The sequence below is a fragment of the Myotis nattereri genome (genome assembly GCF_964212035.1).
Source record: "Myotis nattereri genome assembly, chromosome: X".
In the NCBI taxonomy this organism is placed as follows: Eukaryota; Metazoa; Chordata; class Mammalia; order Chiroptera; family Vespertilionidae; genus Myotis; species Myotis nattereri.
This window is the reverse complement of record NC_138078.1, coordinates 38,558,761-38,702,939: the sequence shown is the minus strand read 5'-3', so window position 1 is coordinate 38,702,939 and position 144,179 is coordinate 38,558,761. Positions and strand designations below refer to the sequence as shown.

Here is a 144,179-nt window from a genome sequence, read left to right as displayed (position 1 = left end):
GGAAGTTAGACATGAGCGGCTGGGATGAGGCCTGCCCTGGGGTCCTGAACAGGAGTTGGACCAACAATGCCCAGTGGACCACCAGCAATCACCAGCAGTCAAGTTCAGAGCCAGCAACATGACCTCAATACCAATGTGACCTTACTAAGGTCCTGGACTAATTATAATAAAATTTGTATTTTGGTTTTTACCCTGCCCCCTGTGGGTTTTTCTGTATACATTATGGGCATGCCCAGAGAAAGAAAGTTTTTTTCAATCATCCCTGAATGCAAATGAAAGGCTCTACCCAGAAAACCCCTCTTTTAAACCTAGGGGTTTGGGGGCCATCCTCTGTCTCTCACAGGCTCTACCTCCAGGGAGCAAGGCCATGCCATTTCCTTTCCCTTTACTCTTCAATTCCTCCACAGGCACATATCCCCCAACCTCTAAGGGACCCCATGAACCTTGCAACCAGGGTAGATGGGCAGCAGCAGCTTGTTCTGGGTGAACCCCCTCAACCTGTCTCCAAGACCCCCTTTTCTCTGATTTCCCAGTGAGCTAAAGCAGCCCGGCCACTCTCTCTCTGGATTGACACATGCCTTGTTTGGAATGTATCTTCAATAAACCCCATTTTGCTTAAAAAAAAAAAGATAAATTGTATTGTACTCCTTCTAAGAAACTGTAACAACAGAAACACAATCTACAGGCCTCAATAAAACAAAACAAAAAAACAAAAAGAAAAGATTCTGGGCATAAGATTCCAAAAGTCAGATTTTTTTCTCTGTTTAAGTCAGAGGCCAAGAGTTAAGAGAGTGCTAGTTTGGATACATCAATTTATTTCATGGAAAGAAGTCTTGATGAACTAGCAATGCAATGATGACTGCAAAAACTATCACTTAGCTTTGATGAAACAGACTTCATAGAGCAATTTCTGACAGGAGTATAGACTCTAATGACTTCATGCTTTAAGCACCAGACACACACCAGTGTTCTGTAGCAGGCAATGCAGATTGGAAGCAACACCCAGCTTAGGAGCCATGGCCCTTGCATTAGGCAAAAGTGCTACAAATTTCTGAGGAAGGAATATCCTATAGGAAAAGTGCTACACATTCTTGGAGCAAGAGGGACAATGAGGCCCAAAGGAGATCAGCGTATTGTAGGAGTAATAGGGTACCAACACTCCTTTCTGATTACCTCTCCACAGGGACTTGTTCTTTAGTCGGTGGCTTCCTCCTTCCTATTCTTAGCATTGCATTACCTCTAAGAGTCTGGGAAGAGTTTGTCAAGGAAAAGACGCTGAAGGGCAGAATTTTTAGTGACTGGGGTAGCCAAATGTTTACTTCAGTGGAGCCTATCTAGGCCTCTTTTAACAAATGAAGAGGGGTTGGTATGCTTTGGACATGACTTTTCTTAAATAATTTAAAAAAAATCCCAGGGCACTGAGACTGGCATTCTTCCAGACTTGGTGAGTGCTCATAAAGCTGCTGCCATCTCTCAGCTTCCTCCTAAGGGTCTTTGCTGAAGAGAGTTGGAGATTGACTCAAAAATAAAACTGTTTATCCCAGCCCTGCATAAATAAATGTTACTTTACTATTCCCTGCATCTGAATCACTAATAGCGTATATTTCACTGATGCTTGTTTATCTTTGAAGGTGTACGCAAACATTTCCCAGTCTCCTGAATTGCATACAAATGAATGAATAGTTGGAAAAAAATGTTAAAAAAACACACCCAAGGACATTTGTGTGAGAAAATATGTCATCAGCTGGATGTTTATGATTTAATATTACATTGTAGCAGAAAATAATTTGCAACTACTATATGGGACTTGCAAGAAATATCACATTACTTAATTTACTTTAAATCAAATGCTATCTGATTTTTAGGCCATTCTTCTGCGAAATTTGTGGAAAATTCAATCCCAAGTCATTATAGGTTCCTCACTCTTACTGACTAACCCCCTCGTGGTCTTGCATAAAGAAAAAAAAGAGCCGGCCAGCATGGCTCAGTGGTTGAACATTGACCTATGAACCAAGAGGTCACAGTTCACTTCCTAGTCAGGGCACATGCCCAGGTTTCAGGCTTGATCCCCAGTGGGGGTGTGCAGGAGGCAGCTGATCAATGATTCTCTCTCATCAATGTTTCTATCTCTCTGTCCCTCTCCCTTCCTCTCTGAAATCAATAAAAATATAGTAAGAAAAAAGTGGAGGACTTTTTAAAAAATATGTTTTTATTTCTTTTTAGAGAGAGAGAGGAAGGGAGAGGGAAAAAGACATAAATACATCAATGAGAGAGAAACATCATCAATTGGCTGCCTCCTGCACATCCCTTACTGGGGATTGAGCCCACAACCCAGACTTATGATCTGACTGGAAATCGAACTGGCAACCTTTTGGTTCCTGGGTCAATGCTCAATCCCTGAGCATTGCCACACCAGCAAGGCAAAGTGGAGGACTTTTGTAGAAAAGAAGTGTCCATGAATAATAACTAAAACTGACCCCCCCCCCTTTTTTGCAACCTGCCATAAAAAAGTTAAGGCGGTTTTTCCAGTCTTTGGTCCACAATAATTATCACTTGTATGCCCATTGTCCAAGCTGGATCTTTGGAATCCAGCCCTCAGAGGGCTCTTCTGCCTCTGAGCTATTCTTAGCATTGCATTTTTTTGCTGAAATAGGACACAGCCATTCCTTCCTGAAGTATATAACCTCCATGAAGAAGGATTGGTTCTTGGATCCCACCAATCAAGGAAACAGCAGACCTTTCTTCTTTTCCTAGTCTTGCAACTGGGCCCTAATACTGAAACCAGACCCTAATAGGTTTTTTTTTTTAAGTGTCTTTCAGGAGATAACAACAGGCCTCTTTACAGAGCACTGGAGACCACCAGGTCAAGCTAGATCAGACTGGTCCCAGAGGTTTGAGCAGGAGCAATTAATAGCTAAATTACTCTAAGCTAACCTCGAGAGCACAGTGGAACCAAGATTCAAGGAACTCAAGTAGTAGAGATGCTACTTTTAGCACCCAGAGTCCATTATGAGTCAAGGGGTCAGTCAATCAGGAAAATCTGGTGCAGGGACCAAATTTGGACACACATAGGGCCTGATAAATCAAATTCTACCAGATTGGAATTTCTTTGTTCTCTGTAGCCCCTTCCACATCCCTAACCTCAGATGGCTTAGCTTCAACACTGCTCAATCAGAACCCCTGAAGTAGAATTAATAAATATGTATAACCTCTAAAAACTGATCCCAAGCCTTTGTTCTGGGAGACTATTTTGAGCTTAGTCTCTGGTCTCCTCATTTAGCTGGCCTTATGAATGAATCTCTTTTTCTCTGAGAAAGCCTGTCATATTAGACTTTTGGCTTGTCTGTGCACAACAGGCATCAAATTCACCATCTTTGTGCAGTAAGTCTTAGGTAATCTTCACTTCTCATGTTCTGCCTCCATCCCCACTGCATATGCGCATGTACACACACACACACACACACACACACACACACACACACACACACCCCTAGTGTGATCTCATCAATGAACTAAGACAGGAAGAGAGGTTGTATTCAAACAATTTCAGCAGGCATAGGAACATGTTCCCTTTGAATGGGGGAAGCTCTAGTTCTCATTCTCCTGATTCTTCCACAGCAGGAAAAACAAAACAAAAACATTATAAATGATCCTGTCATGAAATGACTAGGAGACTAAGATAATTGGGAAGCAAGGCAGTCAATGGCATTATAAGATTCCTTGAAATGATAGTGTTTAATGTGAGGGGTAAAATACCACGGAAAGGGTTGTTAAACCTAAAAACATTCAAACCTGTAAAGAATTTTTGTGAGTTTATTTGAGCCAAACTGTCAACAATTGCTGGGAAACAGAATCTCAATGGATTGGGATAATGCTCCAGAAAATAGCGGCCCTTTACCTTATTTTATACGTCACATTCAAAGGAGGAGACGTAAGTGGGTTACATGAAATCCACTGGTGATAGATTAGGGAGGTGGGAGAAAGCAAAGGTCAGGGGGAGAGGGAAACCTCTGGGACTGAATAAAAAGTGAAATGATGGACACATGTTTCTTTTACATAAGTGGGTACAAGATAGTTAAGCGTCGACTATAACAATAACAAAGAGGGAATTTGTGGTCTCTGCCCTGGTGCCATTTGTTGTGCCCTGAGGGGTCTGGGAAAAGGGAAGTTACAAGTTACCCCAACATTCCACAGGTATGTTATCTTAGGTGCAATAAGACATTAGGCTCAGTTAATATTGAAGTTGATCTTTGTCAGGGAAAATACTGGCCTAGGACATGACTATCCACTATAAACTGCTTTTAGTTAAATTTTTAATTTCAGACCATCCTTTATGGCTACTTTAGGTTTTTGTGTTTGCAAAACCACCATGCAGGCCCTCCCTGAGCTATCAGGTTACCATGTGGCCTTTTTTTTTTTTTTTCATTCACAGGGTGATGATTGTAGCCTAGTAGGAAAGTGCACATAGGTGCATATGTATGTGTTATAGAATTTACCAGGTGACTGAAAAATACGCAGGAGTTCCGGAGGCACAGGAAAAACCCATTTATTCTCAGGTGTTTCTCATGTACTAGTACAGGACTCAGGGGAGGCTGTTTCTCTCCAAATCCTGAGGCAGCCAATATGGAGGAAGATTTCCCTTTATACTCTTTGGTGTCTTTGTCCCCCAAATATGGGATGGGACTTCCAGACCTTTCACGGGCTTTGGGGTGGGGGCCATGAGACCACATCTAAAGGCCTGGCCTGGCGCCAGTGCTGATAACTCGGTCTGGGGGTTGTATATTGTTCATGGTTTATGGCCTCTCTAAAATGGGAGTAGTACTTAGGTAAACATGTCTTGCAGGACCAGATAATTAAAGAAGGAGCAGTGACTAGACTATAGGCTAACAAGAAAGTGCATTAGGTTACTGGCACAGATTCAGATTGCTAGTCCCCCCACCCCCAAATGTCTAATTTTCCCCATCATATGTACCCCCCCCCGTTTTTGCAAGAAAATTGGATGATTAATAACTTGAACTGGTTTTGTTTTTGTGTTACTGGATAGGGATTTGCCCAGAGTGGGTCTGCTCAGGTCAGCCTGTAGTTTTTAGGTTATTGACTTCATGCATGAAAGGTTTTTAAAAAATATATTTTTATTGATTTCAGAGAGGAAGGGAGAGGGAGAGAAAGATAGAAACATCAATGATGAGAGAGAATCATTGATCGGCTACCTCCCGCATGGCCCCCACTGGGGATCAAGCCCAAAACCTGGGCATGTGCCCTCAACCAGAACCTAACCCAGAACCCCTCAGTCCACAGGCCAACACTCTATCCACTGAGCAAAACCAGTCAGGGCACCGCAGGAAAGATTTTTAAGCTGGGGGCAGAAGAAACAACAGGAGGAGACTAAGCGAGGCTGCTTTGGCTCTCTAAAAATGTTATGGGAAAGAAGTGAGTCACCAGAGTCAGAGAAAGGGGGCCTTGGGGCCAGGTTCAGGAGTTTACCCAGAATGAGCTGCTGCTATCCATTGCTCCCCTGGTTGCAAGTCTTGTGGGGGGTCCCTTAGAGTTTAGGAGATGCATGCCTGTGGGGGAAGGAAAAGAAGAAGAGAGTGTGCGTGCTGGGACCTTCATTATGAGGGTTTTTTAAGGCTGGGAGTTTAAGGGAGGTCTTAAGGAAGGATGCCGGGGTTCTTGTCCCAGCATCAAGAAGGGTTCAGGAATCTGGAAAAGGCTGTGCGTAGATGACATAGAAATCCAGAGACTAATAAAGAATCCGGAGACAAAATATAATTTTGAAAGGCACTGGGGGTCAGAGGAGCTTAGCTAAAGGAGCTAAGATCCAAGCTCTTAAGACTAAGGTCTTAGGTTCTCTCTTCGTCCCCAGGACCCCATGCTTTTTTTTTATTTTTTAAAATATATTTCTTTATTGATTTCAGAGTGGAAGGAAGAGGGAGAGAGAGATAGAAACATCAATGATATGAGAGAATCATTGGTTGGCTGCCTCCTGCATGCCCCCCACTGGGGATTGAGCCCGAAACCCGGGCATGTGCCCTTGGCCGGAATCAAACCTGGGACCCTTCAGTCCGCAGGCCGACGCTCTATCCACTGAGCCAAACTGGCAAGGGCCCATGCTTTTTATTAACACAACTTGTCCTGAGGCGAGGCAGAGATATACACTTCAAAGGGTCAGGGTTTAGTACAGAGTCCATTGTCAGAATGGGGGAAATAGCCTACGGTTGTACAGGTGTTTGGCCAGTAGGAGGCAATAACATGTAGATTAAGATGCTTTTTAGCTCTCTGGCAGCCACAATCAACTTAATGTATCCTATTCAGGTTTGGGGAAATGCCTTTAGCCATTCCCAACAGGTGACTACATGTGTGACTCAACAGGGTTGAGTCACAACCCCCAAGTCTCATCAACATTTTGATGAAACTCATGAAATTATGACATGCTGGAATTGGTCTATGGCAGAAGGATATCAATAGAATATTCATCACCTCTTCCAGGTTTGCCCTTTCAGGGTTGTGGTCTCCATGAACCTTGTGACAGAGCATCGGGGTCATTAATCATTGCAGCTGGTTCTGGCCTTGCCTGCCTAGCTTTGCTGCTTTTCTGGGCCTGGAGCTGAAATGCAACTGAGGCCTAGATGTTATCTCTAGGAAGGAAAGGTCAGGGGGTCTAAACTGCAGGCCAGGCATATGCTAGGGAAAGAAAGGCCACCTTGGGGGTGAGGTCTGGTGCCAGTTTTGCCTGTTGCTGGGTACCCAGGGCTTTCCACCTTGGTGACCTTCTGTATCTGGCTGTAAATTGCTCGGCCATTTAACTATTTGTCTCAATTTCTCCATCCCACTTGCTAAGGAATTGTCCTATCTTCTTACTATCCTGCCTCTTTTGGAATTATGAGGCAATCATGCTAGAACACAGACTAGATTATATACACACCTGGCCATGTAGCTCAGTTGGTTAGAGCATTGTCCCAATACACCAAGGGTATGGGTTTGATCCTGGTCAGGGCACATAAAAGAATTAACCAATGATTGCATAAATAAGTGGAACAATGAATTGATGTTTCTCTCTCTCTCTCTCTCTCTTTCTCTCTCTCTCTTTCTCTTTCCTTCTCTCTCTCTCTCCCTATCTCACTCTAAAATAAATCAATAAATTTGGGATGATATTGATACTGTTGTGATAACCAGGTTATTATTTAACATGAAAGGAGGAAAGGGAAGGCCAAATAATATAGGTATGTAATTTATAAAGCTTTGCCAAAAAGCTGCATTTAACATTCTCCAACACTGTTCCCTATGATTGATGGGGGAAGGGACTAGACTCAGTTTACATGCATTCCCATTAATGTCTGAGTGACATGCAAAGGTGATTGCTTGTTAATCACACCCAAAAGGGAGTCAGTGGTCAAGATGGGTATGGTCACTGCAACGCAAAATCTAAATATATAAATTTCCAAAAAAAGGAAATTCCTTCTCCCACTTGGGACTCCTGTGGCAGGAAATGCTCTCCCTTGTGCCCACATAACCCACGGCCATAAGGGACTTCACACATGGACTAATGAACTTTAATTAACTTGGGTGCTGAACCAACACGCTCGGCTACAACATGGAACAGAAGCTCTGGACATTGACCTTATTTCTGGCTCTGCTTAACTCCCAGCTGCACCTTTTCCAGGAATGGCTTAAGGAGCAGGGGACTTTGGAACCTGAAAAATGTAACTCCACACCAATAAAATCTTGAACATCCCATCCTCCTATGATGGCTTCTGGAAATGCTTATTTCAACAGCACCCCAAGAAACTCCACCTCATTCCCACTCGTGTCTGGGAAATCTGGTCCATTAATTCCTACTGCAACAATATCATTAAAAATTTATATACACATATTCTATAAAACCAGATGAACAGCAGTGCTCATCTGTGCACTCAGGACCAGCTACATATATTGCAGAGCCCAGTGTAAAATGAAAATGCAGCCCTAACCGGTTTGGCTCAGTGGATAGAGCAGCGGCCTGAGGACTGAAGGGTCCCAGGTTTAATTCCAGTCAAGGGCATGTACCTTGGTTGTGGGCACATCCCCAGTAGGAGGTGTGCAGGAGGCAGCTGATCGATGTTTCTCTCTATGGATACTTCTAACTCTATCCCCTCTCCCTTCCTCTCTGTAAAAAAATCAATAAAATATATTAAAAAACAAAAAAGAAAAGAAAATGCAGAGCCACTTGTCCAAAAAGTACTCATAATTTCAAGATAGAGATGGCAGAGCATTAAACCAACCATAGGGCCCCGCTGGCATGGCTCAGTGGTTGACCATGGGCCTATGAACCAGGAGGTCACAGTTTGATTCCCTGTTAGGACACATGCCTGGGTTGTGGGCTCCATCCCCAGTGTGGGGCGTGCAGGACGCAGCTAATCAATGATTCTCTCTAATGGCTGATGTTTCTATCTCTCTCTTCCTTCCTCTCTGAAATGAATAAAATATATTTTTAAAAAACAAACAAGGCCCTGCCCCCAGGGGTGAAGGGCCAACGGGTTGCATAGGACTCGCTTCGTGTCCGCTTGGCCTGCCCTGGGCCGATGACACCAGCGCAGCGTTGCACTCTGTGCCACCAGACCTTCTTCGTCCGGGACATGTCTACAGCCGCAAGCAGGGGGGCAGCTGCAGGTGGCTGTGGCCACACCAGGTGGAGGCCGCCCAAAAAGCTGTTCAGCGTAGGTGGAGCGTTAAGTGCCCCAGCACCAGCAGCGCTGCTGGTGCCTGTGCTGCAGCCCTGAGGTCCGCGCACATTAGCCTGCAGAACCTGACGGTGCCCCAGGAGCTGCTGGAGCACCTGGCCAGCCCAGAGTACAAGAAAGCAACAAACCGATTTTGGTGGGAGGTTCAGATGAAAGAGAAATTTCTCATCTCCCCTCAAGTGAAATACCAATCGGGAGCCGAAAACCAGGATTACAGGCTTTATTAGAAGAATGACCTGCCGGGCTGTCTCGCAAGGGGAGGGCAGCAACCCGTGCAGAGGTGAGCACTCCTTTTGAGGGGAGGAATGGGGGCTTAGGGTACTCGGCGCGCACTGATTGGTGGCTTAATGTATGGTCCATATAAAGTACATAGTTAGGCACTCAGGTAGTTAGGGGCAAGGGCTTAGTGTACTTGGCAGGTACTGATTGGTGGTTCAATGTATAGTCCATATAAGGTACATGGTTAGGAACTCACGTATTTCCAGGCTGCAGGCTACTTCATACTCTGCCCACCAGTTGGGGGAAGGGAGGATCTATCATCAAGATTATGCACAATTCAAGAAATCCATGGTAAAATGTTTGGATTCCTATGAGGAAAAAGAGGATGAGGTGATCAAAGAGATGGCAGCTCATATCTGAGAGATGGAACACAGCTGGCAGGAGGTGGTTCAGTCCATCTTAGAGGTTGGTTTCCCTCTGAGAAGCCAGAGCATCTCAAGCAGTGCCAGACTCAGAAGAGAGCTCTTTGGCACCTGGAAGCTGGAAAGGGACAACCAGTCAAGTAGCCTCCTCCTCACAGTGTCCCTCATGCTTGGACCTGCCACCTGCCCCAGAGCTTGACTGGATGGAGACAGGACAATGTCTAACATTCATTAGTCATCAGGTGCCACACCACCCTGGATGGTCCAAGATGAGGAGCACAGCTCTGGGAACCAACAAATAGGACTCTCCAATGAAGAATTTCTTTTTTTTTTTTTTTTTTTTTTAATATATTTTTATTGATTTTTTACAGAGAGGAAGGGATAGAGATAGAGAGTTAGAAACATCGATGAGAGAGAAACATCGATCAGCTGCCTCCTGCGCATCTCCCACTGGGGATGTGCCCGCAACCCAGGTACATGCCCTTGACCGGAATCGAACCTGGGACCCTTCAGTCCGCAGGCCGACGCTCTATCCACTGAGCCAAACCGGTTTCGGCAAGAATTTCTTAAAGAAAAGGAAAAACAGAAATTAAAGAAAAGGAAAAACAGAAATTAAAGAAACTCCTCCCAGACAGAGTTGGGGCCAACTTTGACTACAACTCCAGCACCAGTGCAGGCTGGCTGCCCTCTTTTGGCCGGGTCTGGAACAACGGACACCACTTGCAATCCAGGCATCAATTCAAAACTGAAGCTGCAGCAAGGAACAAACAGCAAAGAAAATTGTTTCATAAGGCTCAAAGCCAAGTCAGCAAACCCACACCTGCTACTATCCTTTGTGACTGGCTCACTTTGGAAAAAGACTTACCCACTTATTGATTTAATAAAGTTTTATTTTTCAAAATGTAAAAAACAAACAAGCACAGGGACCTTCTCAGTATGGGGCCACATACCTATGAAGCCAGTCTAGCTTGTGACTCTCAGCCAGGTGATTAGGCTTTGCATCTCACAAGTTAAATCTCCAAATAGGAAAATAATAAGGTATTTCCCACAGAATGCAGCAGCATCCCACGTAGCAACCACAAGGGAGCTCACAGGGGTTGTACAAAGTGGAAGATTTTTATAGGAAAAAGTGTGGAGCAAAGGAGCTATTAGCAAAAGAAAAGAAAGGATTATTTTTAGGCCAGGAAATTTTCCTGGGGGAAAGGAGGTAAAAGCAAGGGTCTTATTATGCAGATGACTCTTCTTCCTTTGGTGGTGGTGGTGGGGCAATGGAGAGGGGCCCTGTGATAGATTACTTTACTGGTGCTTGACCAGAAAATTCCAGACTGGTTAATTAAGATTATATTTCTGGAGAAGGTTGAAACTGCAATTAAGTCAGGTATTTAGTCTAGGTTTGATATCATAGGCTTTAGCACAAGTGATGACATTTGGGGCCTATGGTTTTACCTTGTTAATGTAAGAAACGTTCAAACATGTGAAAAATTTTTGTGAGTTTATTTGAGCCAAACGTCAACAATTGTGGGAAGCAGAATCTCAATGGATTGAGATAATTCTCTGGAGAATGGCAGTGTTTTTCACTTTGTTTTATAGATTCCAATCAAAAGAGGAGAAATAAGTGGGTTACAGGAAATCCATTGGTGATAGATTAGGAAGGTGGGGGTGGGGGGCAAAAGTGGGATGGGGAACATCTGGGATTGGATAAAAAGTAAAATGGTAGACATACTTCTTTTTCTTAGGTGAGTGCAGGATAGTTAACAGTCAACAATGAACTTAGTAACAATGAGGGGATTTGTGGTCTTTGCAGAGTGGTGCCTGGGCTTTGGAGGGGTCTGGAAAAAGGAAAATTACTTTGACATTTCAACAACATGTTATCGCAGATGCAAAAAGACAACAGGCTCAGTTAAGGTAAACACTGACCTTTGTCAGGGAAGACACCAGCCTAGGCCATGACTACCCACTATAAACTGCTTTTGTAATGAAAAGTTTTAATTTCAGACCATCCTTTTAGGTCTCTGAGTTTGAAAGACCACCACACAGGCCTTCCCTGAGCTAGTCAGGTTAGCATATGGCCCCTTTTTGTCCACAACCTTTAATACATATTTCAAATATCTACTTAGCCAGGACACAGTTTTTCACCTTGCTTTATACATTACAATCAAAAGAGGAGATGTAATGGGTTACATGATTGAAGGGCCTGGGGCACAAAGAGCAATGGGTGTCTGCATTAGGGTTTACTGAAGAGAAGCAGCTAGAAATACAGAGGCCACCAGCTTTGTCTACTTCACCATTTGCTAAAGGCCATCCATAAAGGGAATCCAGGGTTGTTTTCCCCAAAACTACAGCTTTGACAGTGCTTGGAGCTTTGTAGAGTACTAAAAGACAGATTCTTCCATTCATTGCTTACCAACCCCTGACATGCTTAACCTAATATCTATCATCTAAACTACCTATGGATGTCTGAGGCCCAAGTGTGAAGCTTTTTGGAGCCAGAAAGAAGTTTCTGGGTCAGTGGGCTGGATTGATGAAAGTAGATATCCAAGGGGAGAGAGAGGAAGTGAAGTGACAGAACAGTTTTTTATGTGATCCCCTGCACAGCACTGTCACCTGGTGGTTATTTAATAAATCTCAATATCTCCGCTCTGCCCCTGCCTCCCCACACCCCTACCTGCCCACTCCTGTCCTAAAGTGTTAACTGACAGAATAGGGTGATGCATTGTATTCCTTTCCTCTGGCTGCAATAACAAATTACTACAAAGATGGTGGCTAAAATCAACAGAAATGTATTCTCTCACAGTTCTGGAGGGAGGCCAGAAATCCAAAGTCAAAGTTGGGCAGTGCCATGATCCCTGAAGAAGCTCTGAAGTATGGTAGCAACCATCTCAGGTAGAAACTGTAGTTTAACTCTAACCCTGCTGTTTGGCTTAAAAATAGAAAAGTTATTTTGATTTTCTGAATTGTATACATCATCCCATTCAATTGAATGACTACCCCATTGATTGTTATCTTACTGGTTTTAGAAAGCACATTTTTCCTTTACCTGGGAAGGACAGCACAGTTATCCCAAGGTGAGAGGGCTCTAGACCCAAAACTGTAATTTAGATAACATGCTTAAATTTAACCCAGGTTACCCAAGGGCTCTAGACCCAACCCATTTAGATAACATGCTGTTTCTGCTTCTGTAAACTGCTTTTTTGCAAATGCGGCTCCTCATTCCAAACCCTGGGATGTAATCAATATCTGTGATTTTTTGCCTATATAACCCTGGAGCTGCGACCATCTTGTTACTATGAGATTTGGGAAATGGTCCCTCATAGTCCCGGATTGCAATAAATGTGGCTCTTTAATTCGACTTGTTGAGGTGTCCTTCTGTGATTCTCAGGGTACATTACAACACTCTAGAGAAAAATTTGTTCCCTGCTTTTTCTAGCTTCTGGTGGCTGCTGGCTGCCACTCCTGAGCTCATGCCTGCATCACTCCAATCTCTGCCTCTATTTTCACATGGCATTCTCTTCTTTGTGTCTGATCTTCCTCAGCTTCTCTCTTAAAGGGACACTTGTAATGGCATTTGGGGTCCACTTGGAAAATCCACGATTTTCTCCTCATCTTATGCTTAATTTAATCAATGTGTTACCTGGTAGACAATGAGAACTCGGTTCCTGTCTTCTTGAGGGGAAGATTTCAATCAAGAGAAAAAGTGTACAAAAGCAAGCAAGAATTTATTTACTGCAGCAAAAATATACTTAGGGGAGTGAAACAAGGAAAGACATAGAAGAAGCAACAGGAGAGCCTTAGCTCACTGGGAAGTCAGAGAAAAGGGGCCTTGGAGACAGATTCAGGGGGTTAGCCTGGGAATGAACTGCTTCTGCCTATTGCTCCCTTGGTTGCAAGTCTCATGGGGTCCCTTAGAGGTTGCAGGGGTGGGCAAACTTTTTGACTCGAGGGCCACAATGGGTTCTTAAACTGGACCGGAAGGCCGGAACAAAAGCATGGATGGAGTGTTTGTGTGAACTAATATAAATTCAAAGTAAACATCATTACATAAAAGGGTACGGTCTTTTTTTTTTTTTTTTTTAGTTTTATTCATTTCAAAGGGGCTGGATCCGGCCCGCGGGCCGTAGTTTGCCCACGGCTGGGTTAGGGGATAAGTGCTGGGGAAGGGGGAAAGCAGGGAATGACATAGGAGTGCTCCATGGAGGGAGAGCACACTGGGACCTTCATTTTCAGGGGTTTTATAAAGTCTGGGCGTTTAGGGGAGGTCTTAGGGGTGGATCAATAGACTATTCATCAGCTTTATAATGATGTACCAAAATGAAATTTATTCTCTTAATTTGTCCTTGGGTGTGGTTGGCAAATGGCACTTAATTGGATTTCTGTTATCTGCCTCCCTAAGTAGGGTGGTTTAAGCTATTTACCCTCTGGTTGGAGAGGTGAAGAGCAAACTAATTGCTCTTAATTGTCTTTGGTTTATGGAAGATAGGATTCACTAGGTGGCTGCAAACTGCTGTTTAATGATCTGTCTTGGTTTCACTATTCCACTTGTCCTAGAATTTTCATAGTTTCTTACTATTCTATAACATAGCTTTTGCTTGTTTTTAATAAACTGAATGTGAGTGGCCCTTTACCCTCCAAACCTATTATGAAAATGGGCACTCTCAAACATTGCTGGTGAAACCGGTAGAGTTGGTAAAATCTTTTTTTTTATAGTGTTGGTGTGAATGTGAATGACAGTTTCAGGAGGAGAATGAAAGAACTGGTACTAAGAGGACTAGTTTTTAAAATATTTATATTTTTATTGATTTCAGAAAGGAAGGCAGAGGGAGATGTAGAAACATCAATGAGAGAGAAACATTGTTTGGCTGCCTCCTGCACACCCCCTACTGGGGATGAAGCCACAAATCAGGTATGTGCCCTGACTGGGAATTGAACCCTGACCTCCTGATTCATAGATCAATGCTCAACCACTGAGCCACACCGGCTGGGCAGAAAAATCTCTTTGGAGAGCTATTCTCCATATGTATCATACACTTCTTTCCAGTAATTCTACCCCTAACAGTGTATTATAATAAAATAATCAGAAGTTTTATGAACAAAGACATTCTTTACATCCTTTTTTTAAAGGTACTCTTGAGTGTTGGAAACAACTTTAGAAACTAATACTTGAGTGAATTATGGCTCATCTATATGATGGAATACTTTATAGTCATAAAGAAAGTACATTTACAAAGAGTGTACCATAACATAAAACATTTTTTATGTGAGATAAGTGAAATACATAGGAATTATAAATATATATTTACTAGTGGCCCCATGCATGAAATTCATGCATGGTGGGGCGGGGGGTGTCCCTCAGCCCAGCCTGCACCCTTTCCAATTGGGCCTAAACCAGCAGTTGGACATCCCTCTTGCAATCTGGGACTGCTGGCTCCTAACCGCTCACCTGCCTGCTGGCCTGATCTTGCCCCCAACTGCCCTCCTCTGCTGGCCTGATCACCCCTAACTTCCTCTGCCTCGGGCCCCACTACCATGGCTTTGTCCGGAAGGAAGTCAGATGTCCGGAAGATGGCCAGTTGACTTGGTCTAATTAGCATATTACCCTTTTATTAGTATAGATAGATTATATAGGATAGGATTGCTTAAATGGGGGGGGGGGAGAAGCTTTTTTTCAGCAGGAGGGGATGCTCTTGGCAGACAAAAATATATAATCTGTATATCTGGACCGATAGCCAGCCATATGCACTATACTGCCAAACTGGTCATTAAAAAAATGAACCGCTTTCTTACACCTTATACCAAACAGCTGTTGCCCTTAAAATCCCTCCTCAGCCCCCACCTTAGGTTCTGCCACAGAGGCTGCGAATCAGACCCTGTTTCTGTCTCTGGGCCTGATCCACAGGCCCATCTGCAGTCAGTGCTGGGTTGCGGCACCTGAAGCGGCAGCAGTCAGTCTGACTGCAGGACTGACTTCCAGTGTTCAGTTGTCTGTTTGGGAGTTTTGGATGTTACGGACCCTGGCTCTTTATATATATAGATACAAATACTAATTACAAATTGATGTCAAAAGTATATGTGTCTTCTTGGTATTGAGTGGTATAAGTTCTTTATATATTTTGGAAATTCACCCCTTATCTGATGTATCTTGGACACATATGTCCTCCCATTCAGTGGGCTCTGTTTTCATTTTGTTGATGGATTATTTTCCTGTGTAAAAGCTTTTGTTTGATGTATTCCCATTTGTCTATTTTTTTCCTTTGTTTTCCTTGACCAATTAAAAAATGGGCAAAGAACCTGAATAGACACTTCTTGAAAGAGGACATACAGATGGCCAAGAGACATATGAAAAAAATGCTCAAGGTCACTAATCATCAGGGAGATGCAAATTAAAACCACAATGAGATATCACACCTCATCTGTCAAAATGTCTATCATCAATAAATCAACAAACAACAAGTGCTGGTGAGGGTGTGGAGAAAAAGGAGCCCTACCTAGTACACTACTGATGGGAATGCAGACTGGTGCAGCCACTGTGGAAAACAGTATGGAGTTTCCTGAAAAAATTAAAAATGGAACTGCCTTTTGACCCAGTAATTCCACTTCTGGGAATATATCTGAAGAAACTCAAAACACTAATTTGAAAGATATATGAACCCCTATGTTGATTATGGTGTTATTTACAATAGCCAAGATCTGGAAACAGCCCAAGTGCCCATCAGTAGATGAGTGGATAAAAAGCGTTGGTACATTTACACAATAGAATGCTACTCAGCCATGTAAAAAAAGAAAAAGGATCTCTTACCCTTTGTGACAGCATGGATGGACCTAGAGATTATTATGCTAAATGAAATAAGCCAGTCAGAGAAAGACAAATACCATATGACCTCACTTATATGTGGAATCTAATGAACAAAATAAACTGAAGAACAAAATAAAAACAGAGGCATGAATACATGAAACAGACTGACAGCTGTCAGAAGGGAGTGGGTAGGGAGACTGGATGAAAGAAAGTAAAGTGATTAGCCAAAAAACGTATATACATAACATATAAACACATACAGCAGTGTGGCATTAGCCAGAGGGAAAGTAGGGGGGGGGGGAGGGGGAGGTGGGAAACGGGGGGAAAATTGGGATGGAAATAAACTTTGCTTGGGACAATGGGCACACAATGCATTGTGCAGATGATGCTTTGTTGAGTTGTACACTTGAAACCTGTATGGCTTTGTGAATCAGTGTCACTCCAATAAATTCAATAAAAAATTTAAGGAAGAGAAAAAAGTATATATGACCTCTTCATACCCATAAACATGTATTTAACTCTCAGAAATTATTTGTGCAGAAATATTTAGAGGTCATAACAACTTCTTAAAAAGTATAAACATCATATCATTTCTTTTATCTTTGTATTCACTTAGCTCAGTAAAACCTTGCTTCTGGAAGCTAAAAATTTTCCCTTTATATTTATTTATTTTTTAATTAAATCTTTATTGTTCAGATAATTACAGTTGTTCCTCTTTTTCCCCCCCATAGTTCCCCTCCACCCGGTTCCCACCCCTCTCTCCACCCTCAACCCCCCCCCCCCCCCGTCCTCATCCACAGGTGTACCATTTTTGTCCAGTCTCTTCCCGCATCCCCCACACCCCTTTCTGTGGGAAACAGTTTATTGCCTTCATTATCTGATAAGCTTAGACAGAGAACCCCCCCAAAGGCTGGGTGCCTTTGAAGCCCTAGCAAAGGTCCGAGCTAGGCGCCACCTCTGTTTGTCCAGACAGTGGTAGCTGAAACTACTCCCCCATTTATTATTATGTAAATCCTTGCTGATGGGCTAGTCTGCTTGTTACTAGGGGGTCACATGCCTAAGGGCTATGCTGTGGGTGCATCCCAGATCAATAAAAGCTTGGTGAGACCTGAGCACGGAGGAAGTCCTTTGGGACTTGCTGCCTGGTCCCCCAATATTGCAAAATTATCTCGTGTCTTTTTCTCTCATTTGTTGTGCGGCTCCTCTTTCAGATACCGAACCCTACTCCACACAGAAAGTGGAGGGAGTCTTACTCGACACTTTCTCCCCCAGGAATAGTCAGTCCACTCCCTTTCTATGCCCCGGATTCTATTATAATCACCAGTTTATTCTGTTCATCAGATTATTTATTCACTTGATTTTTAGATTCACTTGTTGACAGATGTGTATTTGCTGTTCATAATTTGTATCTTTACCTTTTTCTTCTTCTTCCTCTTCTTAAAGGATACCTTTCAGCATTTCATATAATACTGGTTTGGTGGTGATGAACTCCTTTAGCTTTTCCTTATCTGTGAAGCTCTTTATCTGACCTTCAATTCTGAATGATAGCTTTGCTGGATAAAGTAGTCTTGGTTGTAGGTTCTTGGTATTCATCACTTTGAATATTTCTTGCCACTCCCTTCTGGCCTGCAAAGTTTCTGTTGAGAAATCAGCTGACAGTCGTATGGGTATTCCCTTGTAGGTAACTGAGTTTCTTTCTCTTGCTGCTTTTAAGATTCTCTCTTTATCTTTTGCTCTTGGCATTTTAATGATGATGTGTCTTGGTGTGGTCCTCTTTGGATTCCTTTTGTTTGGGGTTCTCTGTGCTTCCTGGACTTGTAAGTCTATTTCTTTCACCAGGTAGGGGAAGTTTTCTGTCATTATTTCTTCAAATAGGTTTTCAATATCTTGCTCTCTCTCATCTTCTGGCACCCCTATAATTTGGATGTTGGTACGCTTGAAGCTGTCGCAGAGGATCCTTACACTATCTTCGTATTTTTGGATTCTTTTTTCTTTTTGCTTTTCTGGTTGGGTGTTTTTTGCTTCTTCGTATTTCAAATCGTTGACTTAATTCTTGCGATCCTCTAGTCTGCTGTTGGGAGTCTGTATAATATTCTTTATTTCAGTCAGTGTATGCTTAATTTCTAGTTGGTCCTTTATCACAACCTCCAGGGTCTCATTAGATTTCTTGTAGGTCTCATTAAGTTTATCGGCAGTTTCTAGAAAATTCTTGAGTAACCTTAAAAGTGTGGTTTTGAACTCTATATCCAGTAGTTTGCTTTCCTCCATTTCTGTCATTTGTGTCCTTTTTCTTTGTCTCCGCATTTTTTATGCTTCCCTGTGTTGATAAAGTGGTTTTCTGTGCTAAGTGTCCTCTAGGGCCCAGTGGTTCAACCCCAATTACCTGAGGTGGACACTCTTGGTGCACCCCCTTGTGGTCTTTGTGCACAGTCTTGTTGTAGTTAAGCCTTGATTGTAGTTTGTATCACTGGGAGGAATTGGCCTCCAGGCCAATTGGCTGTGAGAATCAGCTGTGTCTGCAGTGGGAGAACTTCTGTGCTGGAGACACCCTTCTGGGGCAAGACTTGCTTCAATGGGGCTCTGGTGCTCACTGAGTCTGCACCCTGAGTGTATCCTTTATGGTTCCACGGAGCTGCAAAACCTCTTATTGTTTTTTTAAGCAATCACAAAAATTTAATTCACATTTGTTCAACCATTCATATCCACATTCAAATCTTCTATGTGTAGCTTACAGTTATCCATAAATTGGTGAGTGATCAGGGCTGTATGATTTTGATAAATTTACAAGAAAATGAGAGACAGCATCTGTTAAATTTACATATAATACCCTAGCATTGTTTACTTCTTGTGCATTTTGTTGGTTTTCCTGGCATATTTTTCCCTACCCTTTTATTTTTTAACCTTTTAAAATTGTTGACAGTATTATAGATAGCTCCCATTTCCCCGCCTTGCCCCTCTCCACCCAGAATTAACTCCAACCCAGGCCTTCTTTTGATTGAAGTATACATACAGAAAAGTGTACATTTCATAAGCCTGATGAAATTTCCTAAATCAAGTACACTCAAGTAATGAGTAGCCATTCAGCAAACAGAACACTGTTAGGAGCCTGGAGGCCCCATTTGCCCCCTACGTAATTAAAACAAATTTAACAACAGTTTTATTTAGTTAGTTAGTTTTAAAATTTATTTTTATTTTTTGTTAATCCTCACCTGAGGATATTTTTCCATTGATTTTTAGGGAGAGTGGAAGAGAGAGGGTAAGACAGAGAAACATTGATGTGAGAGAAACACATTGATTGGTTGCCTCTTGCATAAGCCCTGACCAGGGCCTGGGCTGAGGAGGAGCTGCAACCAAGGTACGTGCCATTGACCAGAATCGAACCCAGGACCTTTTGGTCTGCAGACCAACGCTCTCTCCACTGAGCCAAACTGGCCAAGGAATTTAAAAACAGATTTAAAATGCTGCCTATAAGTTGAATTACTATAAACAAAATCATACTCTATACTTGCTATATAGAAATAACCTTTTGTAATGCAAGCAATCATTTGTTATCAACTGAACTTTGATATATATCTGGTTTTGTTAAAGCAGATTGCAGAGTGCGCCTGGGAAGGCACATGGGCATTTCTTTAATTATTGTCAGCTGAAGCCAGTGGCCTTGGCAAAGCCACGTCCTGGAAACATGTTTTGCTAAAAGGCAGGAGTGTTGTCAGCTTGATCTTCAGCCCAGGTGCCAGGGGGTGGTTTTTGTTATTTAAACCCAGCCAAGCACCAGGAATGAATACGACTGGGGTCCATCCAGGAATGCAAATAATCTCCTTTGTCTTGACTTTTGGTAAAACTTCCTGTTTTTTGCCGTATAAAATAAATACACTGTATCAACTCTGGGTCCCTGTCCCCATCTCTGTCATAGTCAGAGGATAGTGGTCCCACCCAGCCCCAGCTTTTTTCTTCCATCTCTGTGTCTGTCTCTTTCTTTCATTTTCTCAATCCCAGCTGCCCCTATTCAAGAACCAGACCTCTCTCCAGCCATGCTGGACATGGAGAAGAGAGACATGTTTACATCTGGCGACCCAGATCCAGGGACCTGAAGTCATGTGAGGGGGTCTCTCAGGGAAGTGCCCTATGCAGCAGATTAAAGTAGTAAAGTAAGGAGCAGATTGTTGTAAATTGTATTAGCTTGGTGTAAAACATGGGTAATTCAGGGTCTCAGGAAAGAGATCTCTACTCTCAAATGCTTAAAATTATGCTCAAAGCTCGAGGATGCTCTGTTAAGTGTAGTCAGATTCTTGATTTCTTAAGTTCTGTTAATGAATCTTGCCCTTGGTTTCCTGAAGAGGGAACCGTCAACTTTCAAACATGGGAAAAGGTCGGAAAGCAGTTTAGTGACGAATACACAGCAGAAGGTCCAGAGAAGATTCCTATTCCTACATGGTCTTTAATTCGTGATTGCCTTGATCCAGCACAGGAGAGTTTAAGAATGTCTAAGCAGGGTGTAGCCACGGCTTTACAGCCTACAGTGGAGGGGTGCAAATCTCTAAAAATACCACTTCCCCCCTCTGTGCCTCCTCTGCCTTTGCTGTCGCTCTTGCGACCACAGTTGAGAGCCCACCTGATAAAGATTTACCTCGTAATTATGAGCAAGAGCTAGAGTTTGAGGCAGAGCGGGACAAGCATCACTGTGAGTGGGATGACTCAGATGATAAGAAAGGTTTTGCTCATAGCTGGATGCAGGCGCTTGGCCGAAAGTGAAAGCGACTTCATATTTCATTTTGCTGGAGGCTCAAGCTACTTGTATCAGGCTGAACCAAGTAGAGAGGATTAAAGGAATTTCTCAACAACTGCCAATAATTCTTTATCTTAAAAAATCTTTTTCTTTCAAAACAAAACAAAACAGTAGATACCAGACCATTACTGAATTTTCCCCCCAAGCAAGTGTTGTAATGTACCCCGCTAATCACAGAAGGACGCCTCAAGAAGTCGAATTAAAGAGTCACATTTATTGCAATCCGGGACTATGAGAGGCCATTCCCAAATCTCATAGCCCTAAGATGGTGGCAAAACCAGACTTATATAGGCAAAAATCACAAAGGTATTGATTGCATCCCAGGGGTTGGAATGTGGCACCTGGCTCCCAAAAAAGCAGATTACAGAAGCAGAATTAAGCATGTTAATTACAGTTTCGGGTCTCGGGGTCACTGAATTGACAGAAATACATTATCTAGAGTCCTTGGGTAACCTGGGTTAAACTTAGGCATGCTATCTAAATTACAGTTTTGGGTCTCGGATCACTGAGTTGATAGAAACACATTATCTAGAGCCCTCGGGTCTCCCGACCACTGAGTTGTCAGGACAATTTAGAGTAATTTTGCTGTCCTGGTCTCGGGACCACTGAGGCAGCTGGAACGCACCACCTGTGGCCACTAAAACAATTTAGGGTAATTGTGCTGTCCTGTTTCCAGGTACAGTAGAATGTGCTCTCTAAGACCAGTATGATAACAATCAATGGAATAGTCATTCAATCAATAAGGCATTCAATCGAATGGGATGACTTATACAATTTAGAAAATCAAAGTAACCTGTCCATTGTTAAACAAAGCAGATAGGTACCATATTTCACAAGGAGGTGAGGGAAGGGAGACATGTGGCGATCCTGTGTGGACGCCCACTCCCCGAGAAAACTATTTTAAAGGGTCTCATCTTCACCATGCTATTTTCTGGCTAGTGCAGCCGTGGGCAAACTACGGCCCGCTGGCCAGATCCGGCCCGTTTGAAATGAATAAAACTAAAAAAAAAGAACACAGTACCCTTTTATGTAATGATGTTTACTTTGAATTTATATTAGTTCACACAAACACTCCATCCATGCTTTTGTTCCGGCCCTCCGGTCCAGTTTAAGAACCCACTGTGGCCCTCGAGTCAAAAAGTTTGCCCACCCCTGGGCTAGTGACTTAAAAGTTTTACAAAATTTTTCCTCAGAAAGATGGCAGAAAGGAACCAAAAAGAAAAATGCAACAAGATTGGTATTTCCATAATAAAAGGTAGTTTATTTAAGTAATCATGGACCTCATTCAAAAGTTAACTTTAAGGCTGCCAGGAAAATCAGTAAATTATATCTGTTACAGAATTTACCAAAGTAAATGCCTTAAAATAATTATGATTGACTCTGGAATCTCAAAATTGTTAAAACATAAATAAATAATATATTAATTATGAAGGTCCAATAGCCCAGGGAAAAACTAGCTTAGCTCTTTGACATTTAAATGAATCAGGTTAGACCAAACTTGTTTCACCAGCAGAAAACAGTGTCCTGTCCCACCCTCACACCCACACCCGCAGCTGCCAGCTTGTGGCCATTTTGAAATTTCCTGCCAGCAGGAAACAACGTAGCTAATTTGCATTTGAATGGCTACAGGCCTGCTTCCAGTCACTGGCAACTTGAAACTTTGGGAGTTTGCTGAATTAAAAAATAAAATTAAATGTTTAGGTGTTTTGAAATGACAAAATACTAAAATGTTAATATGAATTTGCCTCATGAAAAATCTAGAGGATAGAATTGAATTTGTTAGTTAAATATGTCTTGTATTTTTAAAATATATGAAATTATTATTAATCTGAATATTTTACTTGCCTGCTCTAAAGTTTAGGTTCAAATTAAATTGGGAGAAATTATATAGTTATGGTAACTAAATACCTAAAGTATAGAAATTTATTTTTGAGAAAATAATTTTTGTGTTTTCTCTGAAATAATTAGGATTTCAAAATATGTTACTTATTGATCTAATTAAAAAAGGAAGATGAATTCTGTGATCCCAACCAAATTTTTTTAATACAAAAACCAGTTTAAATTTAATTGATATTCTTTAAGATAATTATAAAAAGTATATAATCTTTAAATTATATATATATTTCAAGGTCTTTCCAAGCTAAATTTCAAGGCTATAACCAAGGGATGATTTTTGGAAAACTCCAAGGGCCCAGAGTGATTCAAAGAATTTGTTCTCTCTTCTTGAAGGAAATATTTTAAATTTAGCCAATCTAATATACTTGAAATCGCACAGACAAGTCTGAGGACTCTGAGTAGATATAGACCAGCAGCAAAAGAAACTTTCATTTAGTAGCTAAAAATGTTAACATATTAGTAGTTTGATTTCTCTCTTATTGCTGTGTTGCATTGGCATTGTTTTGTTATTATTTTAATAGCCAGAGTTTTGCTCTTGATGTTCAAGTGTTTTTTTTTAAATATTGTTTTTAAAAATGTCACTCTTTTCACGAATTTATTATTTGTTTTGGAAGATATGTTTTTAAAATATATTTTATTGATTTTTTACAGAGAGGAAGGGAGAGGGATAGAGTGTTAGAAACATCAATGAGAGAGAAACATCGATCAGCTGCCTCCTGCACACCCCCTACTAGGGATGTGCCCACAACCAAGGTAAATGCCCTTGACCGGAATCGAACCTGGGACCCTTGAGTCTGCAGGCTGATGCTCTATCTACTGAGCCAAACCAGTTAGGGAGACATTCAAGTTTTAAAATGATAACATTTCTGTAGTTTGGTTTTTGCATTGGCATTGTTTGCAATTGTTGTAATATCAGAATTTTGTTCTTGATGTTTAAATTTTACTTTTATTATAGTAGCTTAAAAACAATAAAAGGGTGAGATGTTGAGAGCACCTGGGAAGGCACATGGGCATTTTTTAAAATATATTTCTTTATTGATTTCAGAGAGGAAGGAAGAGGGAGATAGAAACATCAATGATGAGAGAGAATCATTGATTGACTGCCTTCTGTATGCCCCTGACTGGGGACCGAGCCCGCAACCCAGGCATGTGTCCTTGGCCGGAATCAAACCTGGGACCCTTCAGTCCACAGGCTGAAGCTCTATCCACTGAGCCAAACTGGCTAGGGAAGGCATTTCTTTAATTATTGTCAGCTGAAGCCAGTGACCTTGGCAAAGCCACATTCTGGAAACATGTTTTGCCAAAAGGCAGGAGTGTTGTAAGCTTGACCTTCAGCCCAGGTGCCAGGGGATGGGTTTTGTTATTTATTTATTTATTTATTTATTTTTTTTTTAATTAAATCTTTATTGTTCAGATTATTACATTTGTTCCTCTTTTTTTCCCCCCATAACTCCCCTCCTCCCAGTTCCCGCCCCACCCTCCGCCCTCACTCCCCACCCACTGTCCTCATCCATAGGTGCACGATTTTTGTCCAATCTCTTCCCGCATATCCCACACCCCTTTCTCCCCCAAGAATAATCAGTCCATTCCCTTTCTATGTCCCTGATTCTATTATATTCACCAGTTCATTTTGTTCATCAGATTATTTATTCACTTGATTCTTAGATTCACTTGTTGATAGATGCATATTTGTTGTTCATAATTTGTATCTTTACCTTTTTCTTCCTCTTCCTCTTCTTAAAGGACACCTTTCAGCATTTCATATAATCCTGGTTTGGTGGTGATGAACTCCTTTAGCTTTTCCTTATCTGTGAAGCTCTTTATCTGACCTTCAATTCTGAATGATAGCTTTGCTGGATAAAGTAATCTTGGTTGTAGGTTCTTGGTATTCATCACTTTGAATATTTCTTGCCACTCCCTTCTGGCCTGCAAAGTTTCTGTTGAGAAATCAGCTGACAGTCGTATGGGTACTCCCTTGTAGGTAACTGAGTTTCTTTCTCTTGCTGTTTTTAAGATTCTCTCTTTATCTTTTGCTCTTGGCATTTTAATGATGATGTGTCTTGGTGTGGTCCTCTTTGGATTCCTTTTGTTTGGGGTTCTCCGTGCTTCTTGGACCTGTAAGTCCATTTCTTTCACCAGGTGGGGGAAGTTTTCTGTCATTATTTCTTCAAATAGATTTTCAATATCTTGCTCTCTCTCATCTTCTGGCACCCCTATAATTCTGATGTTAGTACGCTTGAAGCTGTCCCAGAGGCTCCTTACATTATCTTCGCATTTTTGGATTCTTTTTTCATTTTGCTTTTCCGGTTCGGTGTTTTTTGCTTCCTCGCATTTCAAATCATTGACTTGATTTTTGTGCTCCTCTGGTCTGCTGTCGGGAGTCTGTATAATATTCGTTATTTCAGTCCGTGTATGCTTAATTTCTAGTTGGTTCCCCAATATAACATCGAGGGTCTCATTAGTTTTCTTGTAGATCTCATTAAGTTTATCGGCGGCTTCTAAACAATTCTTGAGAGACCTTAAAAGTGTGGTTCTGAACTCTATATCTTCCATTGACAATTTTGTCCTGTTTCTTTGTCTCCGCATTTTGTTATGCTTCCTTGGTGCATCCCCTAGTGGTCTTTGTTCGTGGTCTTATAGTTAAACCTTGATTGTTGTAGCTAATACCAGGGAGGGTTTGACCTCCAGGCCAAGTGGCTATGAGAATCAGCTGTGTCAGCAGTGAGAGAACTTCTGTCCTCTAGGGAGGTGCTAATCTAGCCTTTGCCTGAGGCTATCTGGCAAATGCCTCTGTGCAGGGCTTGGGCGGGGCGGGTCGCACAGGATCAACAAGGTGGGCTGGAGAGAGCAGTTATGGCGGCTGTCAGTCCTGTCCCCAGGGGCTGTGCCTCTCTGAGTCCCAGCACCCGCTGCAAACCTCGGAGAGAAAGTTGCACTCACTCTAACCGAAGCCAGACAGTCCCGCTTCTCCCGTTTGAGTCTGGGTCCCTAAAGACTCGCCTGTATCTGGAGCTCAGAGTCTGTGAGTCCCTCCTGATTGAAAACGCCAACCGCGCCCTCCGCCGCCAGCCCGCTCGGCGCACTCCGCACCTCAGAATTTGACTTCAGCACTGCGCCTCCTCTGAGTGTCCGTATGCGTTTCTCTTTCCTCCTAGTTGTAGGACTTCCACTCAGCCAGCGTTCCAGTGGTTTTGGGTGATGTCCCTTCCGTTTTTTAGTTTCACTTTTGAAGTAGTTGTTCAAGGCAGCAAACTCCAGTGTTAACCTATGCCGCCATCCTGATTCTCAGGACGGTTTTGTTATTTAAATCCAGCCAAACACCAGGAATGAATATGACTGGGGTCCACCCAAAAATGCAAATAATCTCCTTTGTCTTGACTTTTGGTAAAACTTCCTGTTTTTTGCTGTATAAAATAAATACACCGTATCAACTCTGGGTCCCTGTCCCCATCTCTGTCCCAGTCAGACAGTGGTCCCACCCAGCCCCAGCTTTTTTCTTCCATCTCTGTGTCTGTCTCTTTCTTTCATTTTCTCAATCCCAGCTGCCCCTATTCAAGAACCAGACCTCTCTCCAGCCATGCTGGACATGGAGAAGAGAGACATATTTACAGCAGAACACATTTTAAAATATAGGGTATTCCCCCAAAATGTATACAAACACTTTGAATAATTATAAAGGCAATGTTTATTAAAATACATTTCATTTTCAAAATTGAGCTATCAGCTGTTAAAGCATGTATACATTCTTTTGGGACACCCTATATATATTATTCCACACCCAAACTAGTATTACTGTTGAATTATTTGATAGCTTGAATTATCTATGACAGTTCACCTTCATTGGTAAAAGTAACTAAATTATTTGTGTATATATTGTCCTTTATTTTTAATGATAACATGACTAATAAAGAAATGTGGTTGATGGTTCATTGTATGACCAATAACTATTTTAGTGCTATATATATGTGAATGTTATCCTTCAGTTTGTAACTGTGATAGTAGAATCTGCTGAATTTGTGGGTTTGTGTCTTTATCTTATGACTAGTGGCCTGGTGCACAAAATTTGTGCAGGGGGGGGGGGCAGGTGTTCCCTCAGCCCAGACTGCACCCTCTCTAATCGGGGACCCCTTGGGGAACGTCTGACTGCTGGTTTAGGCCCGATCCTAAACTGACAGTCAGACATCCCTCTCACAATCTGGGACTGCTGGCTCCTAACTGCTCACCTGCCTGCCTGCCTGATTGCCCCTAACCTCTCTGCCTGCCTGCCTGATCACCCCTAACTGCCTCTGCCTGCCTGCTTGATCACCCCTAACTGCTCTCCCCTGCCGGCCTGATCTCGCCCCCAACTGCCCTCCCCTGCCAGCCTGATTGCCCCTAACCCCCTGCCAACCTGATCTCACCCCCAACAGCCCTCCCCTGCAGGCCTGATCACCCCTATCTGCCTCTGCCTCAGCCCCCACCACCATGGCTTTGTCCGGAAGGAAGTCGGATGTCTGGAAGATGGCCGGTTGACCTGGTCTAATTAGCATATTACCCCTTTATTAGTATAGATAGATTATATAGGATAGGATTGCTTAAATGGGGGGGGCCTTTTTCAGCAGGAGGAGATGCTCTTGGTAGACAAAAACATATAATCCCTATATCTGGACTGATAGCCAGCCATATGCATTATACTGCCAAACTCAATTAAAAAATTGAACCGCAAAAAAAAAAAAAATTGAACCTCTTTCTTACACCTTATACCAAACAGCTGTTGCCCTTAAAACCCCTTCTCAGCAGCCACCTTAGATTCTGCCTTAGCAGTTTACCCAGATGAGGTTCTGATTGGTTGGTTTCTATGCCAGTCAGTGTCAAAAGCTCCGCCTCCTAGGTAGCCACAGGTTCCTCACAGTTCACCCAGATTTGGTTCTGATTGGTCGGTTTATATACTAGTCAATGTCTCTGGGCCTATCTCTGGGCCTGATCAGAGAAGCGCAGCTGATCTGCAGCTGCCCCAGGTTGCTGGTGAGCGGGCTGAACTGCTGATCTCTTGGAAAGAGAGAGAGGCTCGGCTGTTGATGAGGCTCGGAGAGAGAAGCAGGTTCTTATGCGCAGGCTGCTGATCAGCCCCGCTTCTCTCTCTCTCTCTCTGAGAATTCAGCAGTTCAGCCCGCTGGTCAGTTCCTGCCCATCGGAGCCTGCTGCACGCACAGCCTGGCATTCAGTCGAGCCTTCGGTTGTTTTGGATGTTACGGACCCTGGCTCTTTATATATATATAGACTAGGCCAACGTCTTTGCTCAAACTTGTCTTGATTTAAGCTTTTCTTAAAATGTTTCTCTTGCCCTTAATTTCAGTCTTTGATCATGAGCTACTTGGGTGCCCTATGTCATTGGGGCATTAGGTATGTCCTAGGGTTGACCGCTTGTTCAATTGCCAAAAAATAAGAATAAACAGTTTAATTATTTGCTGTGAGAAATACAACTACCATCCTGGGTAGATAACAGAAAGCTGCAGTTCTTGTCTGGCTGGTGTAGCTCAATGGTTGACCAAGAGGTCAACAGTTTGATTCCCAGTCAGGGCACATAGTTGGGTTGTGGGCTTGATCTGCACTAGGGGCTGTGCAGGAGGCAGCTGATGAATTGATGAGTGTCTCTCATCATTGATGTTTCTCTTTCTCTCTCCCTCTAAAAATCAATAAAACATATATATTTTTAAATCTTTATTTTGATTGATTCCAGGGAGGAAGCAAGAGGGAGAGAGAGAGAGAAACATCAATGATGAGAGAGAATTATTGATTGGCTGCCTCCTGCATGCCCCACACTGGGGATTGAGCCCGCAACCCGAGCATGTGCCCTGACCAGGAATCAAACTCCGACCTCCTGGTTCATAGGAGCCACATCAGCTGGGCAATAAAAACTTTTTTTAAAAAAGAAAGCTGCAGTTCTCTAAACGTATTGCACATTATTAGATTCACAATGGTTGCTTGATAAATTTTATAGCTCCTTTTTCATTTGCATTATATTTTTGTATCATATGGAGTTTCATCTGCCATATGATTTAGTAAATGTTGGTAGGGCTCAGACATAGGTGTGGCAAGCTACATGGAACTAGACTGGGTTTTTGTCATGACCTCTCCTTCTCCTTTTCCCTGTCTACTCTGCCATTTCCCAGGCTCTAATGTTTCATCTCCTGACCCCAACCCCAATTACTCATGGTTAGGTCTGATCGCCCCTGATAATTGAATTGATACCCCTTCCCTGGGAGCTGACCTTTAGGCCACTTCACAATGGATATTCCACTTGCTTAGATCACATTCCACTTGCTAAGACCATTATCTCTCCCTTCTGAAGTTTCCCCGAATCCGGACCCGCACGGAGAATTCTCTGACCAGAAAAAGCCCGACAAAAGTCCTTTAAAACCTCTGACTCCCTGTCTTTGGCTGCTGGCGCCATTTTGGGACTCAACCCATCTGGGTATCCAGATGACCTAATAAATTCATAATTCTTCACCCCTTTCGGCCCCTGCATTCCTCCTTCAGCTTCTGCATTCCTTCTTCGGCGACCCTAACACTCACCCAAGCCTGCCCTCTTCTGGTAGTGTTTATTGCACTATTCTTTTTTAAAATTATTGTTTGTTAATCCTCATCTGAGGATATTTTTCCATTGAATTTTAGAATGGAATGGAGGGGTAGAGACATAGAGACAGACCAGGGCCATGATCGATCCTGCAACTGAGGTACATGCTGTGGATGAAAGGGGCCACATGCTGACCTGACAAGCTCAGGGAAGGCCTGCATGGCAGTCTTGCAAACTCAGAGACCTAAAGTAACCACAAAGGATGGTCTGTAATTAAATTTTAACTAAAAGCAGTTATGGTGGGCAGTTATGTCCTAGGCCGGTATCTTCACTGACAAGGTCGACCTTTACCTTAACTGAGCCTATCTGTCTTTTTGCATCTATGATAACATACCCTTGAAATGTCTGGGTAACTTGTAACTTCCCCTTTTCTGAACCCCTTGGGGCACAATCTAATGTACCTGGGTGCCAGGACAGATACTAAAATTCCTTCATTATTATCACATTAATTGTTCCTGGGACACCCTATAAAATTATGTGTCTATCATTTTACTTTTTATCCAATCCCAGGGATTTCCCCGCTTTGCTGTCTCCTGCTTCTCTAGTCTATCACCAATGGATTTCATGTAATCCACCAGCATCCCTTCCTTTAATTGCAATGTATAAATATAAATGTAACCCGCCATTCTCCAGAGCATTATCTCAATTCATTGAGGTTCTGCTTCCTGGCAATTGTTGACAGTTTGGCTCAAATAAACTCACAAAAATTCTTTACAGGTTTGAATGTTTTTATGTTAACACTAGAGGCCCGGTGCACATGTACACTGTGGGGTCCCTTGGCCTGACCTGTGGGGACTGGGCTGAAACCAGCTCTTCGATATCCTCTGAAGGGTCCCAGATTGCTAAAGGGTGCAGGCCAGGCCGAGGGACCCCACTGGTGTGTGGATCTGTGCACCTGGTCTCTAGTATGCATATAAGATCTTTGGTTAATCTCTTCCCACTTTCCCCCCTCTCCCCTTCCCTCTGAGATTCATCAGTCTGTTTCATGTTTCCATGCCTCTGCATTGAGCGTCTGCCCCCTGATGGTCAGTGCAGGTCATAGCTACCAGTTGAATGGTCACTTAGGCTTTTATATATATAGATTAACCTTTACTGGAATTGAATCTGGGACCTTTCAGTCCCTGGGGCCAATGCTCTATCCACTGAGCCAAACAGGCTCAGGCAGTTGCACTATTCTTTAGCTGCCATTTCAGAATGAAAATCTAATAATTTCTTGTTTCTATTTTTCAGGATCCTAGATGGCAGGCTAATCCAGTGATGGCGAACCTTTTGAGCTTGGCGTGTCAGCATTTTGAAAAACCCTAACTTAACTCTGATGCTGTGTCACATATAGAAATTTTTTGATATTTGCAACCATAGTAAAAAAAATATTTATATTTTTGATATTTATTTTATATATTTAAATGCAATTTAACAAAGAAAAATCAACCAAAAAAATGAGTTCACGTGTCACCTCTGACACACGTCATAGGTTTGCCATCATGGGGCTAATCTATACTAATAATAGAGGGATATGCAAATTGTCTGGGACGCCATCACAGTAACAGTAACAAACAAACAGCAGGCTGTGTGGGGAGACAAGGCCAGCAGGGGGGTTAGTGAGGGATGACCAAACAACTGAACAACAGGCTGTGTGGGGTGACCAGGCCAGCAGGGGGTGTTTATGACAGACGACCAAATGACAGAACAGCAGGCTGTGTGGGGTGACCAGGCTGGCAGGGAGAGCAGTTGGGGGCTACCAGGCCGGCAGTTGGGGCAACAAGGCTGGCAGGGGGCAGTTGGGGGCGAACAGGCTGGCGGGGGGGCAGTTGGGGGTGACCAGGCCAGCAGGCGGGGGGCAGTTGATGATGACCAGGCCAGCGGGGGGATAGTGAGGGACAACCAAACGACTGAACAGCAGGCTGCGTGGGGTGACCAGACTGGCAGGGGGAGCAGTTGGGGGTGACCAGGCTGGCAGCGGGGGCAGTTGGGGGTGACCAGGCTGGCAGGGGGGCAGTTGGGCATGACCAGGCTGGCAGGGGGGCAGTTCAGGGCGACCAGACTGGCAGAGGGGCAGTTAGGGGTGATCAGGCAGGCAGGCAGGTGAGTAGTTAGGAGCCAGGGGTCCCAGATTGTGAGAGGGTACAGTCTGGGCTGAGGGGACTCCTTCCCCCATGCATGAATTTAGTGCATCGGGCCTCTAGTTTATAATAAGATAACTCTCCAACTCCCTATCTAGCAAAGGCTTTCCCACAGTTTCCATTCCTTGTTGCAGCAGGGTGTAGGTCAGCATCCAAGCTAATTAAAGTCCATTAGTCCATGTGTGTAGTCCCACATGTCCATAAGCCACGTGGGCACAGGGGAGCATTTCTCCTCCCAGGTACCCAGTGCACCAATGAGAGAAGAGGAGGGAGTGTGTTTCTTTGTATAGGGGTAGATACATGCCTGGCTAGCTCCTGATTGTTTTTTTTCAAAGAATTCTGCCTTAGCAACATCCTTGGGATTGGTTATACACCTCACTGCCTGTGTTTGGTTATCTGAAAGCTGCCCATCTTAGTAACATCCATACATTTTAAAACTCACCTCTCCTACACACACCCTTCTTTCCGCCCACCTGTCAGTTTGGTTCCCCCTGTTCTATGGTTCTACTTTCTCCCCCCATAGTCCCATCCCAGATATCTAGCCCTCCTCCTTTATCTCCTCATTAGGTCTGAGCAAATAATTGAATCAATATCCCCTCCCCTGAGAAACTGACCTTTAGATCACCATATTTAGCAACCAACACTCCCTTTTGCTTAGACCACATTTCATTTGCTAAGACCAGTAACTTGCCTAAGATCCAGACCTGCCCAGAAAATTCACCACTGAAAAAGCCAACCTAGCATCCTTTAAAACAGTGGTTCTCAACCTTCCTAATGCTGCGACCCTTTAATACAGTTCCTCATGTTGTGGTGACCCCCAACCATAAAATTATTTTCTTTGCTACTCCATAACTGTAATTTTGCTACTGTTATGAATCGTAATGTAAATATCTGATATGCAGGTTGTATTTTCATTGTTACAAATTGAACATAATTAAAGCATAGTGATTAATCACAAAAACAATATGTAATTATATATGTGTTTTCCAGTGGTCTTAGGCGACCCCTAAAGGGGTCGCGACCCACAGGTTGAGAACCGCTGCTTTAAAAACTCTGACTCCCTGGTCCCTTAGGGCTGACGCCATTTGGAACTTAGCCTATCTGTCTGGCAGATGATCTAATAAATTTATAATTTTTTTATTATTATCATTTTTAATTTTAAAAAATATATATTTTAATTGATTGCAGAGAGAGGAGGAGGAGGAGGAGGAGGAGAGAGAGAGAGAGAGAGAGAGAGAGAGAGAGAGAGAGAGAGAAATAGAGAGAGACATCAGTAATTAGAGAAAATCATTGATCGGCTGCCTCCTGCATGCCCCACACTGGGGATCAAGCCCACAACCCGGGCATGTGTCCTGACAGGGAATCAAATGGCGACCTCCTGGTTCATAGGTTGACACTCAACCACTGAACCACATCGACTGGGCAATTGATAATTCTTTATCACTTTCACCCTCATGCGTTCCTCCTTTGGCGACTCTAGCAGGAAGTCTGAACATAAGAGGCCACTTAGCCCCCTTAAAGTTATTTGAAGTTCCTTATCAATTCCCTCTATATCAGCGGTTCTCAACCTTGGCTGCACATTAGAATCACCTGGGAATCTTTTTAAATCCTGATTTCTTGGCCTCATCCTTGGGAAATTCTGTTTCTTTGTTACTAATGTTGTGGTCCCACCCCATTAACAAAGAAACAGAATTTCCGGAGGATGAGAACCACTGTTCTATACTATTCCAAAGAATTCAAGAGGAAGAAAGACTCCCAAGCTCATTTTACAAGGCTAGCATTATCTTAATTCCAAAACCAGATAAAGACACTACAAAGAAAGAGAATTATAGGCCAATATCCCTGATGAACATAGATACTAAAATCCTCAATGAAATATTAGCAAACCGGATCCAGCAATATATTAAAAAGGTCATACACCATGACCAAGTGGGATTTATTTCAGGGATGCAAGGTTGGTACCATATCTGCAAACCAATAAACGTGATATACCACATAAAAAATGAAAGTTGAAAATCACACGATCATATCAATAGATGCAGAAAAAGTATTTGATAAAATTCAGCACCCATTTATGATAAAATTCACAGCAAAGTGGGAAGAAAGGGAACATACCTCAACATAATAAAGGCCACATATTACAAACTCCACAGCTAACATTTTACTCAACAGGGAAAAACTAAAAGTATTTTCCTTAAGATTAGGAGCAAGCCAGAGATGTCTACTTTCACTACTATTATTCAACATAGTACTGGATGTCCTAGCCACAGCAATTAGACAAGGAGAAGAAATAAAAAAAAGATCTAAATTGGAAAAAAAGAAGTAAAACTATCCTTATTTGCAGTTGAAATGATACAGTATATAGAGAACCCTAAAGACTACACCAAGAAGAACAACTAAAACTGATAAATGAATTCAGTACAGTAGCAGGATACAAAATTAATATTCAGAAATTGGTTGTATTTTTATATACTAATAATGAATTATCAGAAAGGGAAACTAAGAAAACAACCATTTACAACTGCACCAAAAGTAAAAATACCTGGGAATAAATTTAACCACAGAGGTAAAAGACCCGTACTTGGAAAATTATAAGACACTAAGGAAAGAAATTGAAGAAGATACAAATTAATGGAAGCTTGGATCATGCTCATGGATAGGAAGAATTAACATCATTAAAATATCCATACTACCCAAAGCAATCTATAGATTCAATGCAATACCTGTCAATATTATTCCAATAGTGTATTTTGCAGAACTAGAACAAATAATCCAAACATTTACATGGAACCACAAAACACTTCAAATAGCCTCAGCAATATTCATGAAGAACAAAGTTGGGGGTATCACACTACCTAATATCAAACTATACTACAAGGCCATAGTAATCAAAACAGCATGGTACTGGCATAAAAACAGACATAGATCAATGGAACAGAATAGAGAGTCCAGAAAGAAATCCACATCTATATGGTCAATTAATATTTGACAAAGGAGGTAAGAACATACAATTGGGGTCAAAACAGTCTATTCAATAAATGCTGTTAGGAAAATTGGACAGATAAATGCAAAAAATGAAATTAGATCACATCCTTATACCATATACAAGAATAAGCTCAAAATGTATTATTAAAGTCTTAAATGTGAGACTTAAAACCATAAAATCCTAGAAGAAAACAAAGGCAGTAAAATCTCTGATTCTCTTAGTAATATTTTTCTGATATATCGTCTCGGGCAAAAGAAAAAACAAACAAATGGGATTATATAAAACTAAATTTTTTGTTGTTTGTTAATCCTCACCCGAAGATATTTTTTCCATTGATTTTTAGAGAGAGTGGAAGGGAGGGAGGGAGAGGGAGAGAAACATCAATGTGAGAGAGACACACTGATTGGTTGCCTCCTGCAACCCAGGTAGGAGCGCTTGATCAGGAATCTAACCAGTGACCCTTTGGAGCCAGGAGTTCACAGTTCAATTCTTGGTCAGGGCACATACCCAGGCTGTGGGCTCAATCCCCAGTAGGGGGTGAGCAGGAGGCAGCCAATAGATGATTCTCTCTCATCATTGATGTGTTTTTTTTTTCTTTCTTTCTTTTTTTTTTTTTTTTTTTTTTGGTAATTTTCACCTAAGTTTTTTTTTTTAATTTTGTTTTATTGCTTAAAGTATTACAAAGAATATTACATGTCTCCTTTTTTTTTTTCTCCTCTTGACCTTCCCCTGGCCTCCCCTAGCCCCCAGTGTCTTGTGTTCATTGGTTATGCTTATATGCATGCATACAAGTCCTTTGGTTGATCTCTTATCATTGATGTTTTCATCTATCTCTCTCCCCCTCCCTTCCTCTCTGAAATCAATGGGAATATATTTAAAAATAAATAAATAAATACATAGCAGTCAGCAAGATGTTAAAAAAAAGAGACAACCTACTAAGTGGGAGTACATATTTGCCAATGATACATCTGATAAGGGGTAATATCCAAAATTTATAAAGAACCCATTCTACTCAACACCAAAAAAAACAAACAAAATAATCCAATTTTAAAAAATTGGCAGAGGTCCTGAATAGATACTTCTCCAAAGAGAATATACAGAAATTCAATGGACATATGAAGAAATACTCAACATCACTAATTGTCAGAGAAATGAAAGATAAAACTACAGTGAGGTATTACAACTATCAGAATAGCTATCATCAATAAATCCACACATGAAAAGTGTTGGTGAGGATTGGAGAAAAGGGAACCCTGGTGTACTGTTGGTGAAAATTCAGATTGGTGCTGCCAGCATGGAAAACTATATGGAGTTTTTCTCAAAAAGAAATTTAAAAAAATGGCTCTGCCTTCTGACCCAACAATTCCAATTCTGGGAATTTATCCTTTGAAACCCGAAACACTAATTTGAAAGAATGCATGCACCCCTATATTCATTGCAGCATTATTTACAACTAGAGGCCTGGTGCACAAAAATTTGTGCACTCAGGGCAGGGTGTCCCTCAGCCTGACCTGTGCCCTCTTGCAGTCTGGGAACCCTCGGGGGATGTCCACCTGCTGGCTTAGGCCCACTCCCTGGGGGATCGGGCCTAAGCTGGCAGTCAGACATCCCTCTGGCAGCCCGGGAGCCCGCGGGCTGGAAGCAGGTATCTGGGATTTATTTAACTTCTATAATTGAAACTTTCTAGCCTTGGTCTGGCTAGAAGCTTCCTGGCAACCCAGCACTTCCTTAAGTGGAGGCCACGCCAGCTGGAAGCAGGTATCTGGGGTTTATTTATTTTCTATAATTAAAACTTTGTATCCTTGAGTAGAGCTCAGGGCCTGCAGGGCAGGTGGGAAACTTGGCTTCCTCCATCGCCGGGGGCAACCCGAGCCTCCTGCTCGCTCCAGCTCCATGGTCGCTGCCATCTTTGTGATGGAGTGAGGGTTAATTTGCATATTACTATTTTATTATATAGGATAACCAAGCTATGGAAGCAACCCAAGTGCCCATCAAAAAATGAGTGGATTAAAGCATTTCGGTACATTTACCATATGAAATATTACTCAGCCATAAAAAAGAATGAAATCTTACCATTTGCAACAGCATGGTGGGTGGACCTAGAGCAGTCGTGGGCAAACTACGGCCTGTGGGCCGGATCCGGCCCGTTTGAAATGAATAAAACTAAAAAAAAAAAAAAAAGACCGTACCTTTTTATGTAATGATGTTTACTTTGAATTTATATTAGTTCACACAAACACTCCATCCATGCTTTTGTTCCGGCCCTCCGGTCCAGTTTAAGAACCCATTGTGGCCCTCGAGTCAAAAAGTTTGCCCACCCCTGACCTACAGGGTATTATAGTCTTTGAAATAATATAGTCAAAGAAAGACAACTACCATATGATTTCACTTATATGTTGGATTTAAAGAACAAAATAAGTGAACAAACAATATTGAAACAGACTTATAGACACAGAGAGAAAACTGGTGGCTACTAGAGGGTAGGTGGATTGGGGAATGGGGTGAAAGGTGGGAAGGAGGGTGGGGGTGGGTAAAAAGGTGAAGTGATTAAGAAGTACAAATTGATAGTTACAGAATAGCCATGGGGATATAAAGTACAGCATAGGAAATATAGCCAATAATGTTCTAATAACTATGTATGGTGTCAGATACATACTAGATTTATCAGGTAAGTAAGTTATATAATGTCCAACCACTTGGTTATATACCTGAAACTAATATATTTTTTTAAAAAAAATATGTTTTTATTGATTTTTGGAGAGAGCCCACAACCTGGGCTCCATTGGTTCCTGGGTTGATATTCAACCACTGAGCCACACTGGCTGGGCTACCTGAAACTAATATTATATTTTATGTCAACTTTAATTGAAAAATAAAAAAATTATTTAAAAGAAAAAAGAATAGGAAGTGAAAAATAGTGGTGGAGTGAGTGGCAGCTACACTGACACTCTCCCAGGACAAAACTGGAAATACAACTAAAATACAGAAACACCACCCTGAAAAATCAAATGTAGATTGGCTGGAGAGAACTCTGATAACCAAGGATGGAAAGTGGAAACTGCATATAGACTGGTAGAGAGTCTGGAGATGTGAAAAGGGTGGCTGGGTTCCCACAGACAGTAGCTGAAGGTCCAGAGAAATATTTATGCTGTGGAGTGTTCCCAATGAGAACTCTGGTGTCTAAACCCCAAGCTGGGCTCCACAGCCCAGAGCACCAGAACTGAGAAAGGTGTCCACATAAAACCTGGCTGTGAAAAGCAGCAGGGTTGCTGTCTGCCAGCTAGAGAGGGCTGGAAATGCAGGCACCCTCTTAAAGGGCCAACACACAACATTTTGTGTGAGCCCTCAACTTGGGGTCTGACAGAGGGAGGACAGAGTGGACTGGAGCTGTGTGAGGAGAGTCCAGGTTTGAGGGCTCTGAGGTTGAAGCTCAGAAGGCAGCCACCCCAGGTTTCTGTGCTGAGTCATTCCCTCCTGCTGCTGAGGACATATTTTTCCTATGGACCTTTGCTATCCAGATGGATTAAGCCTGGGGAAGGCAGTTGCCATACCCAGTTGGAAGACCTATCCCCCTACACTGTGGTCCATAGCCTAAGGCCAATCAAGGCTGATAACAGACAGCAGGCAGAGGCGATCTCTGGAGGCTTTGAGTCTTTGCTTGATGCTGGGCCTGGGCCTAGGAAAAGCATACCCTAGTGCACATCTTGGTCCTTTCCAAAGGCATCCAGCCACAGCAGAGGGAGCCACAAGCTGTGGATTGCTGATAGTCCCAAACAGGGTACTCAGGGCCAATCAGAAACAGTGTCTGACATTGTCCTGCATTAGAGAAATGGGAATTGTAGCAGATCTACCTAATACATAGACACAAACCCAAACAGGGAGCCAAAACGGGGAGATAAAAAAGTAATCCCCAATGAAAGAACAAGAGAATTCTCCAGAAGAAGAGATAAATGAAATGGAGTTAAGAAATATATGTAATATGGAGTTCAGAATAATGATGGTAAAGATGCTCAACAGCATGAGAAAAGCTACAGTAACTATGAAAAAAGAACAGTGGGAAATAAAGAATGACATAGCACAAATAAAGAACACATTGGAAGGAATAAACAGCAGATAAAGGGAAACTGAGGATTAGAAGATGGGGAAGAAAAAAACACCCAGAGAACTAAAAAGAAAAAACAATAAAAAGAACAGGAGTACATATATGAACCTTATATAGGAGCACCTAAATATATAAAAAACTACTAGAGGACTTTAAGGGAGAAATCGACAACAGTACAGTCATAGTAGGGGACTTTAACACCCCACTGACTTCACTGGTTAGATCTTCCAGACAAAAAATTGACAAGGAAACAGAGACTCTAAATGACACACTGGATCAGATGAATTCAATTGATAGTTATAGAATATTTCACCCCAAAGCTGTAGAATACTGTCTCAAGTAGATCCTGGGAAAGGATCTAGGCTCTAGGGTGTTTATCTAAGGCATCCCTTGAAATAAATTTGAACTGTACAGGTGTGGGACATTCAAGTAGTTGTTAGTGAAGAGGCTACTCTACGCAAGCAGGACCAAGTGGCAGGCTTAGGACCAGAGGGACAAGAAGCTTTAATTTAAATTTTAAGTGTACATAAAATAATTTATTAACTGCCAGAGGAATCATACCACATGAAACATATGCAGTTGCAAATCACAGAGCTTTTTTATTACTTACACAAATTCTTGAGCTGCGGGTACAAGGTTAGTTAGGGATCCCGATGGTGCTGTCCTCTGAGGTCTGGCAGCTAGACTGGTCTGGTCCGTGTTCAGGGGGGTGGTGTTCCTCACCCAAGAGCTCAGTCACGTCTTGATCGGGGATTGTTAGCCGTTCTTCTGTCGTCTGGCAGGGAGAGGAGCATGGAACAGCGTTGCTTGTCAGACCGACAAAGGGACGGGCCTTTGTAGCTGTCTTGACAGGCGAGCATCGTTAGCTGGCCAGGGTCCATATTTAAAACTTGTTCATACCCGTAGCAGCTCAGGTGGCTATCAGTGATTTACGTCAATGCACGTATGTTAATTTTAAACAAGGTGAGGATGCTAAGGAGAGTACATTACTCACACAAGTGTTTATCTTGACAAGTCACTCTGCGTCAGTTCAAATACATATCTATGAGGGACAGGGCAGTGGGGAATGTGTTCTTAATAACATACTTTAAGTTTCAAGGAAAGTTAACTCAAACATTTAAAAACTTTTCTAACATTCTTTAAGCATTTTTAAAATATATTTTATTGATTTTTCACAGAGAGGAAGGGAGAGAGATAGAAACATCGATGAGAGAGAAACATCGATCAGCCGCCTCCTGCACATCTCCCACTGGGGATGTGCCTACAACCCAGGTACATGCCCTTGACCGGAATCGAACCTGGGACCTTTCAGTCCGCAGGCCGACGCTCTATCCACTGAGCCAAACCGGTTTCGGCTCTTTAAGCATTTTTAAACATTTTTATATTTTACTATAACAAATACACATTCTCAAGTGCACAAAGGTCATTCTCAAAGATAGACCACATGTTATGACACAAAACAAGTGTCTACAAGTTCAAGAATATTGAAATAATTTCAAGTATCTTCTCAGACCACAATGGAATGAAATTAGAAATCAACTACAGTAAAAACACTAAGAAACATTCAAACACATGGAGGCTAAATTGTTGTATTGTCAATCAGTGAGCTAGACAAATCGCCTTAATAAGCCAATTAGTTAGGAATTATTTTTATTGAGCACAAGTTCAGAACAGAATATCTCTTTCAAATTCTGAACAAAACACAGGAAGGAGTATTCCCTTTTTATATCCTTCCAGGTATTTGTGTAAGTTATTTTTGTAGACAGCTTGTAATTTTGAGTATATATCATATTTAACAAACACCTGTCATATCTATACAGACAACTTGTCACCTTGAGTACATATCATATCTATATAGACACCTGTAACCTTGGATACATAATGAATAAACACTTGGCATTAGAATATGGGAATTATTATCAGTATCAGTGTATCAGCCCCTTTAGATGGCTAGCGTGCAAGGTCAGACAGTTAAGTTTATCTTTTCTATTATTCAAGCTAAAAAATAAAGTCATTTTTACAGAACAAGAGACTGTCTAAAAATAACAGAGTTGACTTATGGAACAAGGGACTAGCAAGAAATAGCAGAGAACTTCAAAACAGTAGTTTCAAACAGCAGTTTTCCCAAAGGAGGGATCATTATTATGCTTCAAATAGCATGTTATTAAACAATAAATGAGTTACCAATGAGATAAAAAAAAAAACTTCCAGAAAAATGAAAATGAACACACAACAACCCCAAATCTGAGGCACTGAAAAAGCAATCCTGAGAGGAAAGTTCATAGCACTACAGGCCTACTTCAAAAAACAAGAAAAATTTGTAATAAGTTATCTAACCCTACAACTTAAAGAATTAGAAAGAGAACAATAAGAAAAACCCAGAGTAAGTAGAAGGAAGGAAATAATAAAAATTAAAGCAGAAATAAATGACATAGAGGTTAAAAAAATAATACAAAAAAAATCAATGAAACCAAGAGCTGGTTCTTTGAAAAGATAAACAAGATTGATGAACCACTAGCCAGACTCATCCAGAAACAAAGAGAGGACCCAAATAAATACAATCAGAAATGAAAGTAGCAAAGTAATAACTGACACCACAGAAATATAAAGGAGTGTAAGAAAATACTATGAACAACTTTATGCCAACAAGCTGGACAATGTGAATAAAATGGACAAAATCCTAGAAAAATACAATCTCCCAAAACTGAATCAGGATGAATCAGAAAACATGGTCAGGTCAATGACAACTGATGAAATAGAAGCAGTAATAAAAAAAAAACCCCAGCAAACAAAAGCCCTGGTCCAGATGGCTTCACACAGCAGTTTTATTTAACATTCAGAAAAGAACTAACACCAATCAGACTCAAACTATTCCAAAAAATTCAGGAGGAAGGGACACTTCCAAGCTCTTTTTATGAGACCAGCATTACCCTAATTCCAAAACCAGATAAAGACACTACAAAGAAAGAGAACTACAGGCCAATATTCCTGATGAACATAGATGCTAAAATCCTCAATAAAATATTAATAAATCAGATTCAGCAATATATTAAAAAGTTCATATACCATGACCAAGTGGGATTTATTCCAGGGTTGCAAAGCTGGTACAATATTCACAAATCAATAAACGTGATACATCACATACACAAACTGAAAGACAAAAATCACATGATCATATCAATAGATGTAGAAAAAGCATTTGATAAAATCCAGCACCCATTTATGATAAAAAAAAACTCTCAGCAAAGTGGGAATAGAGGGATCATATTTCAACATAATAAAGGCCATATATGATAAACCTATAGCCAACATCATACTCAATGGGCAAAAACTAAAATCATTTCCCCTAAGAACAGGGAGAAGACAAGGATGTATGCTTTCACCACTCTTATTCAACACTAGAGGCCTGATGCACGAAATTCATGCAAGAGTAGGCCTTCTTTCCTCTGGCTGCTGGCACTGGCTTCCCTCTGGCATCCGGGACCCAGGCTTCCCTCCAGGCCACCGGCAGGCACCTGGGACCTGGGCTTCCCTTGCAGCCCTGGCTGCCAGAAGGTCGTCCGGAAGTATGTCCAGTCTAATTAGCATGTTACGCTTTTATTATTATAGATAGTACTGAAAATCCTAGCCACAGCATTAGACAAGAAGAAGAAATAAAAGGCATCCAAATTGGAAAGGAGGAAGTAAAACTCTCATTATTAGCAGATGAAATGATATTGTACATAGAAAACCCTAAAGACTCCACCAAAAAACTACTAGATTTAATAAATGAATTTGGCAGTGTAGCAGAATACAAAACTAACACCCAAAAATCAATGGAACTCTTGTACACCAATAATGAATTCTCAGAAAGAGAAACAGAACGAATAATCCCATTTACCATTGCAAAAATTAAGATACTTAGATTAAACTGATCAAGGAGGTAAAAGACTTATACTGAGAAAACTACAGGACTTTGAAAAAAGAGATAAAGATATAAACAAGTGTAAGACTATACCGTGTTCATGGAATGGTAGAATTATCATCATTAAAATGTCCATATTACCCAAAGCAATCTACAGAATCAATGTAATTCCTATTAAAATACCAACAGCATATTTCACAGAGCTAGAACAAATGCTACAAAAATTTATATAGAATAAAAAAAACCCCGAATATCTGCAGCAATCTTGAGAAAGAACAAAGTTGAAGGGATCACAATACCAGATATCAAGTTATACTACATAGCCACCATAATGAAAACAGCCTGGTACTGGCAGAAGAACAGGCATATAGACCAATGGAACAGAAAAGAGAACTCAGAAATCAACTCAAGCCATTATGCCCAATAAATATTTGGTAAAGGAGGCAAGAGCATACAATGGAGTAAAGAGAGTCTCTTCAATAAATGGTGTTGGGAAAATTGGAGAGATACATGCAAAATAAAATGAAATTAGACCATACACAAAAATGAACTCAAAATGGATAAAATACTTAAATGTAAAATGAGAAATCATAAAAATGTTAGAAGAAACCATAGGCAGCAAAATCTGACATCTCTCATAGCAAAATGTTTACAGATATATCTCCTAGAGCAAAGGAAACTAAGGCGAAAATAAACAAATGAGACTACATCAAAATAAAAAGATTCTCCACAGCAAAGGAAACCATAAACAAAATAATAAGAGAGACCACTGCATGGGAGAACATATTTGCCAATGATACATCCAATAAGGGGTTAATCTCCAAAATATTTATGGAAGTCATAAAACTTACAAACAGAAGACAAACAATCCAATTAAAAAATGACCAGAAGGAGACAATCAAGATGGCGGCATAGGTAAACACCTGAACTTGCTGCTGCGCACAACCACATTAAAACTACAACTAAAAGACAAAAAGAATATCATCCAGAAACATGGGAAGGCTGGCTGAGTGGAAATGATACAACTAGAAGGAAAGAGAAAAGTGCATTAAGTCCGGTAGGAGGTGCAGAGGTGTGGAAGTGTGGAGGTACAGAGGCGCGCACGAAAGGGACTGGCAGCTGGGTGCGCTGTTGTTTTTTTCAATTGGGAAGGAGATACAAGCTCCCGACTCTGAACTCTAGTTCCGGGCAAGAATTTGGGGACCTAGCCTCATATGGAAAGAAACTGTACTGTCTGGCATCTGGCTGGAATGTGAAAGCGGCTTTCTCCTGGAGGTGCTTGCAGCTGTCATTGTTCCTGCATGGGGCCGCAGGACAAAGGCCCCGGGATCAGACTGGCAGCAATTGCAGTTTTCTCTGCCCTGGTGATTCCCTGAGACTCCCCACCACCCAATTTACAACCCCACCCAAGCTGTGCACAGGGGAAAAAAATTAAATCTTTAGTGTTCAGATTATTACAGTTGTTCCTCTTCCCCCCCTCAGCTCCCCTCCACCCGGTTCCCACTCCACCCTCTGCCCTTACCCCCCGCCACTGTCCTCATCCATAGGTGTATGATTTTTGCCCAATCTGTTCCCACACCTTCCACACCCCTTTCCCCCCGAGAATAGTCGGTCCACTCCCTTTCTATGCCCCTGATTCTATTATATTCACCAGTTTATTCTGTTCATCAGATTATTTATTCACTTGATTTTTAGTTCACTTGTTGATAGATGTGTATTTGTTGTTCATAATTTGTATCTTTACTTTTTTCTTCTTCTTCCTCTTCTTAAAGGATACCTTTCAGCATTTCATATAATCCTGGTTTGGTGGTGATGAACTCCTTTAGCTTTTCCTTATCTGTGAAGCTCTTTATCTGACCTTCAATTCTGAATGATAGCTTTGCTGGATAAAGTAATCTTGGTTGTAGGTTCTTGGTATTCATCACTTTGAATATTTCTTGCCACTCCCTTCTGGCCTGCATGGTTTCTGTTGAGAAGTCAGCTGACAGTCGTATGGGTACTCCCTTGTAGGTAACTGACTGTTTTTCTCTTGCTGCTTTTAAGATTCTCTCTTTGTCTTTTGCCCTTGGCATTTTAATTATGATGTGTCTTGGTGTGGTCCTCTTTGGATTCCTTTTGTTAGGGGTTCTCTGGACTTCCTGGACTTGCAAGTCTATTTCTTTCACCAGGTAGGGGAAGTTTTCTGTCATTATTTCTTCAAATAGGTTTTCAATATCTTGCTCTCTCTCTTCTTCTGGCACCCCCATAATTCGGATGTTGGTGTGCTTGAAGCTGTCCCAGAGGCTCCTTATACTGTCTTCGTATTTTTGGATTCTTTTTTCTTTTTGCTTTTCTGGTTGGATGTTTTTTGCTTCTTCATATTTCAAATCATTGACTTGATTCTTGTGATCCTCTAGTCTGCCATTGGAACTCTGTATAATATTCTTTATTTCAGTCAGTGTATGCTTAATTTCTAGTTGGTCCTTTTTCATAACCTCGAGGGTCTCACTAGATTTCTTGAGGGTCTCACTAAATTTATCTGTGGTTTCTGGAAAATTCTTGAGTAACCTTATAAGTGTGGTTTTGAACTCTATATCCAGTAGTTTGCTTTCCTCCATTTCTGTCATTTGTGACGTGTTTCTTTGTCTCTGCATTTTTTATGCTTCCCTGTGTTGATAGAGGGGCTTTCTGTGCTAGGTGTCCTATAGGGCCCAGTGGCTCAGCCTCCCCGATTACCTGAAGTGGAAACTCTTGGTGCACCCCCTTGTGGGCTTTGTGCACAGTCTTGTTGTAGTTAAGCCTTGATTGTTGTAGGTATCACTGGGAGGAATTGACCTCCGGGCCAATTGGCTGTGAGAATCAGCTGTGTCTGCAGTGGGAGAACTTCTGTGCTGGAGACACCCCTCTGGGGCAAGACTTGCTTCAATGGGGCTTTGGTGCTCACTGATTCTGCCCCCTGAGTGTGTCCTTTATGGTTCCACGGAGCTGCAAACTGGATGGTCCCACTCTGACCTCTGGGTACATTGGCTCCTGGATCTCTAGGGAGGTGCTAATCTAGCCTCTGCCTTAGGCTATCCAGCAAAAGCCTCCCTGCAGGGCTTGGGCGGGGTGGGTCCCACGGGGTCAACAGGGCGGGGCTAGCAGTTATGGCTGCTCTCAGAGACCCCGCTTCTCAGTGTCCCAGCAATTGCTGTAAGCCCCTCGGAGAGAAAGCTGCCCTCAAGTTCTGACTGATTCCAGACAGTCCTGTTTCTCCCATATGAGTCTGGGTCCCCAGAAACTCGCCCAGAACTTGAGCTCAGAGCCTGAGACTCCTCCTGATTGAAAATGACAACCGCGACCTCAGCCGCTAGCCCGCTCCACATGCGCCTCTGTACCTTAGTATTTTACTTCCGCACTGCGCCTCTTCTGAGTCTCGGTATGCTTTTCTCTTTCCTTCTAGTTGTAGAATTTCCACTCAGCCAGCCTTCCTGTGGTTCTGGCTGATGTCCATTCCATCTTTTAGTTGTACTTTTGAAGTGGTTGTGCGAGGCAGCAAACTCCGGTGTTTACCTATGCTGCCATCTTGGTTTCTCCTCCATATCTTGATTTTAAAATACCATTCCACACTTAAAGAAACTAGGATTCTGGAGGGGTGAAAATGGGTGATTCAGGACTAGGGAAGATAAAGTACAAGATGTGCCAGAAGTACTTAAGGAAGTACTTAAAAAATGATAGAGACATGTCAAAAGGCCCTATGAGGGTCAAATTTAGAGTACTTTGAGCATCAAAGTAATAATAGTAGTGGTTTGTATATAATGGAATAAAATAAAGATTCATAGGTATATACTAATAATAATAAATAAATAAGGACATAAAGGAAGTAAGGAACTCTTTCTCACTGTAGTATGCCAACTCATAAATATAGAAAGATTGATAGAGTCAAAATTCATTTTCCAGTTATCATAGCAACATTAAATTCAGGTAAGAATCATCATGGATGCTAAAACTAGTGAGAAACAAGATATATAATACATAGACTCAACATATCTTCTCATAAAATACTTATTGAGTACACTAAAGGAAAAGTATAACCTTACAGTAGTGAAGCCTGTCAAACATCACTAGTAATAATACTAGCCAATATCATGTGTCTCCTAATATTATTGCACTGAGGACACAATATTACTTACATAGTATTCCCACCCAAAACACATATTCCTGAGTTGATCAAATCATGAGAAGGTATCAGGCAAACTGAAATTGAGGGCAAGTCAGCAAATAAATGGTCTGTACATGGAAGACAAAGAAGGCTAAGGAACCGTTTCAGGTTAAAGAAGATTTAAAAAAACAACTAAATATATGATCTTAGGTTGGATCTGAGAACAAAATATTTGCTATAAAGGACATTATTAAGACAAATGTGAAATATTTCAATAAGTTTTATATATTACACTATAGCATTTTATTGAATTTAAATTTTTTAATTTTCATAATTGTACTGTGGTTATGTAAGTGAATATCTTGGTTCTTTAGAAATATTCACTAAAGTATTTATGGGTAAAGGAGTATGGTATTAAAATATTGTGTGTGTGTGTGTGTGTGTCTGTGGAGAGAGAGAGGGAGAAAGAGAGAGAGAATGAGAACATAAAATTAATTTATCAAAATCTGGACAAAGGGCATATGGGAGTTCTTTTTGCAACTTTTCTTTAAATTTGTTGAAAACATTTCAGTATTTGTGATAAGTTTTCTTTAGGGAAAGGGATGTAGTCAACAATATTTTGATAAGTTTACATGGTGACAGATGATCACTAGCATTAGTGGGTGATCACAGTGTAAGGTATAAAAATGTTGAATCACTATATTGTTCACCTGAAACTAATGTAACCAATATAAAATTGTATACCAGCTATACTTAAATACAAATAAATTACAAATTATAACTATGATATCATTCTTAATATTTTTTATCAAATACCTTAAGACCATCATATATCCAGTCAGCATTCTAATTTTCTAGGTTGTCCTATAAGTGTGTGTTTGTGTGTATTTACAGTTGGATTGTTTGAATTAGGATCTTAACAGGCACCACATATTATACTTGTTTTATATGCCTCATGTTTCTTTTAACCTATAGATTTCCCCACACTCTTTATTTTCTTTTTTAAAAATATGTTTTTATTGACTTTTTAGAGAGAGAGGAAGGAAGAGGGAAAAGGAGATAGAAACATAGATGAGAGAAACAACATCAATATGTTGCCTTCTGCATGCCCACTACTGGAGATTGAGCTCATAATCTAGGAATATGCTGTGACTAGGGAATTGAACTCCTGGTACATGGGACAATGCTCAACCAACTGAGCTACACTGTCTGGGCACCCTCTTTATTTCTTGCAAATTATTTTGCTGATTGTATCCCAGATTGTAGTTCAATATAAAGATGTTATAATAATTATACCTATCCCATAATGTACCTGTGTCCTTTAATGTAGTGAGTGATCCATCGTTGAATATTAAAATAGAAGCTAGATGCCTTAAAAGGCATTTTTATAGTATAGAAGGTAGGATTTTGGACCTGTGGGACCTTCAGAGTTGCTACCAGCTGCAAAATGTTTATTACATGAAAATATCAGCACAAGTGAGACATGCATAGAAATCTAGGCAGTGGCCACATGGCTGAAATATACTGTCTTTAATATTCCTCATAGTAGGTATGTTCATCTCTTCATGGGCCAAGGAATGTGTGTTGCAGGATATTATCAGATTGATGCATCGGAAAAATTAGGACCCAGGCAAAGTGTGTATGGTGGTTTTACTATATTTCTCTCTTCAAGAGGTGAAACTCAATTTCCTTTCCCCTAAGTGTGGACTAGAATTAGTGGTTATTTCTAACAAATAGAATATGGCTAAAATGATGGTGTGTGACTTCTGAGACTAGGTCATAAAAGGCATTGTGGCTTCCTCCTTGTCCTCTCTCTCTTGAATCATTTATTCTGGGGGAAGCTAACTGCCATGTCATCTGGATATTCAAACAGCCTTATGGAGAGGCTCAGGTGATGAGAAATTGAGGCCTCCTGACAACAACCGTGTGAGTGCATCGTCTTGAAAGGGGATCCTCCAGTCCCAGTCAAGTCTTCAGATAAATGCAATGTCCTGAGTGACCCTGAGCCACAACCACACAGGCTTCATGTTCTTGAATTCATGACCCACAGAAACTGATATACTGTACATACTAGTATATATTTGTTTTGTTTTAAGGTTCTGAGTTTTGGGCTAAACAGCAATAGATAATATGCTTTGTTATTTTTGATTGAACACTAGACATTGTGTATGAAAAATAATTTGAGGCTCTTATTAATGTTGTCTTCCTCCAGAAAGGCTTCACATTTGTTTCTTGCCAATGGACTATCAGGCTAGAGGTATTAGAAATCCCAGGTCAATTATGGGTTGAGATGATAAGAAGCTGGGTTTCATTCCTTGTGAGGGCTGGACTATTTCCTATTCACCCCTATTCCTAAGGTGTTGTCCTTAAGGGTTGCAAGTCAAAGCCTGTGGGGTTTAGCATAGCCTTTTCTTCCTCATGGGCCCTGAAGTCCAATTTTCCCCCTCTTATCTCCATGAGTCTAACCAAAGCTATACACAATCTCTCTGCTGCATCTTCTGGAATAGGCAGCTGTCCTTGGGGGAGAGGGGGGCAGATAGTCCCAAATATAGGTTTCTTTTTTTCCTCTTGAATCTTGGCTTCATAATATTTCATAGCCTTTGATAGTTCTCCAAAAACTCAAACAGATGTTTTTAAAATTTTGTTTAGCTTTTCTACTATTTCTCAATGGGATGATTAGTTTCAATTACATAGTTCAAGAGTACCCCATTGGTTCGCCCAAGAATCTAGAAAATGTAAACTCGATCATACTACTCTTGTTTAAATCCCTTCAATAGTGTAGGAAGATGTTTTCAGCTGCAAGCGACAGTATACAGCAGTCCCCCGCTTTCCTTACCTGTGGTTTCACTTTCTGCAGTTTCAGTTACCCACAGCCAACCAAGGCCCCAAAATATTAAATGGAAAATTCAAAAGAAACAAACAATTCCTAAATTTTAAATTGTGCGCCATTCTGAGTATCATGATGAAATCTCATGCTGTCCTCATCCGTCCCACCCAAGACATGAATCATCCCTTTGCTCAGCACATACACACTGCTCCCCACTGATTAGTTACTCCCCACTGACTAGTTAGCTGTCTCAGTTATTGGATTGATTGTCATAGTATGTATCACAGTGCTTGTGTTCAAGTAACCCTTATTTTATTTAATAATGGCCCCAAAGTGCAAGAGTAGAGATGCTGACAATTTGCATAAGCCTAAGAGAAGCTGTAAAGTACTTCCTTTAAGTGCAAAGGTAAAAATTCTGGACTTAATAAGATAAAAAGAGATTGTATGCTGAGGTTGTAAGATCTATGGTAATAACAAATCTGCTATTCCTGGGGGTCTTGGGACGTATCTCCTGTGAAAAAGGGGGCACTACTGTACTCAATGCAATGTTTAAATTACAGGGATTGTTAATCTTAATGACAAGAAATTGAGTAGTAGGGTAGTGCCATAGTTGGTTAATTCAGTAGGCTTGTTCTATAGATCTGCTTCGCCATCCTCAACATGTTGGTGATTATTTACCTTTACCCTTATGGTAGCAAAATAATTGCTGGAACTCTGTATTAGTTATCTATTGCTGAAGAACAAAAACCCTCAAAGTTTAGCCCCTTAAAACAACAAACATTTATTATTTCACAATTTCTGTGGGTCAGGAATTTGAGAATAGCAAAGCTGGGTAGTTCTGGTTCAAGTTCTCTCATGAGATTGCAATCAAGATGTTAACCAGGGCTGCAAGCATCTGAAGGCTTGAGTGGGCCTGGAGGATCCATTTCCAAGATGGCTCATTTACATGCCTACTGGCAGGAGGCCTCAGTTCTTCCTTTGCTGGCTGTTGACAGAAGGCCTCCGTTCTTCACCACCTGGGCCTCTGCATTAGGCTTGTTGAGTGTCCCTCATGACATAGCAGCTGACTTCCACAGAGTGGATGATCCAGGAGAAAGAGCAAGGAAGAATCCACAATGTCTTTTATGTTCTAGTTTTGGAAGTCATACGTAGTTATTTTTACCACATTTTATTCATCAAAAGTGAGTCAGTAAGTACAGCCCACACTCAAGGGGAGGGAATTAGCCTCCACCTTTTGAAAGCACGAGTATCAAACAATTTGTGGACATACTTTAAAACCACCATAAATCGCAAACATAATGTTCTCATAGGACAGTATCCCAGGGAAGAATGTCTGGAGTAGGGGCAAAAATTAAAAAATAAAAAGACTTTGGTTTTCTAGCTGCTTTATCTTTTATGAGAGAGTAAATTCCTTCCCAGAAAGGGTCAGTGGACTTCTCTTTATATATCATTGGCCAAAATGAGTCAATACCCATTCCCAGAGCAATTCATGACAAAGAGAAATAAGATAACTATGCTTAATTTAGGTAAATTATGACTCTTCCCTTGTGGCTGTGAAATACTATCTTCTCTGAGTATTTGTCACTGGCCCGATAATCAAATCAAGTTTCTGTTAGCAAGGAAGGTGGTGACTGGGGAATGGATGTCGGGTAGGCAACAGGGACTACAAAAAATGGCATCTCATTGCTCTTAGGATAAAAAATCACCTCTTCATCATGCTTATTATGTTCAAAGGATCTGGTCCCTGCTTATGTTGCTTTCTCAGTATAGTTTTAGACCTTTCTTCCTCCCACTCTATTTCCCAGCAACATTGAACTTTTTGTGTTGTTTCAAACTCTTTCCCATCCATCAGGATCTTTGCATCTGTGATGTGATTTCAAATCTATAGGGGATAATATTCCGGATTTTTATGGGCTTCAATGTTCTCATTGTGAGGAGCCAGTCATGTATATTCAGCCCTTAGCAGAGTCTGGCATACAGTAAGTGTTCAATAATTGGGAAGTATTGGTAAGTTCAGATTGTATGCTTGTTTTGCTTTCCCTGCTGATGCCTTTGGTTGCTAGTCTATCTTATCCAAAAGGAATTGTTTCCCACTACCACAATATCCTAGGTGAAATGAAATAAGTGCCATATGTATGCAGAACTGGTCATGGGGATACCTCAAATGTAAACTCATTTGGAAGTAACTCTGTGGAGGTTTCCCAATGACAGGATTGAAAGAAACAAATGTTTGTCATATAACTTTAAACTTGTGTCTCATTATCAGACAGACACACTTGTCTCAATACCAATGCACTATGAATTAATATTGCCTATACCTTACCTGGACTTTGAGCATCATATGTGGGAAATTTTTGTATTTCTGACTTCATTCCAGCTAACTGTGTAAGCATGTTGGACACTCACCTACCTAGTTCCTATCAATGGTGACTGTATTATAGTATAGGAAGGTGTATGGACTCTACATGTTGACTGTCTAAGTTTGAATCCACCACTTACAAGATCTGAAACCCTAAGCAAGCCAGTAAACTTCTTTGTGCATCAGTTACTTGATTTGTACAATAAGGATAACAGTACCTACTTCAGAGTTTTGTGAGCATCAATACACGAAATAGTAATATGCTATGTTTGCAATTAGCATTGTGTTGTAACCAGAACAATTACATTGCACTTTTTCTTTTAAAAAACACACACATATTTTTATTGATTTCAGAGAGGAAGGGAGAGGGAGATAGAAATACCAATGATGAGAGAGAATCATTGATTGGCTGCCTCCTGCACGCCTGTACTTGGGCTCGAGCCCGCAACCCGGGCATGTGTTCTGACCGGGAAGCAAATCATGGCAACCACTGAGGCACAACAGCCGGGTTGCACTTTTTCCTATAAAAAAGGTAGGGAGGAGGAGGGACCTGGACTTCTAAGAAGTCTGGATTATTAAAACCAGTCAGCAGCAGCCTAACGTGGAATTTCATTTGCATGAACTTAGTAGAGCTGCCGGGAATTCAAAGGGGCGGGGGCTGGGGGTTGTGCTTTTCCCCAGAATGTCATAGGTTTGGGTGGCGTTGCAGCTGCTCTGGGTGAGGCGGCGGAGAGCCTAGCGGCGACCTTGGACCTTTCTGTTCACGTGACTTTGCGAGGCCACCGGCCTCCTTCTCCTCCACCGGCGGGCGCCGCCTCCCACTCCCGCCCATAGGAAAGTTCCCAGCCGGTCGCTGCGTGTAGTACGTGACAAGTGTGAGCCGCACGTCCCATCGGCCCTCACAGACTGACAGCAATTCTGAGCAACTGAAGCGCGCCGGTGCCTTTGGCTGCGTCCAATAGTGGCTGCTGTTAGCGACGCGGGGCCGGGCGGAGGCCGGGCAGGGGCGGGGCTGGGAGCGGGGCGGGGCTGGGAGCGGGGCGGGGGCGGGGCCCGCGCGCAACTCGGAGATCTGCACGCGGTCTGAGTCGGACATTTGCTGCTGTCTCTGTCGCTGACTGGTCTGCGGGCTCTCTGAGCTGCTGTATTGCCAAGATGTCCCTTTCTAACAAGCTGACTCTGGACAAGCTGGACGTGAAGGGCAAGCGGGTCGTCATGAGGTAATTCTGCACATCTGCCCGCGCTTCCTCGGGGCCCTGCCGCAGCCTCTCTGGCCAGCGCCGACTTGCTTTCCCGCCTGCCCAAAGTCGCTTTTAGTCCTGGGCTGGGCCCTATGGGCTCTAGCCATACTAGGCGATGCTGCCGACCGTTGTGGCTGAGGCTTTTCCGGATGTGACGGTTCCTAACCTCGTTTCTCCCAGCCCAGGAAATGAGCTGTAGGTGCCCTTTTGGGGTGGATCCACCGAGGAACAGCTCAGATTGCCGAGAACCATTTTGCCCTCTTTCCCATTCCTGCCATGCAGTTCCGTCTCCTCCAGTTCCCAGTTGGCGAGGTGGGACCTAAGGCGTAGCCTGCAAATCTCTAGGCCCCAAGGCAGGGACCTTGAAAGGTCATTTGGTTAGTTTCCCTTCCCCGCCCTAGGCCATCCCAGGCAAAGAGAAAGGGCCCACATTTCAAAGGTCCGTGCGGAAAAAAAAGAAATCTTTCCCAGAGGGTGTTGATATAGATGTTCAGGAGTAAAACCCCCTAAAGCATCGGGGGTAAGAGGGTGAAGTCGGGTGGGGCTCACCAAGGCAGTCCTGCAGAGCTTATGTAACAGGCCTCTGCCACCCAACCTGGTCTTTGGACTCGGGGCGTTGGGGTTTGCATCAGAATTGTGACACATGCTGGGTAATGGTAGAGCAGGGTGTGATTACTCATTCTTGCTGTTCTCCAACCTCATCCTCACAGGTGGCTAGAGAAGCAGGATATTATTAGAAATGGGGAGGGCTCCCCATATACTCGAGGGTCTCTGACTCTGCACATGCGGGTCCCTAGTCACTTACCAATATGGCGTCTCACTTATTTGTCCCAGTTACTAGAATGGTGTATGGAGCTTGTACATTCTTTTTGTAAGGTGTGGTACATTTGTGTGTGCCAGAGGCAAAGTGCATGAGGACAGTTAGGTATATAACTGATATATTTGTTACATATCTTTTTTTAAAATATAATTTTTATTGATTTCAGAGAGGATGGGAGAGGGAGAGAGAGATAGAAACATCATTGTTGAGAATCATTGACCGGCTGCCTCCTGCACGCCCCCTACTGGGGATGGAGCCTACAACAAGGGCATGTGCCCTGACTGGGAATCCAACCATGACCTCATGTTTCATAGGTTAACGCTCAACCACTGAGCCACACCCGCCAGGCATCTGTTACATATCTTGAGAGGATGCAAGGGTGGTGCTTTGGGCGGGGGGTGTCATAAGGACTTGCTTTGATAGCATTTTGTAGGCTTGTCCTTTTTGGAAAATGATTGATGGGCAGGCATGTGAATGGTGTGATTCAGCCCCTTTCCCAATTTGAGTTGGTTCAAGTGAGGGCATCTTCTGGATATTAGCAGACACATAGGATAGTAGGGGACTCTTCCTTTACCCTAAGCTTAAACATATGAAGGTACTATGAATTAGAGAACTCTATGGATACCCCAAAATTCATGTAGTCTCTCCCTTCCGTCTAATTTCACTATGGCTTACTGTTTGCAAGTGGCCTTCTGTGCCTTGCTATGGAAATAGTCAGAAGAACTTAATAGCTTATGGCCATGAAAAACACCTGGTATTCACATTTTCCCAAATAATCTAGGCCATTTCAATCTGGACAAAGTAGGAATTACTTGCAGTCACCTTGGTATTAGACAAGGGCCCTTTCTACCCCTTAGATGATGTTAAGGAAAGGGGATGGATCCTCTGAAAAACAGGACAGGTGGACTTTGGCAACTAGATCTGAGGTTTAATTATTTCCTCCGATCTCTTCTATGCTCAAGCCTGACCTTTTTCAGATGCACGTACCAGCTGAAAGACAAGAAATGGGGCATCATATAGGTCCCTTTCCTGCAATTTCCATTTTGGGCTATGTCTCCTCTCTCCCCTGGGAAATTGGCTTGAGGAATTAACTGGGATGGCTAGGAGTGGGACTAGAGAAGGTACTTATCTTTTCTCACTCTGGATCTAATATGAAATATCTTTCTGCCTAAGGGCTCAAAGTTTCATTCAGATTGACCCTGAGTCCTGAAACGATTGGCTAGTCTTGTTTTGCTGATGGAAAATGACCTGTCCAAGGTCACTGAACTAGCAAGTTGGTGGCAGAGCCAGAACTAGAATTGGGTCTCTTTGGCTACTGAGCAGATCCTCTGAATACTGGGGCATAGTGAAGACAGGTTAAAAAGACTTTTTGTTGCTGACAGTTGCAATCTATAATTCCCCCCTGTAATCTGGATAAATTCTATGTGGCCTGAGGAGAGGAAGTAAGTTACTTTGTTTCCTGATTAACACATCTCTTTTGAACAGAGAGTCACACTGTAGCCCTACTTTTTGGGAGAGCTTAGGCAGCCATGCTTTGTCAAATTTCTTTTTGTTTCAATGTCCTTATGTGGTCTTTGCTGGCAGTGTTTTGGAAATGGGCCTCCTGAGTAATGGCTGCTTCACTTAACCTCCTCTCTTTGTCCCAAAAAAGAGAACTTTGATGTTTGTTGAGACTTTTGGCCCCTGCTTTGATTACTAAGGGAAATTTTTTTGTCGAGGGAACTTTAGATAGCCAGAAACCTGAATAATTACCAGGTTCCCCCCTGTTTTTTAGGACACCAATTGACTTTACCTTTGTATAAGCTTCCTGTATATTTTTGCAATGTCATTTTCTTCCTCTCATAGGATGCCAGTCATACTCCATTGCTGACTGTGAAACACTTCCCTTTTGCTTCCCTGACCCTCCCCCCTTTTTCTTAAACCTCACTGATTCTCTTTATCCTGTTGTAACTTGTTGAGCAAGCCTTGATGTAGTGGAAAAAGAAACGGAGAGGAAAAACAGAGCAGATAAAAAAACCTCTAAGACAGCCATGATATCCTAATTTTTCAGTTAGGGGCAGTGAATCAAGGGTGGACATGGTTCCTTTGAGAGCTTTTAATGGAACTGGGCTTAGGACTCCTGAGATTTCAGGTGATTGATAGAGACTTGATATTTCTATTAACTCAATATGTTTAACATTTTATTTTGAAATAATTATAGGTTCTCAGGAGGTTGCAAAGATAGTAGAGAAGTTCTGTGTTCACCCAATTTCCCCTATTGGATAACCCTTACATTATTATAATACAATATCAAAAGTAGAAAGTTGACTTTAGAATAAGATATATAGTTCTATGCTATTTTATCACATGTGTAGATTTGTGTAACTCCTGCCACAGTCAAGATACAAAGCTAGTTTTGTTTGTTTACTACTAAGATCTCCCTCATGCTATACTCCCTTAGAGTCATGGCCCCTCTCCCTCATTTCTAACCTCTGGTAACTACTAATCTGTCCTCTCTTTCTAAAATTTTGTCAGTTCAAAAATGTTACATAAGCGGAATCACATAGTATGTTACCTTTTGGCAGTGGCTTTTAAAAATATATATTTTTATTGATTTCAGAGAGGAAGGGAGAGAAAGATAAAAACATCAGTGATGAGAGAATCATTGATCAGCTGCCTCCTGCATGCTCCCCACTGGGTATTGAGCCCGCAACCCGGGCATGTGCCCTTGACTGGAATCGAACACGGGACCCTTCAGACTGCAGGCCAATGCTCTATCTACTGAGCAAAACCAGCTAGGGCTGGCATTGGCATTTTTTTTAATTTTCTTTATTGATTAAGGTATTACATATGTGTCATTATCCCCCTTCCCCCCACACCCCGCTCATGCCCTCACCCCCCCACCCCCCATGTCTGTGTCCATTGGTTATGCTTAATATGCATGCATACAAGTCCTTTGGTTGATCTTTCCCCTTACCCCCACGCTCCCCTACCTTTCCTCTGAAGTTTGATGGTCTGATCGATGCTTCTCTGTCTCTGGATCTGTTTTGTTCATCAGTTTATGTTGTTCACTATATTCCACAAATGAGTGAGATCATGTGATATTTATATTTCTCTGACTGACTTATTTCGCTTAGCATAATGAACTCTAGGTCCATCCATGCTGTTGCAAATGGTAGGAGTTCCTTCCTTTTTACAGCAGCGTAGTATTCCATTGTGTAGATGTACCACAGGTTTTTAATCCACTCATCTGCTGATGGGCTGGCTTTTTTTTATTTACCATAATGCCCTCGAGATTTCTCCAAGTTCTTGCATGTATCAGTAGTTCAGTTCTTGTATTACTGAAGAGTATTCTATGGTATGGTTGTTCTACCATTTGTTTAGCCCATTAAAGGATATCTGGGTTATTTCCAGTTTTGGGCTATTTCAAATAAAGCTGTTGTGAACATTGAACATTCATTCGTACACAAGTCTTGGTATGGACATATGTTGCTATTTCTGTTGGGTAAACACCTAGGAATGGAATTGCTAGGTCATATGCTTAACCTTTGAGGATTTCCCATACTGTTTTCCAAAGCAACCACACCATTTTACATTCCCACCAACAGTGTATGTGATCAGTTTCTGCATCCTGATCAGCATTTGGTGTTGTCATTATTTTTTATTTCAGCCATTCTGATAGTTCTGTAGTGAAATCTGATTTCATGCCTGAGTGTTTCAGGTAAGTGGAACTGAAAGGAGTGCAGATTTTACATGGAATGGAAGAAGTGAAATGTGTAGGCAAGAGCAGTTTCTTTGGTGGAGTCCACTGAGAGAAGGAGCTAAAAGGAGAGCTGTTGCCTGGCCGGCCAGTGTGGCTTAGAGGTTGAGTGTTGACCTAGGAACCAAGAGGTCACCAGGTTCGATTCTCAGTTGGGGCACATTCCCAGATTGTGGGCTTGATTCCCAGTAGGGGGCATGCAGCAGGGAACTGATCAATGTTTCTCTCTCATAGATGTTTCTATTTCTCTATCCTTCTCCCTTCCCCTCTCTCTAAAAATCAATAAAGAAAAATAAAGGAAAAATTTTGTAGTTACATCAGTATTGAGTAAATTTGTTGGTATGTCAAATTTTAGTTTCCCAGTTTTACTGGGATGTGAATTCAACAAATGCTGAGTTAGTTTAAGAACCTAAAGTGAGGCTTAAATAGTATTGAGCACTGTCTTGCTGCAGTTAATTGTATCCAAATTCTAGGAAAAATAAATGATGCTAGAAGTTGAAAAAAAAAAAGAAAAGAAAAATAACGGAGAGCTATTGTTGAGAGTCAAGGAGATGATAGTGGAGGTAATCCACAGGTAATGGGAAGAGAGTGCAAGTCCAATTCTCATCAGTAATCTATGTAAGCTTGGATAGATGTGACAGATCAGGTTCTTGAGTGTTTCTGCGCAAAGAATTTCCTCCTTGTAAGGGCTTGAGAGTAGGGAGTAGCACTGTAAGGGGTGGCTTGTGCTCTGCCTCTTGCCCTTAGCCCTTTTGACCACAGACCTTCTGGGAGGCTGCAGAGGGAGAAAATGACCCATGGTAATGGAATACTCTATCCTTTTTTGGAATGTACTTTATAACCTTGTTCAGCATATTTAAAGAAGATGCTTTTGAATCAGAATCAGGTAGCCTGAAACTAAGGAGAGTGTATTTATTTTTTCAAAGGCATATGTACTGACTTTATTTTTTCAGACTTTTTTTAATTAAAATGTTTGAATAATAGAATTATTATCTTTACCCACCTTTGGAAAGGCTGTTCTTCAGTGAGGTAGATTGGAGTACAGACATGCCTCTTTTTATTGCATTTTGCCTTATTGCACTGAACAGATACTGTGTTTCTGTTACAAATTGAAGGTTTGTGCAATTCTGCATTGAGCAAGTCTACAGGTGTTGTGTTCGAACAATATATGCTCACTTTGTGTCTCTGTCACATTTTGGTAATTCTTGTAATATTTCAAAAATTTTTATTATATTTGTTATGGTGATCTGTGATTAATGGTCTTTGATGTTACTACTATAATTGTTTTGGGGTGCCATGAGTTCCCCATATTAAGGCAGCAAACTTAATAAGTATTGTGTGTGTTCTGACTGCTCTCTCCCTCTCCTTGGGCCTCCCTATTCCTTGAGACACAACAAAATTAAAATTAGGCCAGTTAATAACCATACAGTGACCTCTAAGTATTCAAGTGAAAGGGAGAGCAGCACATCACACTTTAAATGAAAAGCTAGAAATGATTAAGCTTAGTGAGGAAGGCATGTTGAAAGCTGAGATAGGCCAAAAGCGAGGTTTCTTGTGCTAACAGTTAGCCAAGTTGTAAATGCAAAGGAATATTTCTTTAAAAAATATATATATGTATATGTATATATAAAGCCTAATATGCAAATTGTTCCCATGGGCGTTCAACTGGGAGACTGATCGCTTGCTATAATGTGTGCTGACCACCAGGGGGTGGCGCAGAATGAAGGAAGCCAGCAGCCAGGGAAGGGAGGCCCTGACCAACAGCCAGAAAGCCGGAAAGCCCCGATTGGCCCTGATCGCCTGCCAGGCCTAGGGACCCTACCCGTGTATGAATTTCGGGGTCCTTAGAGAGAAATGTTGATTGGCTGCCTCCTGCACGCCCCCCCTACTGGGAATTGAGCCCGCAACCCAGGCATGTGCCCTTGACTGGAATTGAACCCAGGACCCTTCAGTCCACAGCCTGATGCTCTATCCATTGAGCCAACCAAGCTACGGCACAAAGGAATAGTTCTTTTTAAAAAAATACTTTTATTTTTTATTTTATTTTTTAAATATATTTTTATCAATTTAAGAGAGGAAGGGAGAGGGAGAGAGAGATAGAAACATCAATGATGAGAGAGAATCATTGATTGGCTGCCTCCTGCACGCACCCCAGTGGGGATCGAGCCCACAACCCGGGCATGTGCCCTTGACCTGAATCGAACCTTGGACCCTTCAGTTTTCAAGCTGATGCTCTATCCACTGAGCAAACCAGCTAGGGCAGGAATAGTTCTTGAAGAAAATTATAACTGCCATTCCAGTGAACACATAAATGATATGGAGAAAGTTGTAGTGGTCTGGATAGATTAAATCAGTCACAACACAACATTTACTTAAGCCAAAGCCTAATCCATAGCAAGGCCCTAACTCTCCTCAGTTTTTTGAAGGCTTAGTGCCTGGGCTGGGGAGGAGTCTGCAACCAGTTTATGTGCCCTTGACCAGAATTGAACCTGGGACCCTTTGGTCCACAGGCCAATGCTCTGTACACTGAGCCAAACTGGCTAAGGCTGCTGAGAGTTTCTATCAAAAATGGGTGTTGGATTTTGTTGAATGCTTTTTCTGCGTCTACTGATATGATCATGTGATTTTTGTCTTTCAGATTTTTATGTGATGTATCACTTTGTTGATTTGCAAATATTGTATCAGCCTTGCATCCCTGGAATAAATCCCAGTTGGTCATGGTGTATGATTTTTTTAATGTATTGCTGGATCTGATTTTCTAACATTTTGTTGAAGATTTTAGCATTTATGTTCATCACGAATATTGGCCTGTAGTTCTCTTCTTTTGTAGTGCCTTTATCTGGTTTTAGAATTAGGATAACATTCTATATAATAAAGAACTAATATGCAAATTAGACCGGATGGCGGAACAACCTTCCAGAATGACCTTTCAGAACGACCAGTGGGTGGGGGGCAGTTCTGCAAGAGCTGCGAAGGCCTACTCTTGCATGAATTTCATGCATTGGGCCTCTAGTTGGTCTAATAAAAAGAGCTTGGAAGTGTTCCTTCCTCTTGGATTTTTTGAAATAGTTTGGGGAAATAGGTGTTAGTTGTTATTTGAAGGTTTGATAAAACTCCTCTGTGAAGCCATCCGGGCCAGGACTTTTGTTTGCTGGGAGTTTTTTGATTACTGCTTCTATTTCATCAGTTGTTAGTGGCCTATTCAGGTTTTCTGGTTCTTCCTGATTTAGTTTTGGGAGATTGCATTTTTCTAGGAATTAGTCCATTTCACCTACATTGTCCAGCTTGTTGGCATAAAGTTGTTCATAGTATTTTCTTACACTCCTTTATATTTCTGTGGTGTCAGTTGTTATTTTGCTACTTTCATTTCTGATTTTATTTATTTGGGTCCTCTCTTTGTTTCTGGATGAGTCTGGCTAGTGGTTCATCAATCTTGTTTATCTTTTCAAAGAACCAGCTCTTGGTTTTATTGATTTTTTTTAATTTTATATTTTATTGATTTTTTACAGAGAGAAAGGGAGAGGGATAGAGCGTTAGAAACATCGATGAGAGAGAAACATCAATCAGCTGCCTCCTGCATACCCCCGACTGGGAATGTGCCCGCAACCAAGGTACATGCCCTTAACCGGAATCGAACCTGGGACCCTTTAGTCCACAGGCTGACGCTCTATCCACTGAGCCAAACCGGTTAGGGCTTCATTGATTTTTTGGTATTATTTTTTTAACCTCTATGTCATTTATTTCTGCTCTAAATCTTTATTTTTTTCCTTTATTCTACTTTGGGTTTTTCTTATTGTTCTCTTTCTAATTCTTTAAGTTGTAGGGTTAAATAGTTTCCTATTAATGTTTCTTGTTTTTTGAAGTAGGCCTGTAGTGCTATGAACTTTCCTCTCGGGATTGCTTTTGCTGTGTCCCAGATTTTGGTTAGTTGTGCGTTCATTTTCATTTGTTTCTAGGAAGTTTTTTATTTCTTTCTTGATCTCATTGGCTATATAATAAAAGACTAATATGCAAAGTGTCCCCTCTACCGGGAGTTCAACCAGGGGGTGGGGCCGGCCAGCCAACTGCACGCAGCCCCTCCTACCAGCTGGTCCTGCCTCCAATTGGGGCAGGCCGGCCAGACTCCACCCTTGCACCAGGCCTCTAGTTGCTTAATAACATGATATTTAGCCTCCATGTGTTTGAATGTTTTTGAGGGTTGATTTCTTATTTCATTCCAGTGTGGTCTGAGAAGATACTTGGAATTATTTAACAGGTTAAGCGCCAAGCCTGTTCTGTCTTCCTTTCTGTTTAGCCCGCGATATCCGATTTCACCAACATGCTGGAGGCTGGAGACTGATGAGGTCCAAACAGAAAAGTATAGTGTCAGTCACTGGTGACTGACATGGTGCTTAGTGTGTTAAATACTAGGGGCCCAGTGTACAAATTCGTGCACCTTGAAAGGACTGTGGACCATGAGGCTGCAGTGGGCACATGGGCGGGTCTTGGCCCATCTTCTGCTCCCCTGCCCAACCCCTCCCGTTGTGGCCCCTGGTCTCCTCTCTGGTGGCAGCCCCCTTCCTGCCGCTGCTGCTCCCACATGTTGATGGCACTGTCCCTGCTCGCACCCACTAATGGTATGGAGTGATTGGCGCAGTGCCAGCAGCGGGTGCAAGTGGGGCCAGTGCCATCAGCAGGTGCGCGCGGTGGCTGCTGCCCCGATCGCCCCTCAGGAGCAGGGGTAGGTGGAGAAGCCCTCAGAGGGGATCGAGGTCGGCAGCTGCCACGTGCACCAGCTGATAGCACTGAGCATTTGGGACTGGCACTGGGTGCCAGCAGTGGGTGCAAGCGGGGCCGGTGCCAGCAGCTGGTGCGAGTGCTGGGTGGGACTGCAGCGTGCGGGAGCAAAGAATTTTCAGTAACCACCAGAGGCTTGCCCCGATTATAGCGACTGGTGCCCCACCTTGGTCTGGCGCCCCCACTCACCTGCTCCACCATCCGACTGTGGCCAATGCCCGCCATGTTCCATGCTCTGACGCCTGCTGCTGACACCTGCCATGTTCTGTGCGCGTCCCCTGGTGGTCAGTGTATGTCATAGCGACTGGTTGTTCGTTTGTTTGGTTGTTCTGCCATTTGGGCTATTTGCATATTAGGGTTTGATATATATAGATTCTTGAACTTGTAGAGATTTATTTTGTGTCCTAACATGTTTTCTATCTTTTAGAATGACTCGTGCACTTGAGGAGAATGTATATTCTGCAGGTTTGGGGTGAATTGTTCTACAAATGTCAATTAAATCCATCTGATCCAGTGTGTCTTTTAGAGTCTCTGTTTCCTTGTCAATTTTTTGTCTGGAAGATCTAACCAGTGAAGTCAGTGGTGTGTTAAAGTCCCCTACTCTGACAGTCTTACTGTCGATTTCTTCCTTAAAGTCTTCTAGCAGGCTTTTGTTTGTTTCTATTTACATGGAATAATTTTTTTCAATTTCTTCAATCATCCTGTATGAGTCTTGTTCTGAGGTGGGTCTCTTGTAAGCAGCAAATAATTGGGTCATGTTTTTGTGTCTATTCAGCTACCCTATGTATTTTGTTTGGAGCATTTAATCCATTTACATTTAAGGTTATCGATGATTACTTATTTATTGCTATTTTAATTCTGTATGCCTGTTTCTCTCTTTGTCTATTTCTTCTCATTACAACAGTCCTTTTAGCATTTCTTGCAGTGCTGGTTTGGTGGTGATAAGCTCTTTTACCTTTTTCTGGTCTGGAAAGCTCTTTATTTCACCATTTATTTTGAATGGTAGTCTTGCTGGACATAGTAATCTTGGTGTCCAATTCTTGCTTTTCATTACTTTGAATACTTCATGCCAGTCCCTTCTGGCCTGTGGAGCTTCTGATGAGAAATCAGTTGTCAGCCTTATTGGAGCTCCTTTGTAGGTAACAAATTGCTTTTCTCTTGCTACCTATCAGATTTTCTCTTTGTCTTTAATTTTTGGCATTTTAATTATGATGTGTCTGGGCATAGGCCTGTTTGGGTTCTTCTTGCTTGAGATTCTCTGTGCCTCCTGAACTTGTGACCTTTTCCTTCACCAGGTTAGGGAAGTTTTCTGCCATTATTTCTTCAAGCACATTTTCTATCCCTTGCTCACTTTCTTCCCCTTCTGGTATACCTATTATATGAATGTTGTTATGTTTCATGGTGTCCCTTTCCCTTAAGTTGTCCTGTTTTTAAATTTTTTTTCTTTTTGGGTTCTCTGATTGAATAATTTTTCTACCCTGTCTTCTAATTCACTGATCTAATCATTATCTTGTCCTAATCTACTCAGTAGTCCTTCCACTGTGTTATTATATCATTTTTCATAGTTACTATATCTTTTCTCATGTTGTTGAGCATCCTTTGCCATCATTCTGAACTCTCTATCTGATAAATTTCTTTTCTCCCTTTCATTTAGCTCCTCTTCTGGAAAATTCACTTGTTCTTTTATTTCTGGCTTTTTTTTTTTTGTATCCCATTTTCGCTGTTTGTTTGGGTTTGTGTCTATTAGGTAGGTTTGCTACGACTTCCAATCTCTAGTGCAGGACAATGCCAGCCACTATTTGTGACTGCTAGATAGAACAGGTTTAGCTACTCAGGTCTTCAGGGCTAGTTCCTATTATTCCAGTTAGTTTTATTTTTACAAATGTCTATTTTAAAGTATGAGATACATACTGTAAAGGACACAAATCATAAGCTTGAGGAATCACAAAACGAGCATATTTATACAATCATCCCAGTCAAGAAATAGAACATTACCAGAACCCCAGAAGACCCCTCTGGTGTCCTATCTCAGTCACTACCATCCTCCTCCTCTGCATGGCTAACCATTATCTTGACTCCTTATACTGCTTTTTAATTTTAAGGTGATTTTTGAACTTCCAATTTATTTAACTGGTTCACTAAAAGTACTTTTCTAATCTTTGATGGAATAATGCATTGATCATGACTCTGAACCTGAAACTTTGTTTCCTTTTTAGAGTGGACTTCAATGTTCCTATGAAGAACAACCAGATAACAAACAATCAAAGGTAAGGTTCCTGCTAAGCATTGTGCTAGGTTATGATGTGTGTTGGTGTAACTATGAAGGATGAAATGGTTTTCCTTTCTTATCATACAACTATGATAATTTAAGTGATCTGAGCAAGGATTTTCACCAAACTACCCTTGGTCTGCTCTGTGTTTTTTTTTGGAGAATTTTTATGAGAGTCTATTTGTGTCAAATTGATGACATATGCCAGGGAGCAAGATTTCAAGAGCTCCCTGGTCAGCTTTCTTAATGAGAATGTAGACATTGAAAAAAATCATCTTAAAGTGATTTATTTTCTGCCTTCGATTTTTGAAAATTTGAAGAATTTGGGGTTATGCATTTTTAATGAATGTCAGAGTTTAAGGTTTCTTGTCTTCCCTTGCAAAATGAACTATGCAAGAGAAGGATTTTTTTTTAAAATATATTTTATTGATTTTTTACAGAGAGGAAGGGAGAGAGACAGAGAGTCAGAAACATCGATAAGAGAGAAACATCGATCAGCTGCCTCCTGCACATCTCCCACTGGGGATATGTCCGCAACCCAGGCACATGCCCTTGACCGGAATCGAACCTGGGACCTTTCAGTCCACAGGCCGACGCTCTATCCACTGAGCCAAACCAGCCTCGGCAAGAGAAGGATTTTTTAATTACCAATAATTATTGAGATTATATGTACTATTATAACCTCCTACTCCAGGTGGTCCAGATAAAATCAGTTTTTGAGAATTTTGACTTAAAGGGAAAAGACTTTAGAAGTAATATTTTCAATCTGTGTAGATTGAGAAGCAGAAATTTTAAGTGACAGTACTGCTCTTGCTTTTGACTAGATTGTGATACAAGGTTTTTTGTGTTTTTAAAAAAATATATCTTCTTGATTTTTTTATAGAGAGGAAGGGAGAGGGATAGAGAGTTAGAAACATTGATGAGAGAAAAACATTGGTCAGCTGCCTCCTGCACACTCCCTACTGAGTATGTGCCCGCAACCCAGGTACATGCCCTTGACCGGGATCGAACCTGGGACCCTTGAATCCGCAGGCCGAGGCTCTATCCACTGAGCCAATCTGGTTAGGACACGAGGCTTTTTAAAAAAAATATTTTTATTGATTTCAGGGAGGAAAGGAGAGGGAGAGAGACTTAGAAACATCAATGATGAGAGAGAATCATTGATTGGCTACCTCCTGCACACCCCTACTGGGGATTGAGCCTGCAACCCTGGCCTGTTCCCTTGACCGGAATCAAACCCAGGACCCTTCTGTCTGCAGGCTGATGCTCTGTCTACTGAGCCAAACCAGTGAGGGTCAAGGTTTTTAAGTTTTATTTATTTACTTACTTATTATTGAATTTATTGCGGTTACACTGGTTAACAAAATTATGTAGTTTTCAGGGTCACAATTCTACAACATATCTGTACACTGTATTGTATGTTCATCATCCCAAGTTAAATATTTTTCTATCACCATTTATCTCTCCTTTACCTTCTTCTACCTCCTCCCACCTCCTCCCCTGGCAATTACCACACTGTTGTCCATATCCATGAATTCTTTCTCTTTTTTTTTCAATTTCTCTTCCACCTCTCAGTCCCCTCCCCAAATTTTTTAAATTTTAAATGAAAGTTTTGAGCTTGAAAGGTGCTTTTTCAATTATTAGACCAGTGTTGTCTAATGTAAATATAATATGAGCCACATGTAATTGAAAATTTTCTAGTTGTCACATTAAAAATGTAAAAAGAAATGGGTGAGCTTGGTTTTAATAATATATTTTATTTAATCCAGTAAGTCTAAAATAATCATTGAAATATATAACCTGTAAAATAATCAAAGGCACATTTAACTTTTTTGGTATTAAGTCTTTGAGATTTGTCATGTATTTTACACTATAGCACATCTCAATCTGGGCTAGTCACATTTCTAGCGTCTAAGAGGCACATGTGTCCAATGGCTATCATATTAGACAGTTCAGGTCTAGACCCAGAATTATCTCAGATATTGGCCCCAGAATAGAACCTGGCTGTCTATCAAGACATTTCTGCTGTACCATAGTGGAAGGTCTTGTACAAGGCAGCTCTGACCCTTCTTGAGTTACATTATTTTCTGCAGCACACAGAAAAGATTGGAAACATGCCTGCCTATGAAGGTATTTTATGAATAAAAAGTAGAAAAACACGTCAGAGTAGATCTTTTCATGTTTGGAAATCCATGGGGTTTAGAAATAATAGAACTTGCTGACAAAGCATAGCCCTGAAGGTTAATTTGTTTCCATTGGGCAAACTTTATACCTGATAAAGTTTTACTCTTTATTTGGTATAAATGATTTTTTATATATGCCAAATAGCATAGGTTATTTTAGAAATATAACTCGGTTTTTGTTATTCCATACTCTGCTGAAATGTCACCTTATCAGAGACTGTCCCTGGCCACCTTTCTAAAATCCCCTCCCACTGTTCCCCATTCAAACTTGTCCCCTTACCTTGCTTTATTTTCTCCATAGTTCTTATCACCATCTGAGATAGATATATTTTGTTAATTGTTTTGCTAGAGGCCCAGTGCATGAAATTTGTTCACTTGGGGGGGGGGGAGGTCCCCCTCAGCCCAGCCTGTGCCTTCTCTGGGACCCCTAGGGGGATGTCCGCCTGCCAGCTTAGGCCTGCTGCCTGGGGAGAGTGGACCTAAGCCAGCAGGCGGACATCCCTCTCACAGTCTGAGACCCCTCACTCCTTACCACCCACCTGCTTGCTGCTCCTTAGCGCTGCTGTGGAGGCAGGAGAGGCTCCCGCCATCGCCTCTGTGCTCACCAGCTTCTGGCTGAGCAGCGCTCCCCCTGTGGGAGTGTGCACTGACCATCAGGGGGCAGATCCTGCATTGAGCATCTACCCCCTGATGGTCAGTGCGCATCATAGTGACTGGTTGTTCCATCGTAATGGTCACTTAGGCTTTTATTATATAGACTAGAGGCCCGGTGCACAAAAATTTGTGCACTCGGGGGGGAGGGGGCCCCTCAGCCCGTCCTGTGCCCTCTCGCAGTCTGGGACCCCTCGGGAGATAACGCCCTGCTGGCTTAGGCCTGCTCCCAGGTGGCAGAGGGCAGGCCCAATCCCTAGGTGCAGCCCCTGGTCGGGCTCAGAGCAGGGCCGATTGGGGAGTTGGGGCGCCGCCCCCTGTCATGCACAGAGCAGGGCGATCAGGAGGTTGTGATGCCACCCTCAGTCACGCTCAGGGTAGGGCCGATTGGGGGGTTGGGGCACCGTCCCCTGTCACACTCAAGGCAGGGTTGATGGGGAGGTTGCAGCGCCACCCCCTGTCACGCACAGAGCAGGGCCAATCGGGGTTGGGGCGCTGCCCCCTGTCATGCACAGAGCAGGGCCCATCAGGGGGTTGGGGTGCCACCCTCTATCACCCACAGAGCAGGGCTGATCAGGGGGTTGGGGTGCTGCCACTCTCACACTCAGGGCAGGGCCGATGGGGAGGTTATGGCTCTACCCCGTCACACACAGAGCAGGGCCCGTGGGGGGGGGGGGATTGGGGTGCTGCACCCTGTCACACACAGAGCAGGGCCGATCAGTGGGTTGGGGCGCCGCACCCTGTCACACACAGAGCCCCAGGGCGATCAGGGGGTTGGGGAGCTCCCCGCTATCAGGCACAGAGATGGGCTGATCAGGGGGTTGGGGCACCTTCCCCTGTCAGGAACAGAGCAGGGTGGATAGGGAGGTTGTGGCCCCGCCCCCTGTCACACACAGAGCCGCAGGGCGATCAGGGGGTTTGGGCGCTGCCCCCTGTCACGCTGATCCCGGTGCTGGGAGGCCTCTCGGCTCCGCTGATCCCGGTGCTGGGAGGCATATTACCTTTTTACTATATAGGATAGAGGCCTGGTGCACGGGTGGGTGCCAGCTGGTTTGCCCTGAAGGGTGTCCTGGATCAGGGTGGGGGTCCCCACTGGGGTGCCTGGCCAGCCTGGGTGAGGGGATGATGGCTGTTTGCAGCTGGTCACACACCCTTCAGGGTGGGGGTCCCCACTGGGGTGCCTGACCAGTCTGGGTGAGGGGCTGAGGGCTGTTTTCAGGCTGGGGTGACTGAAGCTCCCAACCGGTCCTTTTTTTCTTTTTCTTTTTTTAATTCTGGGCCAGGTTTAGCTTTGGAGCTTGGCTCCAGCCCTTAGGCCTCCACTGCTGAAAGTAGGTTTCTGGCCTTTGCTTACAATGTTGCAATCCTGCTGGCTGAAGCCCAGTGGACTAAAGCCGGTGTCTGGGGTTTTGTTTAGCTTCTATATTTGTTACATAGTTGCTTAGAGTTGTAGCTCAGAGGCCTGCAGCGGCAGGCGGGAAATGTTGGAGTCCTCCGTCACTGAAGCAAGCAAGCCTCATGTTAGTTTCAAGCTGCCTGGCTGCCAGCCGCCATCTTGGCTGGCAGTTAATTTGCATATCTCGCTGATTAGCCAATGGGAAGGGTAGCGGTCGTACGCCAATTACCATGTTTCTCTTTTATTAGATAGGATTACCTCTCTCATGATTAGAATTTCACTTCCATGAGAGCAGAGACTGTTTTATTTACTGTTGTATTGTCAGAATGTGTAACAGTACCTGGCTTAAAAGAAGTATTCAATAAGTATTTATTGAATAAATAAATCATTTTCTTAATTATAAATTTTAATTTTTTTAATGACTGGCAAAAATGAAAAGCTAGTATCAGGTTTGTAACAAAAATTTGAAATGTTTCAAGTTTAATAATTTTTTGGTTAAACTCAAATGTAGTATAGTATACAAATCACATTCTGTATAATGCATATATTTTTTCTTAAATAGAAAAGTGTGTTAGGATCTGTAATGGGTGCAAAAAAGTTACTACAATTCTTCCCGAATTTTCTTTAATGGTTTTAAGATTTCTCCCAGTTATATAAAAGCTGTGTTTTGGTGTCCCTAAGACCATGCACATTTTGTGATTTGCTAGGACTCATAAAACACAGTCTCACTAGTAAAGTTCATTACTTTGAAAGGATGCATGGAAGGGTCAGCACTGGGAAAAGACAGGGAGAGTCTGGAGAAATCCATGAATGGGTTTCTGATGCTCTCTCCCTCCCATGAGGGGACATACTGAGTGTGTTCCTTTCTCCAGCAGTGAAAAATGCAGTAAATTGTGTGCAATGATTATGCCCAGAAAAGCCTGTTAGAGACTTGGCCCTCAAGATTTTTATTGGGAGCTGGTAACATAGGTACCCTCTACCTAGCAACTATCGAAATTCTAGACTTCCTGGAGGGAAGCAGGTACCCAGTATAAATAGCCTTGTCTTTTGTAGACAGTCTAGGAATGGTGAATGCCTTTTGTCTGTTAAAGGACTGAGGGACCACTTTGAAAGCCAAGTTCTGGACACCAACCAAGGATCAACCTTGCAAGCAGGTTTTTCAAAGATAGCAGCTTCAGGCCTGCTAGCTGAGTTCTGCTTTCTGCATAAGGGGCAAACAATGATGAGAATGTATAATCCTAGGTGGGGGGTGTAAATTAACTTATTCCCTTGAACATGTATCTGAGGACCATCAGTGAATTGTTGAAAGTACATTCGAAGGAATTTGGAAAAGAAAAGGGGCTTTATGTTTTATGAGGCCATGAAGGACATATTTTCCCACTAATTTCTAAGTGTAACCTTGTTCTACCTGCTGTCTTTCTGGTTGCAGAATCAAGGCTGCCATCCCAAGTATAAAATTCTGCTTGGACAATGGAGCCAAGTCAGTTGTTCTTATGAGCCACCTGGGTCGGCCCGATGGTGTCCCCATGCCTGACAAGTACTCTTTGGAGCCAGTTGCTGTAGAACTCAAATCTCTGCTGGGCAAGTAAGTGCCAGTTCTGGCTCTGGTGGATGTTGTGACAGGAGATGTCAAGCATATTGTTACTGGTTCTTAGCTTTCAGACTGCTTAAGTCTCTCCATCTCATGCTCTCCCCAGGGATGTTTTGTTCTTGAAGGATTGCGTGGGCCCCGAAGTGGAGAAAGCTTGTGCTTCCCCAGCTGCTGGGTCTGTCATCCTGTTGGAGAACCTTCGCTTTCATGTGGAAGAAGAAGGGAAGGGAAAAGATGCTTCTGGGAACAAGGTAGGACCTGTGATTTTTAAAATTTATTTGTATATTTTTATTTATTTTAGAGAGGAAGGGAGAGGGAGAGATTGAAACATTAATGATGAGAGAGAATCATTGATCGGCTGCCTCCTGCACGCCCCCTACTGGGGAGCAAGCCCCTAACTCAGGCATGTGCCCTTGACTGGAATTGAACGTGGGACCCTTCAGTCCACGGGCCAATGCTCTATCCACTGAGCCAAACCAGCTAGGGCCTGACATTTCTTAAGGTCACTTGAGTGCCTTCTTTCAAGCAGTTTCTTTTCTTAGCACCACAGGCCTTGGTCGTATTGCCTTATCGTGCCTTTGGCACGATCTTGCTAGTAGAAGTAAAATGCTGACCTAAAATTTGGTGCCCTTTTAGACAGAAACTCGAGCTGCACAGACTCTAGGACTTAGACAGGGCAGGAGGCAACTGGGAAATTGAGGCAAAACCTTTTATTAAGGAAGTGAGGAACAAAAAAAAAAAAGGAAATGAGGAACTAACTACTCTAGTCAATGACTTTTTTCTTTAGTTGACTTTACATTTAGTGTCCAATAGCTTTCAATGCTTGAAATTTCAGGAGCCAGTCATGACTTTAAAATGGGTAAAAAACAAAGTGAGGCCATAAAATGTTTCCTTTATCCAGTGTCTGCATTGGTCTTTCAGGGGCATTCTCTTCCTTCTAGTTATTGGCAGAAGAAAAATGAGAAGTGGGTTCTGATTATTATTGTTAATTTCTAAAGCACTTTTTCATGAAGAGCTTTCAATTTGCCATTTTGCCTCAAATAATTCTTGATAGAAGGGTTATTATGCCTTTTTAATATGGGAAGATTTCAGGGATAGAGAGCAACTTGCCAAGAGTTACACTGTGAATTCGTGTCAGAACTGGGCTTAGAACTCAGGTCTCCTGCCATCGAGGCATTGTTTTCATTACTATATGAATCATCTTCCAGTCACCAGTAGCTGATGATATTCCATTTTAGAGAGATTATGGGGCTTTTTAGTCTTTAGTTTTAGCATTAGTGTACCTGTATTCTTTTTTAAAAAAATATATTTTATTGATTTTTCACAGAGAGGATGGGCGAGGGATAGAGAGTTAGAAACATTGATGAGAGAGAAACATCGATCAGCTGCCTCCTGCACACCTCCTTCTGGGGATGTGCCCGCAACCAAGGTACATGACCTTAACTGGAATCGAACCCAGGACCTTTCAGTCTGTAGGCCAATGCTCTATCCACTGAGCCAAACCGGTCAGGGCAACCTATATTCTTTGGGTCATTAGAAGAATGCTCATGTGGCAGCTGCATTCATCTTGATATATAGGAAGATGGGAGTGGGCAGTGACTAAAATGAACATCTGCTTTGTGCTGTGCCATCTCTCCCTTCATCTGGCTTCCTGTGCATCTTCGCTTAGTCTCCTCCCAAAGACTTTTTGTTCATCTTGCCATTCTGCTTTCCGTCCCCTTTGGGGGGTGGTATCCCTGGATAGTGAGCTGATATTTCAGAGCTCTATATTTTACTTATACTTTTTGTTCCTCTCTTCTTTTTTGTAGAAGTATATTTCTTATTTTCTCAAATGCCTAACTTTAGGAAAGGCCATATAAAATACCTCCTTTTGGTCAGCGTAAAGTGTTTCTGAGGTCCTTTTCTCTTGCCATGTTTCTGTCTGCCTGCTCTGTTCCAGCCTGCCATTGTTGCTTTCATGAGGAATATGTGTGAGGACCTCTCCCTTTGCAGAAAGGCTTTTTCCTCTCTTTTATAAGGAGAATATGTTAAAAATAAGGAAATGAGTCAAGGAGATAGAAGAATAGTCAGAATCTTGTCCTAGAAGTAGGGGAGAGGCCAGTGAAAAATGAGATGTGGTTATTAGCCTTTGTGATTAAGCAGTTAAGCCACGGGTCAGGAATCTTAGGTTTGCAATTTGAGGGAAGGCAAAGGAGAGCAAAAACATGTAAAGTTGACCAAAAGACCTGGAATATTTGCAAGAAAGAGCAGACCCTGTTGCTAATTGTAAATATTGATGTCTCACCAACTCAAGGGTCTTTAGAGAATGTTCAAGAAGACTCTTTGTAGGAAATGCTTTTATAGTTGCCTTTGCAGCCATCAACATTTACTGTTGTTGGGTTTTCCTTTTTTTTTCCTCTGCAGGTTAAAGCGGAGCCAGCTAAAGTAGAAGCTTTCCGAGCTTCACTTTCCAAGCTAGGGGATGTCTATGTCAATGATGCTTTTGGCACTGCTCACCGAGCCCACAGGTAGTACGAGTCTTATTTGATGTTGAACTGGGAACAGTATTATTCTGTTTACTCAAGCAGCACAATCTCTGGGTTGCTTTTAGAGACATCTGTATTATACTGTGATTCTGTTGGCTTCTATCTCTAATTGGAGCTACCACTTAGATTGTGGCTCTTGTTGAGTGCCTCTGATCCAAAGAGGAAATAAAAGTAAAAGTTGAGAATTGTGGAGCTTTTTTTGATCTTCTGTAAGCAGTTGCTCTTTCTCATTGTGGATATTTCATGTAAAGTTCACTCTCTGTGAACATTGTGGGATCAGAATCTTATGCTGTCAGTAGGAAGAAAATTTAGGAATCTTCACTTGTCGTCAACTGGCTGATTATTTATTGGAATTAAACCCTTGGCCTGAAGACTACTAATAATTGGGTATATTAAATTCTGCTTAAGGTAATTGCTTTTCATTTGCCCTTTGACACTGTACTATTAGTAAAAAATTTATTCCTAAGTGTTTTTGTTGCAGTTTAGGGATGAAAATCATGGTCTCCTGAAATCTTCAAAGTATTTCAGTGATAAGGAGATGGCCTCTAGAATTGGGAGAATTGGGAGGGACCAACTACAATTTGAATGTCTCTTGTCTTTTCTAGCTCTATGGTGGGAGTCAATCTGCCACAGAAAGCTGGAGGTTTTTTGATGAAGAAGGAGCTGAACTACTTTGCCAAGGCGTTGGAAAGCCCAGAGCGACCCTTCCTGGCAATCCTGGGCGGGTATGAAGAACTCTTCAAGATTATGCTTTCAGTAGTGTGTTTGGTAGGAGGCCATAACTTGGGTGTTTATTGTCAGAATAGGGTGTTTATTGTCTTTCAGCTCAGCCTGTACCCTCTCCAATCTGGGACCCCTTGGGGGATATCCGACTGCCGGTTTAGGCCTGATCCCACAAACCGGCAGTCGGACATCCCTCTCACATCCCAGGACCGCTGGCTCTCAACTGCTTGCCTGCCTGCCTGCCGGATTGCCCCTAACCACTTCTGCCTGCCAGCCTGATCACCCCCTAACCACTCCCCTGCCAGCCTGATCAACGCCTCACTGCTCTCCCCTGCCAGCCCTCTTGCCCCTAACTGCCCTCCCCTGTAGGCCCAGTTGCCCCCAACTGCCCTTCCCTACAGGCCCAGTTGCCCCCAACTGCCCTCCCCTGCAGGCCTGGTCACCCCCAACTGCCCTCCCCTGCCGGCCCAGTCGCCCCCAACTGCCCTCCCCTGCTGGCCTGGTCATCCCTGACTGCCCTCCCCTGTCGGCCCGGTCGCCTCTAACTACCCACCCCTGCAGTCCTGGGATGTGAGAGGGATGTCCAACTACCCATATCTACAAAAGTATGGGTAGCTTTCAGAGAAACTTAAAGGGGATAGTACAGTAATCTGGGCCTAGCAATAGCTATTACCATCCCTAGGCCTAAAGGGACAAAGAGGGAATGGTTACCAAAATCCAGAGAGGGTAGTTGTATTTAGAGGGCTCTTTGATAGGACAGGGGACATAGGGATAGATATCTGTCAGGGAGGGAGCAAGGGAAATAATATTCTGATGTCCCTTCAACCTCCTACTGATGTACTCCTCTCACCCTCAGTTGGCTGCAACCCAACTAGAAGCCAGAGAGCAATGGAGTCCTTTGAGGAAGACCATGAAGGTCAGCCTCTTGGGACAGAGAATAGGGCTGAGAAGGAATAAAAAATGGTTCTGTCCCTGACCGGTTTGGCTCAGTGGATAGAGCGTCGGCCTGCGGACTGAAAGGTCCCAGGTTCGATTCCGGTCAAGGGCATGTACCTTGGTTGCGGGCACATCCCCAGGAGGGGTGTGCAGGAGGCAGCTGGTCGATGTTTCTCTCTCATCGATGTTTTTAACTCTCTATTCCTCTCCCTTCCTGTCTGTAAAAAGTCAATAAAATATATTTTAAAAAATGGTTCTGGAGGAAAGAATTGGAAAGGTCTACCACATGTGCTCATATAACAATTTTAATTTTTGATGCATTTAAGCCTTTCATATCCATATAATCTGGCAAGGAATAACTAGGAGAATCTTCTCATTTGTATTTTATATATCATTTAGAACTCATTTCTCCAGATCACATACCATTTTGTATTTTCTCCTATGGGTAAAGATACCATGTGAATAATTATATTGTGATAGCTTAGTTAAAAATAGAAATTTCAGAATTGTGGGTCAAGAGGCTAGCTGAGTAAATTTTAGGCAATAGAGTAGGGACAGGGACCTGGTACTGCTTAGAAAAGATAACTTACTATCACTTGGCATGGCTAACTAGGTACCAGCCTCTTTATGACTGGAAGCCTCTGACCCTTCTATGAGCAGGGCTTTAGTCCTCATGGGAATGAACACACTCAGCATTTCCCTATGAAAGCTGACTCTGGAGTTGAGTGTCAATTTCACATAGCATAATTGCTCTTTCTTTTGTGAGCCCAGTTTCAGGGTCCTAAAAATTATTCATGTGGATACGGGTTATCTGTGTCTTGTGACCTTATAAAGTTCAGACTGATTGTTGCTTCCCGGGAGATTAGGATTTGAGCTGTCTGATTTTGTTTTCCAACCTTCTGTAGACATGGATTTTGGGGGTGAGTGCCACCTTGTGGTTATGATTAGGTTTTAAACTCAGCTTGAAATAGTTGTTTTGGGGAGGCTGATATGGAGGTTGTTTTTTGTTGTTTTTTTTGGTACCTTTCTTGCAGTGTAGTCTCCTTAGACCATAAATGATTTTGAGAAAATTTTTACATTTTTATTAAAAGACATTATTTTTTTTAAAAAATATATTTTATTGATTTTTTTACAGAGTGGAAGGGAGAGAGAGATAGAGAGTTAGAAACATCGATGAGAGAGAAACATCGATCAGCTGCCTCCTGCACATCTCCTACTGGGGATATGCCCGCAACCCAGGTACATGCCCTTGACCGGAATCGAATCTGGGACCTTTCAGTCCGCAGGCCGACGCTCTATCCACTGAGCCAAACCGGTTTCGGCTATTAAAAGACATTATTGTGGAAGCACTCACACAGGCACAGACGTTGAGATAATAGTATAATAAACTCCCAGGTGCCTGTCACCCTGCTTCAAAAATTTTTGACATTTTTTCCAATCTTGTTTCATCTACTGTCTAATACTTTTATTAATCAAGAGTATTTTAAAGCAAGCCTTAGCCCTGGCCGGGCGGCTAATCACTCGGCACACCAAAAAGTTGTGGGTTCAATTCCGGGTCGGGGCACAAACCTCAGTTGTGGGTTTGATTTCCGGTCAGGGTGCATGTGGGAGGCAACCAATCGATGCTTCTCTCACATTATTTCTCTTTCTCTCTCTCTCTTTTCCTTTCTCTCTCTCTCAAATCAATAAACATATCCTTGGGTGAGGATAAAAAAATAAAGTAAGCCTTAGATATCATATAATTTCACTTATAATACTTCTGCATGCATCTCATAACTGATAAGGATACTTCTTTTAAATAACTACCTAACAAAATTTAAGTTTCATCTATAGTACCTCATCTGTATTTAGAAGTTATCTATCATCTCAGAAATGTCTTTTTACAGTTTGTTTGAATAAGGATCCAAATGAAGTCCATGTATTATATTTGGTTGTTAGGTATCTTTTATTCTGTGATAATCCTGTTTTCTTCTTTTTTTTAAAAAAAAATACTTTTATTGATTATGAGAGAGGAAGGGAGAGGGAGAGAGAGAAACGTCAATGATGAGAGAGAATCATTGATTGGCTGCCTCCTGCAAGCCCCCTACTGGGGATTGAGCCCGCAACTCAGGCATGTGCCCTTGACTGGACTCAAAACCAGGACCCTTCAGTCCTTTGGCTCTATCCACTGGGCCAAACTGTCTAGGGCAGTTCCCTCTTCTTTAAGTATTTTTCATTCCATTGATTTATTGAAGTAGGGAATTTGAGTTATATCCCACATTCTTTAGAAGAGTTTGAATCTCTTTACTTTTATTTTCTCCCCACCTCCCTTCTTCCCTCCTTCTCTCTCTCTCTCTCTCTCCCTTTCTGCATTAACAGTTAACTCCATTCTGACCCTTCATGATGACCAATCTTGAGAAGAGAGATAAACAGTCTCTTGTCATCCATTTCCCCACATCACTATTGTTCTGAAACCCTATTTTACAAATCCTAGCATAGTGCCTCTCACAGGGTAGCCATCATCTTTTTTATTGAATGAAGAGGAAATAGGCTCAGGTGATTTGTTCATTTAAGTGGAATTTAGATATATAGGAATGTGAACGGAAGGCAAGCTATTACTTATGTGAGGGACATTAAAGGTTGTGCTTCGAGTGAACTCGTTTTTCTTTAGAGCTTTTTCCTTTCATAGTGAGGTGAAAGGACATCTGTATTTATTGTCTTATTTCCCTCTACTAGAATATAAGCACCAAAGGGGTAGGGGTCTTTGTTTTTGTCAAGTGATTTTTCTTGAGACCTAGAATAGTGCTTGGCACATAATAGGTACTCTATAAATATATTGAATCAGGTGGTCCAAAAGAATAATGAATGACATAAAGCAAATGTCCCAGTCACTGAGAATAGACTTACGAGTGTGAATATCTTTCTATTTTTGCTCAGTATGTATTAGTTTAGTATATAATCTCATCCTTGCTCTAGGGTTAAGACAGTTTTGAGTAGGCTTAGGGAAACCCACAATTAGCAGTCTTGCTCAGGCATAATTAGTAATCTTGACCTTCTGATTTTTTTGGGGAAAAGAGACAAAATAGACTTATTTGGAACTCATGGTTCCTTTAGATGATAGTAGGTCTTCTTAGCCATTTTTAGCCTAGAGCCACACCGTAAAAGGATTTCTTAGAAATGAATTGGCCTTTTGGGTTAAAGAAACATAGGCAAAGTTAGCCAATACTTTTGTCACTTTGTGGGACATTTCTCTGTTTCTCTGCCTTGATATAAAAACTCAGGCTCTACGTATTATCACTTCTTTTGTTTGTCCATTATTCTTTTGGTGATGATTTTTGCTTTCCCTTCTAGAGCTAAAGTTGCAGACAAGATCCAACTGATTAATAATATGCTGGACAAAGTCAATGAGATGATTATTGGTGGTGGAATGGCTTTTACCTTCCTTAAGGTGCTCAACAACATGGAGGTAGGAAACCAATGACAAGTGGATATGAAATAGCTCTTGATGAGAAATAGAAAGAAAACCAGCTTTTGACATGAGCCCTAAAAACTCCCATTTTTATTTATTTTGGCAAGTTGTTTTTCTTTTGTCTTGGAATTGTTCTTTTATATTGTATTGTATCTTCTTCCTGTCTACTTTGTGAGGCAATCACATTCTTAGTATAGAGGTTGATCTTCATCATTTTGGTTCCTTGTGTAGATTGGCACTTCTCTGTTTGATGAAGAGGGAGCCAAGATTGTCAAAGACCTGATGTCCAAAGCTGAGAAGAATGGTGTGAAGATTACCTTGCCGGTTGACTTTGTCACTGCTGACAAGTTTGATGAGAATGCCAAGACTGGCCAAGCCACTGTGGCTTCTGGCATACCTGTTGGCTGGATGGTGAGTCACTTGGGTGGTTGATAGTGTGAGTGAACAAAAATATTTTGGTATCATTTATTTAACCAACCTACAAGCATTTTATTATTATTTTTTAAATATATATTTTATTTTTTACAGAGAGGAAGGGAGAGGGATAGAGAGTTAGAAACATCGATGAGAGAGAAACATTGATCAGCTGCCTTCTGCACACCCCCTACTGGGGATGTGCCCACAGCCAAGGTACATGCCCTTGACCAGAATCGAACCTGGGACCCTTCAGTCCAAAGGCCAACGCTCTATCTACTGAGCCAAACCGGTTAGGGCAAGCATTTTATTTTATTTATCTTTTATTTTTTAAAAAATATATTTATTGCTTTCAGACAGGAAGGGAGAGGGAGAGAGAGATAGAAACATCAATGATGAGAGAGAATCATTGAGTGGCCTGCCTTCTGCATGCCCCACACTGGGGATTGAGCCTGCAACCTGGGCATGTGCCCTGACCAGGAATTGAACCGTGATGTTCTAGCTCATAGGTCAATGCTCAACCACTGAGCCACGCTGGCTGGGCCAATCAAGCATTTTAAAAGAATCTTCACAGGAGGTCTCTGTCAGAGAAGGCTCCAAATGTTGCATTGAGATCCTCCTTAGAGGAGAATCCATGGGGGAAAAGCAATGGTATCAGATTGCTGTTGTCTTCATAAGTAATGTGGGGACAAAGCCATTTTTGTTTTCTTCATCTATTGATTTCTTAAGTATTTAACTATGTGCTAGGGATGGGGCCATTTTGAAGTATGTTTTGCTATGTAGAAACCGGTATAAGAAATCGTCTATAAAAACATAAAGATAGTAAAAGTATACTGATTATAAGCAGGGAAAAATGTATGTGTATACTCAAGACTAATTTAGTTGATTGTAGTGTTCTTAATTTTAATAGCTGTATAAAATTGTATCATGTTGACATACTAGTTTGTTTAGTCATTTGCTTTTGTTAGTCATGTAGATTTTATTTAGTTCAGTGTTTCTCAAAGTGTGGTCCCAAGAACCATTAGTATCATTTTGGAATTTGTTAAAAAACAACAACTAGTTCTTGGGGCCCACCCCAGACCTACTGAATCAGAAACTCTGGTGGGCTGGGGCGGGGCAGGGGACATAGAGCCCAGCAATTATACTCAGACAAGCCCTCCTGGTGATTCTTATGTGTGCCAAAGTTTGAGAATCACTGATTTGTTCAGTGTTTTTCAACCCGGCACTACTGACATCTCAGGTAGTTTTTGTTTTGTTACAGAGGGCTGTTGTGGCATTAGAGGGTGTTTACGGCATCTTTGACTATAGGTGCCAGTAGCACCCCCCACTCCCCAGTTGTGACAACCAGAAATGTCTCCAAACATTGCCACGCATCCCCTGGGAAGGGGCAGAACTGACCCTGATTGAAAACCACCAATCTAGCTCTTCACAATAATACACAATGATAATAGCATGGCTAAGAAAGTTATTTTATCAAATAACCTTTGAGGTTTTCCCTTAGATTTGATCTTCCATAAAGGGCACGAACAGGTTTATAATTTTAAAAGACTGAAGAGTATCTTGGTTCTAGAAGAAACTCTGATGTTCAGCCTTAAGTTCTGGTCTTGATAAAGGTGGTATTTGTTTCTCTAAGTAGATTTTCTTGGTAGCTCATCCTCTCTATTAACTCTACCCCATAGGGCTTGGACTGTGGTCCTGAGAGCAGCAAGAAGTATGCTGAGGCTGTCGCTAGGGCTAAGCAGATTGTGTGGAATGGACCTGTGGGCGTATTTGAATGGGAAGCTTTTGCCCGAGGGACCAAAGCCCTCATGGACGAGGTGGTGAAAGCCACGTCCAGGGGCTGCATCACCATCATAGGTAAGGGGTCATCTATGAAGCTACTACCAATGTGAGCTGGCAGAATTCTGATCAGAGGAAAGTAGACGGGAAATAGGTAAGTTTTCCTGGGTTTCTTGGCACAGTGATTCTTGAGAGCTAAACAGTTATATAATTTATGGAGGAAGCTCTTAATGAGATGGAGTTGGGGTTTCATCAGTTTCTGGTTTGGGCTTACAAGTACATCACTCTGAAGTTTTGGTGCCAATTCTTTTTTTTTCCTCCTTTCCCATTTTTACTTGGCTTCCATTCAACAGGTGGTGGAGACACTGCTACTTGCTGTGCCAAATGGAATACAGAGGATAAAGTCAGCCATGTGAGCACTGGGGGTGGTGCCAGTTTAGAGCTCCTGGAAGGTGAGGTTCTTCCTTGATTTTTTGGCTTCTTTGAGGGAAGGATGAGGGTTATGCAGTGAGAGGTGGGTAGAATGGAGTGGTGATAGCAGGTAGTGTTGTCATTAGCAGTCATTTTTAGCTGGGCAGTACAAATGGAGGAGCTTGAAATTAATCTCCTGCCATCTATTTGAGGTGGGGACGGGCCTATAGGAAAACTTATTCTCAAAGAGGTTATGGTCTAGTAGACCTGGGACCCAAAATGTAAAAGATAGCCAACTTCTAGCTATCTATCGTAAAGAAGAGCTGACATATTATTAGGAAGATAGAAAGTGACAGATCTGGCTTAGTGAATCCTATCGTAATACTGTCTCTTTGTGTATGCTCTCTCAATAACAGGTAAAGTCCTTCCTGGGGTGGATGCTCTCAGCAGTGTTTAATACTTTTCCTGCCTTTTGGTTCCTGTGCACGTCCCCTTAGTGAACTTAGTGCTTTCCGCATCTCTACTTGATATTAGCTAAAATCTTCCCCCATGTCAAGATTCAGCTAATGGCCAAGAGATGCAGCCCAGGAACACTTAAACGGTTGCACAGCATCTCAGCTCATCTTTACTGCACCCTGGACTTGCTTCCATTCTTCAGGATCCCATTTGAATTTCTTAGTGACTAAACCATTATACATCCTACAGTGCATATATTTATATTTTGTCTGTTAAAAAAGTAAGCTGTTAGCTTAATTCTCTTCTTGGAGTAGCTTATTCTGATTAGCTTTGTCATTGTTTCACTACTCGCATGAAAACCAGATGAAATTCCAGTTGTAGGGAGGGAGGGAGACAAAGTTGGTGATCTGTTAAATAAATAAAAAAAATATTCATTGAAACTGGGATTCTTTTCCTGTCATATTTTGTTAGTTAGAGTGAGAACAGACTTTTCAGAGGATCAAATCTACATTTCTGAATGGAAGAAATCGGGCATCAGTGATGGGGAGGTGGGATTAGGTAAATGTCTACTCTTTTATGCCACACATTGAGGTACTTTATTTTAAATTTTATTTTTATCTGTTACACATGAATGTAATTTTTTTAATATATAGATTTTTTGGGTTAGGGTTAGGGAGAAAAAAAAATAAAAAAAATATATAGATTTTTTTTTATTTCAGAGAGGAAGGAAGAGAGATAGAAACATCAGTGATAAGAGAGAATCATTGATTGGCTGCCTCCTGCACGCCCCCCACCACAATTGAGCCCACAACCCCGGCATGTGCCCTTGACCGTAATCAAACCTGGGACCTTTCAGTCCACAGGCTGGCGCTCTATCCACTGAGCCAAACCGGCTAGGGCTAATTTTTTTGAATATATGTTTTTATTGATTTTAGAGAAAAGAGAGAGAGAGAGAGAAAGAGAAACATCAGTGTGAGAGAGAAAATATCTATTGGTTGCCACCCACATGCACCCTGACCAGGGATTGAACCTGTAACTTGGTTATGTGCCCTGGGGTGCACAAGACAATGCTCAACCAACTGAGCCACACTGACCAGAGCCACATGAATATAATTTAAAGTCAAGGCTTATAACAAAAAAATAGGCCTCATTTCATTCCTCCCACTTGTGATTCCCACTCCCCAGAGGTGATCGCTTTCAACTCTTAGCTTTTTTAAGGTATTTGCCTCCATATTTTAAGTAATATGCTTATTCTGTTAACTTCTAATTTTTTTAAGAAAGGTGTCTATTAATTTTATACATGGGACAATTTAGCTCACTTATAGACTTTCCCACAATACTTCCTATTCTTCATTCTCCCAATATAGTTTTATCATAATTCTAGATTAAATTATATAATTATAAGTATTCACAGCTGAGCTATGTCATATGCTATGATTACATTTATTTATGTAACTTTTATTATTTTTTTACAGGAAATATCTTTATTCATGAGTTCTGTTTTTCTTTTTATTAAATTTATTGGGGTGAGATTGGCTAATAAGATTATATAGGTTTCAAGTGTACATTTCTCTAATACATGATCTGTATATTACATTGTATACCCACCAACCAAAATCAAATAATCTTCTGTCACAATATATGTGGTCCCCTTTACCCTTTACCACCCCCTTCCCTCTGGTAACCACCATATGTTGTCTGTGTCTATGAGTTTCAGTTTTATATCCCACATGAGTAAAATCATATGGTTCTTAGTTTAGCTTCTTCTGACTGACTTATTTCACTTCCATAATATCCTCAAGGTCCATCCATGTTGTTGCAAATGGCACTATTTTATCTTTTCTTAAGGCTGAGTAGTATTCCATTATATATAGGTACCACATCTTCTTTATCCAATCCTCTATTGAGACATTTTGGCTGTTTTCATGTGTTGGCCATCAGGAATAATGGTTGCAGTGAACATAGTGGTACATATATCTTTGCAAATAAATGGTTTCAAAATTTGCATGTAGATACCCAGAAGAGGTAACTCTTAATTTTTTTTCAGGAACTACCATACCAATCTTAATGTGGCTGCTGCTTCTTTTTTTTTTATAACAGTTTTTATTTATCTTACTAGTGTCCCAGTGTACGAATTCATGCACATTGAAAGGAAATTAATTAGAAGAAATATTTTAATATTTCTATTTGCTTCTTGCTAATGAAAAGAAAATAGGATCCTATCGAGTCTCCTATCTACCTACTCCAGGACTAATGTGAGGATCAAATGAGATGAGGCACAGGAAAATGCTTCAGAAACATTTGGTTAAACTGCAAAATGTTTGCACCTGGCTATAAAGCAAGTCAGGTTCCTGGGCTGAAGAAACTCCAAGTCACTAGGGAGAGGAAGCTGGGCGTTGCTATGTGATTATCCGGTGCCCACAGCCACTGTTTCAGGCCAGGGCTGGGCTGTGGGCTGCATTTTGCGCTGTGGGGTCTTGGTAGCATTGGCTGCGATTTGTTGGGGTGTCGCTCCGAGCTGGTGGCGGAGCCTGTGTCCCACTTGAGGGAAGCCGAGTGTTGGTTTGTCGGCAGGAGGTCCGAGGTGCCATTTCTCTGTAAATGGCTAGTGTGTGTCATAGCAGCTCCTGTGTTGAGTGTCTGCCTCCTGGTGGTCAGTGTGCATCATAGCTACAGTTGGACAGATGGACACTTAGCCTTTTATATGTATAGATCAGCGGTTCTCAACGTTTGGGGGTCGAACGACCCTTTCACAGGGGTTGCCTAAGACCATCGAAAAACACATATAATTACATATTGTTTTTGTGATTAATTACTATGCTTTAATTATGTTCAATTTATAACAATGAAAATACAACCTGCATATCAGATATTTACATTACTATTCATAACAGTAGCAAAATTACAGTTATGAAGTAGCAACGAAAATAATTTTATGGTTGGGGGTCACCACAACATGAGGAACTGTATTAAACGGTCGCGGCATTAGGAAGTTTGAGAACTACTGGTATAGATAGAGAGGGGAAGGGAGAGGGAGAGGTAGAAACATTGATGAGAATCATCGATTGGCTGCCTCCTGCATGTCCCCAACCTGGGGAATCTAGTGTGCAACCCAGGCATATGCTCTGACCAGGAATTGAACCAGTGACCTTTATTGCACAGGATGATGCTCAACCAACTGAGCACACTGGCTGGGCAGTGTGGCTTCTTTAATTCTCTAGGTTTGGGACTTCTGTTCAGCCAGATTTCAGGCAGTTCTGAATGATGTCTGTTCTATGGTTTACTTGTAAATTTGATGTGGTTGTTGGAGGATGCAAGTGCCACATTTCCCTATGCCTCCATATTTTTTTTTCTTTCTTGATTAAGGTATTACATATGTGTCCTTATCCCCCCAATACCCCCCCCCACACACACACACATACTCATTCCCTCACCCCCCTGGTGTCTGTGTCCACTGGTTAGGCTTATATGCATGCATACAAGTCCTTTGGTTGATCTCTCCCCCTTACCCCCACCCTCCCCTACCTTCCCTCTGAGGTTTGACGGTCTGATTGATGCTTCTCTGTCTCTGGATCTGTTTTTGTTCATCAGTTTGTTGTTCCTTATATGCCACAAATAAGTGAGATCATGTGATATTTATCTTTCTCTGACTGGCTTATTTCGCTTAGCACAATTTACCATAGCTAAGATTTGGAAACAGCCTAATTGCCCATCAGCAGATGAGTGGATTGAAAAACTGGTACATCTACACAATGGAATACTATGCTGCGGTAAAAAAGAAGGAATCCTTACCTATATCTCCATCTTGACTGGAAGTCTCTTTGATCCATTTTGAATTAAGTTGTATATGTGGGGACAAACCGTAATCTAGTTCTTTCTTTTGCATGTGGCTTTCCCATTTCCCTAGCACCATTTATTGAAGAGGCTTTCTTTCCTACATAGTGTGCTTTTGTCTCCTTTGTCAAGAATTATTTGCCCATATACGTGTGGTTTTATTTCTGGGTTCTCAGTTCTGTTCTATTGGTCTGTGTGTCCATTTTACTGCCAATACCATGCTATTTTGATAATCTCAGCTCTGTAGTATAATTTGAAGTTAGGTAGTGTGATACCCTGGCTTCGTTCTTTTTTCTCAGGATTGCTTTGGCTGTTTGACATCTTTTTTGTTTCAATACAAATCTGATGATTGCATTAAATTTGCATATTGTTTTGAGTAATATGGCCATGTTAATTATGTTGGTTTTTTCAGTCCATGAACACAGGATATTTTCCGTTTTATTGTGCTTTTTAATCTCTTTTAATAATGCTTTGTAGTTTTCATTATATAGGTACTTCATATCTTTTGTTAAGTTTATCCCTAAGTATTTTATTCTTTTTGTTGCAATTGTAGAAGGAATTTTTTCGATTTTTTTTTCTGAATTTTCATTGTTAATATATAGGAAAGCAGGGGATTTTTGCACATTGATTACGTATCTGTAACTTTAATGTATTTGTTTATTTTTTCTAATATTGCTGTTTTTAGGGTTTTCTATATACACAGTCATGTCATCTGCAAAAGTGACACTTTTTACTTCTTCATTCCCAATTTGGGTGCCTTTTATTTCTTTCTCTTGCCTGATTGCTCTGGCTAGGACTTCCAGAACTATGTTGAATAGGAGTGGTAGGAGTGGCATTCTTTTCTTTTTCCTGATTTTAGAGGAAAACCTTTCAGTTTTTCACCATTGAGTATGATATTGGCTGAGGGTTTGTCATACATGGCTTTTATTATGTTGAGGTACTTTCCTTCTATTCTTATTTTATTGAGATTTTTAATCATACATGGATGTTATTTCTTATCAAATGCTTTTTTTTGCATCTATTAAGATCATGATTTTTATCCTTTGTTTAATGTGGTGTATTAATGTGGTGTTTATGTATGTGGAAACATTCTTGTGCCCTTGGAATGAAGCCACTTGATTATGATGTATTATTTTTAAAATGTACTATTGTATTTGATTTGCTTGTATTTTGTTTAGGATTTTTGCACCTGTATTCATCAGAGATATTATTGCCAGGTTTGGGTACCAGAGTTATAATGGCCTCAAAAAATGTGTTAGGAAGTATTGACTCTTCTTTAACTTCTTGGAAAGAGTTTGAGAATAGATTTCAAATCTTCTTTGAATGTTTGGTAGAATTCACTCATGAAGCCATCTAACTGGTCTTAGACTTTTATTTTTGGGAGGTTTTTGATGGTTGTTTCATTTTCCTCACTTTATGATTCAGTCTAGGGAGCTTATATTTTTCTAGGAACTTGCCTATTTCTTCTAGGTCAGTGGTTGGCAAACCACGGCTCGCGAACCACATGCGGCTCTTTGGCCCCTTGAGTGTGGCTCTTCCACAAAATACCACGTGCGGGCGTGCACGTACAGTGCAATTGAAACTTTGTGGCCATGCGCAGAAGTCAGTTTTCAGCCTGGGGGAGCCTATTTTGAAGAAGTGGTGTTAGAAGAAGTGGGGGTACGTTCGCTGAGGTTGACCCCTCAGATTGAGGACGTTTTTAGCAAAGGGAAGCTTAGGAGTACCCTAATTAAGTTAATAACAATGCACCTACCTATATAGTTTAATCTTAAAAAATTTGGCTCTCAAAAGAAATTTCAATCGTTGTACTGTTGATACTTGGCTCTGTTGACTAATGAGTTTGCCGACCACTGTTCTAGGTTATTGAATTTGGTGGCCTATAGTCTTTCATAGTATTCTAGTATGATCCTTTGTATATCTGTGATGTCTGTGGTCACTTCTTTCATTTCTGATTTTGTTTATTTGAGTCATGTTTCTTTTATCCTTAGTCTAGGCAGGATTTTGTCAATTTAATTTTTTTAAAAATTTCTTTATTAAGGTATTACATATGTGTCCTTATCCCCCTATTGCCCCCCCCCCCAACCCCCCACTCATGCCCTCACTCCCCTGTTGTCTGTGTTCATTGGTTAGGCTTATATGCATACATACAAGTCCTTTGGTTGATCTCTCCCCCTAATTTTATTAATCTTTTCAAAGAACCAGCTCTTTGTTGTATTAATTTTTTGTATAGTCTTTTTGTTCTCTATTTCATTCAATTCTTCTCTAATTTTTATTATTTCCTTTCTTTTGCTGACTTTGGATTGCTTGTATTCTTCTTTTTGTAGTTCTTTAAGATGTAATGCTAGGTTGTTTACTTGCAGTTTCTCTTGTTTCTTTAGATAGTCCTGTAAAGATATAAACTTTCCTCTTTATCATTGCTTTCGCTGCATCTCAGGATTTTTTAAATATATTTTATTGATTTTTTTACAGAGAGGAAGGGAGAGGGATAGAGAGTTAGAAACATCGATGAGATAGAAACATCAATCAGCTGCCTCCTTCACACCCCCTACTGTGGATCTGCCTGCAGCCAAGGTACATGCCCTTGACCAGAATCAAACCTGGGGCCCTTCAGTCTGCAGGCCGATGCTCTATCCACTGAGCCAAACCAGTTAGGGCAATCTCAGAAGTTTTGATGTGCCATATTGTCACTCTCATATCTTTTGATCTCACCTTTTATGTATTTGTGTTTATTGAACAAAGTCTTATGTTTTTTATTGTAACAAAAATCAACTAAGTCTTAAGATTTGTTTACATATTTAAAAAAGCAACCTAGATCCAGTTGCTTAGGTTTTCATGTATTTTCTATTTATTTTTTTAAATTAAAATAAATGTTCCCCTGAAACAAACCATAACATAACACCTTATTAGAGATGGCCTTGTTGGAGGAGTTCTCTGTGCTCCCATTCCAGTTTGTCCTGGCTGCCCTTTCGGTAACGCTCTCGGGGATTCTTTTCACCTGCATTGGATCTCCCCTTTCCTGTATTCCCTTTCTCCCCTCTTTCTTGGTTTACTCTTCTTATGAAACACGAGACTCCAACTAGCTTCCTAAGAAAGAGTGCCTGGGAGGCAACATTTTGAAGACATTATGTATCAGAAAATATCTTTATTCAAACTTGCCTGTTTGACTATAGAATTTCAGCTTATATATCAGTTTCTCAGATTTGAAGACTTTGTTTCATTGTCATTGCTGAAAATCATTCTGCACTTGATCTTAGCCAAAAGATCAAGAGGCTATTCTTAGTCACATTCTGATTATTGTTTAAGTAATTTTACCTTCCTTTTCCTTTCCTGTCATTTTCATGGGGTTTCTGGAGTGAGCAGAGGTAAACATGAAATTTCAAAAGTCCATGTGTAACCAGAATTTCTCTGCTGGGCATTTTGCATACTAATTATCTATTTCACCTTTATGGATAGAGAAATACTTGACCTCTTGGACAGGATCACAGAGCTAGTAAATAACAGCAGGTAGTCAGGTCCAGATTTGTCTAATGGCTGGTGCTTCTTATTGTGCCTCCCTGAAATAATGCTCCTAGACTAGCACTTTTTTCTTTAACTTTTGGAGAAAACAGCAAAAGAAAATTTTGGTGATATTTTTTTAAACAAAAATTTTATGGCTCAATTTTTTTCTTAAAAATACATTTGTATTTTAATTAATATTGTCCCTATAGTTGTAATTAATTTTAAAATGCACCATGTTTCTGCATAACTCTAATGGTATGCTGTACCTTGGTTTACAAAGCAGAAATTCTAGCCTAATCTTTTTGAAGATGAGACCCAGACATGCTACCCATAGATCCAGCAAATTAGTGTCACAGCTGGGCCAGAATTTTAGCATACTGATGACTCTGCGCCCCCCCCCCACTCTGATTGCTTTTCCCCTAATATTTTATTATTTCAAATGTACATAGGAATTGAAAAAAATTGTAAAAACCCATAAACCTAGCACTTAGACTCTATAACTGCCAATTTATCCATCCATCAATCTGACTATACCTTTTAAGTACTTTCTAATAAACTTTGGTTCCAGGATTTTCCCCCATTTATTTGGGTCATTAACCCAGAGTGAACGAGGAAATGCAAATATTTGAGTACCTGCTTTATGCTTAGGACATAATGGAGGGAATGTAAGATAACATTTGTCCTGAAGGAGTTTACAACTCTTTGAGGACAATTTATGAGCATATAAACTAGAATGGTGCAAGAATGTGCTTCCTGATTTAATATAGAATTAGGTATTACTGATAAAACATGGCAAGTGTTTAGGCTCAAGTGTAGCATATTCACTTTCAAAGCCTAGACAATATATGCACGCCTCTATACAGATGAGATTATACTCTTCATGTCAAAAACTAATTCAATCCCTTTGGCTCAGTGTTTTCTGCTCCCCTTCTTTTCCCTTTTTATGACCATACCTTCCCTATAGGACATAATAAGAAAAATCAAAAAGAGGTACAGAATTAGACTCCTTTCTACCCAAGTTCCCTAGCTGCCAGTTTCCCTCCTTAGAAATACCAACTCTAAGACTGGTTTCCTTCAATGTGGAGCTATTTAATGCATATAAAAAGCATATCTATGTGTGCATATACATATAAATCTATTAAAATATATATGGTGGCATATTATACACATGACTTTGTACTTGCTCTTCTGATTAGTGTTATCTTCCTTACCTTTTGAATACTTACTTCCCTGCACTCTAGACTTCTTAGACCACAGTGTGCATTTTATCTTCCATTCTCCCACATGCTGGCTGTATTCCAATATTCATACTCTGATAAGACACTTGTTTCCTATTTGTGAAAGAACGAACTTGGGACATCAATGTCCTCACCCCAATTACCATCAGTACCTCTTAAAAAATCCACTTAGAAGCTGGAGGACAAGAGCTGCCTTAAGTCATTCTTGAAGCTAGATTTGGTGGAGGTAGTTAGGGAAGGATGATCTGCATGATAAAGTAAGTGGTCGTCACCTCAAAGAGCAATCCACCCACTGGCTGACCTAGTAAGTGAATGAACATTCAATTACATGTATGAATTCCCACCAAAGACAGAGCATGTAATGTTTTTTAAACAGATTTAAACCTCTATTCTTTCATTTTTATTTTGTTTCACTAGAGTCATATGCTGATTCTAAATAAAAGCAAACAGTTCCCTGATTTAGAATTAACTCATCCATTAAATCTTAATTGCTTTTTGAGCCTCAGAATTACTGGGCCTTGTTCATCTTCCTTGAATCTTTTTAAAAAAATCCTCACCCAAGGATATGCATTTATCGATTTTAGAGAGAAAGAGAAACGTTGATGTGAGAGAGAAACATCAACTGGTTGTCCCCTGACTTGCCCCGACCAGGGATAGAACCTGCAACCGGGGTATGTGCCCTGACCTGGAATCAAAACCTGCAATCTTTTGGTGTACAGGATGATGCTCTTAAATCAAACAAGAAAGATAAATGATATAATTTTTTTTATTAATAATCTTGGAACAAATACATTAACAATTCATTATATAACATTTTAAAATTTTGAAAGAACTTTCACATGTATCAATTAACCCTCACAACATCCCTGTGAGGTAGGCAGGGTCGGTGTTATTTTCTTGTTACTAGTGAAGAGAACATGGCTCAAAGGTAAAGTAAGGTCACACAGTTGGTAAAGGATGGAGCCAGGACTACAACTTAGGCCTTTTGACATGCTGCCTCCCTGAGAACATTCAAGTAATGATTTTCTATGCTATATATAATGAACATTTCTCTCCTATGATGTTCATCAGATCTGTTTATATAAGTTTGATACCACCTTTTCCTAACATCCAAAAACACTTAAAATAAGACATTTCTTTCCTGTTACTGGAGTAATTCTTTATCAAGGGGCATCCTAAGATAAAACTCTGTGTTTTAAATTTTGAAAATCCTCAAATATGAAAATTCATTACAGGAAATTCTGTAAAAGTAATCATATGTTGAATATGTCAAACTTATTTAAACAGAAACTGTACAAACCTGTTTATATTTTTGAAAACTTAGCAATCTTACCCAATAAGGTATTTAGATGTGTATAAAAAGGGAAGGGTGTTTAGTAACATTACTGGGAAAATCTAAGCAGAGTGTATCTAAGTGCAGTTCACATCACACTAATTTGTTATTGGCCTTCTACAGGAAGGAAAACCATTAGAAAACTTTCAGGTGTGATCCCATCTTAAGTGTGACATCCTCAGCAACAAACTAGAAAAATGATCTGAATTATACCAATAGGAGGAAGGTTCAAGCAGTAGTGATCAAAGCATGTATGCATGTGGTAAAATACTTGCTCTTCAGTGGTTTTGCCTAGGTCCAGTGTAAATATACTTATCAACGCAGATTTTAAGCTATAGCATCATCTATGTTAAATTTAGAAATGTGAAATATGGTGGAGTTATCAACTTGGAATATAAGACTGAAACTGAATGTAAACTACCTATCAAAAAGAGAGTAAAGCTCAATGAGCATAAAATGCAAGGGATAACAAATTGCTCTGGTATAGAGAGAAAAAGCAAGTGGAAACATCCAGGTTAAAGTGAACTGTAGAACAGCAGGCATATAAAATAGGTTTTAAATATATGAAAATGATACTATGGTGTATTATTAGGAATGATATTTTTAAAATTCCAGTTTTGGGCTTTCAAATTTAAGAGCAATAGGGAAAAACTTAAGCCTATCGGGAGAAGATGGTGCAGAAAACAAATGGGATCTAGAAACGGGGTTGAGGAGGTAGGAGGTTAAGGAAAACCAAGAAACAAATACATTCAAAACTGGATTTAGAATCTTAAATACATCCTCTCCAAAGTATTTACTAGGTTGAGAGAATTCTTTATAAAAATTGGTGACAATAAAAGTGACTATTTTAACTTACGAAAGAAAGTAGTACTTGAATGTAGATTAGAAATTATGCTGTAAAGATTAGTTCACTGATCAGGCTGCAGAAACTGAAACTTAAGTGCTATTGTCAGTGATAGATGGCAGAAAACTGCTTCCAAAAACAGAATTGTAGGACTCAACATTAATGAAACTATTAAATAATCGCTTAACTTTTTCTACTTGAAGCCTAATGAAAAAACATTGGCAGCCTTACTTAAATCTAACAGTTTACACAAATATGAAAAATACTGCAGCTGTCTTTGTTTTCCAAGATAAAACTTAAGAAGATCTAGAATGTTCTAATTTAGTATATTGGGCTCAAAACCAACTATGCATCTGAAATGCATCTAGATTATTTCCTTACAGAGTATCACTGTCATCATCATCTTCATATTTTCTCTTCAATGGGTTTGATTCATTGGCCGTGTTCTGTGATGAAACCATGTTGGCGGTAATAAGAATATTTTTTGGTCCAATCATTGAAGGATTAATCAGAACATTCTGAACTGCAGTTGTTGTAGGAACTGTAAACAGAGGAGAAAACATCCCCAAACTATGAATTACCCAGGATCAGAAACAAATGGTAAAAAATGTTCAACAGAGTTGGGTGTAATTCTAATAATTTCCATAGCATTAAGTGCAACTACATCATAGAAGAAACTCAGGTAATTATAATTATGCTGCATTGAAAGTTGAATTAAATTTTATTTATTTTAAATATATTTTTATTGATTTCAGAGAGGAAGGGAGAGAGAGAGAAACATTAATGATGAGAATCATTGATTGGCTGCCTTCTGCATGCCCCCTACTGGGGATCGAGCCCACAACCTGGGCATGTGCGATGCTCAACCACTGAGCCATACCGGCCAGGCTGAATTAAATTTTAAATACTTAAATTAGTATCTAATATAAGGTTAAAGGTTTTATGTTAGTTTTTTTTTTTTTGAACTTTTAACTACCTAAAACTTTACCTAGTACTTAGTCATGGGAAGCAGTGCACTGGATTCATCATACTACACACTCTATATGTTCAACGTAAGAATCTTGCTTCCCTCATAGGCTAATATTTTATATACATAGTTTATTGTGTGTGATTAAGTTTAAGATGTGAATCTAAACATGTGCATTAACAAACTATACTATAACAGAATTCTACTTATATTATTCCAATTTTATATGTCTCCTTCCATGAAGTGAGTAAAGGTACACTTTTCTTTTGATGTACATTCAGGTATAATTTTCTTGAGCTTGAACCCCAAGTGCTTTCTCCTGAAGCTGCCTTAGATTTGTGGGCCCTAACTTATTTTAGTTCACATTGTTTTTTGAGAATCTGATGGTCACAGTGAATACTCTCCCTAACCCCAAAATGTTATATATACTTAAAATTTCATATATTGTAATTTTAGTGGGCTCATAGACCCCTCTGAAGATTTGCAGCATTACTGCCACCTTCTTAGGTTATTTAAACAATTTAACTCTTGCTATAGGAACACAAACTGTTCTATAGTCACAAATTATTCAGAAATTTTAAAATTCAGAAAAAAATATTTTAAAAGAACCACTTACACCACCACCCCCCTTCCCCACCCATGACGTTACCTGGTTTGACAGGTGTGGACTGAGAAGGTGGAATCTGCACTGTAAACCTTTGGCTTGTCACTGATACTGGAGGTGCAACTTTATTTGTAACAGACACTGTTTGTGGGGTTGCTGTAGTTGTAATTAACAGACTATGTTAGTTAGATGACTTATAAAGGTTCATATTCTGCCCTCCTTACCATACCAGAAACTACCTTCAAAGCATATAGGGAAGTAATAAAAGGTGAGAAAAAAATCATTAGGAATAAGAGTGAAGTAACTTCCAAAGTGTTTACAAGCTCAATAGTTTACTAATAGATGCTAAAACTTCAGGATAGTGCAGTGGTAAAAAATGTAGGTTCTGGAGCCTACCTGCTTGTGTTTGAATCCAGGCTTTTATCACCTACTAGCTGAGTATGCTTGGGCAATTTATTTAATCTTTTTGTACCTCTCTTTTCTCATCTATCAAATGGGGACAACAGTACCTATTTAATAGGATTCTGTGAGAATTAAAACAAAATAATCCACATAAAGCTCTTCAAACAGCGACTGGCATGGAATTTTAGTAACGGGAAGTGATAAAATAGAGTGTTTAAATAAGCTAGCCGAATAATGACCCACGTTTTCTATTAATTACCCTACATGGCACTTTTAATTTTTGTCACTTGCTGAGAACTAGAAGATGTCTATTATGCCCATGAAGTTAAATCACACACATCTAACAAAAAGCCTATCAGCCCTAACCGGTTTGGCTCAGTGGATAGAGTGTTGGCCTGCAGACTGAAGGGACCCAGGTTCGATTCCGATCAAGGACATGTACCTTGGTTGCGGGCATATCCCCAATAGGGGGTGTGCAGGAAGCAGCTGATAGATGTTTCTCTCTCATTGATGTTTCTAACTCTCTATCCCTCTCCCTTCCTCTGTGTAAAAAATCAATAAAATATATATATATATTTTAAAAAGCCTATCAAATATACCCTTTGGGGTCCTCAGGTTGGCAAAAAAATATTTCTATTTTATATTCAGATTTTTTTTAAGTAGAAAGAGATCTTGGATATAACCATGTTCAACACCCCTCATTTTAATTCAACCCTTTAATCCAAGGTAAAATTCAAATACCACCCCATTTTGTAAATTTTTTTATTCAGCAGTCATTGCCTGCCTCTGAAATTCCCCTAATATGTTATAGGAGCCTTATTATTAGTGTCTTATGTTGTTCCCTCAATTACAAGCCTCTGCTAACCTTTTTCATCCTTGTGAGCACATGGCTTTTATGCCTTGCTCCTAATAGGCACTCGACAAATATTTGCTTAATGGATGAATTTCCCAAGACTCAAAGACTCAGCGTGTAAACTGATGTCACAGCTCTCTCAAAAAAATGCATTTTTGGAAACATGTATGCTCCTAGTTTTTCCCTTGGGGATGTAAGGTTTTCCATATATCCCTTTCTCCTAGAACCAACCTGCCCAGGGATAGTTATTTGAAAAACTACAACTATCGAGAGAACCAAGATGGCGGCATAGGTAAACACCTATACTTGCTGCCTCTCACAACCACATCAAAATTACAACTAAAAGGCAGAACTACTACCACCCAGAACCATGGAGAGGTGAGGAAAGTGCATTGAGACTGGTAAGAGTTGCAGAGGCGCAGAAAGTGCTGGCAGAATGTGCTGCTCTTTTCATCAGGAGGGAGATACAAGCTCCCACTTGCTCTGAACTCCAGTTCTGGGTGAGACTCTGGGGGACCCAGACACATACGGGGAGAAATGGGACTGTCTGGCATTGGGACAGGAACATGAGGGAGGCTTTTTCTCAGAGGTGCTTGCAGCGATCATTGTTCCTGCATGGGGGTGCAGGATGCAGAGACCCGGGGACCTCTCCGGTGCAGGGCTGACTGGCAGCCAATGCTGTTTGCTCCACCCTGGTGATTCCCAGAGACCCCACACCACCCAATTTACAACCCCATCCAAGCTGTGTGCAGAAGCTTTTGCATATGAATGGCCTGTCCTTTCTCCACCTAAAACCTGTCAAACTGCAGCTGGGTCAGAGAGCCCCAGAGCTTCCAAAAGAAGGCCCAAGGTCTGGCAGCAGTAGCCTGCCTTGCTTCACAGCTGGGCCTCATCTGGGCACTTCCAAACCCCATACAAAGAGGAGGAATCTGCAGATGTCTCTGTAGCTCCTGCTGGGTGGCCCCAGACAGTGACTGACCTTGCACCTCCTTGGAGATCCAAGAGCCAGTGTACCCAGTGGTCAGAGTGAGACTATACCGGATTACAACTCTTCACATCCATAAGATATACACTCAAGGGGCAAACTCAGTGAGCACCAAAGCCTCATTGAAGAAAGTCCTGCCCCATAAGGGTGTCTCCTGCACAACAGATCTTCCAGTGTAGACACAGCTGGTCATCACAGCCAATTGGCCTGAAGGTCAATTCCTACCAGTGATACCAATAGCAATCAAGGGTTAACTACAACAAGACTGTGCACACAGCCCACAAAGGGGTACACCAAGAGAATCCACCTCAGGTGACTGGGGAGGTTGAGCCACTGGGCCCTATAGGACAACTACCACACAAGGCCACTCTATCAACTCAAGGAGACTTAGCAGCTACCCAGTACATAGAAACAAACAGGGAAGAAGCCAAAATGCAGAGACAAAGAAACAAGTCACAAATGAAAGAAATGGATGAAAGCAAAGTACTGGATATAGAGTACAAAACCACGGTTATAAGGTTACTCAACAATCTTCTAGAAACCTCTGAGAAATTTGGTGAGACCCTCAAGGATATGAAAAAGGACCAATCAGAAATGAAGCATACACTGACTGAAATAAAGAATAATATATAAAGATCCAACAGCAGACTAGAGGATCCCAAGAATCAAGTCAAAGATTTGAAATCTGAAGAAGCCAAAAACACCCTACCAGAAAAGCAAAAAGAATCCAAAAATATGAAGATAGTGTAAGGAGCCTCCGGGACAACTTCAAGCGTACCAACATCTGAATTATGGGGGTGCCAGAAGAAGAGAGAGAGCAAGATATTGAAAACCTATTTGAAGAAATAATGACAGAAAACTTCCTCTACCTGGTGAAAGAAATAGACTTACAAGTTCAGGAAGCACAGAGAACCCCAAACAAGAGGAATCCAAAGAGGACCACACCAAGACACATCATAATTAAAATGCCAAGGGCAAAAGACAAAGAGTCTTAAAAGCAGCAAGAGAGCCAAAGCCGGTTTGGCTCAGCGGATAGAGCATCAGCCTGTGGACTGAAAGGTCCCAGGTTCGATTCCGGTCAAGGGCATGTACCTGGGTTGCAGGCACTTCCCCAGTGGGGGATGTGCAGGAGGCAGCTGATCGATGTTTCTCCCTCATCGATGTTTCTAACTCTCTCTCTCCCTTCCTCTCTGTAAAAAATCAATAAAATATATTAAAAAAAAAAAGCAGCAACAGAAAAACAGTTAGTTACCTACAAGGGAGTATCCATACAACTGTCAGCTGATTTCTCAACAGAAACCATGCAGGCCAGAAGGGAGTGGCAAGAAATATTTAAAGTGATGAATAGCAAGAACCTACAACCAATATTACTCTACCCAGCAAAGCTATCATTCAGAATTGAAGGTCAGATAAAGAGCTTCACAGACAGGAAAAAGCTAAAGGAGTTCATTACCACCAAACCAGTATTATATGAAATGCTCTAAGAAGAGGAAAAAGAAAAAAGTAAATATAAAAAATTATGAACAACAAAGTGAAAATATATATCTATCAACAAGTGAACCTAAAAATCAAATGAATAAAAAACCTGATGAACAGAATGGACTGGTGAATGTAAGAGAATCAGGGGCATGGAAATGGAGCAGACTGACAATTCTCAGGGTGAAGGGGCTGTGGGGGGTGCGGGAAGAGACTGGATAAAGAGCTTACACCTATGGATGAGGACAGTGTGTGTGTGTGGGGGGAAGGCCTGGAGTGGGGTGGGAACCGGGTGGAGGGCAGCCATGGGGGGGAAAAAAGAAGAACATCTGTAATAATCTGAACAATAAAGATTAAAAAAGAAAAAAGAAAAACTACCACTATCATTGAAAAAAACCTACAACTGTCATCATCTCCAGGAATAAAGTAGAAGAAAGCCTTAATGGAAGAAAGCCTAAAAGTACACAGAAATCTGGGTTCTATTGCTTTCTTTTACAAACTCAGGAAGTGAGAACTTTATATCTTCATCCCTAGGCAAGTTTTCTTATGTATTAAAGAGTGGTTCAAAGAATTTGATGACGTTTAATGAAGCAGTCATGTTTTATTTGGTCAAGAAATTTCACAGTAGGTAGGTGTTTTCTTGGCCATTACTGTAAGGAATTGTTAACATTTAAGTAAGTATGGAGTTTAGGCTTTAAAATTCAACAGAGTAGTTGCTTAGGTCTTATGCATTATAAAACCCATTGGAAAAAAATTTAAAGTTAAAAACTTGCACCTTTTATTTTAAAATATGTTTTTTAGTGATTTCAGAGAGAGGAACGAAGAGGGGGAGATAGAAACATTGATGAGAGAAAACCATCAATCAGCTGCATGCTGCCTGCCCCCTACTAGGGATCCGGCCTGCAACCTGGGCATGTGCACTGACCACATGAACCCACAGCCCCTTGATTCTTGGGTCAACACTCAACCTCTGAGCCACACTGGCTGGGCAAAATGACAGTATTGATCATAGCAAAAAGGCCAAGAAGTGATCTAACCAGGAATAAAAATCACGACTGATAACAAATTGGTTAACTTACGAAAAACATGTGTAACTGATTACCATAGCTTAGACTTAGAAAAAAAAAGGGTAGCCCTGGCCAATTTGGCTCAGTTCATAGAGTGGCAGACTGAAGGGTCCTGGGTTCGATTCCAGTCAAGGGCACATGCCCAGGTTGCGGGTTTGATCCCTGGTGGGAGATGTGCAGCAGGCAGCCAATTGATGATTCTTTCTCATCATTGATGCTTCTCTCTCTCTCCCTCTCCCGTCCTCTCTGAAATCAATATAAAAAAAGTATATTCACTTAATATGAATCTACAGATGAGCAGTATATGACCAAAACCTTACACAAACTTATATGCAAATTTCTATTCACAGAGGTCACATGCAGTTAGAAGTGTACAAGTAATGCATACTAGGCTGGTTTGAAAATGCTGAAATGTAAATTCATATCCTAAGAATATGAAGAGATTATCTACACACCTCAAAAATCAAATGGTGCTTATACCAGAGTTATATGACATCTACAGGACTCAAGTTATAAGCAATAAGAGCCAGAAAACAATACTGATCAAAGAGAAGGGATTTTTTTTTTTTTCTGAAAATACTTTGTGAAAGAAATCCAGCAAGAATTTAGGACAAAAAAAAATCAGGAAATCTAAATCAATTATTTATATAGTAGAGGCCTGATGCATGACATTCATGTACTGGGGAGAGGGGGTCCCCTCAGCCCGGCCTGTGCCCACTCGCAGTCCAGGATCCCTCGGGGGATGTCCACTAAGGGGTCCTTAGTGCTACTGCTGAGGCAGGAAAGGCTCCCGCCACCGCCACTGTGCTCCCCAGCTGTGAACCCGGCTCCTGTGTTGAGCGTTTACCCCCTGGTGGTCAGTGTGTGTGATAGCGACTGGTCGTTCTGCCATTTGGTCAATTTACATATTAGCCTTTTATTATATAGGATTTCCTTATTATCTAATCAATGACATTAAAAAGATGCAAATAGCCCTAACTGGTTTGGCTTAATGAATAGAGTGTCGGCCTGTGGACTGAAAGGTCCCAGGTTCGATTCCGGTCAAGGGCATGTACCTTGGTTGTGGGCACATCCCCAGTAGGATTTGTGCAGGAGGCAGCTGCTCGATGTTTCTCTCTCATCAATGTTTCTAACTCTCTATCCCTCTCCCTTCCTCTCTGTAAAAAATCAATAAAATATATTTTAAAAAAAGATTCAAATAATGGTTTCTCTTTTTTTATTGTTTAAAGTTTTACATATGTCTCTGTTTTCCCTGACTGACCCCCCACCGCAACTCCTAAATATCATTCTCATCTTGAGAACATTATACTAAGTGAAATAAGTCAGTCATAAAAGCTAAGAACCATATGATTTTACTCATATGTAGGATATAAAACAAACTTGTGAACACAACAGTGCGGTGGTTACCAGAGGGAAGTGGGTGAGGGGAGAAGGGGGTTCTAATATATGGTGACAAGAGAAGATTTGACTTTGGGTGGTGAGCACTTGGCACAATATACAGATCCTGTAACACTGAAACCCCCACCTGAAACCTATATGTTCATGTTGACCAATGTCACCCCAATAAATTTAATAATAAAAAAATACTATTCTCCACTAAAAGGAACCAGCCCTCTTTGGAGAAATAGCTGATTCTAGGACTGGGGTAGAAATATAAGCTGAGCTTGGAACATCTTTTGCCAGAAAGCAAGAAATGCTCAAAGAATGATGGATGGGCATAGATGAAGGCACTGATGAAGGGGTCAGGATACAGGGGTGGGGAACCTTAATTCTGCCAAGGGACATTTGAAAATTTATAACGTCATTCACTGGCCATACAAAATTATCAACTTAAAAATCAGCCTGTTGCCCTAACTGGTTTGGCTCAGTGGATAGAGCATCAGCCCATGGACTAAAGGGTCCCAGGTTAATTTCTGGTCAAGTGCATATACCTCACCATCCTGCAGGAGGCAACCAGTCGATGTGTGTCTCTCACATCCATGTTTTTTCCTCTCTCTGTCCCCTTCCACTCTTTCTAAAAATCAATGAAAAAATATCCCTGGGCGAGGATTAACAAACAAACAAACAAATCAGCCTGCTATATTTGGACAAACATTTAATTAACTCACCCCTAATGCCTTGGCAGGGCCTTACCAAATGATATCTTGGGCTTTATACGGCCCATGGGCTGGACATTCCCCACCCCTGGTATAGGACAATCAGTGCTACTTTTGAAGTGGTTAGTATTAAAACAGAATTTTTTCCCTTTGATATCCTTAAACTTTTTGTACATTTTAAAACTTTCTTTTGACTGCATTATGTTGTCAATTTATTCAGAAATTTCTTTAATTTCTGCTAATAAATTGGCTACTGCCATGAGTGTATTTGGCAACTTCATTTGTATAGGAGGCAGAAAGAACACAGCTTAAACTATTGGTATTATAGTTTATACTAACCACAAGGTTGGGTAATGTCCACATTTATACTCATTTGGGATCAGATATTCTTTATGGTTTTCTCATTTTGAAATCTCATAAAATATATGTCTATAGCTTTACTAGAGGATGAGTAAATGTAATGATGGCAACACACATATGGGAATTTCTGACTCACCTTTTGATTTGGATTATAGTTCAAAATCAAGTGCTTAGGCACTTCTTTACCACCCAGAAAAGGCATTTCCCTTCTCACTTACCTATAGTAGGAGTGGTAGGTCTGCTACTAACAGCACCAACACTTAACCGTGGAAGTAGTCTTCCTTGGTTAGGTCCCTAAGGGTTTAACAAATTAGTTTTAATGTTGTTCACATTTGACACTTAAACTTACCAGGAATGAAATTAGGATTGTTGATGTGAATTATTAATGGATAATCCATGGCAAGAATGTCTTGTTTTTGTTCTATTAGTGTTCTAAATTTAACATTAAAACTAGGGTTTTTATAAATGGATGTGAGTATGTATATAAGTAAATATATAATTATATAGTATTTGGTTTAAGGTAGAGTCTTATTTGGGGATAACAGCTAACTTCCTTATAATTTTTAATCTTATCTTAACTAGTCAACATCTAAACCTCCCAAAATAAACTGTTACTAGTATAGTGGAATTTCAGACATCAAAAGCAGCCCAGCCCTAACCGGTTTGGCTCAGCGGATAGAGCGTCGGCCTGCAGACTCAAGTGTCCCAGGTTCGATTCGGGTCAAGGGCATGTACCTTGGTTGCGGGCACATCCCCAGTAGGGGGTATGCAAGAGGCAGCTGATCGATGTTTCTCTCTCATCGATGTTTCTAACTCTCTATCCCTCTCCCCTCCTCTCTGTAAAAAAATCAATAAAATATATTTTTAAAAAAAGCAGCCCAATGTGAGGAGAACTTTTTCAGTGGTGGGAGAGCCTTAGGTCATATTTCAGAAAGCAAGTTTAATTCCTGATGGTGTATTATCAGGCTTCAATGAAAAACTATGGTAAAGTGGAAAGATTGGGAATTATGAGATCTGAATATCAGTCCTAGCTTTGCTACTAACTACATAGGTAAGTTTAGGATCACTTTCCTGGTGTGAAATATGAGTGTTGGGTTAGATGAACACTGAAGCTCCTTTTAGCTCTAAAAATCTTAGATGTTATATTTTGTTTTTTTTAACATAGCAGGTAACTGCAGACATGGTATTTTCAAAGCAGTGAATTAAAAAACAATCCTAGTAAATTAAATTATCTTAGCTTTTAATCTACTGTACTAACTACTTGCTTTTTACAAATTCCCCTAATATATCTCAACTTTTTAAAAAGCTAAATTGACCAAAAGTTTTTACCTTTTTCATTAAGGACTTCAGCCTATAGTTTGGAGATATTAAGCAGTATCTGTCAGGTGGCAGTCTGGGTCCTGCATACGGCTTAATCAGAGGTAAAGGGGTTTGATTTTTCTGCCTTGCAATATCCAGTAAAAACTAAAAAAACAAAAACAAAAACAAAAAACCTTATTATAACTACAACGAAAAAATTGTAAGTCAAATTAACTTTAAATAAACGTTTGCTCACATCTCTTGGGGGAGGAGAGGTAAAAGATTGATCAGCACGACACTGGATTGCCAGTCTCACATCATCTGCATCAATATTAGGTTTCTTAGCATGGCTCGAATAAATTTTTGCATCGTCCAGAATTGTAGTTACATATCCTTTAAGAACAAAACATTATTTTCTTAAACATGAGACTAGCTTAATATTTATGGCCACTTTTCTTAATCGAAGATTCCATTGATTTCTGAATTAGTTTATGCATTTTGTTTTTAATATCTAATTGTTCTATCTCTATGATCAATTAAAAATATCTCAGTATAAATACCATTTCCCCTTATCTTGAGCTCTCTTTACTGCTTTAAGCTGAATTCTATGATGTTAAATGTTAAAAGTAATATAGTTGAAAATGTTCTTACAATAAAACAATCTTTTCAAATTCACAAAGTAGGCAAATTTTTGGTGTTTTATTAACTTACGGAAAGCAAATTCCAACATTTGGTTTATAACTCTTGGTTCGTACTCCGTAATTCCCATATCCTTCAGGATCTGTGCCATCACCTGTGGATTCAAATAAGAAACACCGGATGCATTATCTAGGTATTAGAAATCAAGACTGGACCCAAGGTAATATCTGTACTTATGATATTCTGGGCTCCAAACTTGTACTCCTCCTTTTCTTCACAAGTGAGTGTCAGGAACACACCAAATGCTGTAGCACCCTCTTTGCAGAAAACTTTCATCTGGGCGGGGAGTGGGGGTGCAAAGAGAGAAGAAGGCCGGGTTTGGTTTTCCCAGCGGAGGCAGGGGTGGCTACAGCTGGTTGTCATTTTCGGATGTGGCGATGGGGGAGGCTAGCTAACACCAGAACTCTGGACGCCAGAGTACGAGCACAGTACACTTGTAGCTGAGACTAAGAGGTCGCGAGGACCGAGGTCCCGGAGACAAAGCCCGGCTGCTGGCCTGCGCGCTCCGGCGGGGACCCCGGATGGCGGGAGGACGCCCCGGAGCCAGAACCCCCATCCCACCCCTTCCCGGCCGCCCAGGTTGGGCTGAAGCCAGCACGCAAGACCATTCTCAGGCCTACGCCTGCGCCTGCCTCCCAGGTTCCTGGCTGTGCCGAGCTTTGCGCCCCGCCTCTCATCTTTCGCACTCACCAAGGCGTCTCTCGGAGCGTTCTTGCCAGGCGCCATCTTGCCCGACTCCATGTTTTCCCGCCGTTCGTCATCCGGGGAGAGAAGGCTGCTTGGCAGCTCCTCGCTCAGGCTCCACCCGCGGGGGGTGCGGAAGGCGGGGTTACCGCGACGCCCTGCAGGCCGCCTCCTCCCAGCAGTTACCCATCCCCGAGGATGGCTCGGGGTGCGGGCAAAACTTCCTTGAGGACAGACACCCCCCCCCCCCCCCCCAGGCAACACTTGGAAGAGCTGAGAAGCTCCTCTTCCCAGTGTTGTTCTCCGCATAAGTGCACCCAAAGGGCTGCTCTTCTCTTTTCTGGGGCTTCTCCTCACACCTCCCCTGCTGCCACTTTGGCCCCTTCAGTTTCCTCCACTGGCCCCTGTGGTAGAGTTGTCAGGTCAAAAGCAAAACACGGGTTAAATTTGAATAGCAGATCAACAACTACATTTTTAGCATAAGTATATCCCAAATATCACTCGGGCCATACTTCTACAAAATTACGTGTGACCTATGTGACATTCACGTTAGGTCTGATCAAAGAATTGAGTCAATACCCCTTCCCTGGGAGCTGACCTTGAGGCCACTTCACAATGGACATTCCACTTGCTGAGACCACATTCCACTTGCTAAGACCATTATCTCCCCGCTCAGGAGTTTCCCAGAATCCAGACCTGCACAGAGCATTCTCTGGCCAGAAAAAGCCCGCCTAGAGTCCTTTAAAAACCTGACTCCCCGTCTTTTGGGGCTGGCACCATTTTGGGGCTCAGCTCATCTGCTATCCAGGTGACCCAATAAATTCAAGGTGACCTCGCAAAGTCTATCAGTGTCTCCATCCAGCCTTACCATGCTAACAGTCTGAGCCAACAGCCTTCTCACCAAGACTACAGAAATATGTCCCCAAAATTGTGCCCCCCCCCATTCTCCACACAACCAGAGGGATCTTAGTCATAAATCAAATAATTCTGTTCCTTTCCTTAAAACCCTCCAATGGCTTTCCTCACACAAAAATTCATACTGATTTTTGGGGATTAATGGGCCCTTCAGTTTTAAGCAGGAGTTTACTTCATCAGACTTGTCTGAATTGGTCATCCCCAGGCATCCATCTTGAACTTTGCACAGGTTTTCCAAGAACTTTATATTCTTAGCACATTGTTTCCAGTGGGAACCTCGATACCTATGCTCTGCTAAAACCTTTCCCAACTCACCACAGGCAACCTCTATGTAGGAGTAATACTTTTCTCCCTTTGAATAGGTAGTATATGTACAGGCTACACAATTTAAAAAATACATATTAAAAGACAAGAAAAAGAAAATCTCTCTGGCTTGTTCTAGCCACTCATTTCTCTTTTCATAAAAGGCACCACTGTTTGCCAGCTTTTTTTTTTATTGATTAAGGTATTACATATGTGTCCTTATTATTTACCAGCTTCTTGTCTACATAAATTACAAATATTATCTTTATATTGTGTTCTCCCGCCCAAAGGGTACTAAACCATTGGGATGACCAACCTCTAGAGCAGGGGTTGTCAACCTTGGCCGCACATTAGAAGCACCTGGGAATCTTTTTTATTTTTTTTAAATTAAATCTTTATTGTTCAGATTATTACAGTTGTTCCTCTTTTTTCCCCCCATAGCACACCTCCACCCAGTTCCCACCCCACCATCTGCCCTTACTCCCGCTACTCACTGTCCTCATCCATAGGTGTACAATTTTTGTCCAGGCTCTTTCCGCAACCCTACACCCCTTTCCCCTCCGAGAATAGTCAGTCCACTCCCTTTCTATGCCCCTGATTCTATTATATTCACCGGTTTATTCTGTTCATCAGATTATTTATTCACTTGATTTTTAGATTCACTTGTTGATAGATGTGTATTTGTTGTTCATAGTTTGTATCTTTACCTTTTTCTTCTTCATCCTCTTCTTAAAGGATACCTTTCAGCATTTCATATAATACTGGTTTGGTGGTGATGAACTCCTTTAGCTTTCTCTTATCTGTGAAGCTCTTTATCTGACCTTCAATTCTGAATGATAGCTTTGCTGGGTAAAGTAATCTTGGCTGTAGGTTCTTGGTATTTATCACTTTGAATATTTCTTGCCACTGCCTTCTGCCCTGCATTGTTTCTGTTGAGAAATCAGCTGACAGTCGAATGGGTACTCCCTTGTAGGAAACTGATTTTCTTTCTCTTGCTGCTTTTAAGATTCTCCCTTTGTCTTTTGCTCTTGGCATTTTAATTATGATGTGTCTTAAACTGCCTGGTACTGGCACAAGAATAGGCATATAGATCAATGGAATAGAATAGAGAGCCCAGAAATCGGCCCAAACCAATATGCTCAATTAATATTTGACAAAGGAGGCAAGAACATACAATGGAGCCAAGATAGTCTCTTCAATAAATGGTGTTGGGGAAATTGGACAGATATATGCAAAAAAATGAAACTAGACCACCAACTTACACCTTACACAAAAATAAACTCAAAATGGATAAAGGACTTAAATGTACTACAGGAAACCATAAAAATTCTAGAAGAATCCAAAGGCAACAAAATCTCAGACATATGCCGAAGAAATTTCTTCACCGATACAGCTCCTAGGGCACTTGAAAGTAAAGAGAAAATGAACAAATGGGACTACATCAAAATAAAAAGCTGCTGCACAGCAAAGGAAACCATCAACAAAACAACGAGAAAACCCACTGTGTGGGAAAACATATTTGCCAATGTCATATCTGATAAGGGCCTAATCTCCAAAATTTATAGGGAACTCATACAACTTAACAAAAGGAAGATAAACAATCCAATTAAAAAATGGGCAAAGGACCTAAATAGACACCTTTCAAAAGAGGACATTCAGAAAGCCAAGAGACATATGAAAACATGCTCAAAGTCACTAATCATCCGAGAGATGCAAATCAAAACAACAATGAGGTACCATCTCACACCTGTCAGACTGGCTATCATCAACAAATCAACAAACGACAAGTGCTGGAGAGGATGTGGAGAAAAAGGAACACTTCTGCACTGCTGGTGGGAATGCAGAATGGTGCAGCCACTATGGAAGACAGTATGGAGTTTCCTCAAAAAACTGAAAATGGAACTCCCATTTGACCCTGTGATCCCATTTCTAGGAATATATCCCAAGAAACCAGAAACACCAATCAGAAAGGATATATGCACCCCTATGTTCATAGCAGCACAATTCACCATAGCTAAGATCTGGAAACAGCCTAAGTGCCCATCAGGAGATGAATGGATTAGAAAACTGTGGTACATCTACACGATGGAATACTATGCTGCTCTAAAAAGGGAGGAACTCTTACCATTTGCAACGGCATGGATGGAACTGGAGAGCATTATGCTAAGTGAGATAAGCCAGTCAATGAAGGTAGAATACCACATGATCTCACTCATTCATGGATAATAGAGACCATTATAAACTTTTGAACAATAATAGATACAGAGGCAGAGCTGCCTCAAACAGATTGTCAAACTGCAGCGGGAAGGCTGGGGAGGGTTGGGGGGCAGGAGGAAGGGGGGTAAGAGATCAACCAAAGGACTTGTATTCATGCATATAAGCATAACCAATGGACATAAGACACTGGGGGATAAGGGAGGCTAGGGGACTGTCTAGGGCGGGAGGGGGGAAATGGACACATATGTAATACCCTTTGTATTACTTTAGGCAATAAAAAAAATAATAAATAAAAAAATAAAAAAATAATTATGATGTGTCTTGGTGTGGTCCTCTTTGGATTCCTTTTGTTTGGGGTTCTCTGCACTTCCTGGACTTGTGAGTCTATTTCTTTCGCCAGGTAAGGGAAATTTTCTGTCATTATTTCTTCAAATTGGTTTTCAATATCTTGCTCTCTCTCTTCTTCTGGCACCCCCATAATTCGGATGTTGGTATGTTTGAAGTTGTCCCAGAGGCTCCTTACACTATCTTCATATTTTTGGATTTTTTCTTTTTGTTTTTCTGGTAGGGTGTTTTTTGCTTCTTCAGATTTCAAATCTTTGACTTGATTCTTGGGATCCTCTAGTCTGCTGTTGGAACTCTGTATAATATTCTTTATTTCAGTCACTGTATGCTTAATTTCTAGTTGGTCCTTTTTTATAACCTTGAGAGTCTCAGTAAATTTATCAGCGGTTTCTAGAAAATTCTTGAAAAACCCTATAACCGTGGTTTTGAACTCTATATCCAGTAGTTTGCTTTCCTCCATTTCTGTCACTTGTGACCTGATTCTTTGTCTCCACATTTTTTATGCTTCCCTGTGTTTATAGAGTGGCTTTCTGTGCTAGGTGTCCCATAGGGCCCAGTGGCTCAGCTTCCCCAATTACCTGAGGTGGACACTCTTGGTGCACCCCTTTGTGGGCTGTGTGCACAGTCTTGTAGTCTTGTTGTAGTTAAGCCTTGATTGTTGTAGGTATCACTGGTAGTAATTGACCTCCAGGCCAATTAGCTGTGAGAATCAGTTGTGTCTGCAGTGGGAGAACTTCTGTGCTGGAGACACCCTTCTGGGGCAAGACTTGCTTCAGTGGGGCTTTGGTGCTCACTGAGTCTGCCCCCTGAGTGTGTCCCTTATGGATCTGAGGAGTTGTAATCTGGATGGTTCCACTCTGACCACTGGGTACACTGGCTCTTGTGTCTCTAAGGAGGTGCTAATTTAGCCTCTGCCTGAGGCTACCCAGCAGGAGCTATGGAGAGATCAGCAGATTCCTCTTCTTTGTTTGGGGTTTGGAGGTGCCCAGATGAGGCCCAGCTGTGAAGCAATGCAAGCTGCTGTGGGGCCTTGGGCTTTCTTTTGGAAGTTCTGGGTCTTTCTGACCCAGCTACAGTTTGTTAGGTAATTTTCAGATTGTAAAGGGCCAAGCCATTCATATGCAAAAGCCTCTGCACACAGCTTGGGTGGGGCGGGGTCTCAGGGGATCAACAGGGCGGAGCTAGCAGCTATGGCTCCTCCTCAGTCTTAACCTAAGAGGCCCTGGGATCTCAGTGTTCGCTGCAAGCACCTCTGAGAGAAAGCCGCCCTAGAGTTCCGCCTGATGCCAGACAGTCCAGTTTCTCCCTGTATGAGTCTGGGTTCCCAGAGACTCGCCCGGAACTGGAGTTCAAAGCGATTGGGAGCTTGAGCTTCCCTCCAGATTGAAAAAGACAACTGTATCCTCAGTTGCCAGCCCTTTCCACATGCACCTCCGTACCTCTGCACTTTACTTCCACACCTCCTCTGAGTCTCAGTGTGCTTTTCTCTTTCCTTCTAGTTGTAGAATTTCCACTCAGCCAGCCCTCCTGTGGTTCTGGATGATGTCTGTTTTGTCTTTTAGTTGTATTTTTGAAGTGGCTGTGGGAGGCAGCAATTTCAGTTGTTTACCTATGCTACCATCTTGGTTTCTCCTGGGAATCTTTTTAAAATCCTCATTTCTTTTTAAAAAGTAGAATGTAAATACAATAAGATAAACATCTATAATCTATTGTACATATTTAATAAGAAAATCACAATGAAATGTTTCTTTTGGCCCCATGATGGAGTAGGATATTTTTATTCTTTCTGTTGTGTTTCCCATAATACTTCTCTGAACTGCCTGCAGCCTTTAAGACATCTACTAGTATATCAATACCTATAGAAATCCTCATTGCTATTTTAAAATAACTTTATATATAACTCATATGCCATAGAATTTGCCAACTTAACAGTGTACAATTAAGAGGTGTCTTTAGTCTATTCACAGAGTTGTGCAACCAATATACCATGCTTTTAGAACATTTTCATCCCCCCCAAAGAAACCCTACTTGGACAAAAAAAATTGACTCACTTATACTCTCTATGTAATCTGTGCTTCCCTAAGATACTACTTCTTATGTAGCTATCAGACTTATCTGCCTACTGCACACTAACGTATTCTGAGTATTTGGAGTAATAGAGATTTTCAGATATTCACAAGTACCATCCTGATTTACAGTAATAATAATTTAAAAAATAGTATAATTCATCATCTAGGTTTGTCATCGACAGTCATGTAGCTGTTGGTTTCTTCTTGGCTAGCTAATGGAAAATTTGAACTATAGTAAAAAGTTCTTGTTATACCTATATAATTACTACAGGACGGGTAAAACTGTCTGTCACTAGCATAAAAGAAGCTAGGTCTAAAACAGACCCAGCTGAATTATGGGACATGATTTAATTGCCTGGGTTTTAGAATTTTGTTTCATGGCTTTGAGATTTGTTTCAAGGACCAATAGTCATTTTGTTTCTAATAATTGCCTATTAGACTTTGTCTGGTGTATTCTACCCAGAGTCTTAAATGCTGCTGCACAACCATTATCATATCAGATGGTTCAATAACTCACCTACAACAAAAGGAGAAAGGATTAACTTTTTTCAACTATAGACTATGTTTAATTGATACTCTTCTGATCTTGACCAGCAAAATCTTGGTGAAAATCCAGTTATCATGGATTACCGTAAAGTTCTGTGGTCTGATGTTATCTGTCCTTGGTCAAAAGGAACCAACAGCAACAACAATAACAGCAATTCTCTGACATCCAGTAACCGTTTTAATACAATTAGGCCTCAGTATTGTTAGAAGCTTGCATGGTGCTCAGAGCTAGGTGATTTTATTCTCCTGTTGGACATAACCTCAAGGAACACCAATATCAGACAGTCACTCTGGGACCATGATAAAGTGAGACAAAGCAAGGCCAATTCATAATTTTGTCTAAGCACAGACAAAAACAGGTCACTGTGACCCATAAAATACCAAATATCCCCCTTACTCAAGTACCATAAGTAACTACTACTTCTTTACCAATTACAGCTTTATCTTTGTTGTAAATCTGCCTTCCCTGTAGATGAGATTTATTGTTATATCCAATCACAGAGTTGCCCCTACTTTCTGACAGCACTCAATCTAAACATCTTCCTACTTAGATCCGATAATATTCTCTTTTTCTAAAAAATATTTTTATTGATTTCAGAGAGAGGAAGGGAGAATATATAGATGGAAACATCAATGATGAGAGAGAATCACTGATTGGTTGCCCCCTGCATGCCCCCCACTGGGGATCAAGCCCACAACTGGGTCATGTGCCCCTGACTGGAATCGAACCTAGGACGCATCAGTCCGCAGACCGACGATCTATCCATTGAGCCAAATAAGCTAGGGCTAATATTCTCTTACTATGAACACAGCTTTTTCAACTACAGGTGCATACCCGGTGCTCTTTAGTTTGGAAGGCATTGGCATTTGCTATCCATATATCCTCTTTGGTGAAGTATCTCTTCTTCATCCCTTAACTCATTATTGAATTGGATAATTTGCTTTTTTTTATTGTATAATTTTAAGAGTTCTTTATGTATTCTGGATATAAATCCTTTAACAGATTTGCAAATTTTATCTCTTGGTTCTATAGCTCATATTTTCATTTTTCTTATCTTGTTTATTAAATTTCATTTATTTTTTTTGAGGAAGTCTAATTTATCAATTTTTAAATAAACTGTGCATTTGGTCCCTTGATATCTTCCAGGAGTTTTTTTTTATGTATTTGGGTGCACCTGCATTCTGTGCATATATGTTCACCAGGGTTATAGCCTCTTGTTGTATTGATCCATTTAGTATTATTAAGTGGCCTTCCTTATCTCTTGTTATGGCCTTCACTTTGAAGTCTGTTTTGTCAGGTTTAAGTATTGATACCCCAGCTTTTTTAAAATTTCCAATTGCCTGGAAGATGTTTTTCCATCCCTTCACTTTCAATATGTGTGAGTCCTTGTTCTGAGTAGGTCTCTTGTAGACTGCACGTATATGGGTCATGTTTGCTTATCCATTCAGCCATTTGATGTCATTTGTTGGACCATTTAGTCTGTTTATGTTTAAAGTTATTATTGATAGGTACTTGTGTGTAGCCATTTTTATTTTTTTGTGCCTGTGTTCCTTCTTTCCTTTTTATATTCTTTTTATAGCAGTCTCTTTAGCATTTCTTTCATTGCTGGCTTTGGGGTGATATATTCCCTTAGCCTTCTTTTGTCCGTGAAGCTCCTTATTTCCCCTTCAATTTTGTATAATAGCTACACTGGATAGGGTATTCTTGGATTTAGTCCCTTTCTTTGCATCACCTTGTAAACTTCCTTCCAATCCTTTCTGGCCTGATGTGTTTTTGTGTAGAAATCATTTGATAATCTAGTGGGAGATTCCTTGTATATAACTTTCTGTCTCTTGCAGCCTTTAAGATTCTCTATTTTTCCTGAATGTTTGCCATTGTAATTAAGATGTGTCTTGCTGTGGGTCTTCTCAGGTTCATCTTGTTCGGGACAAGTTTTCTGACATTTCTTCAAATAGGTTTTCTAACCCTTGTTCCTTTTCCTGTCATTCTGGCACCCCTATTATTTGTATGTTCTTTGTTTCATGTTGTCCCAAAGCTGCCTTAGGCTTTCCTCCTATATTTTAATTTTTTCCCCTCCAATTGCAGTTCAGTTTGGGTGTGTTTTGCTTCCCTGTCTTCTAATTTGCTAATTTGGTCCTCCGCTTCTCCTAATCTACTGTTGAAACTTTCCATAGGGTTTTTTTTTTATTGCAGTTATATCACTCTTTATTTTTTCTTGATTCTTACACAATCACAACAACTCTGTGATTGGATAAAGATTGTTGTTGATTTTTTTTCCATACATCTGGTTTATGAATTGTATGACCCTTATTCTGAATTCTTTTTCTGGCATAATGCATGCCTCTGTTTCACTTAACTCCTTTTCTCACAATTCTTCCTTTTCTTTCCTTCCCCCCCACCCCCATTTTTGCTCTCACAGAAGGATCTAGGTGTGGAGTCATGTGGGGGCTCCTCCTCAGGCAGCAGTGGCTCCTTGGGTGGTGGCTGCTCCTCGGGTAGTCATGATAACAGTTGTTCCCAGTTGGTGTGGCTCCTCTGGTGGGTGCTTCTCATGCTGCTGCTCACAGCAGTGGTGGCTCCTCTGGCTGGCAGGAGTAGGCTGTTTGTGCAGCCACTGCTTCTCAGATAGGGGCGGGTTGCGCTCGAGGTTGCTGCTCCTTGGATGGGGGCAGGCTGTGTGCAGCTGATGCTCCTCGGACAGGGGAAGGCAGCTCGTGTGGCTGATGCTACTTGGATGGGGGAGGGCTGCACACAGCTGCTAATCCTCGGATGGGGGCAGGCTGCTTGTGTGGCTGCTGCTTCTCGGATGGGGGCAGGCTGCTCGCGTGGCCAGTGTTCCTGGGACAAGGGAGGGTTGTTCGTAGGGCTTCTGTTCCTTGTAGGGGGGCAGGCTGCTCATGCAACTGGTGCTTTATGGATGGGGGTGAGTTGTGCGCAGCTGCTGCTCCTTGGACGGGGTTAGACTACTCACTCTGCTGCTGCTTCTTGAATGGGGGTGGGCTGTGTGGGGCTGCTGCTCCTCATATGGGGGCAGACTTCTCGTGAGGCTGCTGCTCTTCGGATGAGGATGGGCTGCTCCTGCATCTGCTGTTCCTCAGATAGGGGTGGGCTGCATGGGGCTGCTACTCCTCAGATGGGGTGGGCTGCTTGCAGGGCTGTTGCTCCTTGATGGGGGTGGACTGCTCGCACAGCTGCTGCTCTTCGAACCAGGGCAGGCTGCTTGTGTGTCTGCTGGTCACGTGGTTGAAACACCCTGGGCTAAAGTGTTAGGCCAGCCAGAGGGGAGTATGCTTCAGAACTCACAGGAGCCCATGGCTGGGGTGGCTGGAGTCTTGGTGACTGTGGGGCTGCAGCTGAGATAGCAGGTCCCTAGCAGGGGTGGCTATAGAGTTCCGGGTATTGTCTGAGGTCACCCTGGATGGAGGTGAGGCTGGGCTCCCAGTCACAGCAGCATGCCCTTCAAGAAGGTGTGGCCTATGTGGTAGAGCCAGTCACCCTGGAACTGTTTGCCTCGGTAGTAGAGGCTGCCTGGCTAGGCTAGCCCGGTCTGCCTGCCCCTGATGGTCCAATGGGATCTAACTGTCCCTCACTCACGTACACACACACACACCCCCACACATCTACACACTCCCCTTTTGCTCCCTCACTCACTCAAGCTCTCTCCTTCACTGCTGCCATCTTCCTGCCTCTGTAGGTGGGCCTGGAGTGTCATTGACCTGTTTGTGGTGGAGTCTCCTCTCCGGTGTCTGGTTACATGGCTTGCTCTCTACCACATTGACCAAACAGGACAAAATGCAACTCAACAAGACATGACACAAAGGGAACAAAACACGAATGTTCTCATGACACTGATATACCCAATATAAATGACCACCAGAGAAAAGAGAATTAGGGGAGAGAAAAGAGAGCACAAATGATATCAAGGAGAGAAAAAATGGTAAGAGAGAAAAGAAAAAGGAAAATATGTATATATGGGGAGAAAACACCACAGAACAAACAGATAAACCAAAAAATGCAGACCCCAAACACCCAGAAAAGAGGGTGGGGGCAGAATCTGTAGAGGCTGAGCTTAAAAACAGAAAGTAAGGTTAAAGAATTGGATGAATATGGGGAGGACCTCAGTTCAGTATAGAGGAAGTAGAAAGAGGATGAGTGGATAAGAAGAAAGAGAAAGTGAAAGAAGAAAAAGTAATTAAAAATAAGATAAAATTAAAAAAATAATATAAAAATAAAATGATGAAAAAATAGTGTGAAAAGAAATAAAAAATAAAAAAACAAATGAAAAAGTAAAATAAAGAAAAAAGAGAAAAAGATAACAAATTAATAATAAAATAAAATAAAAATGAAAAAGTGAAGTATCGTCCATTTACACTGAGTTTTAATACCCCATGGGGGCTGGTTTAAGATCCCACTCTTCTGTACTGTCTGCCAATTCTCAGTTTCCTTTTATATTGTTAAAGTTCCAAGTGGTCCACTTCTCCTCTGTTTGTGTCTATCTCCACAGCTTTGACTGCCAGCTGGTGGGACCAATCTTTCCAATTATTGTTTAATTGCATGCTATTTAGCCTCCAAGTGCTTGCTTTTCCCCCCATTGTTTTTATTATAGTTGATTTCTAATTCTATGCCATTGTGATCTGAGAAGATGCTTGATATTATTTCTATCTTCCTGAATTTTAAGAGACATTGCTTGTGTTCTAATATGTGGTCTGTCTTTGAAAAAGTCCCATGTGCACTTAAGAAAAATGTATATTCTGTAGCTTTGGGGTGAAATGTCCTGAAGATGTCAATTAGTCCCATCTGATCTAGTGAGTCATTTAGGATTGCTGTCTCTTTGCTGATTTTTTTTTTCAATGTCTGTGGACTTAATAAGTCATTTCACACCACAAAGAATATTTAATAAATCCAAAAAAGGAAAGAAGAATATAAGGACAGAAGAGCTTCTGTCTCAGTTCTCTGCAACTGAGGCCCCCATTGGAAACTGATCTCAAAGTTCTAGCCGGTTCACCGAAGAAACGTCACTTTGCCAATGTTTTTCATCCTTTTAGTGCTCAAAAGGTACAGAATGACTCCATGCTGTTGTCAGTTTTAAACAGTCATACCTCCATCTCCCACGGTAACAGTTTACTGCAGGTCCATAAAAACAGGGGAGGAAGGAGCGCTGGGGAGGGCCTGTCATTTTAGAGGGGACTCCACCTCCACCTTGGCGGGAAGAGAGGATCCAAGCAGGGCCCCAGCACCTCCCTCCTGCAAACAAGCTCTCTGCACACGCAAAATTCAGTCCCACCTCAGTTCCTTAAACAGGTACATCTCTGAGTAACAGGTCAACTCCCAGAGGAAATGTGTCCACAGAAAAGACTAGGATGGCCATCTGGTCACTCTGTGATCCATCATAATTCCAGGAATCAGGAGCTGCTGGACTTGGAGTGGAATGGCTCAGACCACATCCGCCGCAGGTCACCCTGTAAGTAGGCCATCGTGAGGAGTGGCAATAAGTAAATGGCACCAAATAGAGAGGAGGGCAGGCTGTGCTGCTTGGTGAATGCGAGATGCCACAGTAGCAGTGAGCAGACCTACAAAATATCCGATGAGGGTGCAGTGAAAGTAGGAGACCTTCTGCATGCATCCAGAGATGTTGGTGGGTCCAGAGACGGCGCAGGAGTCACTGTTGGCTTGTTTCTTGTAGTTGTCATAACGAAGGACAAAGCACAACAGGAGTCCAGGCATCACAATGTCTCCAATGCCCAACATAGAGAAGTGACTGCCAGTGGAGCTCGGGAAAACCAGTTTCCCAGGCAGGGACAGGTGAGGAACATTGCGCCCAACATGGGCCCCAAGTGCAGCTTCCGGAAAAGCAATTGAGGGGATTGTCAGCCAGCTAGGTGGACGCCTTCACCATGACGTTGCTATTGAAGATGTAGGCAGAGGAAAACACCCAAAAGACACCATAGATTAGGAGCCCTGAGGGAAGCAGGTAGGAGACCTTGAGGCTGGGCAGGCGGATGAAGGCGATCATGGTGACACAGAGACCCATGGCCAGGGCGTCCATGAGAAGCCAATGGCCGGTGAGAACCCAGATGAAGACAAGCATGACAGACAGAGAGAATGATAGTAGCTCAGCAGCAGTGAAATGTCCACAGCAACTAAAGGAAATCTTGTTCTGAGGTGAACAGGGTCTTGTTAAATACTGGCACATCGGGAGAAGAAGAAAAACAAAAGCTATCATTGCAAGAACTACTGTACATATTGTAAAAACTACTTAAACTGAATAAAGAAGAACATAGCTAGGAGAGAGATAGATACTTCAATTGGAAGGAACAGGGCCTGGGTAGAGTCAATAGTTTGGATACTATTATTGCTGCTGTTGCCCCTGAAAGACACCAAAGAAATGTTACTGTCTTTCTCTTTCTTTGATTTTCGAAGTCCATATTAAGGGACCTGAAACTACCGTAGACTATCAGGAGAATGGACATAAGAAATGTAGACACTTGACTGGAATCCACCAGGGAAGAGGCCCACCAGTAGGTCTGCTCCGTCATGGCGCTGACTCTCAGGGGCTCCACTGCAGGCTCTGGTAGGGCCTGGTGCCCCGGGGGAGGGGAGGGGGGGGGCGGGGGTGGGGCGACAGGCTGGCTGGAGCAGAGCGGAAGGCGCCACCTACGCCTAGGCGGAGGCCGGGCGCTGGCTCCCTGGCTTGCTAGGCAGGCGGGCTGGGGCAGAGGCGGGACTCCGAGGCGCCTGCTCCCTGGGCCCGGGGCGGGGCGGGCTGCGCTCTGGGTGGGCCGCGCTCTGGGTGGGCCTCCCTCACGGCAGCTCCCCTGAGGCTCTAAACTCAACACGGCCCCGGCAGCGCTGAGAACAAGGTGCCCCGGGCGGGCGGACAAGTGGGCCCTGCGCTCACTGCGCACAGGGCCAACGGAGAACCGTGTTTGGGCAGCGGTGGCGGCGGCTGGGGGACATGGCAGGGGAGGAGGTGGCGGCAGCTGAGGGGGGCGCTAGGTGGTGAGGAGAGGCAAATGGGCTCACACCCGCAGAGGAGAGGAGAGGAGGGCGGGGGCCACTCTTTGCTGATTTTTTGTTTAGAGGATTTATCCAGTGATGTCGATGTGGTATTAAAGTCCCCTACTATGATTGTATTGCTTTTGATCTCTCTCTTGCTATCTTCCAGGAGTTTTTTTTTTTATGTATTTGGGTGCTCCTGCATTGGGTGCATATATGTTTACCAGGGTTATATCATCTTGTTGTATCAGTCCCTTTAGTATTATGAAGTGGCCTTCCTTATCTCTTGTTATGGGCTTCACTTTTAGTACTATTTTGTCAGATATAAGTATTGCTACCCTAGCTTCTTTTTCATTTCCATTTGCCTGAAAGATATTTTTCCATCCCTTCACTATCAGTCTGTGTGAGTTCCTTATTCTGAGGTGGGTCTCTTGTAGACAGCAAATATATGGGTCAGGTTTTCTAATCCATTCAGCTACCCTATGTCTTTTGATTGGAGCATTTAGTCCATTTATGTTCAAGGTTGTTATTGATAGGTACTTGTTTTGTTGCCATTTTCATTCTTCATGCCTGTGTTCCTTATTCACTTTCTATTTCTTCCTTTTTACAACATTCCCTTTAGCATTTCTTGCATTGCTGGCTTAATGGTTATAAATTCCCTTAGCCTTTTTTTCTGTGAAGCTCCTGATTTCTCTTTCAATTTTAAATATTAGTCTTGCTGGGGATAGTTTTCTTGGATTCAATCCCTTGCTTTTCATCACTTTATAAATTTCATTCCATTCCCTTATGGTCTGATGTGTTTCTATTGAGAAAATAGTTGATAATCTAATGCAAGGGTCCTCAAACTACGGCCCGCGGGCCACATGCAAATACAAATATTGTATTTGTTCCCGTTTTTTTTTTTTTTTTTTTTTTTTTTTTACTTAAAATAAGATATGTGCAGTGTACATAGGAATTTGTTCATAGTTTTGTTTTATTTTTTTATTTTTATTTTTTTATGTTTGTAGTAATATTTTAATGAACAAAATAGAAAAAATACAATGTGTGAGTTTTCCCTCTTAGGTTTATAAGATATCAAACCTGTTTTAATACATTTACTTTTAAAAGCCTTCTGTTTAGCAGCACATGCTATACCAGTACATACACGCTAGTCTTTTACTATAATTAGTTTTCATTTCAAACTAGTGACTTGCCTTTTTACCCATAGCTTTATACATTTCATTTCCCTTATAAAACACTTGATATTTCTAGTGGTAAATTTTAGTCAACATATTACATAGACAAAATCTGGATTTTTAAAATGAATATTGTTAGTACTGTAGCATGATGGGTTTAACTGAACATGAAGCATAATAATAATTACATTGTACTGCTTAAACTAAGTCACAGCTGTAGGATTTTAGAGAACAATGAATGAATAAGTAAGATGATTTTTCATCAGTGGCCATTCATTATTTTGCTTTTTGGAACCTGGAAGAAATTGTCTTCTTTGAGCTTCAAATGCTCTGGTAAATCTAGTCGTTTCTTAGCTTCCTCAATATCACCTTGAATTGCTGAAATAAGTGACTCTAAAGAATCAAAGTTCTTTTCTGGTCCGAGGTAGCCAGCAATGGCCACATTGAGGATTTCCCCATAGAAGTCCTCTTTGAAGTTATGCATGATATGAGTTTCCATGGACTTCTTCGTGTTCTTGTGGTATGGGTTCCATCCTATGCTCACCACCATCTTATGGACTTCTCCGGTTCCCACACTGGCCCATCCGTAATAAATGCCAGTGGACACATCAGCAGGAAAGTTGGCGGTGGGGATGCCCAGCTGCTTGGAGCCGCGGCCAAAGCCCCGCACGACCTCGCCGCGGCAGAAGTACGGCAGAGGCTTCATGACGCCGTCCGCTCGGGTCTCGGGCTGCAGCCCAGTCCTCAGGTCCGGAGGAGCCGCCGTGGAGGTGGTGTCCAAAAGGCTGCGAGGCGCCGAGGACACTCCGGCAAGTCCCTCCTGCTGCTGATCCAACAGAAGCTGCCAGGCGACTGGGACGCTGTGTGTCCGCCTCCCATAGTTTTTTTTTAAACTATAGTCGGGCCCTCCAACGGTCTGAGGGACAGTGAACTGGCCCCCTATTTAAAAAGTTTGAGGACCCCTGATCTAATGGGTGATCCCTTATGTAACTTTCTCTCTCTCTCTCTCTCTCTCTCTCTCTCTCTCTCTCTCTCTCTCTCTCTCCCTCTCTCCCTCTCTCTCTGCCTTTAATATTCTTTCTTCGTCCTTGATGTTTGCCAAATTAATTATGATGTGTTTTGGTGTCAGTCTTTTTGGATTAATCTCTTTTGGACTCTGTGTGCTTCTTGGACTTGTGTGACTTTTTTCTTCCCCAAATCAGGGAACTCTTCTGTAATTATTACTTCTAATAGGTTTTCTATTCCTTGCTCAGCTTCCTCTCCTTCTGGCACCCTTATTATGTAGATGTTGTATCGTTTCATGTTGTCCCAGAGCTATCTTAGGCTTTCCTTCTGCTTTTTTTTTTGTGGTGTCTTTCCACATTAGCACATTCAGACCTACTTAGTTCTTTAAGACTAGATGATTGACTCCTTCTGCTTTTTAAGTCCCCTCTCCCCCCAGTTGCTGCACTGCTTGGGTGTTTTTTCTGCCTTGTCTTCTAACTCACTGATTAGGTCCTCAACTTTTTCTATTCTACTGTTGAAACTTTCCTTTGCATTCTTTATTGCAGCTATGTCATTCTTCATTTCCTCTTGATACTTACATGTTTTTAAATTTGGCTTCGATCCTTTTCAGCAGCCTTATAACCATTACTCTGAACTCTTCCTCTGACAAATTGCTTGCCTCCATTTCATTTATTTCCTTTTCTGGTGATTCCTCCTTTCTTTCATATGGGGGTTGTTTCTTTGTCTCCCCATTTTTGCTCTTCCTTTGTGATTGTTTCTATGTATTAGATCAAACTGCTATGCCACCCAGATTCTTTGAGTTTGGCTTATATAGTAGATGTTTTGTCAGACCCAGTGGCACAATCTCTCATGTCTTCTGGGCTGAGTATTCTAGGGATACCCCCTACTTGGGATATTTGGGTTCTCTTAGTGTAGTTGGATCTTGAGTGTTATTGTCCCATTCATAGATGGAGTCTCCTCTCAGGGTGTCTGGTTATGTGGCTAGCTCTCTACCACGTTGAATGAACAGCACAAAATACAACTCCACACAACTCGACACAAAGAGAACAAAACACAAATGTACTCATGACACTTATAACCCCAATAAAAATGACCACCAGAGAAAATAGGATTAGGAGAGAGAAAAGAGAGCAAAAATGATATAGAGGAAAGAAAAAAGGTAAGAAAGAATAAAAAAGGGGGGGGGGAAAGTATGGGGAAAATATATAGGGAAAAAACACTACAAAAACCCCCAAAAACAAATAAAGCAAAAAAAGCAAACAACCACCTAGAAAAAGGGGGTGACAGAATCTGTAGAGGCAGAGCTTATATACAGAGGCAAAGTTAAGAAATTAAATGAAAAGTGGAAGGACCATGGATCAGAATAGAGAAGTTAGGAAGAGAATGAGTGGATAGGAATAAAAGAAAAATCCTATATAATAAAGAAGGAATATGCAGATTAACCATTACTCCGCCATAAAGATGGCAGCACCCACAGCAGAGGCTGGGGTTTATGTAACACAAGATGGTTGCGCCCACAGAGGAGGCCGAGTTTCTGTAACAAGCCTTAACAAGCAATCAGCAGGGACCTGAGGCTGTGCCCCCCAGTCCCCATGGGGCTTGTTTGACAGAGGACCTCAGGCCATGACTCCCACCTGGTGGGGCTTGATGGGGGACCTCAGGTCACACCCTTTGCCCAGCAGGGCTTGACAGAGGACCTGAGGCTGCACCCCCCCACCCACTACGGTTTGACGGGGGACCTCAGGCCACACTGCCTGCCCGGCAGGGCTTGACAGGGGATCTCAGGCCGTGTCTGCCACCCATGGGGGCTTGATTGGGGACCTTAAAGTGAGCCCTCCTCACCAGCCCTAGCTGGGGGACCTCAGGCTATGCCCCCCACCGTGACACTGGGCCAGGGGACCTAAGTCTGCGCCCCTTCCCCCAGCAGAGCTTGACAAGGGTGGGACCGGCTAGGTGTGGATCTAGTCCAGTTGGGGGTGGGGGGTGGCCCGGTCTGGGTCTTTTTTTTTTAATTAATTAAATCTTTATTGTTCAGATTATTACATTTGTTCCTCTTTCCCCCCCCAAAACTCCCCTCCACCCAGTTCCCACCCCACCCTCCTCCCTCACTCCCCACCCACAGTCCTCATCCATACGTGCACGATTTTTGTCCAATCTCTTCCCGCATCCCCTTCACTACTTTCCCCCACAAGAAGAGCCAGTCCACTCCCTTTCTATGCCCCTGGTTCTATTATAATCACCAGTTCATTCTGTTCATCAGATTATTCACTTGATTTTCAGGTTCACTTGTTGATAGATGTGTATTTGTTGTTCATAATTTGTATTTTTACCTTTTTCTTCTTCTTCCTCTTCTTAAAGGATACCTTTCAGCATTTCATATAATACTGGTTTGGTGGTGATGAACTCCTTTAGCTTTTTCTTATTTGTGAAACTCTTTAGCTGACCTTCAATTCTGAATGATAGCTTTGCTGGATAAAGTAATCTTGGTTGTAGGTTCTTTGCATTTATCACTTTGAATATTTCTTGCCACTCCCTTCTGGCCTGCATGGTTTCTGTTGAGAAATCAGCTGACAGTCGTATGGGTATTCCCCTGTAGGTAACTGACTGTTTTTCTCTTGCTGCTTTTAAGATTCTCTCTTTGTCTTTTGCTCTTGGCATTTTAATTATGATGTGTCTTGGTGTGGTTCTCTTTGGATTCCTTTTGTTTGGGGTTCTCTGTGCTTCCTGGACTTGTAAGTCTATTTCTTTCACCAGGTAGGGGAAGTTTTCTGTCATTATTTCTTCAAATAGGTTTTCAATATCTTGCTCTCTCTCTTCTTCTGGCACTCCAATAATTCAGATGTTGGTATGCTTGAAGCTGTCTCAGAGGCTCCTTACACTATCTTCGTATTTTTGGATTCTTTTTTCATTTTGCTTTTCCAGTTGGGTGTTTTTTGCTTCTTCGTATTTCAAATCATTGACTTGATTCTTGCAATCCTCTAGTCTGCTGTTGGGAGTCTGTATAATATTCTTTATTTCAGTCCGTGTATGCTTAATTCCTAGTTGGTCCTTTAACACAACCTCGAGGGTCTCATTAGATTTCTTGTAGATCTCATTAAGTTTATCGGCAGTTTCTAGAAAATTCTTGAAAAACCTTAAAAGTGTGGTTTTGAACTCTATATCCAGTAGTTTTTTTTCCTCCATTTCTGTCATTTGTGTCCTGTTTCTTCATCTCGGCATTTTTTAAGCTTCCCTAGGTTGATAAAGTGGTTTTCTGTGCTAAGTGTCCTCTAGGGGCCAGTGGTTCAGCCTCCCCAATTACCTGAGGAGGACACTCTTGGTGCACCCCCTTGTGGTCTTTGTGCACAGTCTTGTTGTAGTTAAGGCTTGATTTTTGTAGGTATCAGTGAGAGGAATTGACCTCCAGGCCAATTGACTGTGAGAATAAGTTGTTTCTGCAGTGGGAGAACTTCTGTGCTGGAGACACCCCTCTGGGGCAAGACTTGCTTCAATGGGGCTTTGGTGCTCACTGAGTCTTCCCCCTGAGTATGTCCTTTATGGTTACACAGAGCTGCAAACTGGATGGTCCCACTCTGACCTCTGGGTTTCCTGGCTCCTGGATCTCTAGTGAGGTGCTAATCTAGCCTTTGCCTGAGGCTATCCAGCAAAAGCCTCGCTGCAGGTCTTGGGCGGGGCAGGTCCCACAGGATCAACAGGGCATGGCTAGCAGTTATGGCTGCTCTCAGTCCAGCCTTCAGAGGCTCTGCTTCTCAGTGTTCCAGTAATCGCTGCAAACCCCTCAGAGAGAAAGCTGTCCTCGAGTTCCGACCGATGCCAGACAGTCTCACTTCTCCTGTATGAATATGAGTCCCTAGAGACTTGCCCGGAACTGGAGCTCAGAGCCTGAGACTCCCTCCCAATTGAAAACGACAACCGCGTCCTCAGCCGCCAGCCCGCTCAGCATGCACCTCGCACCTTAGTATTTTACTTCCACACTGCGCCTCCTCTGAGTCTTGGTATGCTTTTCTCTTTCCTTCTAGTTGTAGATTTCCACTCAGCCAGCCTTCCTGTGGTTCTGGATGATGTCCATTCCGTCTTTTAGTTGTATTTTTGAAGTGGTTGTTTGAGGCAGCAAACTCCAGTGTTTACCTATGCCGCCATCTTGGTTTCTCCCCCAGGTCTGGGTCTTGCATGATTTTGAGGTGAATGTGGGTGGGCAGGGACTTTATTCTGAGTCCCATGGTGCACCCCAGACTCTGACAGGAGGAAGATTTTCATATACATTTTACTGATTTTCTTTCATCTCTGACACTTCTATTATAGAGAAAGGGCAAATAGCAATATTAAAATATTTCCTCTAATTAATCCCCGTTTAATGTGCCTGAATTTCATGCACCAGACCACTAGTCTACACTAATAAACGACAAAGATGCTAATTGATCATACCTTCACTACACCAGAAGCCACGCCCACCAGCCAATCAGAGCTACTATATGCAAATTAACCCAACCAAGATGGCGGCCGGCAGCCACAGAGCTTGAGCAACCAGGAGGCTTGGTTTCCCAAGCAATGGAGGAAGCCAAGCTTCCTGCCTGCCCTGAGCTGGCTGTGGCCTTGGCTCAAGGCAACAAAGTTTCAATTATAGAAGATAAATAAATCCCAGATACCTGCTTGCAGCCAGCCTCCACTGGAAGCTTTGGTGGCTGGGGGCCATGGCCAGCCTGCAAACAGCCATCAGCCCCTCATCCAAGCTGGCCACACCTTCATGGGGTGAGGGTCCCCACTAGGGGGCTTAGCCAGCCTCAAAATGGCCTTCAGCCCCTCACCCAGACTGGCCAGGCACCCCAGCAGGACCCCACCCTGAAGGGGCTGTGGCCAGCCTGCAAACAGCCATCAGCCCCTCACCCAGGCTGGCCAGGCACCCCAGCGGGGATCTCCATCCTGAAGAGGCTGTGGCCAGCCTGCAAACAGCCATCAGCCTCTCACTCAGGCTGGCCAGGCACTCCTATATAATAAACGGGTAATATGCAAATTGACCCTAACAACAGAACGACTGGGAATGACTGGTCACTATGACACACTCTGACCACCAGGGGGCAGGTGCTCAATGCAGGAGCTGCCCCCTGGTGGTCAGTGCGCTCCCACAGTGGGAGCTCTGCTCAGCCACAAGCCAGGCTGTTGGCTGCCAGTACATCGGTGGTGGTGGGAGCCTCTCCTGCCTCCTCAGCAGCGCTAAGGATGTTTGACTGCAGCTTAGGCCTGCTCCCCACTGGCAAGTGGTCATCCCCCGAGGGCTCTCAGGCTGCCAGAGGGATGTCTGACTGCCACCTTAGGCCCAGTCCCCCAGGGAGTGGGCCTAAGCCAGCAGGTGGTCATCCCCCAAGGTGTCCTAGACTGCGAGAGGGCACAGGCCGAGCTGAGGGACCCCCCTGAGTGCACAAATTTTTGTGCACCGGGCCTCTAGTAAATAAATAAAAAGATGAAATGAAATTTTTTTAATTAATTAATTTATTCATTCATTTACTTTTGGAAATAGAGGCGAGAAGGAGAATAGAGGCGAGAGGAGATAGACTTGACTTTTGGGAGTTAAACTAATTAAACAATAGGAGAATTAGAGAGCAAGAGAGGAGAGGAAAAACAAAAGCATAAAGTTGACTATGAAAGAGAAAAAGAAGGGTGCATGGACTTGGAGCAGAGGAGAGGACATTAGATATATGAGTAAGCCAACAGATACTACAATAATAATAATACTTCAATAAAGCAGATAAAGGAGGCCAATTTTTAAAAAAATATATTTTATTGATTTTTTACAGAGAGGAAGGGAGAGAGATAGAGAGTTAGAAACATCGATGAGAGAGAAACATCGATCAGCTGCCTCCTGCACATCTCCTACTGGGGATATGCCTGCAACCCAGGCACATGCCCCCAACCGGAATCGAACTTGGGACCTTTCAGTCTGCAGACCGACGCTCTATCCACTGAGCCAAACCGGTTTTGGCAAAGGAGGCCAATTTTTAACAAGGGGTAAAAAGAAAGGAAAGATAAAAACTAAAATGAGGATAAGATAAGAGAAAACATGATGAAAAAATGAGAAGGGCAGAAGAAAAGGGAAAAATAAAAAATAAAATAAAATAATAAAAAATAGAATAAAGAAAAAATAATACAAAAAATAAAAATACAACAAAAAAGAAAATAATTTAAAAAAATAAAAGATAAAAAATAAAAAAGTCAAGTATCGTTTGCTTCAGCCGAGTTTTAATGTCCCATGGGGGCTGGTTTAAGACCCCACTCTTCTGTTCTTTCTGCCACTTCTCAGTTTCCTGTAAGTAGTCAGCACCGTGTTGAAGTTCCAAGGGATCCATCACTCCTCTGTTTGTGTCTGTTTCCACAGCCTTGGCTACAAGCAGGGAGTACCAATCTGCCCTCTTTGCCTGTCTGCCTTCTGTTAAGCTTAATCACTCAAGTGTCTGTTTCTGACAGAGTTTTAGGTGGGGGTGGTGCTATATTGCTTTTCTGGTACTGAATGGCCCCTCTTCATCCAAGTTTCTGAGGGCTCTTTGGGACTATTCAGAGTCTTTGTTTCCTTTGTAAAACTCAAGGTGTAGGCTGGGTGTTGCTGTATTAGCTGCCTTGAGGCTGCTGGGACGGGCTGGCTCTTGAGGAGAAAAATGGCTGCTTAGGTTTGGAGGGTCACGAATGTCTCAGTGCCAGATTCCTGGTCATTTCTCCCTGTCTTGTTCTCCTCCACAGCTTCTCCCAAGACTCCACAAATCTGCACCTCTACCTGCACCACAGTCTCGGATGAGTGTTTGTAATTGAAAGGTCCTATGGACTGGGTTTAGCAAATAAAAGCAAAGACAAAACAGAGGCAAAACAACCACACAACTGTGAATTTCTCTCTTTCTGGCACCACGCGGCTGGGGCAGCTCTTCAGGTGCCTTTCTGGGTGCAGCCTCTCATGGCTGTGGACTTAGATCTAGATTCCTCAGCTGCCAGCAGCCCTGTGGACTTCCTTTCTACAATTGCATGTTATGCCTGTCCCCAAGGGACATGGACTTGGTGCAGTATAGCTTCCTTCTGACCTTCTTGGCCCATTGGAGAGAGACCCGCCTGTCTCTCTCCAGCCCAGATTCCTGCTCCTACCATTCTCCAGGTGTCCTCTGCTCTTCCTGGCTATGAATTGTCTCACCAGCTGAGTCTAATTTGCCTATTCTGGGTGGATGTTATTCGATTTAGTTGCTCCTTCTATCAGCTCTGGAACAAGGTTCAGGACATGTCTGCTTATTCAGCTTCCATTTTTCCTCCCCCATGTTATATATTTTTATTGCAACAATAAATGGGGTTGTTTTTTAGTTTCTTGTTCTGAGAATTCCTTATTGGTGTATAAAAATGCCATCAGTTTCTGAGTGTTGATTTTGTATCTTGCTGCATTGCCGAATTCAGTTATTAAATTGTCTTTTGGTGCAGTCTTTAGTGTTTTATATCGACAATATAATGTCATCTGTGAATAATGAATTTTACCTTCTCCTTTCTGATTTGGATGCCTTTTATGTTTTCTTTTTATCTGATCACTGTGGTTAAGACTTCCAGTACTATGTTGAATGAGTGGTGAAAGCCATCCTTATTCAACAGGACATCCCTGTCTTGTTCCTGTTCTTAGGGAAATGGTTTTAGAGTTTCCCTTTGACTATGATGTTGGCTGGAGGTTCGTCATATATGGCCTTTATTATGTTGAGGTATGATCCCTCTATTCCCACTTTGCTGAGAGATTTTATAAAAAATGGGTGTTGGATTTTGTCAAATGCTTTTTCTGTGTTTATTGATGTGATCCTGTGATTTTTGTCATTAAATTTGTTTATGTGATGTATTCCATTTAGTGATTTGTGAATGTTGTAGCAGCCTTGCATTCCTGGAATAAATACCATTTGGTCTTTTTAATATATTTCTGGATCCGATTTGCTAATATTTTCTTGAGGATTTTAACATGTATGTTCATCATGGATATTGGCCTGTAAAGCTCTTTTTTTGCAGTGTCTTTATGTCTTTTTGAAATGAGGATAATGCTAACCTCATACAAAGAGCTTGGAATTGCTTCCTTCTCTTGGATTTTTTGGAATAGTTTGTGTAGAATAGGTATTAGTTCTTTGACTATTTAGTAAAACTCCCCTGTGGAGCTGTCCAGACTCCTTTCACGATATCTCATAGATTTGGGGTTGTTATTTGTTCATTTTCCTTGTTTCTGGCATGTTTTTTAACAATTTTATTTATTTATTTATTTATTTATTTATTTATTTTTAATATATATCTTTTAGGGTAGAGGGATAGAGTTAGAAAGATCAATGAGAGAGAAACATCGATCAGCAGCCTCCTGCACACTCCCTACTGGGGATGTGCCCGCAACCAAGGTACATGCCCTTAACCGGAATTGAACCTGGGAACCATTCAGTCTACAGGCCAATGCTCTATCCACTGAGCAAAACCAGTTAGGGCAATGTTTTTAATTTTTTTTTAAAATATATTTTATAGATTTTTTACAGAGAGGAAGGGAGAGAGATAGTTAGAAACATCGATGAGAGAGAAACATCTATCAGCTGCCTCCTGCACATCTCCCACTGGGGATGTGCCCGCAACCCAGGTACATGCCCTTGACCGGAATCGAACCCGGGACCTCTCAGTCCGCAGGCCGACGCTCTATCCACTGAGCCAAACCGGTTTCGGCAATGTTTTTAATTTTTACTTTTTCCTTGATCTCATTGTTAACTGCTTCATTGTTTAATAACATGCTTTTTAGCCTCCATGTATTTGAATGTTTTTGGGCATTTTTATTGTTGTCAATTTCTAGTTTAATGCTTTGTGATCTGAGAAAATTCTTTTTTTTAAAATATATTTTATTGATTTTTTTACAGAGAGGAAGGGAGAGGGATAGAGAGTCAGAAACATCGATGAGAGAGAAACATTGAACAGCTGCCTCTGCACACCTCCCACTGGGGATGTGCCCACAACCAAGGTACATGCCCTTGACCGGAATTGAACCTGGGACCTTTCAGTCCACAGGCCAATGCTCTATCCACTGAGCCAAACCAGTTAGGGCATGAGAAAATTTTTGATATTATTTCAATCTTCTTGAATTTGTAGAGTCTTAGTTTGTGTCCTAACATTTGGTCTATCATTGCACTCGAAAAGAATGTATATTCTACAGCTTTGGAGTGAAATGTTCTGTAAATGTTAATTAAATCCATTTGATCTGGTATTTTGTCTAGGGCCATTTTTTCCTTGTTAATTTCTTTCCCCTAGAAGATCTACACAGTGATGCCAGGGAGAGTTAAAGTCCCCTACTATGATTTTATTGTTGCCTATTTCTCCCTTAAAGTCCTCCAGAATATTTTTTATAAATTTAGATGCTACTATATGGGGTGCATATGTTAAACAGGGTTATATCCTCTTATTGTTTTGATCTCTTTAGTATTATGAAGTGGCCTTCATTGTCTCTTGTTATGGCATTCAGTTTGAAGTCTATTTTGTCACATATGAGTGTTGCTACCCAAGCTATTGTTTTCATTTTTATTGGCATGGAAAATATTTCTCTATTTTTTCACTTTTTTCCTGTGTGAGTCTTTTGTTCTGAGGTTCATCTCTTGTAGACAACATATATATGGGTCATGTTTTCTATACATTCAGCTACCCTATGTCCGTGGTTGGCAAAGCGTGTCACTTGCCAAATGCGGCTCTTTGGCCCCTTGAGTGTGGCTCTTCCACAAAATACCACGTGCGGGCGTGCACGTACAGCGAGATTGAAACTTCGGGGCCCATGTGCAGAGGTCGGTATTTTGTGGAAGAGCCAGTATTTTGTGGAAGAGCCACACTCAAGGCGCCAAAGAGCTGCATGTGGCTTGCGAGCCGTGGTTTGCTGAGCCGCAGTTTGCCGACGACTGCCCTATGTCTTTCGATTGGAATATTTATGCTATTTACATTGAAGGTTATTATTATTTTTTCTTTTTTTTTATTGCTTAAAGTATTACAACGAGTATTACATATGTCTCCTCTTTTTTCCCTCGCCCTTGACAATCCCCTGGCCTCCCCTACCCCCTAGTGTCTTATGTCCATTGGTTATGCTTATATGCATGCATACAAGTCCTTTGGTTGATCTCTTACCCACCCCCCTCCTGCCCTCCCACCCTCCCCGGGCTTCCTGCTGTAGTTTGACAGTCTGTTCGAGGCAGCTCTGCCTCTGTATCTATTTTTGTTCAAAAGTTTATAATGGTCTCTATTATCCATGAATGAGTGAGATCATGTGGTATTTTTCCTTCATTGACTGGCTTATTTCACTTAGCATAATGCTCTCCAGTTCCATCCATGCTGTTGCAAATGGTAAGAGTTCTTTCTTTTTTACAGCAGCATAGTATTCCATCGTGTAGATGTACCACAGTTTTCTAATCCATTCATCTCCTGATGGGCACTTAGGCTGTTTCCAGATCTTAGCTATGGTGAATTGTGCTGCTATGAACATAGGGATGCATATATCCTTTCTGACTGATGATTCTGGTTTCTTGGGATATATTCCTAGAAGTGGGTTCACAGGGTCAAATGGGAGTTCCATTTTCAGTTTTTTGAGGAAACTCCATACTGTCTTCCATAATGGCTGCACAAGTCTGCATTCCCACCAGCAGTGCACAAGTGTTCCTTTTTCTCCACATCCTCTCCAGCACTTGTTGTTTGTTGATTTGTTGATGATAGCCAGTCTGACAGGTGTGAGATGGTGCCTCATTGTTGTTTTGATTTGCAACTCTCGGATGATTAGTGACTTTGAGCATGTTTTCATATGTCTCTTGGCTTTCTGAATGTCCTCTTTTGAAGGTGTCTATTTAGATTCTTTGCCCATTTTTTGATTGGATTGTTTATCTTCCTTTTGTTAAGTTGTATGAGTTCCAAATAAATTTTGGAGATTAGGCCCTTATCAGATATGACATTGACAAATATGTTTTCCCACACAGTGGGTTTTCTTGTTGTTTTGTTGATGGTTCTTTTGCTGTGCAGAAGCTTTTTATTTTGATGTAGTACCATTTGTTTATTTTCTCTTTAGTTTCCAATGCCATAGGAGCTGTATCGGTGAAGAAACTGCTTCGGCATATGTCTGAGATTTTTTGCCTTTGGATTCTTCTAGTATTTGTATGGTTTCCCGTCGTATATTTAAGTCCTTTATCCATTTTGAGTTTATTTTTGTATATTGTGTAAGTTGGCGGTCTAGTTTCATTTTCTTGCATGTATCTGTCCAATTTTCCCAACACCATTTATTGAAGAGACTATCTTTACTCCATTGAATGTTTTTGCCTCCTTTGTCAAATATTAATTGAGCATATTGGTTCGGGCTGATTTCTGGGCTCTCTATTCTATTCCATTGATCTATATGTCTGTTCTTGTGCCAGTACCAGGCAGTTTTGAGAACAGTGGCTTTGTAACACAGCTTGATATCTGGTATTGAGATCCCGCCTACTTTGTTCTTTCTCAGGATCGCTGCAGCTATTAGGGGTCTTTTTTTATTCCAGATGAATTTTTGGAGAGTACGTTCTAGGTCTGTGAAATATGCCATTGGTATTTTAATGGGAAGTGCATTGAATTTATAGATTGCTTTGGGCAGTATGGACATTTTAATGATGTTGATTCTACCAACCCATGAACACGGTATGTTCTTCCATCTCTTTCTGTCTTCCTCTATCTCTTTTTTCAACGTCCTGTAGTTTTCTGAGTAGAGGTCTTTTACCTCTTTAGTTAAGTTTATTCCTAGGTAGCTTAATTTTTTTGGAGCGATGGTGAATGGGATTGCATTTTTAGTCTCTCTTTCTGCACATTCACTATTGGTGTATAGAAATGCCATGGATTTCTTGGCGTTAATTTTGTATCCTGCTACATTGCCGAATTCTTTTATTAAGTCTAATAGTTTATTGATGGAGTCTTTAGGGTTTTTTAAGTATAATATCATGTCATCTGCAAATAAGGACAGTTTTACTTCTTCTTTTCCAATTTGGATGCCTTTTATTTCTTCTTCTTGTCTAATTGCAATGGCTAATACTTCCAGTACTATGTCGAACAGGAGTGGTGAGAGTGGGCATCCCTGTCTTGTTCCTGTTCTTAGGGCAAATGGTGTTAGTTTTTGTCCATTGAGTACGATGTTGGCTGTGGGTTTGTCATATATGGCTTTTATTATGTTGAGGTATGATCCTTTAATTCCCACCATGCTGAGAGTTTTTATCAAAAATGGGTGTTGAATTTTGTCAAATGCTTTTTCTGCATCAATTGATATGACCATGTGGTTTTTTTCTTTCAATTTGTTTATGTGATGTATCACGTTTATTGATTTGCGGATATTGTACCATCCTTGCATCCCTGGGATAAATCCTACTTGGTCATGGTGTATGATCTTTCTGATGTACTGCTGGATCCGATTTGCTAAGATTTTGTTGAGGATTTTGGCATCTATGTTCATGAGGGATATTGGCCTGTAATTCTCTTTCATTGTGTTGTCTTTACCTGGTTTTGGTATTATGGTGATGCTGGCTTCATTGAATGAGTTTGGAAGTGTTCCTTCCTCTTGGATTTTTTTGTAGTAGTCTGAAGAGGATAGGTTTTAGTTCTTCCTTGAATGTTTGGTAAAACTCCCCTGTGAAGCCGTCTGGTCCTGGGCTTTTGTTTGCTGGAAGCTTTTTGATGACTGCTTCAATTTCTTCCATAGTTATTGGCCTATTGAGATTTTTAGATTCTTCCTGATTAAGTTTTGGAATGTTGTATTTTTCTAGTAATTTGTCCATTTCCTCCAGGTTGTCTAGTTTGTTGGAGTAGAGTTGTCCATAGTATTTTTTAACAATCATTTGTATTTCTGTGGGATCTGTTGTTATTTCGCCTCTATCATTTCTGATTTTGTTGATTTGGGTCCTTTCTCTTTGCTTCTTGGTGAGCCTGGCTAGAGGTTTGTCAATCTTGTTTATCCTTTCAAAGAACCAGCTCTTGGTTTCATTGATTTTCTGTATTGTTTTTTTGTTCTCTATGTCATTTATTTCTGCTCTAATCTTTATTATCTCCTTCCTTATGCTCACTCTTGGCTTTTCTTGTTGCTCTCTTTCTAATTCTTTGAGCTGTAGATTTAGATGATTTACTACCATTTTTTCTTGTTTGTTGAGATAGGACTGTAGAGCTATAAACTTCCCTCTGAGGACTGCTTTCAGTGCGTCCCGAAGGTTTTGGATTGTTGTGTTTTTATTGTCATTAGTTTCCAGGATGTTTTGAATTTCTTCTTTGATCTCATTGGTAACCCAATCAATATTTAATAACGTGCTATTCAGCTTCCAAGTGTTTGAGTATTTTGAGTTGTTTTTATTGTAGTTTATTTCTAATATTATGGCCTTGTGGTCTGAGAAGGTTCTTGGTATGATTTCAATCTTCTTGAATTTGGGGAGACTTTGTTTGTGACCCAATATGTGGTCTATTTTTGAAGATGTCCCAAGAGCACTTGAGAAGAACGTATATTCCGTGGCTTGGGGGTGAAATATTCTGAAGATGTCAATTAAGTCCATCTGATCTAGTGAGTCATTTAGGATTGCTGTTTCTTTGCTGAGTTTTTGCCTAGCGGATTTATCCAGTGATGTCAGTGGTGTATTAAAGTCCCTTACTATGATTGTATTGTTGTCGATCTCTCCCCTGATATCTTCCAGAAGTTTTCTTATGTATGTGGGTGCTCCTGCATTGGGTGCATATATGTTTATCAGGGTTATATCCTCTTGTTGTATTGATCCCTTTAGTATTATGAAGTGGCCTTCCTTATCTCTTGTTATGGCCTTCACTTTGAGGTCTATTTTGTCTGATATAAGTATTGCTACCCCAGCTTTTTTTTCATTTCCATTTGCCTGAAAGATATTTTTCCATCCCTTCACTTTCAGTCTGTGTGAGTCCCTTCTAATGAGGTGGGTCTCTTGTAGACAGCAAATATATGGGTCATGTTTTTTTATCCATTCAGCCACTCGATGTCTTTTGATTGGGCCATTTAGTCCATTTACATTTAAAGTTATTATTGAAAGGTACTTGTTTGTAGCCATTTCTATTTTTTTGGTGACTGTTTTCTTTCTGGGCTTTTTAGTTCTTATTTTCACACCAGTCCCTTTAGCATTTCTTGCATTGCTGGCTTGGTGCTGGCTTTTTTTGTCTGTGACGCTTCTTATTTCCCCTTCACTTTTGAAAGATAGCCTTGCTGGATAGAGTATTCTTGGATTCAGTCCTTTGCTTTGCATCACTTTGTAAATTTCTGTGCATTCTTTTCTGGCCTGATGTGTTTCTGTTGAGAAATCATTTGATGATCTGATGAGTGATCCTTTGTAGGTAACTCTCTGTTTCTCTCTTGCAGCCTTTAAGATTCTCTCTTTGTCTTGTACATTTGCCATCATTATTATGACGTGTCTTGGTGTGGGTCTTTTGGGGTTCATCTTGCCTGGAACTCTCTGTACTTGTGTAACTTTTTCTTCCCCATATCTGGGAAGTTTTCTGACATTATTTCTTCAAATAGATTATCTAATCCTTGCTGCTCTTCTTGTCCTTCTTGCAGCCCTATTATGTGTATGTTACTTCGTTTCATGTTGTCCCGAAGCTCCCATAGGCTCTCCTCCTGCTTTTTAATTTTTTTCTCCAGTTGCTGTTCAGATTGAGCTTGTTTCTCTGCCTTATCTTCTAATTCACTAATTCGGTCCTCTGCTTCTTCTAGTCTGCTGTTGAAACTTTCCATGGAGTTTTTGATTGTAGCTATATCATTTTTCATTTCCTCCTGATTCTTGCATAGGTTGGTGATTTTCTCATCCATCCGGTGAATAAATTGTATAACCATTATTCTGAATTCTTTTTCTGTCATGTTGCATGCTTCAACTTCATTAATGTCCTTTCTTGGTGACTCGTCATTGTCTTTCCTCTGGGTGTTGTTTCATCTCTTCATTCTGATTATCTCCTGATGGTTCAAATGTCGAGTTGCGTGGGCCTGGGCTGTGTTCAGTGGGAGCCTCCCACCACCCTAGTGTCATTGAAGAGCTCTGACACTAAGATGTGTGGTTGTTGTGGGTTGGTGGGAACCAGGCTCGCTCAGAGTCAGTATTGTCAGCGCTCAATGTGGCCTTGTATGTGCCCTTAGAATCAGGGACCCTGCCTGCACCGTGCTGAAACAGAGACCCCCCTGAAGTGTGTTGAAAACCAGAGCCCCCTAGCGTGCGCCAGGAGTCAGAGTTCCCCAAGAATCCAGTATCAGAGTCTCTGTTGCTTCGCGGGACCTTGCCTTGAGAATCAGGGTCCCTGTGTGCCCTTGCACCAGGAATTGGAGTCACTGGCTCTTAGTATGAATGCACAGGAAATCAGGATCTCAGGCGTAGGTGAAAAGAAACACAGTCAAGTCACTGGTGCTTGGTGCTGCCTCCTGCCCAGAGAATCGGGGTCTCAGGGCCTGTGATACTTGGGAGAAATTCCCGGTGTTCGCGCGATTGCTCCCAGCCCAGGGCTCCGAAGCTGGCAGTGCGCCTAGGCTCAGTTCCTGGGTTTCACGTGTTTGCTCCTAGCCCAGGGCTCAGAAGCCGGCAGTGCGCGTAGGATCAGTTCCTGGGGTTCGTGCGATTGCTCCCAGCCCAGGACTCCTGAACCCGTTCCTATTTGGGATCAGTTCCAAGGTGCTTGTGCACTGCCAGGCTAAAGTTCCTGGAGCGCTGAGGCCCTGGCAAGGGGTGGGTCTATCAGTTAGTTACTCTGGCGCTGCCTGCAAGCCTGCGGGGAGGGGGGATGGGCTCTGTTACTCACGGATCTGCCGCGGGGATTTCTGAACTTTTGGCATCCGCAGGTCTGTAGCTGTGGTCACAGGTCTCTGTCCCCAGTGGCTGCAGGTTCCTGGTATGCGTCTGAGATCAGACTGGGTGGTGCTGAGGCCAGGATCCCAGTCTCAAGCACCTCTGTTTCCCAAGATGGTGTTGTCACCCTGCCTGTGCTGGCCGCCCAGGAGTGTCTTGGCCCTCCCTTTCTGACCTTCCTGTGTCACTTGGGGAAGTCACTTTCTTCTGGGCCTGTCTGTCTCTCTGAATGTTATTATTGATAGGCACTTATTTTTTGCCATTTTATTCTTTATGCCTGCATTCTTCTCTCTCTCTTTTTCTTCGTTTTATAACAGTTTCTTTAGCATTTTTTGGAGTGCTGGTTTGGGGATAATAAACTCCTTTAACCACCCCCCCCCTTTTAAAAAATCTTTGAAGCTATTTATCTTAACTTCAATTTTAAATGATAGCCTTGCTGAATAGAGTAATCTTGGATTCAGTACCTTTTCATTACTCTGTATATTTCATGCTACTCTCTTCTGGTCTGAAGTGTTTCTACTGAGAAATCAGCTGGCAGTCTCTTGGGGGCTTCCTTGTAGGTAACTTTCAATCTCTCTCTTATAGCCTTTAAGATTCTTTCTTTGTCGTTAAGGTTTTGCATTATAATTATAATGTGTCTTGGTCTTGGTCTTTTTGGGTTCATCCTTATTGGGACTCTGTGTTTCCTGGACTTGTGTACCTTTTTTCTTCACCAGGTCAGATTCCTTGCTCAATTCTTTTCTTTTGGTATCCTTATGATGTGGATGTTGTTATTTTTCACGTTATCCCAAAGCTCCCTTAACCTCTACTTCTGCTTTCCCTCCAGTTTTTGCTCTGAATGGTTATTTTTTTTCTACCTTGTATTCTAATTCACTGGTTAGGCCCTCAGCTTCTTCTAGTCTACTGATGATTCCTTCCAGGGTATTCTTTGTTTCAGCTCTGTAATTCTTCATTGCTTTCTTTTTCTTTTTTTTTGGTAATAGATTGCAATTTATTTTCCTTAGGGCAATGAACAGGCTTATAATAAAATGAGAAAATTTTGGTTTTGGAGTTGAACTCAATTTTATTTATTTATTTATTTATTTATTTATTTATTTATTTATTTATTATTATTTTTTTATTGCTTAAAGTATTACAAAGGGTATTACATATGTGTCCATTTCCCCCCCCGCCCACCCTAGACAGTCCCCTAGCCTCCCTTATCTCCCAGTGTCTTATGTCCATTGGTTATGCTTATATGCATGCATACAAGTCCTTTGGTTAATCTCTTACCCCCCTACCTCCTGCCCCCCAACCCTCCCCGGCCTTCCCGCTGCAGTTTGACAATCTGTTTGAGGCAGCTCTGCCCCTGTATCTATTATTGTTCAAAAGTTTATAATGGTCTCTATTATCCATGAATGAGTGAGATCATGTGGTATTTTACCTTCATTGACTGGCTTATTTCACTTAGCATAATGCTCTCCAGTTCCATCCATGCTGTTGCAAATGGTAAGAGTTCCTTCTTTTTTACAGCAGCATAGTATTCCATCGTGTAGATGTACCACAGTTTTCTAATCCATTCATCTCCTGATGGGCACTTAGGCTGTTTCCAGATCTTAGCTATGGTGAATTGTGCTGCTATGAACATAGGGATGCATATATCCTTTCTGATTGGTGTTTCTGGTTTCTTGGGATATATTCCTAGAAGTGGGATCACAGGGTCAAATGGGAGTTCCATTTTCAGTTTTTTGAGGAAACTCCATACTGTCTTCCATAGTGGCTGCACCATTATGCATTCCCACCAGCAGTGCACAAGTGTTCCTTTTTCTCCACATCCTCTCCAGCACTTGTCGTTTGTTGATTTGTTGATGATAGCCAGTCTGACAGGTGTGAGATGGTACCTCATTGTTGTTTTGATTTGCATCTCTCGGATGATTAGTGACTTTGAGCATGTTTTCATATGTCTCTTGGCTTTCTGAATGTCCTCTTTTGAAAGGTGTCTATTTAGGTCCTTTGCCCATTTTTTGATTGGATTGTTTATCTTCCTTTTGTTAAGTTGTATGAGTTCCCTATAAATTTTGGAGATTAGGCCCTTATCAGATATGACATTGGCAAATATGTTTTCCCACACAGTGGGTTTTCTCATTGTTTTGTTGATGGTTTCTTTTGCTGTGCAGAAGCTTTTTATTTTGATGTAGTCCCATTTGTTCATTTTCTCTTTAGTTTCAAGTGCCCTAGGAGCTGTATCAGTGAAGAAATTGCTTTGGCATATGTCTGAGATTTTGTTGCCTTTGGATTCTTCTAGAATTTTTATGGTTTCCTGTAGTACATTTAAGTCCTTTATCCATTTTGAGTTTATTTTTGTGTATGGTGTAAGTTGGTGGTCTAGTTTCATTTTCTTGCATATATCTGTCCAATTTTCCCAACACCATTTATTGAAGAGAGTATCTTGGCTCCATTGTATGTTCTTGCCTCCTTTGTCAAATATTAATTGAGCATATTGGAATTCTTCATTTCTGATGGACTCTTCTTCATGGTTTCTACCTTTTTTTTCATGCTGGTGCAATTCTCATTAAGTTCCTTATAGTTTTCTTTAAGTTGCTTGTAGTTTTCACTCAGTTGTTTGAGTACCCTTTAACTATTACTTTGAATTCTTTATATGGCAAATTGCTCACCTCCATTTCATTAGTTTCTTCTCTGGCGATACTTCATTTCCTTCCATTTGGGGGTTGTTAATTTGTCTCCCCATTTTGGAGGTCCAGTACTCTGGGGCACTGGGTGAGGCAGGTAAGATCACGGAGGCCAGTCCGTGCATCCGAGGGTGATAGGTTGTGCCAGGTGGCAGCATTATATCCATTCTTCTGTTGGCTCAGGGTTAGGTGTACCGGGTCACAATGGCAGGTCCCTTTGTCTAGGGATGTCGGGTCACAGCAGGGTCTAGTCTTTCATGGGCTTTGGGTCAGTCATATCTGGTCACAGAGGCAGGTTTGTGTGTCTGGGGATGTCATGTCACTGCTATGGGGCTGGTTGTCCAGGGGCACCAGATCAAGCTTGCTGGGATGGGGCAGCAGGTCCATGTATCTGTGCAGGCAATGTGTCAATGTGTTGGGGCAGCCATGTGCATCGCTCCTCAAGGCATCAAGATAGGTTGGGGCTCCACTCCTCAAGGAGGTGGGGCAGGCCGAGTGTGCTGCTCTTCAAGGCATTTGTCCAGCCATGCGCACTGCTCATCAAGGCCAGGAAAGACAATATTTTGAAAAGATAATAAGTGAGACACTTCCAGAATTTTTTGAGATATGATTTCACACATTCAGAAGTCACAAGAAATCCTTCTTATCTGTATACATCAAACCTCACTGCTCATACCTCTGCCATCTTGAACAATCTAGTTCTCGACCAAGTTGTTCATGAAAAATGTCTCAGTTAAACAAAACTTTAGTTCTTGACCCAACAGCCCTTTCATGCTGATATCTGTATTATGCTCTCTCAGCAGCCCTGGATTTTTTGTTTTTGTAACAGCTTTATTAGTTGAAATCAAGACATTACATATTCTAGCCCACCATGATGCAACATTTGGCTCTTTTTTGTGTAACTGAAACACAACAGGCTCAGCAGGATGTCCTCATATTCAGCATACTTATTGTTGTTGAGCTTATTGCTGCAGGGCCAGACAAGTTAATGGCTTGCCCTGTATGCCTCCTGATAAAACTTTTCTTTAGAACTCGGACCACTAACTTCTTCAAAGACCCATTCTACCTCACATACTTTGTCTTCCAACTCACACTCATCTGAAATGTTTAAGGTAGCAATTTTGTTGTTCGAGGTAGCAATTTTGTTCTTTCCTTTTAAGAATACAATCCTGGCCTTGTTTAATTTTCTATTCCTGGACATTTTCCTCAATGCTGTTGTTGTGAAGTCTGGTTATGAGTCTTCATTTACCAAGGGCACTTGCTCAGGGGAGCTCTCCAGCTCTGAATACTCCAACCAACTCATATCACAATGGATGGCTTCATTGACTTTGTTAGATTGGGCCAACTGGGCAGCAGAGCGCATATACTCCTGGGGGAAGCTGTCCCTCTTTCTAGCTTCTTCTTCACACATTTTATCCATTTTAAACAGGGCGGTGTCTTCACCCTTACTAGGGTTATAGAGTACTCCCCTACTTTCACAGGAACTATGTGAAATCCCATTATACCACAACTGCTGAAGTTCAGCGAGTTCCCTTTGTTCACATCCCCTGCCTCCCATAGACACCATAGTGCCAGAAATTAGGTCTTCCATTAGGTGTAGTGGGCAAAGGGGTCTGGAGTACTAGGAAGCCCAGATACTTTCTGGGTCCCAGTGACAATGAAATATACAGATTTCCATTTCTGAATCCCGCCCTAGGAACAGAGAGTGGATTATAGATATAATTCTGGTCTGCTGAGCCAGGCTATTCAGGTAATTAAAGGTATGGGGCTGTTTTCTTCATAATGTGTGTTTTTTTCTGAAGAGTTCATCTTCTAGGCCAGTGATGGCAAACCTTTTGAGCTCGGCGTGTCAGCATTTTGAAAAACCCTAACTTAACTCTGGTGCCGTGTCTCATATAGAAATTTTTTGATATTTGCAACCATAGTAAAACACTTGTATTTTTGATATTTATTTTATATATTTAAATGCCATTTAACAAAGAAAAAGCAACCCAAAAAAATGAGTTCGTGTGTCACCTCTGACATGCGTGTCATAGGTTCGCCATCACTAGATCTAGGCTGTTCTATTTCTAAGTCTGTGACACCAATCTCCCTCTGACCAAACCAAGAGCATCTATGCCAGCCCTGGATTTTTAAAGTTTATTTTTCTCAGTGTTCTCTGGGCTTTCTAGATCTATCATTTGGTATCTGTCATTAATTTTGGAAAAGTCTCAGCTCCTACTTCTTTAAATACTTTCTCTGTTCAGTTCTCTTTTTTCTCCTTGTGTTATTACCATTGTGCATATGCTATACCTTTGTAATTGTCCCACATTTCTTGGATAGTGTCTGTGTTTTTCATTTGTTTCTTTGTGGTCTTAAGTTTGGAAAATTCCTATGAACATATTTCCAAGATCACTAATTCTCTTCTCAAACATTTCCAGTCTATTGATAAGTCCATGAAAAACAATTTTCATTTCTCTTATAGCTATATCTTAGTTTGGTTCCATTCATTGCTTTGTATTTTCTTTTTCTTTTTTTTTTAATTAAATCTTTATTGTTCAGATTATTACATTTGTTCCTCTTTTTTCCCCCCATAACTCCCCTCCTCCCAGTTCCCGCCCCACCATCCACCCTCACTCCCCACCCACTGTCCTCATCCATAGGTGCACGATTTTTGTCCAGTCTCTTCCCGCATCTCCCACACCCCTTTCCCCCCCAAGAATAGTCAGTCCATTCCCTTTCTATGCCCCTGATTCTATTATAATCACCAGTTCATTCTGTTCATCGGATTATTTATTCACTTGATTCTTAGATTCACTTATTGATAGATGCATATTTGTTGTTCATAATTTGTATCTTTACCTTTTTCTTCCTCTTCCTCTTCTTAAAGGACACCTTTCAGCATTTCATATAATCCTGGTTTGGTGGTGATGAACTCCTTTAGCTTTTCCTTATCTGTGAAGCTCTTTATCTGACCTTCAATTCTGAATGATAGCTTTGCTGGATAAAGTAATCTTGGTTGTAGGTTCTTGGTGTTCATCACTTTGAATATTTCTTGCCACTCCCTTCTGGCCTGCAAAGTTTCTGTTGAGAAATCAGCTGACAGTCGTATGGGTATTCCCTTGTAGGTAACTGAGTTTCTTTCTCTTGCTGTTTTTAAGATTCTCTCTTTATCTTTTGCTCTTGGCATTTTAATTATGATGTGTCTTGGTGTGGTCCTCTTTGGATTCCTTTTGTTTGGGGTTCTCTGCGCTTCTTGGACCTGTAAGTCCATTTCTTTCACCAGGTGAGGGAAGTTTTCTGTCATTATTTCTTCAAATAGGTTTTCAATATCTTGCTCTCTCTCATCTTCTGGCACCCCTATAATTCTGATGTTGGTACGCTTGAAGCTGTCCCAGAGGCTCCTTACACTATCCTCGCATTTTTGGATTCTTTTTTCATTTTGCTTTTCTGGTTGGGTGTTTTTTGCTTCCTCGCATTTCAAATCATTGACTTGATTCTTGCGCTCCTCTGTTCTGCTGTCGGGAGTCTGTATAATATCCTTCATTTCAGTCAGTGTATGCTTAATTTCTAGTTGGTTCCCCAATATAACATCGAGGGTCTCATTAGTTTTCTTGTAGATCTCATTAAGTTTATTGGCGGCTTCTAAACAGTTCTTGAGAGACCTTAAAAGTGTGGTTCTGAACTCTAGATCTTCCATTGACAATTTTGTCCTGTTTCTTTGTCTCCGCATTTTGTTATGCTTCCTTGATGCACCCCCTAGTGGTCTTTGTTCGTGGTCTTATAGTTAAATCTTGATTGTTGTAGCTAATTCCAGGGAGGGTTTGACCTCCAGGCCAAGTGGCTATGAGAATCAGCTGTGTCAGCAGTGAGAGAACTTCTGTCCTCTAGGGAGGTGCTAATCTGGCGTTTGCCTGAGGCTATCCGGCAAATGCCTCTGTGCAGGGCTTGGGCGGGGCGGGTCGCACAGCATCAACAGGGTGGGCCTGAGAGAGCAGTTATGGCGGCTCTCAGTCCTGTCCCTAGGGGCTCTGCCTCTCTGAGTCCCAGCACCTGCTGCAAAGCTCGGAGAGAAAGCTGCACTCGCTCTGACCGAAGCCAGGCAGTCCCGCTTCTCCCGTTTGAGTCTGGGTCCCTAAAGACTCGCCTGTATCTGGAGCTCAGAGTCTGCGACTCCCTCCCGATTGAAAACGCCAACCCCGCCCTCCGCCGCCTGCCCGCTCCGCGCACTCCGCACCTCAGAATTTGACTTCAGCACTGCGCCTCCTCTGAGTGTCCGTATGCGTTTCTCTTTCCTCCTAGTTGTAGGACTTCCACTCAGCCAGCGTTCCTGTGGTTCTGGGTGATGTCCGTTCCATCTTTTAGTTTCACTTTTGAAGTAGTTGTTCAAAGCAGCAAACTCCGGCGTTAACCTATGCCGCCATCTTGGTTCTCAATCCATTGCTTTGTATTTTCAGACTGTTTGTTTCATGTCTTTTAACATGCCTTGTATTTTTTTGATGAGAGCCTGATATGATATATCTGATAAAATGATAGGCCTTTATTGTGAGGTTTTATATTTATTTTGCTGGAGTGCCAGGCAATTCCTCTTAAAGGGCAGAGCATGGACTTACTCTGGCACTCCCTCTGAGCTCCAGCACTAGGGGAGAAGCTTTGAAGGCACTTGGGACATAGAGGGAGCAACTGAATTGTCCAGCACCAGGACGAGGGCTAGAATCAGCTTTCTGCCAGACAAAAGTGCTGGCAGAGGCCGTTGTTCCTTTGATGAGCCCCACCTACACAGAGACTACAGGCAGGTGCCATATATGAGTTTCTATCATCCTGCCTCTCACTGTTTGCCATGCCCAGGTGATTCCCTGAGAGCTCACCCTACCCACTCGTGGGATCACCTAAGCATTTTTCCAGTGGCTTCCCCATAAAAAAGGTAATACTTCAGACTGTCCTAAAATCTCTCAAACAAGCAGAATCTGGCCTCAGCATGCCCCATACCTCTCACTAAGTGGCCCCAGGCCTGGCACTAGCAGCAGCCAGCCTTGGTTCACAGCTTGGTCTTTCCTGAGCACATCCAAGCCCAGCACAAGTAGCAGTCATCTGTATATTGCTTGTACCTCCTGGGGAGGCTCTAGGGTCAGCACACCTGGTAGAAAGCTTCAGACCACGTCCAAGCACCACCCAATCACCTCCATGTGACACACTCAAGGGACAGACTCAGTGGGCACCAGAGCCCTTCTAAAGTAAGTCCTTCTCTGTGGGGCAGGCCCTGGCACAGCTGATCCTCCACAGTGGTTGGTGATCACAGACAGACCTTGCAGCTGATTGGCCTGGGAGTAAATCCCTCCCACTGATGCACCAACAGCAATCAAGGCTCAACTAAAACAGAAGGGTGTACACAGCCCACACAGGAAGGGGTGCACTTGGAGTGCCCAGTTTGGATAATAAGGGAGGCTGTGCCAATGGACCTTACAGGACACCTACTACATTAGGACCCTCTACCAAGCCTGGAAAATGTAGCAGCTCTATCTAATAAATAGAAACAAACACAGGGAGGATGCCAAAATAAGGATACAAAGAAACACATACAAATAGAAAGAACAGAGAAAAACTCCAGAAAAAGAATTAAAGAAAATAGAGATAAGAAATTTACTAGATGCAGATTCAAAACTCTGGGCATAATGATGCCCATGAATTTAGGGGAAGATTAGTTGAAAGAGAGAGATTCAATGGCATCAATAAGGACTTAGAAACCATTAAACAGATATGGAAATCATAAAAATGAACTAGTGAGAAATGAAGGATACACTAACTGAAATGAAGAATAATTCATAGGGACTCCATGGTGGCATAGATGAAGTTGATAATCAAATCAGATATTTGGAATAAAAAGAAGCAAAACACATCTGATAAGAATAGCAAAGAGAAAAAAAGCATCCAAAAATATAGTGTAAGGAGCCTCTGGAACAATGTCAAACATACCAACATTCACATCATGGGGGTGCTGGAATGAGAAAAGGGAGGGCAAGAAATTGAAAATCCATTTGAAAAAATAGTGACAGAAAACTCCCCTAATCTGGAGAAGGAAATAGGCATACAAGTCCAGAAAGCACAGAGGGTCCCAAACAAGATGAACCTAAAGAGGCCCACACCAAGACACATCATAATTAAAATAAAATTATTTTTGTGATACAGAAACCATATTGGCTGAACAAAATAAAAAGCTAAGTGTATAATGAAAGATTATTTGGATAGTTGATAAAATTTTAAAGGACTGTTAGAGACCAGGAGACTGTATGTGAAGACTGTGACATGTTAATGCCTCAGGGTATTATATAGCCACTAGAGGCCTGGTGCATGAAAATTCGTGTACTAGGGGAGGGGGAGGGGTCTCTCAACCCAGCCTGCATACTCTCACCATCTGGGACCCCTCAGGTAGGGTCCCTAGGCCTGGCTTAGGGCCTATCAGGGTTTTTCTTCTCCTAGCTGCAGGCAGCTGGCCCCACCCCCGCTGCTGCCACTGCTTGCCATCTGTGCAGCACTGTCCCCCTCACCCCCCCACCACCAGTGGCTTGCCTCTGCAGGCAACAGGCTTGGGTGTGATGGCTTGGCTAGCCTGGGCCTCTCTCTTTCTTTGCTGGATGGTGGGGCCAGCCCTGAGGGGG

General features: G+C 41.7%; 3 protein-coding genes and 2 pseudogenes across 5 annotated transcripts; 2 read left to right on the top strand and 3 right to left on the bottom strand.

The window, feature by feature from the left end:
• The first annotated feature begins 8,561 nt into the window (after window positions 1-8,561).
• Window positions 8,562-10,237, top strand: LOC308511660 (centrosomal AT-AC splicing factor-like; annotated as a pseudogene). The gene is made up of 3 exons: window positions 8,562-8,899; window positions 9,264-9,681; window positions 9,948-10,237. The product of its transcript is annotated as a centrosomal AT-AC splicing factor-like (transcript).
• Window positions 10,238-52,904: 42,667 nt separating this feature from the next.
• Window positions 52,905-81,902, top strand: PGK1 (phosphoglycerate kinase 1). The gene is made up of 11 exons (XM_081081898.1): window positions 52,905-53,087; window positions 64,660-64,710; window positions 70,372-70,527; window positions 70,640-70,784; window positions 72,937-73,040; window positions 73,664-73,783; window positions 78,048-78,162; window positions 78,397-78,576; window positions 80,259-80,436; window positions 80,712-80,810; window positions 81,186-81,902. Exons 1-11 carry the CDS (start codon window positions 53,023-53,025, stop codon window positions 81,224-81,226), a joined length of 1,254 nt encoding a protein of 417 aa, XP_080938024.1. The 5' UTR covers window positions 52,905-53,022; the 3' UTR covers window positions 81,227-81,902.
• An 8,670-nt stretch (window positions 81,903-90,572) lies between these two features.
• Window positions 90,573-103,537, bottom strand: TAF9B (TATA-box binding protein associated factor 9b). Its single transcript, XM_081080785.1, is given in 10 exon segments — window positions 90,573-92,513; window positions 93,589-93,699; window positions 93,940-93,964; window positions 93,966-94,001; window positions 94,004-94,029; window positions 101,001-101,076; window positions 102,112-102,246; window positions 102,338-102,474; window positions 102,793-102,874; window positions 103,471-103,537. Coding segments are annotated over 10 exon segments (843 nt in total). The 5' UTR covers window positions 103,522-103,537; the 3' UTR covers window positions 90,573-92,349.
• Window positions 103,538-115,262: 11,725 nt separating this feature from the next.
• LOC308535971 (signal peptide peptidase-like 3) lies at window positions 115,263-116,396 on the bottom strand (annotated as a pseudogene). Its single transcript has one exon. The product of its transcript is annotated as a signal peptide peptidase-like 3 (transcript).
• A 1,897-nt stretch (window positions 116,397-118,293) lies between these two features.
• LOC308511143 (riboflavin kinase-like) lies at window positions 118,294-118,788 on the bottom strand (the record flags this gene model as incomplete). Its single annotated transcript, XM_081081133.1, has 1 exon — window positions 118,294-118,788. The coding sequence occupies exon 1, from the start codon at window positions 118,735-118,737 to the stop codon at window positions 118,294-118,296; it is 444 nt and encodes a 147-aa protein (XP_080937259.1). The 5' UTR covers window positions 118,738-118,788.
• Window positions 118,789-144,179: the final 25,391 nt, after the last annotated feature.

Coding starts and splice junctions, on each gene's coding strand:
- PGK1 (XM_081081898.1), top strand. CDS start 53,023: ATGTCCCTTTCTAACAAGCTGACTCTGGACAAGCTGGACGTGAAGGGC. Junction 64,711..70,371: donor CAGATAACAAACAATCAAAG/GTAAGGTTCCTG, acceptor TTCTGGTTGCAG/AATCAAGGCTGCCATCCCAA. Junction 73,041..73,663: donor ACTGCTCACCGAGCCCACAG/GTAGTACGAGTC, acceptor TGTCTTTTCTAG/CTCTATGGTGGGAGTCAATC.